General features: G+C 37.5%; 1 protein-coding gene and 1 non-coding gene across 10 annotated transcripts; one reads left to right on the top strand and one right to left on the bottom strand.

The window, feature by feature from the left end:
* Positions 1-63,546: 63,546 nt before the first annotated feature.
* Positions 63,547-132,906, bottom strand: SMARCA1 (SNF2 related chromatin remodeling ATPase 1). 9 transcript variants are annotated; one of them, XM_014792806.2, is made up of 25 exons: positions 132,612-132,905; positions 127,975-128,061; positions 125,901-126,067; positions 125,403-125,503; positions 125,216-125,316; positions 121,942-122,121; positions 117,978-118,133; positions 116,701-116,832; positions 115,659-115,727; positions 112,338-112,447; positions 110,772-110,998; positions 109,710-109,831; positions 107,037-107,072; positions 105,936-106,088; positions 103,545-103,677; positions 102,635-102,783; positions 100,054-100,173; positions 93,483-93,593; positions 93,109-93,222; positions 82,870-82,992; positions 80,204-80,336; positions 77,785-77,903; positions 77,457-77,669; positions 65,362-65,503; positions 63,547-64,276 (listed from the first exon to the last, which is right to left on the bottom strand). In XM_014792806.2, the coding sequence occupies exons 1-24, from the start codon at positions 132,783-132,785 to the stop codon at positions 65,369-65,371; spliced, it is 3,165 nt and encodes a 1,054-aa protein (XP_014648292.1). In that variant the 5' UTR covers positions 132,786-132,905; the 3' UTR covers positions 63,547-64,276; positions 65,362-65,368. The 9 variants fall into 9 exon arrangements, with proteins under 9 accessions (XP_014648292.1, XP_004437366.1, XP_087282950.1 ...); XM_004437309.3 differs by having other exon boundaries at positions 65,393-65,503; XM_004437312.3 differs by having other exon boundaries at positions 64,206-64,345; positions 65,393-65,503.
* Positions 128,187-128,258, top strand: LOC147911779 (small nucleolar RNA SNORD112). Its single transcript, XR_015550774.1, has one exon. It is a non-coding gene; the product is annotated as a small nucleolar RNA SNORD112 (small nucleolar RNA).
* Positions 132,907-144,179: the final 11,273 nt, after the last annotated feature.

Here is a 144,179-nt window from a genome sequence, read left to right as displayed (position 1 = left end):
GGCAGAAATTCCTTTCTGGAGAGGAAAAAGCCACCCTCTAGCCATGAAGCTGCGCAGCCACCTGGGAGCAACCTTTAGGTACAAAGCCTTCCCTGGAGGAGTGGGGAATCTGAGTGGGGGAGCCTACCACACAATAAGCAGCTTTTGGACTCAGCACAACTGAGGCAAGTGTCATATTACCTGGCTTTGCTGGCTATTAACTACAATGGGGAATACGCCGAGAAAAGCTATCGGACATAAGGGAAAGAAAAGCCTACTATTAAAGAGCCCATGCACAAATTCACCTATTTCAGAAAGCAACCTAAAATCACCAGAAAGAAAGATGCACAGTCCTTTGGTGAAAAGAGACTCACCTGACACGCTCTGGGTACATCATGGTGAGAAGTGAGTCCTCTCCAGGAACGGAGACATTGGCAGCAGCCATTATTGTGACCTGGTGCAGGCATGCTGACACAGACTCTGGCAGATGCCATTGGAGTTCTTCCCCTGGCCTGTTAGCACAGGGGTCTGCCCCACCCACTAGAGCATCAATTGAATCCAGGGCGGGCAGCCCGTCCTAGGGATTGGCCCCACCCAAGAGCAAGCCCTTGGGCAACTTGTTGGACCACATAGGCAGGGTGCCTGAAACCTCTGCAACCAGGCAACTGGGTCCACCTCTGCGGGGTAGGGCATGCATGAGGGGTGGGCCTGCATTGGTGGAGTGTGTGGGCCATTTGCAGTGGGGTGACTGAGTACATTTCAGTGGGTTGGGGCACACACACGGGGCAGGACTCTGTTGACAGTGTGTGTGACCCTGCAGGCAGTGGGGCCTGTCAGCTGCAGCAGACTGGTGCTTCCCAAACAGCCACATAGGGGATTGGACGCACCTTCCAAAGCCTGAAACAATTGGGTGCTCCCATGTCTGGGACTGGCCCCACTCAGCTGCAACCCTGAGAGAGCTGACAACAGCCTTGCAGGCTGGAGGCCTATAGCAACTGTAAGCTCCTGAGCCTAGCAACCAGCCACGCTGGGGGCCTACTCACTTAAAAGAAAAAGCTGCAAGAGGAATGTGCTATTAGACCTTGTAGCCAACTTTGCTGGGGCTCCCCACATGCGATAAAGTGATTGAAAGGAACCTAGCACCCACACGCAGCTGAGCATTACAACTGGCCGGTCAGGGAGACAGCCTAGCCTCCCCAGGCACCTGCAGCAAGAAGAACCCTGCCATAACAGAATGACACACATAGCCCACACAGGGGACCCTCCTGGAACATTTGGAACTGGTGATGATATGGAAGCACACTGCTGGGCCTCATAAGGCATCTCTTACACAAGGCCACCTCTCCAAGATCAGGAGATGTAGCTGACCTACCTAAAGCATAGATTTAAGCACAGAGAAAGAGGCAAAATGGGGAGACAAAGAAATACGTTCCAAGTAAGGGAACGGGACAAATCCCCAGAAAAAGAACTAAACAAAGCAGAAATAAACAATCATCTACCTGACAAAGAGTTCAAAGTGGTGCAGCCACTGTGGCAAATAATATGGAGATTCCTCAAAAAATCAAGAATAGAACTACCATATCATCCAGCTATTCCACCGCTGGATATTTATCCAATAAATGTGAAAACATGAATGCATAAAGATACATGCACCCCTGTGCTCACTGCAGCATTATTCACAATAGCCAAGACTTGGAAGCAACCTAGGTGCCTATCAAGGGACAAATGGTAAAGAAGACGTGGTATATATATACAATGGAATAATACTCAATCATAAAAAATGATGAACTCTGGCCATTTGTGACAAAATGGATGGACCTTGAGGGTATTATGCTAAGCGAAATATGTCAGAGGGAGAAAGTCAAATAACATATGATCTCACTCATAAATAGAAGATAAGAACAACAACAATCACATAAAGACAGAGATTGGATTGTTGGTTACCAGAGGGGACGGTGGGAGGGAGGAGGGTGAAAGGGATGATTAGGCACATGTACGTGGTGATGGGTTGTAATTAGTCTTTGGGTGGTGAACATGATGTAATCTACAAAGAAATCGAAATATAATGATTTACTCCTGAATTTATATAATGTTATAAACCAATGTTACCACAATAAAATATATATATATATATATACATCTTAGCATAGCAGAATCTACTTACACATTTGTACTAACGTAATTCCACTAATACATAGAAACTTTGCTCCAATATATCTCCCTTCCTTCCTCCCTCCTTTGTACCACTACTGTTGTATACATCTATATATGTTATAAACACAAAAATATGGTGTAATAATTATTGCTTTATAAATCTTTGTGTTTTAAAAGATTTAAGAAAACAAAGGAGAAAAATGTACTTATAGAATTTTTTATATTAACCTTCATATTTGCCATTTCTGAAACTCTTCAGTTCTTCCTATATATTTGAGTTACTATCTGGCATCACTCCCTTGCTCCAAAATAGATCTATTCTCTCTCCCCTCCTTTCTGCTATTATTGTCATATATGTTGCATCTTAATATGTTATAATCCCAACCATACAATTTTATAATTAGTATTTTATGCAATTATCTTTTGAATCAATTAAGAGAAAAAAGAGAGGCGCCAGCCTGGTGGTGCAGTGGTTAAGTTCACACAATCCGCTTTGGCCGCCCAGGGGTTCGCCGGTTCAGATCCTGGGCATGGACGTACTCACCACTCATAAAGCCATGCTGAGGCAGCATCTCACACAGAAGAACTAGCAGGACCCACAACTAGGATATACAACTATGTACTGGGGCTTTGGGGAGGAAAAAAAAAAGAAAAAGAAAAACAGGAAGATTGGTAACAGATGTTAGCTCAGGGCCAATCTTCCTCAAAAGAAAAAAGAGAGAGAAAAGAGAATATACATATATTTTTATACTTATGTACTTTGTTTCTTTGCATGTATTCGAGTTAAATTTTCGTGTCACTTCCTTTCAGCCAGAAGAATTTCCTTTAATATTTCTTTTTTTTCCAATAATTTTATTAAGATCATAATGGTTTATTTAATATTTCTTGTAAGGCAGGTTTTCTAGAAACAAAGCCTTTGGTTTGGTTTATATGAGAATTTCCTAATTCGGCCTTATTTTTTTTTTCCCTGAGGAAGATTAGCCCTGAGCTAACATCTGTGCCAATCTTCCCCCACTTTATATGTGGGACACCACCACAGCATGGCTGATGAGTGGTTTAGGTCCACGCCCAGGATCCAAACCTGCCGCCTAAGCAGAACATGCCAAACTTAATCACTACGCCATGGGGCCAGCCCCCGGCCTTCATTTTTGAAGCAAATTTTGCTAGATATATAGTTCTTCATTGACAATTTTTTTTTCTTTGAACACTTTGAAAATGTCATCCCACTGCCTTCTGTCCCATACCATTTCTGGTGAGAAGTTGGCTATTAATCTTATTTTGGTTACCTTGTACATGGTAAGTTATTTTTCTCTCATTGTTTCCAAGATTGTTCTCTTTGGCTTTGGCTTTCAATAGTTTGAATATGATCTGTCTGGGTGTGACTTCCCTTGAATTTATCCTATTTGGAATTCATTGATCTTCTTTTTATTTCTTCAAATATTTTTCTTCTATTTTTCTCTTTCTCCTTTCCGTCTGGGATACTTACAATGTGTATGTTGGTACACTTAGTGGTGTCTCACAAGTCATTGAGGCTCTGTTCAATTTTCTTTGTTCTTTTTTGTTTCTGTTCTTCATGATCTTTCATTTCATGATCTTCATTGATCTATCCTCAAATTGACTCATTCTTTTATTCTACCAACTCAAATCTGCTGTTGAGCCCCTCTAGAGAACTTTTCATTTTGGTTATTAGACTGTACAATTCCATAGTTTCTATTTGGTTCTTTGTTGTAATTTCCATCTCTTTATTGATATTGTCTATTTGATGAATCATTGTAATCATGTTTTCCTTCAATTCTTTAAGTATGGTTTACTTTAGTTCTTTGAAAATATTTATAATAGCTGCTTTCAAGTATCTGTCTGCTAAGTTGAAAATTTGGGCCCCCTCAAAGACAATTTCTATTGACTGCTTTTTTCCCGGTGTATGAGTCACACATTTCTGTTTCATGTCTCATAAGTTTTTGTTGAAAAAAGTTACTTTTTTAGATTAAATAGTGTAGCAACTCTGAATTCTAACACTCCCCAGAGGTGGTTGCTTTTGCTGTTTTTGTTTCTTTTTTTGTCTGTTTGTTGATGTGCCTGGACTAATTCTATGGAGCTTATATCGCCTGCAGTGTATGGCCTCTGATGTGTCTGCTCAGTTTTTTTACTGTTTTTTTTTTTAACTTGCCTTCCTGAGGGTTGTCCTTGGGTAAGCATAACTTAGTGATCAGCCAATAATTGGTCAGAGGCTGTGCTTAAACACCTTTAACCAGTAAGGCCCATTGTCAATGGACTTGTGTGTGGCCTGGGGAATGCTTTCAAAATTCAAGCAATTTACAAGCCTCTTTTTGCAAGGCCTCATATTCATCCAGGGATGAGTATCTTGCCAGGGCCCTCTCTGGTCTCTCCTAAGTGGCCACAGCCTTGCACATGTGCACAGGCTTCCAGACCACCAGAGATAAGTGGAATTTTAGCAAGGATCTTTTTGGTTGTCTAATTCCTGAATCTCCCTGTTAAATCTCTGGCCGGTCTGTTGTTTTACTGATTTTCCCCAACCATTATCATGACTTCCCAGACTAGCCACAATGTTGGCCTCCCTGATTGTTTGCCACTGATATTGCTATTGTTTTTGAAAACACCCCTGGACACAGACTTTTCCACACTATGCTCCAAACAAAGTCAGCTCCCTCTGGCAGCACTCGCTGCCTTTCCTGCCTTCTCAGGTAGAACTTCCCTGCCATGGAGCTGGAAGAGGGTAGCAACTCCATGTTAAAACATCACATACTCCCACTGTTCTTACCAATATTCAGTAGATTTTCTCGAATAAATGCTTCTCAGTGTGTATGCCTTTGGTCAATTTCCAAAGTATGTTCATGATTGTTTAGACAACTTTGTCCAGCCTTTCATTCAGGGAGCAAAGATCATGGAGGCACATTAATCCAGTTTAACCTTCAGACACCTGGAGTAAATAGAACTCCATGGAATGCAGACCATATTTCTTAGAGACCCATGACATTTGAATGTCTAATACTGTTTCCCAACGTTTGATCACTGGGCCAGTCATCAGTTATGACTTGTTAAAAATGCAGACTCCGTGCCTCCACCCTCAGATAGTCTGATTCCATAGTTTGCATACTACACTTTGAGAACCAAAGACCTAAGGCATTAAGTCCTCAGAAGTCATGTTTTAAAGAGGAAGTTTCTATGACTGAAATTAAATTGCATCAAAATTAGTCATTACTACTTCATCATGAAAAAATCTGTCACACTAACCACTCACTGATCAGGACCCCATATTTGTTAGCCTTCCTGGTCTTAATGAAAGCCCTGCTGGCCCAAAAGCAACCTCACATGGAATTTTTGAAGAGGTTTTTTAATAGGCAGATTTCACACCATATTGCAGCTATTGTTTACCTCTCACAGACCTTAGCCCATGGGAAAAGGGAAAGGCTAGCTCTTAGGAGGAGAGCTACACTGCTAGACAGTGCAGACTCAGACAGAGCATTGCAGGGAGGAAGAAGGACGGGATATAAGGCTCTTGGATCCACAGTATGGACTTGATAATAATTGTGGAAAGGAGGAGGAGAGGAAGGAGCAGGAGAGGTAAGACCTGAAGGGAAATGTAGAGTCACTGATTACAGATTATATTCTAAAATTAAAATAGTAATAATATTCCCTTGTGTGTACAGCCGTGCCCAATTTTTAAAATTTCTTTCATTTCCATTTTTTGTTTCTTCTTCTCAAACAGCCTGTGAGTTGGGCAGGGCAAGAATTATTATGCCTAGTCTCTTACACTGCCTCAAAATTTTGTTATCAGTTCTCTCTATAAATTTATGGAGCAAGACTTCCTGGGTTTAAATCTCTCCTCTGCTACTTACTAGCTGTGTGACCTTGGGCAAGTTACTTAGCTTCTCTGTGCCTCAGTTTCCTTACTTGAAAAAATGATATGATAGTAGTACCCATTACATAAGGTTTCTCTGAGTATGAAATGAGTTAACACTTTTAAAGCGCTTAGAAGAGGGCCTGGCACATAGTATCCACTATATATGTTTGTTAAATACATAAATGGCCAGCTGGGAAACTTACTAGCTTTGTGACCTTAGGCCTCAATATCTTCATCTGGAAAATGGGGGTGACAGCACATGCCCTGCAAAACTGGCATTAAATATACTCTCATACATTCATGGTGGGAGTGCAAATTGGAGCCAGCCTTTTAGACATTTTCACATCAGGACACACATAGAAAATGAAAACCTTTGTCAGCACACTGAGGAAAGTGGACCAGGCTGCTTGCACCCAGAGAAATTGGCCAGGATTCTGGCCACTCTGGGCCCTGCCCCATCTGAGGGTGAGAGGACCAATATCTCTGCACAGCAAATGCGAATTGCTGCTCTACTGGCCTTACGCTTTCCTTAAAAGAGGCCAAGAACGTAGAGTCCAAAGATCTAACACTTTGTGACCTTGAACTTTTACTTCACCTCTCATTTACAAATGGAGATAGCAATACTCCTTCCTGGCCTCAGAGGGTAAAGTGAGTATCAAATGAGATGATGGATGTGAAAGTGCTTTGTTTCGAAATGAAGATAAAGAGATGTGGTAGATGCTATTATTAGTTCACACGTAAACCTCAGGGAGGGGCTTCAACACTAGGGAAACCAGAAGCCAGTGTGTTTTTGAATGATACACATATGCTGTTCGTTTATTCTGCAAGTGCTTACTGAGTGCTCCTTGCTTGCAAAACACTGTGCTAGGTGCTAAGAATCAAAAGTTCCTATTCTATTAAGAATAAACTGATTTGTTCTTTGGCCATTGCAACAAGTAACCCCCAGAGCCAGTTTTATTAACTATTTCTTTTGTCAGTGACACTTTGTACTAGTAATCATGCTTCTGAAAGCCAACCAAGCAGCAGTAGCCCAACACCTGGGAAAATCAGCTAGGCAACATCAGATACACTCCAGTAACCATGTTGCAATAGCTAAAGATGTGAAGTCCCTAAACACTTCTGTTTCTGAAGCTCACTAATTCCTGAATTCCATGTTTTCCAAAACCCCACATAAGGTAATCTCTCCGCTTTTCTCAGAGAATCTACACCTTATAAGTGAAGCTCTCCCTTGCTTAAGCAAGAGATAAATTCAGCTTTTTGTTTCAGCCCTTGAGTAGTAGCCTTCAATAGTATTAAAAGATGTTATATAAATAATCTAAAAATGACCTCCATATATTAGCCCTATCTTGTTGACATCTTTATAGCAGGCTGGGATCTGTTACCTCAAAAGCCAATAGACACCAAACTCAAATTTTTACACATCCAACTGTTTTAAATATAGCCCAAATAGGTAGAATTTTAGCCATTTAGAGCCTACTTGCTTTGAATACCCTGCAACACTGCACCTAACATCTGCTAGCCATAGATAAAATAAACCCTATAGCTATAAAATACCACAAGCCGCTGCTGCCATTCAGAGCTCTCTGACCCAGAGGATCCCCTTTACGCTGCTGAGCAACATCACCTAGACACGTAAGCTCCCTCTCTGTTTCCCCTCTCCCCTGTAAGTTCCTTGCCGTCCTCCCTTTCTGGGTAGTGGCCTCTATATGGTGGCCTTTGAAAGCACTCATACTGTAAGGGACTTCTCCCCTACCCCTACCCCACCCCTGCCATGCAAACCTATCAAATTGGCACCCAAATAAATCCTACTGTGTGTTACTGCCACCTTGTGGTCATATGTTTTTTTTTCCTTGATCAGCCCCCATATGCCCTAAAACTCAGTACAAAGAATTAGCCTGGCTTGACCTTCTGCCCTCCAGGAGTTCTCAGGTTGATGGGGGTGTTATGACAAATCCATTCAGATCACTAGCCAGTTGATGGATATAAACCACAAGTGGTCATATTTGGGAGGAGGGAAGGTGCCACTGTGGGCAGGGGTGTATCAGGAATAGCTTCCTGGAAAATGTGGAAATTGAACTGAGTAGTGAATTGACAAGGCAGAGAAAAGGATATAGAAACCAAAAGAGGAAGCCAAAAGAAAACAGGTCAAACCACTCATCAATGGAGTGTTTTTTTAAAATTTTAAATCTTCTTCAAAGACCTGGTAGAATTAGTTCCCCTAACACAGGCCAAATACTGAAAGCTAGCTTCTCCCAAGTGGATCTGTATCTAAGTAGTCTCTGAAAGGTTTTTCCCCTCCAATGGTCACTAGAGTAAGAACACTGCACATGGAAATGATTGCAGGCTAAGTAATGTGTGGATCACGATACAGAACAGCTTGATGACCCACCCGTCCGTGGGTCTAGATAACCCTAGAGAGAAATAACCTTTATAAACACAGAGGAAAGATTACATCCCACCATGCCTTTTCAAACACAAAAGAGATGCTCATAAATATTATTTGATTTCTCTGGCAACAGCACTTGCTCACAGGAAAATAAAACCATCCTTCCTCTGCTGTCCCCAGTCTTCCAAAAGCATCCCACTGCCCTGATCAGGTTATCCTCCTTGAAACAAAGTAACTTTTAATAAAATGGGTCACTGGCGGGGAGAACCTGATATGATCACACACCTGTTATAATAGGATTTAATTCTGCTTCAGATGTGCTAGTTTTAATAAAAAAGGATTGAACAAATCGAAAATAAATTACATTGAAAGGTCAGGCTTATTGCTTGTACAGTTATGTTAACTCCCCTACCGACACTTTTAGAGACTGTATTTATGAGACCTTTTGATTTGGGAAAGAGAGGTATAAAATACATCTACAATTTCCCCATTATTTGCAGCGGTATTTCATTTTCAAGTGTCAATTCCAAGCACTTAAGTATGGCACTCTTTAACAGGAGTAAATCTAAAAAGTATGAGCTGTTTACAGAATGCTGTTATTCAATACATTAATAAAACAAGCTTTTCTATCCAGTGGAAAGTTAGAAAAATCCTTCCAGAGTTTATACAGCATGATAATTCACTTCAGTGCACGTGGAGCATTTATTAAGAATGCGTTGGCTGCTAATTTGAATGAATATATTCCTCCGACACAGCATCTCCTCTGCCAGAAGGGGAGCCTGCTTGATTTACTAACTAGGAATGGATGGACCAATGACCCAACCAAGATTATTTTCCTGATCTTTCTAATGGGATATTCAAGGAGATATAGTGAGTTTGTTTCTTTGCTCAGCTTCAATTTAACTAGAAGTGTTACCATAAGTGATTCCAAATGTCCTTGCTTGTTCCTAGGTTGTTTTCATGATCCATCCATCAAACAGAATATTGAAGGGACTTCTCCTATTGCCCCCAAATCGGTGACTGTGCCCAAAGCTGAAGACAATCATCATCATCATCATCATCATCATAAATAACAATGAACACTTGCATGACATTTATTATGTACCAGGCACAGTACTAAGCACATTACCAACCTTAATCCAACTAGTCCTCATAATAACCATATGATGTAGATACTACTATTACCCCCAATTTAAAGATGAGGAAATTGAAGCACAGAAAATTTAAATGAGCTGCCCGGTGAGAAAATTTGTAAGTGTAAGAGTCAGGAATTGAACTGAGGCACTCTAGCTCCAGACTTGAAGTGTCTCATAGCCTAGACTCTCTCATATTCTAAAGAGAGCGACCAACAAATGGGACCAGATACTTTCCCCAGGGCTTCTTGGACATACTGTCATTTGCTATGCTCTACCCCCCTCCACCTCCAGTCTACTCCCCTGACGCCTGGAGGAATGGAAGAGAGCACGTTATTGGAGTTTTCAGCCTGGTAGAAAAGAGAAAGAGGTTTTTCTCTCCTCTCCACCAAAGCCAAGTGAAGTAGGGGGTGAGCCCCAAGAGAATCTCTCATAGATTTTGAGAGAACCCGTAAGAAGAGGAGACTGGCATCTTGCTGCCCAGCAAGATGCATGAAGAGCTCTCAACCCTACATACTTACCCTCATATCTTTAGGTGGAACAAGGTAAGAATCCTTAAGAGAATGTGATAGAGGTTCTCTAAAGGCAGAGGGTATATGTGAATATTGAGGCCAGGGCCTGCTCCTCATCTGGAGATTTCTGAAAGCAGGTGACTTGCTGGAGTAGTCCATTCCAGTAAGACATGAAAGGATTGTAGTGTAAGGTAACTTGGAGGAGAATGGGATGATACTTTCACCTCACATTCCTGCTGCTCTTGAAAGTCACAGAAAAGAACCACAGCAGCTCTGTGACTCCATGTGAAGGAGCCTGGAGTAGAAGACCAGGAGCCTTAGTGCTACCCAGGCAGCTTCAGGGCCAACAGTCATGGCAATCCACTTAGTGAAGAGGCTGGGCACATGAACTTCTGAGAATGACTGCAAGAGACTAGACTGCCCCTCTCTGAGAGAATTCTCAGTAACAGAAGACACTTCAATGAAGCTAACCACCACTCCCATGAAAGCCACATATGCCATCTGTGTACACAAAGGGTAGCCCAGCAGCAGAAGCTACCAGCAAGAGCTATAAGCAAATCTCACCAGGGCGAGGCCAGGGGCATCTCCCTATCCCTAACAGCCAGCCAGAGAGCAATACCAAAGGAACTAAATTATAAGCAGGAGGGAGAATACCACGCTCCTGCATCTACTTCTAGTTCGCCTACCCACTCATCTAGACAGCAACAGGGTAAGGAGTAATCTTTGAATCAGATATGAGATTGGAATTTTTTAACAGATAAAATTTTACTAACTGAAAAAGACCAGAAGATTATGAATGAAAAAAAGAGGAACTCAACAAAGCAAGGTTATAATCAATGTTCAGAAAACATGAAACCTTTACATGTTAATATCCCTACTAAAGTAATATTCCTCAGTGAACCAGTTATATCAGAATTCCATTGGAGGGGGCAGGTGCCTGCTGAGCAGGCTGTAGGAGTATGGAAATTACTCTTCCATACTGAAGAGTATGGAAGAAGTGGAGGGACTGAAGAGGTCCCTCCACTTGAAAGATTACAGGTCTACGTAAACATCCTGACCTTCCGTGGTTCATTGTCAGTTTGTCATTCCTGGATTTACGAGCAACAGGTGTTGCTCAGACCACCAGCCTAGGACAGAATACAGACACACACAAAGAAACAGTAACAAAATTGTCCTTCTCTGGCTCGGTTCCCACTTGCAGATTTGGAAGAACTCTAGCCTCATGCAAATTCTTCCTTCTGCCTCAAGTTAGCTATGGTAAAGGATAAAGGAGGAAGGATCCTTGGGATGTTTTGCAATTTCTGCCTTAGGCCTTATTTCCACATGGTTCCTGGAGACCGGGTTCTGACCACTGTTTCTGGGGCCTACCACATTGTCACTGCCCAAAGAATCCACTGCTGTTTGCTGTCACAGCACTCCATCTCCATGATACTGCTAGGACTACCACCACTGTGGTAGTCCTCTTCTGTATTAGTACTCTTAGTCTCATACAGAAATACTACACCAGAATGTGCTAGTACATTCCAGATACTACATGGGAGCCCCCTCTCCCTCAGACTCTGACATTTGTCCCAAAGGAATATGCCACCAGCCTATATGAGTGTCAGCCCACCACAATGCCCTTGATAATCCCTCTTTCCACACCTTAGCATTATCTTCACACCAAGTTGGTGGACCTTGTTACCAAGGTCAACTCCTAATAATATTAGATATGTATTGTGCAAGTGCTCTGTGGTCAAGCACTGTGATAATTGTATTATCACACTGAATCCTCAAAACTACTCTATTAGGCAATTCCTGGTTAGGATTAGTTTTGCCTGGAAAAATAGAAACGAAAAGGAAGTAATAGTGACTTAAACAACATGGGGCTTAGTTTCCTCTCATGTTCAAGTAGGACTGGTATGATACCCCCACTGTGTCAGAGACCTAGATTTCTACTCCCTTGCTCCATCTCGTGTGTTGCTTCCGTTCCCATTGTCATTTCACAGTCCTGGTTGGCTGCTGGGGCTTTAGCCATGATGATCCTACTTCATCCAGCAGAAAGTAGAAAAGGAATGGGAAGAGCCTGACCCCTCCCTTTAGGGATACTTCCTACAAGTTGAACATACTGCTTCTGCTACAATTCATTGGCCAGAACTCAGTCACACCTAACTGCAAGAGTGGCTGGGAAATGTAGTCATTATTCTTAATGACCATGTGGCCAGCTAAAGAACTGGGGTTCTACTGCTGATGAAGAACAGGGAATATATTTGGGGGACAATTAGCAATCCCTACCACAGGAAGGTACAAGGGTACCACTTATGAATGTGCATTTTGTGGATTTAGAAAAGCTGAGAGAAAGATGGGAGATGAAATCTAGCCAGTGCCTACCAGCCAAACCAGTGTGCCACAGCTCAAGTTTCAGTCAGCCCAGAAGAAGGGGTGCCTTTTGTATTAGGTTGAACCATATAAAATCATCATTTTCGTAGATCAAAAATGATGGGGTATCAGCAACTTCATATAGTTCAACCTAATAATATGACTATACCACTACTCTGCCTAATGAGGAGGGGGCAGGCCCCCTTATTCCCCAATGGCTAAATGCTAAATGTTTAGCAACCAGCTCTCTGGGGGGAAAAAGCCCTTACTTGCAGTATTTGCTGATTTCCATGGTATAAATACTCCCACCATGGCCAATCTCAAAACTCCACCTTGACATCACTGAACACAGAGTTGAGAAGATATATGCAATAACACACCATTACATAGTATTTCCATATACAAATATAAGTAAATAATCTCAAGAGCATATACAAGTAAAAGTAGTGAAACAATTAGGAAGTGATGAGTTTTGAGTATTTATTTTTAATATAATTTTTAATTATAAGGTTATGTAACTTAATTTTTAATAATGGCTGTGTTTAAAAATCAGCTTGCAAAATTTCCTGAAAAGTTAACAATTGGCTCTTGTGAGCCAGAATGAGGGCCAGCTAAAGGTCACAGTTCAATCATCCAGTCATTTGACCTGCCCAGCAAACTCCTTGCTTCCTTCTGTAAACCAACACCTAGCCACCCACCTCTCCAGCCCTCCAGACGCGTACGAGTTAACTGAATATTTATAGCTTGCCTACACCCTGGGATCTCTGTCCATATATCAGCACTTCTTTAACCTCTTCTATTTATCTTTCCAGCCTATAGTACCCCTTAAGGTAATAAAATCTATACGCACCCGCCACTAGGTAAAGTCCACGTTTCCTTAGTTTATTCTAAAGCCATCTCATCAGTCCTCTAGCTTCAGAAATGGCTCCCTACCTGCCCTTTCTCGGATCCAACATAGACAACAGCTCCATTTTCTCCTTCTCCCCATCCCCTCCACCTTCCTGATAACAAAAATCTCTGTCCTGTCAGCCATTCTTTCTCTACGTAGAGGAGGTCTAATATTTTGTCCTTGTGGTCAAATTTATCCACCCCACCCATCCATCCAGGAAATGTATTCCCGTATACTCCTTGGTTAATTTCATCACTTTCATTATGGGATACAGATTAAACACTTCAAAGTCCATATAAGGCCCTTCATGAAGTCCATAGAAGTCCCTTTCCAGGGACTTCAAATTTTGTCACTCCCTACCTCACATTTGATGGTTCAGCAACATTGAAAAGCCTGGAGTTGCTTGCACTCTCCCAGCTGTTTCTTGCCTTGTGCTGTTGCTTTTCTCTCCACCTGAAATGGCCTCCCCTCCTCTTCTCACCCCATACAATCATGTTCACTTGTCAAATGCTTGGTCATCTCTCTTCCCCTCCTCCATGATGCCTTCCCTGATACCTTAAGACAGAATTCATTAATTTCTCCACTGCACAGCTTCTCTACTATGTACATACTTCTACTCTTGTGTGACACATAGGGTTGTCAGATTTAGCAAATGAAAATACAGGGCACCCAGTTAAATTTGAATTTCAGGTGCATAATGAATAATTTTTAGTGTATGTCCCATGTGATATTTGGGACATATTTATGTTAACAATTCTTTATTGTTTATCTCAAATTCAAACTTAACTGAGCCTCTTGAATTTTATCCAGCAACTCTAGTGACAGCACACTCGCATTTCTCTCTGGCAGCTTCTCCATGACTTCCTCGAGCATAGGGATCCGGGCTTGTTCACTTATGTGTCCTCAGCACCATGCAGTCGGTAGCACATGGTAAGAGCTCACTAAATTTTGGCACTACATTCAGGTACTATTTTATACCATTTGAGCTAGTTTACATACAGCCTCTTATTAAGTCTTAGAAAAATCCAGTGAAGTTAAAAAAAAAAAAAGATATTATTATCTTAATTATACCAATGATGAAACCAGGGGCCACAGAGAAGTAACTTACCCAGGACCATGCAGTGTGACCACGACAGAGCCAGAACTGAGACCAGGCCCTTCTGAGTCCCTAGTTCTCTCCACTAAACTACACTGCTGTTTTTCTGTATGTGGTCACAGATTTTATGCAACTTTGCAATTTTCAGAACTATTTCTAAACTTTAAATAAATGATCATACTTGCGTTGGTTTTAAATGATATTATGCCTCCATTGGTACAGCAGTGACTTTAATACAGCTCGAGGAGCTTGAAGTTGAGCCTAGTGAATTTTTAATTAGGTATCAATCAAATTGAGAGACTGGTTATAAAGCATCATTTTCCAGTCAAGTCAGCAACATGGTAAATGATTTTATTGGTAAACCACAAGCTTTCTTTACATATTTATTATTATTATGTCAATACGGGTTTCCTCTATCTGCGTATGTATAGCAGTTGACAATATCAGCCACATTATTAGTTTGGTTTCCTCTGCTTGGCTAGCTTTTCAGTTGTGGTAAGCGAAGTCTGCATTCCCTGTCTCAGCACTTTTGAAGAAGCAGCAGTTACAGAAAAACTTATATTAACTTACACCCAAGTAATGAGCCCTCTGTTAATTGAAAATTTTCTGCGCTTAGCTCTTATGAACAAAAAAGAGGCAATTATATGAAGATGGACTGACAAATATTTTTTTTCCCAGAAATGTCTGACACTGGTCTATTCACTCCAATTTCCTGTGCTACCTATTTTCATTGAGAGTTCTAGATGTTAATGGGCAATCAGCACCTTGGCCCTTACAAAGGGCCCAGCTCTCTACTAGGTATTGTGGGGTTCAAAAGAGGCAGAAAGAAGCTAACATTGATTAAATGACTACTTTGAGCATCTCTGGAAAGATCCTCAAGAAACTGGTCACTGTGGTTGTCTCCTAGGAGGGAAACTGAGTGACTGACTGGGGGACAGGGGTGAGAAGGAGGCTTATTTTGCACTACGTTCCCTTGTGTGCATTTTGAAATTTTTTTTCACACACCTGTATTACCTAATCAAAGAAATTAATTAAACATTGTTTTAAATGACCAAGATGTTATTTGTATGATATAATAAATTCTCACAATGACCCTGTGAGATAAGAATTGTTATCTCTATTTTTATAGAGAGAAAACTGGGGCTCAGAGAATTTAGGTCACTTGCCTCAGCTCACACTAGTTAAGTGAGAGAACCAGAATGTGAACAAGGGTCTGCCTCACTCCAAAGCTATGCTAACTATGCTGCTTCCCAAAGAAGATGAAAACCCTATATTTGTCCTCAAGGACAATCTTGCTGGAGAACTAAGACATAAAACTCTGAAGAGTTAATTACCATATTTCATTTATTCTAGGAAACACATTTTAAAAGTTCTGAAATTAGGATGTGTCTTCCAATGGGTGGCATGTTGTAGTATATTTGGTGGTGTTTTATTTTTCTTAGTGATTCATAAGTTAATGGTGTGTTTTTCCGCCAATGCCATCCTGGAGTCAATGAAATATGGTTCCAATGTAATGCAGAGAATCAAAAAGTCCAATAGGCAGCACAAGCAGTAAGTGCTGTAGGAGTTCTAAAGAAGGAGCATCCTCTTCTGTAAGAGCTCCTAGGGAAGGCTTTGCACTGATACGAGCTAAGCCTCAGTGATTGGGTAGTGTATCTGTTATCTATTGCGACAAGAAGGCTGTGCAATAAACCACCCCAAAACTCAGTGGCTCAAAACAACAACCATTTATTTATTATTCCTCTCGAGTCTACAGGTTAGCTGGGAAGTTCTGATCATCTAGGCTGGATTTACTCATGTGTCTACAGTCAGCTGCAGGTCAGCTAACTGATCTTGGCTAGGCTCACTCGTGTCCAGAAATCAGCTGGCTGTTGGCTGATCTAGTTTGGCCTCAACTTGAGTGAGGGGTGGTGTGGCTCTGCTCCATGTGTTTCTTACATACCTCCGGCAGGCTAACCTAAGCATGTTCTCATGGATATGGCAAGGGAGCAAGAGCAGAGGTGCAAGGGTGAGCAGGAGAAAATGTGCGAGCATTTTCCAAGCCTCTGCTTGCAACATGTTTGCTAACATCCTGTTTGGTAAAGCATGACATGGCTGAGCCCAGAGTCCAAAGATGGGGCAGAATATACCGCCTACAATGGGAGAAGTGAAGAATTAGGTCCATCAATGCAATCTATCACAGGTAGGCTTTAGATATGCAGGTTGAGGAAAGGAGGGCTTTGTTTGCTAGCTAGGAGAGATCCTGCCGGGAGAGGAGAGTCAGCCAAATGGACTGTGTGTGTGTTTGAGGGGGTTGTTACATCAGCAAAGACAGAACCAGGCTAGGCTGTAACTGTGAGTTTATTTAGGAACAATGTTTACAATGACGACACAGAATCATTGTTTGAAATAAGAATAGAGCCAATTGTCCCATAAACTCAGCCTCCCCTACCTCTCTACCCAGAAGCTCCTGAGGTTCAGCCATGGAACCCTAAGTCTCTACCAAACACAGCTGGAAAACTATTTCATGGCATTCTTGGCCCCAGCAGCAGGCCTAGTCTGTCTTTGTTCAACTTCCTAGGGCGTGCGTAATGAATTCGGCTTGGAGTGTGGACACTCTGGCCCTGGAAAGTCACCCTCCAGCTCAGCTGTCTTGTGAAGCCAAGGTGTCTTCCTCACTGACGAGGGCACCATTCCTTACGTTCAACTCCCTCCAAGGCCAGAAAGAGGTCCTCACCTCAGCAGATGAACTTTAGAAAGTACACACAAACAGCTTCCACTGGGATTCCAATTTGCACCCTAATAATTTGCAGAGCTTTCTTCTCTGTGATATTGGTGGATAATTAACCACCTTTGAGCTCTGAATCATGCTGAGGATATCCACAGCACTGAGAATTTTTCTTTTGAAAACAAAAGGGAAATAAATTCCAGCAATTTCAGTTGTTACTATTTTATGAAGTTGAGGTGCTCAATGTAAATTAATGTTTTGAATGTATGTCTTTGATCAATAGGTGTAATTATTGATTGGAATCACACAAAGCCAAAAGCAAACCAATAATTCCTGACACTGTAAGCTTTATACCAGGCATATAAATCCCAACACAACTGCACTGAGCTCAAGGCTTATGTGACCCCCCAATGTTACAAGTCAACTCTTAAAAAAATGCAAACATGTTCACTCTTTGCCTCCCTTCCTGTGCAAACTCCTCTGTACTTTTTAATTAAAAGGATCCATCGACCAAAGTAGGGGCAGTTTTTCCCGATTGGTCACTTGTTCAGAAGGTGACTAATACAGTTCCTTATGCTTAGTAATCATATTGCTGCTTGGAAGTATAAATTAAGCAGAATATACTGATGCAGAGCCCTCAGGCAAAGCTGGCCTGACTTTATTATTGGAAGACCACTGCAGGCCCTGCCCCCAATCAAAAGGATTACCCCCATGAGCTTGTCTGTCCAAAATTATTACTATTTGTCATTGTCAAGGTTCCCAAAGGCCATTCCCCTCTTAAGCCCCAGGATCCACTTTCAGTCCCAGGCCAGTTTCCCATGCTCTCACAAACACTGGGTGACACTCAGTGAGCACTTACTTATGTGCCAGGTACTCAGTCAAGTGCTTCACATGCATTACCTCACTGAATCTTTACAAAACTCTATGAAATAGGTAATGGTACCCTAGTCCTAATTCCAAGATGCCATTGATTTTAAGACTCACTATCAATTTAACAGATCCTACATGAATCATACACACTAATTGTAAGATACATATCAAATACAGTGGTGTTAAAATGTTAGAATCAGGAAAATAGGTAATATCCCCATTTACAGATGAGGAAACTAAAGCCCAAAGGCATTAACCAGTCCAAGGTCATGAAGCTAGTAAGTGGTGACTGGAGTTCAAATCCAGATCACTGATACCAGTGCCTATAAAAGTATGATCTCTTTACTTCCTTTCCCACTAGTCTCAGATGACTTGCTCCTCCTCTCCCCATTCCATTTCATGAATGTGACCATTGCATGCTCACCCCTAGATCCTGGCTGCAATGGTGACACAAACTACCCAGTTTCTTCCTTTCAGAAGAACTCAAACAACCAGAACCTAATGATCATGCCAGGAAATAAATAGAGATAGTATCATCTGGTAGATAAAAGTGCAGGATCACTGATTTCAAGATGAAAGACCTAATACACGCTGTAGCCTCTCCATCCAGCACCAAAACCATTGAAATATAGAGGAATCCTTGAAAGACATGAAGCAGGTGGGATAGTATTAAAGAGAGAAACTACAGCCTATGACAGGCAGTACAACTCTGCTGTGGTAGATGACAGCAGTACAAAGGATGCTTCATGCCCTCAGGTGGTCGAAACAGGAAGAGCTCAAGGAAAACTATGAGATGATTGGGCAAGATCAAATAGGGTAATATGCCCTGCATATCCCTCCCACCTGCTCCCTCCATGGGCCAGGTAGTAGTAACATTAGCAACAGCAGTGTCTGTCTCCAGGTGGGAGCAAGTGAGTATGGGAGCTTGGATAAAAGAGACAGCAATGCTTTAGATATAAGGTTGTCATACAAATTATAGGACACTCAATTAAATTTGAATTTCAGGTAAGCAATGAACTTTTTTTTTTTTTTGATAACTATGCCCCACATATTGCATGGGACATACTTATACTAAAAAAAATTCGTTTGTCTGAAATTCAAATTTAACTGAAGTTAAAATTTAAATTAAAAAATGTTAGCATTTTAGGACTTTAACATGCAATATATAGGACATATGTATAGAAAAAAATATTCATTCTTATCTGAAATTCAAATTTAGCTGGGACTTCTTTTATTTACTAATTCTGGCAACCCTATTCAGGAGGCTAGCAACCCCGGAGAGGAATAGAGAGCACTCACTTCCAGAAATATAGCCACTTATGTACTCCAGACAGCAATATATCTTACTCTCCTTTAAAATAGTCACAACAGCAGCAACTTCCATCTTGTCCCTCAAGCAGATTGTGCAAACAGGGGCAACAGATGTCAAACATGTAAGGAAAACTCACATCATTGAAGAGAAACAACAAACGCAATAAATGAAAAAGTTTAAGTTAGAAGGAAGCAAAATTAATAGAAAAATCAGAATAAGACTTTCACACAAGTTCGATTTATGCCCTTAGAGAGATATGGAAGGATATCACATCCATAAAACAAGAATAAATGGTTTTGAATGAAGATTTGAATGAAGATTATTTTTAAAGCTATTTAGAGATCTTGAAAATTAAAATATAACTACTAAAATAAGTAGCTCAATAAATGGGCTAAATAGCAGATTAAATTTACATGAAAAGCAAATAAGTAAGCCACAAGACTGAACTGAGAAATTATCCAGTAGAACCCAAAGAGTTAAGAAGATAGAAAGTGCGAAAATACAAAAACATAGAGGACAGACCCAGAAGTTCTAACATCAGTCTAACAGGAGTTTCAAAAGAAGAGAACAGACAAAATAGAGAGGAGGCAATATTTGAATAAATAAGAGCCAAAACTTTTCTATAATTGAAGAATGATAATAAGTCTTTGATTGAAAAAGCCCATCAAGTGCCAAGAAGGACAAATTAAACACACGCAGACATACCCTTACACACATTGTAGTACAATTTCAGAAACCAAGGTTAAGGCGCTAAAAGCTACCAATGAGCAGAAAGAGGAGTCAGGTTACCAGAAAGGAATGAGAATCGATTTGACATCAGACTTTCATCTGCAACACGGGATGCAAGAAAACAAGGAGCACTTCATAGCTAAGGGAAAATAATTCTGAATCTAGAATCCTATCAATCAAGAAGTTGAGTACAATAAAGACATTTTCAGCCATGCAAAGACTCAGAAATTTTACCAACTACAAACCCATGCTGAAAGAATTGCTGGTGGATATAGTACAGAAAGAAGAAAATTGAATCCAAGAGAAAGTACTGAGACTCAAATCCAAAACTATCGATATGAGAATTGGGGATGGAGAGCACAGGATAGAAAAAGCATGCTAAAGTTATTATCTTTTCAGGAAGATGAATTAGATACTAATTCTAGTGTTAGAAAAATATATAACTTTTTGTGCATGTTAAAAATTTAAGGATGATTAATAAAACATAGAAATAAAATGTATAATTTTGCAACTTGAAAGGGGGGAGGGGAATAAAAAACTCTCAATCCAGTCAATAAAAATCAGGAAGGAAAAAAATTAAGAAAGTGAAATCATGGTAGGCTTATAACAGGAAATAAGGAAGCAAGAATAACTCTAGACACATCAGTAATCACAGTAAATGTGAGTGAATTAAACTTATCTATTTAAAAGACAGTAAAAATGATCCGACTAGATGTAATGCACAAGAGACACACTTAAAACAAAATGACTCATGTAGATTGAAAATAAAGAGATAGAAAAAGATAATACCAGACAAATGATAACAAAAGGTGAACTGATGTAACAATATTAAGCGCAGACAAAATATAAATTAAAGGCAAAAACAATTCAGAGACAAAGAGAGAAACATTATTTTGATTACAAAAAAGAATACTCCACCAAGAAGTTGTAACAGTTATGAACCTTTCCACACTTATGAACAGAGGATCAAAATATAGAAACATAAACTGATAAATGTACAATAAAAAACCATGCTTTATATGAATCACAATCACGATAGGTGAATTTAACATATTTCTCTAAGAAATTGAGACATCAAGTAGACAAAAATTAAGAATGAAGAAAATTTGAACAACACCATTAACATATAGAACTTTGTATTCAACAAATAGAGAATATGCCTTCTTTTTAAACATACATAAATATTCACTGAAAAATGACCATTCATTAGACTGCAAGAAAATATCAAATTCCAAAAACACAATGTTCTGTAGGCTACGTTCACTGTTCTCAATGCAATAAAATTAGTAATCAACTACAAAAAGATAGTTCCTTAAAATCTTTACACCTGGGAATTTTTAAAAAATACAATTCCAAATAACGCTTAGACCAAAGTATAAGTAAAATTGGAATTATAAACTATTTAGAACAGAAGTAATCTCAAAACTTTAGGAATGGGTGCTCAACTTCATTACTCGTCATGGAAACACAAATTGTAACAGCAATGTAATACCATTACATATTCACCAGAATGGATAAAATGAAAAAAAGACAGAAAAATACCAACTGTTAGTGAAGACACAGAACAAATGAAAATCTCATACACTGCTGAAAGGAGTGTAAATACTTAGGGAAACTGGCATGAAATAGCTGAACACATACATACCCTAGGATCTGGCAATTCCACTCCTATGTAAATACCCAACAGAAATGTGTGCATATGTTCACCTAAATATGTGTACAAGAAGGTTCAAAGCAGCTTTATTTGTTATTGCTAAAAACTGGAAACAATCCACATATCCATCAATAATAAAAATGGATAAATTAATTGTAGTATAGTCACATAATGAAATACTACGCAGCAAGGATAATGAACCATTACCCACAACAATGTGGATGTTTCTTACAGATATAATGTTAAGTGAAAAAATCGACTCAAAAGAATATATACTGTATCATTCTATTCACACAAAGTTAAAAAACATGCAACACTAATCTATACGTCATTATAAATTAGGATAGTGGTTACTCTTGAAGGGGGGGTCGGTGATGACTAGAAGGAGTGCAAGAGGAGGCTTCTGACATGCTGGTCATGTTCTAATTCTCAACCAGGATGTTGGTTACAGAGGCGTGTTCCGTTTATAAAAATTCAATGAGATGAAAATTTTTGATTTGTACACTGTTATATGTATGTTATACTTCAATAAAAAATAAAAAAAAAACCTTAGGGATATGGCCAAATAGCACTCAAAAATTAATTTAATCTTAAATGCATGTATTAGAAATAAAGATGGGGCCGGCCTGGTGGCATAGCGGTTAAGTTCACGCACACCGCTTCAGCGGCCCGGCGTTCACCAGTTTGGATCCTGGGTGCGGACCTACGCACCGCTCATCGAGCCATGCTGAGGCGGTGTCCCACATACAGCAACTAGAAGGATGTACAACTACAAAATACAACTATCTCTTGGGGCTTTGGGGAGAAAAGAGGAAGATTGGCAACAGATGTTAGCTCAGGGCCAATCTTCCTCAAAAAAATGCAAAAAAAGAAAATTAAAATCGAGAAAGAAAGATTGAAAATAAATAAACTAAGCTTTCAACTCAAGATGGTAGAAAGAAAACAATAAAATCAATTCAATGCACGTAAAATGAAAAAATAATATAGATAAAAACATATATTCATAAAATATAAAATAAAACAAAAAAACTAGATAATAAACCAAAAGAGAGTACTCTGAAATAATTCATAATATAAACAAATATGGATAATATATTTAAAATATATTTATTTTAAAATATTATTAAAAATTACATAAACAAAAATTTAACAAATATGATCATTTAAAAGAAGACAGAAGGCAAAATAAGTAATATCAGGAACACAAAAGGGGTCTAACTAGAGATAAAGTGGAGACTTTAAAAATTACAAGAAAATACCATGTACAACCTACTACCAGTCAATTTGAAGCCTTAAAAAAATGGACACATTCAAGGAAAATACAAATTACCAAAATTGGCCCAAGAATAAAAAGAGAATCTTGAATAGACCAAAAACCACTGAAGAAATTTTAACAGTAGCCAAAATTTTCTAATTCCTTCTAAGAAAAGTCCCAGTGGTTTTACTGACACATTCTATCAAAGATTCAAGAAAGCAATATTTAAATGTAAATGAACATAAAAAGTTCTGGACGTATACAACCAAACCGATAATAGTGGTTACTTCTGGAAAAAGGAGGTGGAAATTATAAGTAATAATGAGATAATGAATAATATTTTCATTTTTATAAGAAGAACGTATTCATGTATTACTTGTATAATGTATTATTTCTTAAGAAATTGCCTTACAGTTTAAATACCAAAAAAGTCTTATTTGTACTAAATTGAAGGCCTAAATGAAATGGACAATTTCCTATATAAATTACCAATACTGACTCAAAATCTGCCACTTCCCAGCTGTTTGACCTTTGCCCAATTATTTAACATCTCTGAGCTTCAATTTCTTTTGTAAATGGTGAATAATAATGATATTACTTTCCTTATAGGTGTTACAAAAATTAAAATTAAATGCATTAGACAATGGAAAGTACTTAGCACAGTGCCTGGCATATAGTAAGTGTTCAACAATTGTTCATTATCACCATTACTACTTATTAATAAAATACTGTTGAGAAATTACAGAGGCCACAGAACCTTACAGGGATCTCACAGCCACCATCCCTAGTCTGTAATTCCTGATTCCTGTCTGAGTCAGTGGTGACTGGGAGCCCTCTTGGGATTCTGCCTTCTACTCGCACTCCTGATTGTGAGCCTCCCTCTCCCTTCCCACCCACAACTCTGACCCACTTCAGGGAAAGTCATGTGGAGTCTCCTTTTTTATTTGTTTCTCTTTTTTAAAATTATTGTGGTAAAATATACATAACACAAAATTTACCATTGGAATCATTTTTAGATGTAGCTCAGTGGCATTAATTACTTTCACATTATTGTGCAACCATCACCACAATCCAACTCCAGAACTTACACCATTCCAAACTGAAACTCTGTACCCATTAAACAATAATTCCCCATATGGAGTCTCTTTTTCCTGAAATTCCCTCTTCCCGGACTAAAGATGCTAAACCTTTGTCTCCAAGGACACAGCTTTTCTGAAGCTCTCCAGACTGAGTGGCCTCCAGTTCTCCAAGCCTCTAGAATGATGCTCTCTAGGTCTTTCCTCACGGTCAGTACTTTCAATGAAAGTAGGGAAGGCTCCTTTTGAAATATAAATATATCTACAGCCATTTTAAGTCATTACTTATCTTATTGAGCTAGTCAGAACCTGTTATGGGTTGAATTGTAACCCTCAAAAATTCATATGGTGAAGTCCTAACCCCCTCAGAATGTGACCTTATTTGGAAATAGCATTGTTGCAGATGTAATTAGTTAAGATGAGGTCATATGAGAGTAGGATGGGCCCCTAATCTATTATGACTGATGTTCTTTTATAAAAAGAACACCATGCGAAGAGACAGACATGCACACAGGGAGAACGCCATGTGAATGTTGGAGTTGTGCTGCCACAAGCCAAGGAACTACCAGAAGCTGAGAAGCCTGGAAGATCCTTCACTGGTGCCTTCAGAGGGAGCGTGGCCCTGCCAAGACCTTGTTTTTGGACTTCTGGCCTCCAGAACTGAGACAATAAATTTCTATTGTTCCAAGCCACCCAGTTTGTGGTACTTTGTTACAACAGCCGTAGGAAACTAATACAATCACCTACTCAAGAAAATAGAATAAGGAAGTTTTGAAGGGCAATGGAGGGTTGGTGGAGTGTATTAGTTTTCTATTTCTCTGGGTAACAAATTACTCAGAATACAGGGCACTTCTGGGGAGAGTCAGCTTCGGTAGAGGTCATAAGTTAGGGGCTAGGGACAGCAGGGGGCATTATAAGGGTCCTGGGTTCCTGGAAGACTCATAATGTCTACAAAAGCCAGGCCTGCTTACTGCCATTTTCCTAGTGTTTCCAAGGATACTTTTTCTAGGTCTATCTGACGACTCCCTGGTGCCACATTATGCATAATTTCTCCCTTTTTTGGTACTATTATTTGTTCATCCAAAGAAAGATCTCTTAGGAGCAGATAGGCACGTGAGGGGGACCATCAGAGAGAGGCAGGCTCTCTGATTTCTAAGCTGCCCGGTCTGGCATCATGAAACACTACCTAGTGTTCAGCTCACATGTTGTTTAACTGGAGGCTGATTTTGTCTTTTAAAGGGCAGCAGGCTACCCTGGGAATTAGGTAGGGGCTTTGAAGAAATGGCAAGTGGAATGAGTTGGGATATTCAACCCACCTTTCCCAGAAGAGCTGGAGGCAAGGCCCACTTCTCTGTCAGCCATAGTACGCTTTCCTTACTATAGAACACAGGCTCAGGAATCCCAGATCTTCTTTCAGCCAGCAGCTGTTGTCTAAGAGTTGTGACTGAGGCACAGAGGCCTGATCAGAAAGCTGCCCTGTAACCCTGCCAACCTGCCTGGTGGTTGAAAAGGCAAGATCCTTTCTCCAGGGCTTGAAATTGGCTCTCCGTTTTCATTAAAAATGAAATTCAAGGAATTTAGAAGTTCATGAGGTTGGAATTTTCACTTGCTGAACTGGCCTTTAATGGTCTCTCACTTCTCATCTGTGTCTTCTTGTGTTCCAGTCTCCTGCCAGTGTGCCCATAACACCATGAAAATAGCCCATTCTCAGCAAAATACCTTGAGGTTCATAAATGACAAACAGCTGAAAAGGGAGAGAGCCTGTGCCTTAGTTGGCTACATAAGATTAAAATGTGTCATCTCTTATTTTTAATTATCTTTGCTTTTTAATTTCCCCAGTGAATCTTTGCAGAAGTTAGGTAACCATAATTACAAGTTAAAAGGAAGGCCCTCCCCACAGGACAATTGGCAAGACTTTGAGCCATAATCATCTTGACCAAATATCTAATCATCATAATCAATCATGCCTTTGGCATTTGCAAAGATTTTCCAAGATCCAAAAGTGTATCCCTTTAAGAAGACATCAAATAAAAGAGCAAAAATGGGAGAATTATGGCAAAGTTTAGCATTGTCACTATATTTTGTTAAGTTTTTTGAAAAGCAGTATAAGCTTTGATGTATGGTGTAACTCATTTACTCATGTATTCATTCAGCAGGTATTTTTTTAAAAACTTGCTATATTTTAGGCACCATGCTACACACTGAGGATACAGTGGTAGGCAAGATGGATCCTGCCCTCACTGAGCTAGCTTATGGGCTAATTATGGAGATATACAATTAAAGCAGCAATTACAATAATTTGTGATACATTCCGTAAAAGATTAATTTCTGAAGGAGCTGTGCGATACAATGGAGGGACATTTCTCCTGGACTTGGGAGTGGGAGTGGAGTTAGGAAGACTTCCCAGGGGTGATGAAATTTCAGCTGAGACCAGAAGGATGAGTTAGTCTGGCAGTATGTACGCAGATGGGAGGTCCAGTCGGTAAAAACCCATACAATAGGCTAAAGCTGTGAGGCTGTGAGTAGAGTACATAAAGGGAACTGAACCAAGTTCATTATGATTGGAGTATCAGTGTAAAAGAGAGAGAGGTCTGGTTAGAAAAAAATGAGGTTGCGCAAGTGGACAGATGCCAGTTCATAAAGGTTTTCTAAAATCTGCTAATAAATTTAGACATTTTCCTTAGGCAATGCGAAGCCACTGAAGGCTTCTGAACAGGGAAGTGACATGATCAGATTTATGCTTTAAAAAGCACACCCCAGCTGCAATGTAAAGAACTGACTGGAGGAGGGGGGAAAGAGTAGAAGCAGGGAGAACAATGAGGTTATTGAAGTAGTCCAACAGAAATGATGGTGGCCTGAAGGGGAGTGGTAATCTATGGTGCAGTGATGGAAAAGAGGAGTGGAGAGATATAAGAGATATTTAGGAGATAAGATGAACACAACTTGGTGATTGAATGTGGAAGAGGAGAAAAAAGAAGGTGTCAAGGATGAGTCCTTGTTTCAGGACATAGGAAACTGGGTGATTAGTGATGCCATTCACTGAGATAAAGAACACAGGCGAAGCTGCAAACTTGAACGGCTGTAGGGAGGGGAAGGAGATGAGTTTAGTTTTGGCAATTTTGAGTTTGCAGCACATGTGGTACACCCAGATGGAGATGCCTAATCTGGAATAGAGGAGAGGCTTGGGCTGGAAATATATCTTGAGAGTCACTATCATTTAGATTATACTTGAACCCATGAGATAAGATTGCCTAGGCAGAGAATGCAGGGCAACAAGTAAAAAGGGCTGAGGCTCAAGTCCTGGGAAATCCCACATTTAAAGTCTAGGTGTAGGAAAATGAGTACCCAAATGAGACGGAGAGGGAGAGGCCAGGAAGTAAGAGGAAAATCAGAAGAGTTGTATCATAGAAGACATAGGAAAGGAGTGTGTTGAGCAAGAGGGAGTAGTCAACAATGCAGTATGCTGCTGAGAAGCCAGGCAAGATGGGGACTAAGTGTCCACTGGATTTAATGACATGGAGATAATTTTCTGTTCCTATATCTCTGTTGTCTCACTCTTAAAATGTAGGAATTGGGTGCATCTTGATCTCCCCCAAATTCAACCAAAGTACTTTTACTTTTGTCTGCTTTACATATTGAGCTTCTTTCCATAAAGTTCCAGTCGAAGAAAAAATTCCATGGATTAAAAAAAATTCTAACAAAAATAATAGGAGCTAGACATTGGACTAGGAATTCCAGCTCCAGCTGGAATGTTAGCAATGCCCTTCTGGCTCTAATACTTTGTGATTCTATCCACTCAAGACACACCTCAAACTAGACTTATCCTATTTTGCTAATATTATCTCCAAATGGTTCCTGGTACGGACCTTCGACCCAATTAGCTGGCCTCCTTATATTGTCAACCTCATGTTAGTTTCTTTGCATCCCTTTCACTCCTCTGTCCATAAAATCCTTCCAAGTCAAACTTAAGAGCTCACCTTCTCTCAAAGGCCTTCCTTGATGACTTCAAGTCACACTGACGGTATGCTCCTCTGCCCTTGTTGTAGTAATTATCACACACTACCTCTAACTTAATAGTTCTATGTTTTAGGTATGTTAGTCTTATCACCCCTATGAGACTGTAAACTCCTCTAGAGCAGCGCCTATGTATTTTCTTGCCTATCCCCCACCCCCATGCCTGACACAGGCTATGTGCTCAGCCAGTGCCTAATAAAAACCATTTTTCTCCTGAAACTGGTATGTAGCCTGCCTTTTTAGCTGTTCAGGCAACAAGACCAAGCCCTACATTCTGTTATTTGTGGTATGTTTATTGTAATGGATTTTCATTCTATGGCATTTGCCATAGTTAATGGGGTAGGGTAGGGAGATGTCAATATTTTAGTTGCAGTAAAGCACAAAAAACAGGCAAATGCCACAGGAAAGAAAACAAGAGCAGGCACTGTGCTCAGGAATCTGGGACCTTTGTTAACAAAATCTCAAACCCCACATGGGCTTGGCCTTGAGAATGAACATTTCACACTGAAAGGCACTCATTTTTAAAGAAGGTCATGGTTGAGGTTATAGCTAGTGGACTGTATTGCTTTAATAGGGACAATATAAAAATCATACATTTTCTAAACAAGGGCTGTGGGAATGACTTTGCCTTGGCTTGTGATGCATTTACCCTGGAAGGAAAGCACATAAACGTGGTTTAGACTTTCATTAAGCTATAAAAATTGATGGAGCCAATTACCTCCCTCTGAAACTCAGCCAATATAAGAAGGAGGAGAAGAGAAATGGCTTGGAAATGGAAATGGGGCACTATATAGGTATGAGTGGCATCTGGCAGTCTCTGATTTTCATAGTGGCCCACAAAAGAAGGAGCGGTCCTTCTGGGAGAACAAATTTCAAGTGAAGTCAGTCAGCTTTTCTTAAGCACCTTCATTTCCTATAAGCCTTAGTATTGAGCCCTGTTGTGGGTGATATTAAAATACAGGGGTCCCGGTCCTTGCTCTGTAGAAACCTACAGTGTAGTTGGTGGAGCCAAGACAAAGATATCTGAAATAACAAAAGAACATTTATAAAGTGGTATGAGTCTAAACAAAATGTAAATTAGGTTAAAGCACCCAGGAAATGGGAAGTCAGGGAATCACATGATGTGTGTGTGTCCACACGCGTATGTGTGCTCATTTGTGTCTGTTGGGGAGGTGGTGGTGCAATAATCTGGGAAATGGAGCTTTATCCTGAGGAAGTGTATGAGCTAGATTGTTGGAGGAAATGGGGCGTTCTCTGTAACTATATGAGCAATGGGTGCAGAGGCAAAAATAAACAAGGCATGTAAAGAAAAGTATTAGAAAAAATCAGGCTATTTATACTAGCGGGTCTTTGTAAGCAAGGCTAGGATTGAAGACTAGAGCAACAGGCATGCAAAGGTTGGTAGCGGGGAAAAAGATAGATCAGTTGAGACTAGTTGAAGGAGAGCATCAAAACCCACAGCCGAGATCATACTTAATGGTGAAAGACTAAGAGCTTTCCCTCTCAGGTCAGGAATAAGACAAGGATGCTTGCTTTCATCAATTCTATTCAACATTGTACTGGTGGTTCTAGCCCAGGCAATCAGGCAAGAAAAAAGAAATGAAAGGCCTCCATATTGGAAAGGAAGAAGTAAAACTATCTCTATTTGCAGATGACATTATCTTGTATATAGAAAACATTAAGGAATCCACTAAAAATATATTATAACTACAACAAGTTCAGCAAGGTTGCAGGATATAAGATCAATATAAAAAAATCAATTGGATTTCTATATACTTGCAATGAACAATCAAAAAATGAAATTAAGAAAACAATTATATTTAAAATAGCATCACAAAGAATAAAATACTTACAAACAAATTTTAGAAGTGAAAAACTTATACTCTGAAAACTACAAAGCACTGTTGAAGAATATTAAAGATCTAAATAAATGGAAAAACGTCCCGTGTTCATGGATTAGAAGGTTTCATATTGTTAAGTTGGCAATATTTCCCAAATTAATCTACAGACTCAACATAATCCCTATCAGAATCCCAGTTGACTTCTTTGTAGAAATTGATAGGCTGATTCTTACATTAACATGGAATTGCAAGTTTCCCAGAATAGGCAAAACAGCCTTGAAAAAGAACAAAGTAGGAGGACTCACACTTCCCAATTTCAAAACTTACTAAAAAGCAATAGTAATCAGGACAGTATGTAGTGGCATAGGATAGACATATAGATCAGAGGAATAGAATCATGAGTCTAGAAATAAAACCATGTGTCTTGGATCAACTGATTTTCAACAAGGGTGCCAAGACATTTCAATTGGAAAAAATATTCTTTTCAATATATGGTGCTGGGACAGCTGGATAGCCATACACAAAAGAATGAAATTGGATTACCTCATATGCTACGCAAACATTAACCCAAAGTAGGTCAAAGACCTAAATGCAAGAGCTAAAACTATAAAACCCTTAGAAGGAAACATAGCAGTAAATCTTCATGACCTCAGATTTTGCAAAGGATTCATAGATATGACACCAAAAGCATGAGCAACAACAAAAAATAGATAATTTGGATTTCATCAAAATTTAAAACTTTTGTGCTGCAAAGGACACCATGAAAAAAAGTGAAAAGAGAACCAATAGAATGGAAGAAAATATTTGCAAATCGTATATCCGATAAGGGACTTGTATCTAGACTATTAAAAGAACTCTTACAACTCAACAATAATAAAACAAATAAATCAATTTAAAATATGGTAAAAGGATCTGAAGAGACATTTCTCCAAAGAAGATATACAAATGGCCAATAAGCACGTGAAAAGATGCTCAACATCATTAGCCATTAGGGAAATGCAAATTAAAACCACAATGAGATACCATTTCATACCCACTAGGATGGCTATAATAAAAAAGATGAACAATAACAAGTGTTGGGGAGGATGTGGAGAAACTGAACCCTCATACATTTGTTGGTGGGAATGTAAAATGGTGCAGCCAGTATGGAAAACCATATGGAAATTCCTCAAATGGTTAAATATAGGTACTATATGACCCAGCAATTCCATTCCTATTTATAACTATACTCAAGAGAAACCAAAATATATGTCCACACAAAAGTTTGCAGACAAATGTTCATAGTAGTATTATCCACGTAGCCCCAAAGTGGAAACTCAAATGTCCACCAACTGATGAATGGATAGACAAAATATAGTATAATCATACAAGGGAATATTATTCAGCCATAAAAAATAATGAAGAACTGATACAGGCTACAACATGGATCAACCTTGAAAACATTTTTCTAAGTGAAAGAACAGTCACACGGGACCATATATTGTATGATTCCATTTATATGAAATGTCCAGAGCAGGCATATTTATAGAGACAAAAAGTAGATTAGTGATTGCTTAAGGCTGGGGCAAGGAGAGGGGAAATAGGGAGTGGCTGCTAATGGGTATGGAGTTTCCTTTAGGGGTAATGGAAATTCTAAATTTGGTGGTGGTGATGGTTGCACAACCCTGTGAATACACTAACAACCACATATTGTAAACTTTAAATGGGTGAATTGTATGGTATGTGAATTATATCTCAATAAAGCTGATATTATGAGTTGAACTGTGTCTCCCAAAAAGTTATCTTAAAATCCTAATTCCCAGTACCTGTGAATATGACTTATTTCTAAATATAGTCTTTGCAGATTTAATCAAGTTAACATGAAGTCATTAGGTTGGTCCCTAACTCAACATGACTGATGTCCTTATAAAAACTGGGAAATTTGGACAAAGATACACAGGGAAAATGCCATGTGTGACAAAGGCAGAGATTGGAGTGATGTAGCTGCCAGCAAAGGAACACCAAGGCTCGATGGCCACCACCAGAAGCTAAGAAGAGGCAAGTGATGATTCTACCCAGAGTCTCAGAGGGAGCATGGCCCTGCAGACACCTGGATTTCAGGCTTCTAGGCTCCAAAACTGTGAGATAATAAATTTCTGTTGTTTAAATTTCTGTACCACCCAGTTTGTGGTACTTTGTCATGACAGCCCTAGCAAAATAATACAGCTGTTTAAAAAATAAATAAATAAAACAACCCAAAGAGTTTCAACTTGTATGAGATATCAGAAATAACACCGGACTAGGAGTTAAGGGACCTAAATTTTTGTCCCAATTCTCTGCTGACTCATTGTATGACATTAGGCAAGTCACTAGCTCTCTCTGAGCCTAAGTTTTTTCATTTACAAAATGCAGGGATTGGGTTGCATAATCACTAAGGTCCCCTCAAGGATGATATTCCCCACCATTAATAGAACTCATTGATTTTACAATTTTGAAAATGTTAGCATGGGGCCCCAAATTCAAATGACACCAATAAAAAGTAGTGGAATATTTTATAATCAAATTAACTCCTTCCATCTTGAAGCTCTTTTGCTCATCTTGAAGTCTCAATGAAACTAAAATTACCTCCATTTCTTAACATGAAATCATTCCCCAAGCCTTGTGGGGACTGTGAACTGGGACACAGTTTCTGAGACACAATGAAGTTGTGAATTAAACTCCATTTGTCCTTTCTCTTATACCTTGTAAATGTAGAACTTCCTTTCCAGTGTTGTGTTAATATAAAACCTATGTGATGCCAACAACTAAGCCTCATTTAACCAAAGAAAGAAAAGCAGCATTGTCATAGTTCTTGTTCTGCCTTGTATTCAAAGATGCTCTATGTAGTTTGTAAACCACTGGTTTTGATATACATTAAAGAAATCTCAAGCCGATCTCCCTTTTGTTAAAAATTTGCAGCATACTGTTGTACAACACAGCAAGTGTTCAAAATGGCTTCTCCCCCCCTTTCTATGTTTTAAAGATTTGGAACATAATACTCTTTCCTTTATGTTTCCTTTCTGCTTTTTTTTTTAGCTTCCTTTTATCTCTCCTGCAGTCCTTTCTCTTTGCAAGAAAAGTCACTTGACCCTCTTGACACTGGCAAACTCCAATATAGCTCAAGAAATGGAGTATGCATCAGTTGCTGAATTGCGCACACGCCATAAAGATGTCTTTTCTTTGATACATAGCCCCATGTGAAGTTTAAATTAATTTCCCAGATCACCACAAACTAGCAGAATTATTTTTCGTAGGCTGAATATTCAGCAAGCAGTTTTATGTTTAGCTTCAAAATAATGAACTATTCCAAGCGCCAATCATTGGGTTTTTGGCAACTCATTATGGTTTCTATTTAATAGCTTGCCTGTTGCACTTAAGATTTTCCAACTTGCTATTGCTAATTTGTATCAAACTTTTTATCCTATAGGTTTTTATAAAATGGTATTTTCAATTTCATGCTATAGTTGTCAGTTTTACATTCATTCATTCACTCATTCATTCATTCAGTATTTGTTGCAAATACTTTGTTGCGAAGTACTATGCAAAGTCTTATATAGATTGAACTTTTACAAGTTAAATCACATTTCAGTACAATACACGTGTGGCTATTCTGAAGTAATCTAGAGTAGATCCTTCTGTAAAGTAAATAATCATTTGGAACAGAGATACCTCTAACCTAATGTATGTTGCATTGGGTTTACTTGAAGTGAGGACCCTATTAGTTGAACATAGACGGAACATTAATGCTCGTAAAGGGACAGGAAACATGGTCTTAGGCCCATACAAGACAGAAAACTGGAATTGAGACTCCTGTTTAAAATTAGGATCCTCAAAATCTATCCATATTTTGTAAAGGAGACTAGAATGATTTGACCCATCATCTCAGGGAGACATCAAGGACATTTATGGGCTCCTGGGAGCTATGGATTGAAAATAAAGTCTTCCATGAGAAGTCATACTGTAAGTCTGTGACATATTTCTGTGTGGGGGGTGCCCCCGTATAGATTACTCACTTGGACTAGGACAACAAATTAACATAAAACTTTGTCCAGAACTGGTAAAACTCCTAAGGCTCCTGCAGAATCAAAACCAATCATTTAGAGACACCTCCACATCATAGGGTGCATGGAACACCCATAGAAAAGAGAACCCTGAGTTTATAATAAAAACATAGAAACCACATGAGGAAATTAACCACTGTGAAGAAGAGTCATCTGTCACAAAAAACAGCAGGATTAGCATACCAAGAACTGCACAAAATAAAAGCTTGAAAGAGATTATAAAATAGGTATGTTTAAAACAATTAAAAAGATAGAAGAGCAGGATTTTTGAAGAAAAAAGATGAATTTGAATAAGAAACAAAACAAACTTCTAGAAAAAAAGTATAGTCATTAAAATTTAAAACTAAATAGAGAAGTAAAACTGCAGACTAGACACAGTTGAAGAGAGACTTTGTAAATAGTAGAAGTAGCTGAGAAAATCACCAACAAAGAGAGACAAAAATAGATGGAAAATGTGAGCGATTAAAATGTGTAAGGATAGAATAAGCAGAATATAATTAAAGAGGTAGTATTATTTTAAAGATTCCATTCACAGTAGACAGAAAATGAGTTACAGAAGAAATGAAGAAAGAATGGGGAAGAGGCAATATGTGAGGAGATAATGGCTGGAAATTTTACTTATTTTTCTTTGTTAAGTCACATTTATCTGTAAACATTTAAGGAATTACATATTTATTTAAATTTTTAAAGAAACAGCTAGAAGATGAGAAATAAAATGTATGACTTCCAAATGATAGAGGATGGAAAGAAAAATAAAGAAAACTTGATCAATAAGAAGAATCAGGGGTCGGCCCCATGGCTTAGCGGTTGGGTGCACGACCTCCGCTACTGGCAACCCAGGTTCAGATCCCGGGCGTGCACCGACACACCGCTTGTCCGGCCATGCTGAGGCAGCGTCCCACATACAGCAACTAGAAGGATGTGCAACTATGACATACAACTATCTACTGGGGCTTTGGGGAGAAAAAGGGGAAAAAAAAATGTGGAGGATTGGCAATAGATGTCAGCTCAGGGCTGGTCTTCCTCAGCAAAAAGAGGAGGATTGGCATGGATGTTAGCTCAGGTCTGATCTTCCCCCCACCCCCAAAAAAAGAAGAAGAATCATCATTAAACATTTTTCAAAAAATTAAAATTACCATATGACCCAGGAGTGCCACTCGTAGGTATATACTCAAGAGAACTGAAAACACGTCCACAAAATACTTGTAAATGAATGTTCATAGCAGCATTATTCACAACAGCCAAAAAGTTGAAACAACCCAAGTGTCCATCAACTGATTAATCGATTAACAAAACGTGGTATATCTATACAGTTGAATATTAGGCAGCCATAAAAAGTAATGAAGTACTGATACATGCTACAACATGGATTGCTACAACATGAATGAACCTTAAAAACATTATGCAAAGTCAAAGAAGCCAAACATAAAAGGCCACATAGTTTATGATTCCATTTATATGAAATGTCCAAAATAGGCAAATTCATAGAGGCAGAAAGTAAATAGGGTTGCCAAGGGTTGGGGGAATGGGGGATTGTAAGTGACTGCTAATATGTACAGGGTTTCTTTTTAGGATGATGAGAGTGTTCTAAAGTTAAATTGTGGTAATGATTATACAACTCTGAATATACCAAAAGCCACTGAATTTTACACGTTAAAAATATGAATTTTAAAGTACGTGAATTATATCTCAATAAATATGTTATTAAAAAACAAAGCAAGAAAAGAAAGAAGTCCAAATATATTGGTAATCACAATAAATGATAATGGATTAAATTTAGCTGTCAAAGGCCCATATGGTTTTGGAGGCAAGTTTACCAAATTTTTAAAAAGGTATAATCCAGATTTTATATAAAATATTCCAGAAAAAAGAAAGAAGGTAATCTCTCCAACTTATTTTGTGAGCCTAGTACATCTTGATAGCAAAACTAGAACAGAACAGTGCAAAAGGAGCACAAAAACAGGACAATCTGACTTATGATCATTGATGAAAAATCCTAAATTAAAAATCAGCAAACCTAGAAATGTATTATAATTTTTAATACATTAGGACCATGTGGTACTTATCCCAGCAACACAAGGTTAGTTTAACATTATAAAATCCATGTAATTTATAAAATTAAGTGTCCAAAAGAGAAAATTCATCAAATCTCACTAGGTGCAGAAAAGGCATTTGATAAAATTCAACACCCATTCATATGATTTAAAAAAAAACTTCTTAGGCAACTTAGAACAAAAAGGAGCTTCCTTAACTCCATAAAAGGTAGCTACCAAAAACCCGCAACAACATCATACTTAATGGTGAAACATTAGAATCATACTCTTTAGAATCAGAAAACAAATCAAAGATCCTCATCACTGTTTCTACTCCAAGTCTGGAGGGACATGTCAAAACAATAACACAATATAAAGAAATGAGAGGGGATATTTTAAAGAAAGAAAAAAAGCCATTATTTGCAAAATGATAACCTATAGGAAAACGTAGAGAATCCGTAGACAAACTATTGGCATTATTTAGAGATTGTAGCAATGTTGCTGGATATCAAATCAATACACAAAATTCAGTGTACCCGCAATAATCAATTAGAAAATGTATAATATATTGTTTAAAATATCATTCACCATTACAACAAAACCTACATAATACACTTAGGAATAAAACTAACCAAGTATGTGTAGGATCATAATGAAGAAAATTATTATTCACTTCTATTCGAACAAAATCCAAACAGCATTTTTTTCATGGAACTTGACAAGCTTATTCTAAAATTGATATGGAAGCATAACAGGCCAAGAATAGCCAAGAAAACTTTGAAAAAGAATGAAGGGGTATTCACCCTACTAGTTATCAATTTATTATAAAACTATATTAATTTTGAAACAATGTGATATTAGCACAAAAATAATCAAATAGATCAGAGATCACCAAACTTTTTCTGTAAAGAGCCAGATAGTAAACAGTTTACGCTTTTCATTCCAAGCGGCAAAATTGAGGATATTATGTAGGTATTTATATAACAAGAGAACAACTCCTGCCCCGCCCCACCCTGTTTGCCTGGGGCGGGCCATCCCAGGCGGTGAGCAAGCTTTGCACCGTCTGTTAGAGACATTCTCTAGATGAAGAGCTATCAGCCAAAGGATAAGGTGACCATCCACAAACCATCCAGACTTGCTTGAGACTGCCCTTGTTTTAGCCCTGAGTGTCCCAGTTCCTGAGAATCCTCTCCATCTCCAGAAAACCAGGATGGTTGCTCACTCTACCTAAAGGAGAAAGGCCTTGTGATCTTGGAGGAGGGAAGAGTGGCAACCACCACAGTCAGTTTCATTTTCGGCCCCAGCAACATCCAGACTCCAGCATACCCCTCGCTTCTCCCAGAGAGCTCTGCTGTCTTAACTTGGGCAGGTGGCCAGAGGCAAGGCAACTCACTAAGTCATCAACTTCCAGACTGAGATTCCACTGCTCCATGCTGGCAGTTGCCAACAGTAGAGCCTCCAGTAAGTATGCAGAGACCAGTGTGGGCCCTGGGCAGCAGGGAGGCATGGCCGTCAGAGAGGGTGGCAGGCACTGGAAGCAGAGAGGGGAATGAGGCAGAGGAGTAGGCCCAGGCTTGGTCTTCACCACTCACATTGCTAGCTGGCTTGATCTGTGACTGTGGGCCAAATTTGGCCTGAGGGACATAGTTCACTGACCCCTGAAATAGATCAGTGATTCAGATTAGAGTGCCCAGAAGCAGATCCACCTACATACAGGAACTTGGTATATGACAGAGTGGCATTAGAAATTAGTGGGAAAAAGATGGACTATTCAATAAATGCTGGGACAATTTGTTATCCTTGAAGGTAGGGGGAAATAAAATTAGATCCCTACATCACATCATTCACAAAAATAAATTCTAAATGGATTAAAGACCTAAATGTAAAAAGCAAAATTTCAAAAAATTTAGAATTAGAAATAGGAGAATATCTTCATGACATAATGGTAGAAAAGGATTTATTAAACAGGGCACAATAAGCACAAACAACAAAGGAAAATATTGACAAATTCGACTACATTAAATAAAAATATTCTATATGACAAGCGACATCATAAACAGAGTTAAAAGACAAGCTGCAGACAGGAAGAAGACATTTTCAATGAATATAACCAATAACAGATTAATATACAGTATTTATTTTTATTTTATTTTTGTGTGTGTGTGTGTGAGGAGGACCAGCCCTGAGCTAACATCCAATGCCAATCCTCCTCTTTTTTGCTGAGAAAGATTGGCCCTGGGCTAACATCCGTGCCCATCTTCCTCCACTTTATATGGGACGCCGCCACAGCATGGCCTGACAAGCGGTGCGTTGGTGTGCGCCCGGGATCCGAACCGGCGAACCCCGCGCCACCGCAGCGGAGTGCTTGCACTTAACTGCTTGCGCCACCGGGCCGGCCCCTACAGTATTTATTTTTTAACTCCCACAAAGCAATAAGAAAAAAACAAACAGCCCAAATGAAAAAAAAAATTAGACATGGAATGAATAAGCAGTTCCCAGAAGAGGAAATCCAAATAGCTAATATAGGAAATATGAACAAAGATGTTCAAGGATGTTATATTAATCTGAATAAGCTGGACTTACATTGCAGTAACAAATCATTCCCAGATCTCAGTATCTTAACACATGAGTTTATTTCTCACTCATAAAAAGTCAACTGTAGATCAGGCAACTCTCCAAGGCAGCATTCCTCTATGAGGTGATTGAGGAATTAAGGCTGCTATGATTATGTGGCACCATTATCTCTACGGCCAACCTCTGTGCCCATGATGAAAGAGGGAGGGAGCGAGAGAGGGAGAGGGAGAGGAGAAGGAAGGAGAGAGAAACAGAGAGAGAGAGAGAGGACTGACTATCGAATCACAGATATTTTACACTGCCTAAGCCAGGAGGTAACCACATCACTTCTGCTCACATTTTATTGGCCAGAACTAGTCATATGGTCTTGCAAGGGGACTGGAAAGTATAGTTTTCTGTTGCTCAGGAAAGAGGACTATGAAACAGAACTTGGTAAATAAATAATAGCATACATAGCATTGTCTCTGCCACAAATGTTCATTACAGTTTATAAGGTGAAAACAATACAGTTTGTAACGTAAAAACTTGAAAACAATATAAATATCCACCAAAGTGTTAAATAAAGTAGCAAATTTATAGACCGGAATACTACAGTGAAAATGAATGAACTAGATCTGCATGTGTAAACATAGGTAAATCTAAAAAATATAATGTTGAAAAAGCACAAAAACCTGGATTGGAGGGATAAGCACCAACCTCTAGATAATGATTACCTCTGAAGAGGAAAGAAGGGAGGGGTGTGACATAGTGGGTGGAAGGGGAATGAATCTTTAATGGTATGACATGACATTTTGTTTCTTTTTAAAAACGATCTGTAAAGGCAAATTTATAGAAAAAGAAAGCTGATTAGTGGTTGCCTGTGGCTGAGGGTGCGAATGGGGAGTGACTACAATGGACACGAGGGATCTTTATGGGGTGATGGAAGTCTTCAAAAATTGAATTCTGGTGATGGTTACACAGCTCTGTAAATCATTGGATTCTACACTTCAAATGGTGAATTTTACAGTATTTAAATTTTACCTCAATAAAGCTGTGTAAAAAAACTATCTGTAATAAACACAGCAAAATGCCATATTGTGTGACTCCATTAATATAAAAATCAAATGTTTGGATATGCATTAAAAGCTCTTTTTTTTAAATGATGGGGCATAGTAGTTGGTTTCTGCCTATAGGTCTGATGACTCAAGTCAATTGCTTTTTGGAAAGGAAACAAAGAATATAGGACTTAAAGATAGCATTGCTGAAATAATAACAATGATAATAATACCTACTTTATATTTGATTTATTAATTTTGATATGTGCATAGTGAAATTTTATGTTAGGCCTCTTGATTATCTACTCTCATTTTGTGAAGCCAAATCAATGTTTTCATCTTACTGGATCACTTTTTGCATCATCCAACACAATTTCCCAGAGCATATCATTTTTACTTCCAAATAGTAGCGGAAGATACAACATTTTAAAAATACTTATATGATGTTCTCTCCAGAAAAAAAAATGTTTCCAGGCAATAAGTACCTATAAGCATAACATGCGTAACAGTCCATTTTTTCCCATTAATAATTTAACACAGTGATTAAAAGTATAGGCTCTGGAGTTTGACGAGCTAACATCTATTGAGGATTTACTAAGTGCCAAGCCTATCAATCTTCACAATAACCCTTTGAAGTAAATATTGTTATTTAGCACCATTTTTCAGATTAAGAAAAACAAGGCTCTAAGAACTTGAGTAATTTACAGCTAGTGAGAATCTGGTGGCAAAGCCCAGGTTCCCTAGTCTAACTACTCCTATCAGAGTCTAATCTACCCAGAGCCATGTTACAAAACTCACCACAGGATCTGGTGGAAGGAGAGTGCTGTCCTCAATCCTTGTCAATGCTGTCAGAACAAAACCTTATGTTTTCAGTTGATGCAATGATTTCAGGTAATTTTAACACCAAGGGTTCTAGAGAATTCAGATGTCTTTGCCTGAGTTTTTCTGATTGTCTTTTTAGGAAGGTTCCAAATTCACCAAATCATGGATAATCCCCGTGCTGCTTCAGCTCCATAGAGGACCTGGGAGTGTTGGCTGACTCAATGGCCAGGTACAGGTCAGAGATGGCTGACATTCTCTGGCAGCAGTGGAATTTAAAAAAAGGTATAAACCCCAAAACGAAGACAGCAGTAAAGAGACCATCACTGAACCAGAGATATCAGTAAATTTTTGAAGACAGAAAGCAGATATAGAGGTGGTAACTGATGAAATGGAGCCGAAGAAGCAATAGCCTAGAGAATGCATAGAGGAATACAGCCAAGAAAGGAGTCAGTAGGCTCTCTATGATCCGACAAATGCTCATTGTTCAGAAGCACCAGAGACAACAAAAAGTTGGAGTGAGGTGAGGAACTGACAACACAGGGATTAATTAGAAGTCTGTATGTGAAACAGTTGACTCTCCCCAACCTCCCATCCCCCATGCACAGAAATATTTGCCACAGACTTCTATCCCAGGCAAGGGTAAGGAGCCTTCTCCTCTGGCAAAATTAAACAGTCCTAAAGCAAAAGCCTCTGCTTTCTGACCCTTGGGAGTTCCCTATCAGATCACCCTAAAGGGAAACATAGCAACTGACCGGCTTCATCCAAGCACAGAGTTCCCAAGCAGTTGTTTCCATTTTATTTCGTTATTCTTATATATGAACAGACACCCAGGGATCATCAGGCATATGAAGAAATTTTGCAAAAGAAAAGAGATCAATAATGAACAGAAAAATGGCCCCAAGAGAAACAGCAATCATTCACGGAATAAAGAGAACTTAAACAGCAATAAGAACAAAATAATTTTTTTATTGTGGTAAGAGCACTAACATGAGATCTACCCTCTTAACAAATTTTAAGTGCATAATACAGTATTGTTAGACAGCCACTATGTTGTACATCAGATCTCTAGAACTTACCTTGCATAACTAAAACTTTATACCCACTGAACAACAACTCCTCATTTCCCCCTCCCCCCAGCCCTTGGCAACCACCTTTAAACTCTCTGCTCCTTGGAGTTTGACTATTTTAGATACCTCACATAAGTTGAATCATGCAGTATTTGCCCTTCTGTGACTGGCTTATTTCACTTAGTATAATATCCTCCATGGGCCGGCCCGATGGCTTAGCGGTTAAGTGTGCGCGCTCCGCTACTGGCAGCCCGGGTTCGGATCCCGGGCGTGCACCTACACACCGCTTGTCTGGCCACACTGAGACGGCATCCCACATACAGCAACTAGAAGGATGTGCAGCTATGACATACAACTATCTGCTGGGGCTTTGGGGAGAAAAAGGGAAAAAAAGGAGGAGGATGGGCAATAGATGTTAGCTCAGGGCCAGTCTTCCTCAGCAAAAAGAGGAGGATTAGCATGGATGTTAGCTCAAGGCTGATCTTCCTCACAAATATATATATATATATATATCCTCCAGGTTCATCCATGTTGTAGGATATGGCAGGATTTCCTTCTCTTTTAAAGCTGAATAATATTTCATTGTATGCATATACCACATTTTCTTTATCCATTCATCCATCAATGGACATATAGGTTGCTTCCTTCTCTTGGCTGTTGCGAATAATGCTGCAATGAACATGAGAGTGCAGATATCTCTTCAAGATTCTGATTTCAATTTTTTTGGATATATACCCAGAAGTAGGATTGCTGTATCATATGGTAGTTCTACTTTTTTTAGGAACCTCCATATGTTTTCCATAGTGTCTGTACCATTTTACATTCCCATCAACAGTGTACAAGGTTCAAATTTCTCCATATCCTCGCCAACACTTCTTGTCTTGTTTTTTGTTTTTTCATAATAGCCATCCTAACAGGTGTGAGGAGATATCTCATTATGGTTTTGATTTGCGTTTCCCTGATGATTAGTAATGTTGAGCATCTTTTCATATACCTGTTGGCCATTTGTATGTGTTCTTTGGAGAAATGTCTATTCAAGTCCTTTGCCCATTTTTTAATCAGGTTATGTTTTTTTGCTATTGAGTTGTAGGAATTCCTTATATATTTTGGATATTAACCCTTTGTCAGATATATGGTTTGCAAATATTTTCTCCCATTCTGTAGGTTGTCTTTTCATTCTTTTCATTGTTTCCTTTGCTGTGTATAAGCTTTTTAGTTTGATATAGTCCCATTTGTCTATTTTTGCTTTTCTTGGTTGTGCTTTTGGTGTCATATCCAAGATCATTGCCTAGAGCAATGTCATGAAGCTTTTCTCCTATGTGGCCTAGAAGTTTTACAGTTTCAGGTCTTACATTTAAATCTTTAATACACTTTGAGTTGATTTTTATGTATGGTGTAAGATGTCCAGTTTCATTCTTTTGAATCTCATTTATAATAGCACAAAAAAGAATAAAATACTTAAGAATAAATTAAACCAAGGAGGTGAAAGGCTTCTACATTGAAAGTTACGAAATATTGATGAAAGAAATTAAAGAAGTCACAAATAAATGGAAAGACATCCCATGTTCATGGATTGGAAAAGTTAATATTGTTAAAATGTCCAAACTACCCAAAGAGATCTACACATTCAATGCGATTCCTACCAAAATTGCAATGGCTTTTTTTACATAAATAAAAAAATCCTAAAATTCATATGGAACGACAAAAGACTCTGTCTGAATAGCCAAAGCAATTTTGAGAAAGAAAAACAATTTTAAATAGCATCCTTAGAGAGATTCAAGATATTGGATCCCTAAAACAAGGACAAAATGCTATGACAAAAGACCAATCAGAAAAATAAAGAGCTTGTGTAAATTTAAAATGTGATTTCCAAAATAAAATTTAGCGACAAAGTTGAGCATAAAGGTGAGGAAATTTTCCAGAAAATAGAATACAGAGACAAAGAGATGGGAAATCTGAGCAAAAAGATATGAGACATGAGGATCAACCCGGAAATTCTAAATCTGATTAGCAGGAGTTTTAGAAAAGACAATTGAGAAGGGAGAGAGAAAGAAATTACCAGGACAAATAATACAAGAGAATTTTATAGAGCTTCGTGAAGAATAGAGTTTCTATATTAAAGGGGCCCCCTCGGTGTCCAGTGCAATGAATCAAAAACATTCCACAATAATCCACATTAGTGTAAGAAAAAATCGAAAGAAGGTGCTAAAAGCTTCCAAAGAGAAAAAAACTGATCATCTACAAAGATACAAGAATCAGACTGGCATCACATTTTTCATCAGCAACACCAGATGCTAGAAGGCAATTGAGCCACACCTTCAAATTCTGAAAGAAAAGTACTTTCAAATGAGAATTCTGCATCTACAAATTTATCAATCAAGCGTGAGACTAGAATCATTTTTCAGACACTTAAAACTCAGAAAGTTTCTCTCTCCCACATACTTTCTTAGGAAGTTACTTGAGGATCTATTCCAGCAAGAAAAAGTTAGTAAACCAAGAAAAAAAAAGACACTGAGATCCAAGAACCAGTGGCTCCACCCAAGGACTGCAGTGAAGAGAAGTCCTAGGGGGACTGTGTCTTGACATGAGTACAGCCATGTTTGGCCGCTCCATTGACCTACAGCCACCAGCACAAAAAGAAATATAAAAGCTGCTTTCTGCGTGGTGGGAACTGGCCCTTCTCTCACGGAGAGAGTTGCAAGTTGTAACATTTCAAGGCTCTTGGAGCGTCGCAGCACGGGATGGACTGGCCATCTGTGCCGGGCTAGGACGATAACCAAAGAGAACAATGCACGTACACAACTACTGGGCTGGAACGTTAGCCCAGGGGGTCAGTGCACGTACGCCACTGATAACCATTTTGTGCATGGGAACACTAGATGCTTGCTCTCTAACTCTGTAACTGCTTATATAAACTGCTGGAGACTGAGACCCGGTGAGAGTCCCACCTGTGGAAGGGACGCCTTGCCCAGGACGTGTGATCCTTGCCCAGCCGTGTCGATTGACAGGACTCTCCCGGCAGTGGGGCGTGGATGTTTTGAGTAATTGATTTACTGTGAAGTAATTGATCTGATGTGTTCTCTTTTCGGTCAACCTGGTGTTTCTCTTTCCGGTTGATTTGTGTCATTTCCCTTCAGTCGATCTGGTGTTTCCCATTCCGATCGATCTGATGTTTTTCCCTCTTATTATATGACCTATTTGGATCTGCTGCTATCTCAGCCGATGTGGATGTTTTCCCTTTCCAGTCGAGCTGGTGTTTTTTCCCTCTTATTATTTGACCTATTCGGATCTGTTTGCGGACTATCGCCTTTACTATCCTCTATATAATAAAATATACCTTCAGACCATTGTTTGGAGTGGAAAGTTTCTTTTACGTCTCCGATCGAGTCCCCGAACCTCTCATAACAGACTGCTGTTCATTAGAACTGGGGAGCAATCAGGCCAGATTGGAGCAAAGTGTTGGAGAGCTCCAGGATTCCTCAATCCATGGAAAATCCATGGAAAACAATAGAAATCCATGGAAAACAACAGCAATCAAGAGATGTCATACTATCCTTAAAAAACTGGAGCAACCTAAGAAGATGATAAAGGCAGGCAATGCCTGGGAATTAGGGAAGCAACCAAGCAAGCAATAACTTAGACAATACAATGCCCATGGACCCTTCCAGAAAGAACTACTTAAGGATGAAATACATCCAGGCAAGAGATAAGCAAAATAAAAATCTTATAAATGGAGATTCTTTGGCAAAATGGACTGATGTTCCCAGCATTAAATCCATGTAAACATAAAACTAAAAGCAAGAAACCATGGCAATTGAGGTTATAGGGACTTCCCACCTTAGGCAATGTAGTGAGTGGAAAAACTAATTCCTCAGCCTCCCCTACAGATGTGGCGGGGTGGGGAGGGCAGGCAATGAAATATAAATGGCAGTTGGGGCTTCTGGAAGTGTCTTTTTTACGTTCACCCCCTTCTTCCTGCTTCTTGCCTGGAAATATAGACATGATGACTAGATCTCCAGGAGCCACCTTATGACCTTGAAAATGAAAGTCACACACAAAACATGGCAAAGCAGGAAGACAGAGGAAGCTGGGTTCCTAATGAGCTCATGGAGCCCTGCCCATGTCCTGACTCCTTCTTCCAGTCTTCCTTTAGGCGAGAGACTAAATCCTATGTGTTTGTCACTATAGTCAGGTCTCTATTCACTGGCAGTCAAACACAATTTCTAACTGATTCCTAGCACATGAAGTAAATGTTATAAATGTTGACAATGTGATATATTATTATATGAAACAAAAATTGGAAAAGGAGAGGAAAAAACACAAGTGTAATTTCCTCATCTCTCATAGCAGAGAGTCAATCAATATTATTAGAAGTGAAACAAGAAGGAAAAAACACAATAACACCAACCTCTTGATGTTTTTCTCATCAACTTTTATCCTTAACCTTAGAGGGATCTATTAGAAACTGATATGCCTTATGGTGAATAAATATTTTTCCAAAGTGTATAGTTTTGTCAGTTTGATCTCATTTTCTCTTTATCCCATTAAATTCTAGTAAAAGTAAATTGAATAATTTTAATTAAAAATATGTATAATATGATTTAAATCTTATCAAAAATTGGTTCTGTATGTCTATTACCTATCTGTCTATATGTGTGCAATGAGATATCTAGAATGCTGTTAACCTCATGTTGACAGTGATTGTATCAGGGTGGTGGGAACTGGGGTGGTTTTAGCTTTCAACCTTTTACTTTGAACTGCTTCAATTCTTTATAATGAGCATGTATCATTTTTAGAAAAACAATAAAGTCATTTTCAAATGAGGGTATTAGACTCCAAGGTCTCTAAAGATCTCCAAGCTCTAAAAGTCTATGATTTAATATTTTATGAAGCAAACACAGATCCATAGTTGAGTGATAAAAGACCCCACATTCTTTTTTAAAATAATATCTCACTGAATCTTCTAGCCTCCTTTGATCACTGATCTTTGTCTAGGCTCAAAGCCTATTGGAAAAGCACTACATGACCTCAAATAATTAACCTTAGAGGACAGTGTGTTCTCACCAACCAAAAGCAATTTTTTAATACAAATGAAAATTTTAAAACAGAAAGCATGCTATCTAATCCAAGAACAATGAAGAAACATCAACTTACACATAAAGTAGTTTTAATATTTAATGTAATGATAGTAAACTGTCTACTTAGAGAGGTGGTAAATATAACTCACATTGGCATCCCTTATTTCAAAACAAGGAGTCCAAATATATTATCTGGTAGGAACATCCCCTATTCCCCTAACCTTCCAGCTCTTTCATACCTCTGTGTCTTTGCACACACCCTAATGCTTTCTCCCTCGTCTATAATTTGGACAAGTGTCATTCACCTGGAAAAACTCAGTCCCTCCTACCATTACAGGCATACCTCGTCTTATTGCACTTTGCTTTATTGTGCTTCACAGATATTGCGTGGAGGGCAAGACCCTCCACCAGCAAAAAAGACTATGACTCGCTGAAGGCTCAGATGATGGTAAGCATTTTTTAGCCATAACGTATTTTTAAATTAAGGTATGTACACTTTTTTAGACATAATGCTATTGCATACTTAACAGACTACAATATAGTATAAACATAACTTTTATATGCACTGGGAAACCAAAAAACTCGTGTGACTTGCTTTATTGCGATATTTGCTTTATTGCGGTGGTCTGGAACAGAACCCACAATATCTCCGAGGTATGCCTGTACAGGCCTATAGTGCTTGGCGTATACCTGTGTTATAATGGTTCTCAGAGCCACTATGTGTAATTGTACAGGTTATGCACTGCACAGAGACCCCCAGATGAGGGAGTAAATGGGAGCTAAAATCCATCCTGAGCTCAGCTGCCAAGCCAGGCTGTACCTGCCTAGAGGAAGTCTCTGTTAAATTTGCACAAAGACACCTTATAGGTTCACATTGACTCTTACCGTTGTTTGGATTGAAATTAGAGTTTACTCGTCTATTGCTCCTCCTAGACTGTGAATTCATCAAGGACCTGGCATAGAGCATGAACTTAATGTTTGTTCAATGGATCCTGAATAAATATATCAACAGTTTCCTTAATCTTTTAACATCACAGTGAAAACAAGTGTCAGGCATTTTTTTCTCCCCTCATTTAGGTGGATAAATATTTTTTAACAGTTGTACAGAAAAAAGGAAGAAAATAAAACTAATACTTCATGAGTAGCAACTGTATGTAAGGAAATTCACATATGTTATCTCATTTTATGGTCCCAGTAACCCTACCCATTAAGTCTTATTAGGTTTGATAGTCAAAATATTTAACAACCAGTACAGCATGGGCACCCACCATTCAGAGTGGACACTGCCCCAATCAGAACAGAGCCCACCTGTAAACAACTGCTCCACCCATGCTGGTAAATATCAGCTGAATGTCAGCCCTGAGTATATCATTCCCACGTTACAGATGGGCAAAGAAATGCTCAGAGAGGATAGATAATGTGTCGAGCTCACATAGCTAGTAAGTGGGGAAGATAGGACTAGACCCTGGATGAGTCTGATTCCCAAAACCAGTGCTCTTTCCCCCATACCATGATGCTTCTCCTTGGTCTCTAAATCCCAGCAGGAGTGTGAGAAGTTGGGTCTAAGTTTCCTGATGTCTATTCTAATGTCTATTCACTAGACTACTTCACTTCCCCAAAGAGGAATAACCATTGTGTATGACTCTAAAGTAATGACCCTCATTCCACAAGTCACACACACACAAATAGTCATGTTGCTTTAGAGTCACGCTTCATATCCTAATAAATCTGAGTGGGACATTTTTATTACTTTATACATTGAAAGGGTATAAAGGAGACAATTCCTGAATAATGCTCCTGGCTCCCTTTGCATTTTTTAAAGTCTATATGCTTTAAATTTGAACTACATAATGCAGTTCCTTTCAGCAAATACCCTTCAACTGCCGAAGAATATACCAAACGTAATTTTGTTCTGTGAAAGTTCAGGGAAATACTTTGCATCCTACACATTTTACTACCGGTTGATGAATTATAGCTTGTTTCAAGACCTCATATGTTCTATGAACATATATTCATTTCGGGATCCTGTTATTTACTCAATCCTTGTAACAGCCATTGCATAGCACTATGGCCAGGCACTATACATCATGCCAAATCCCTACTGGGAATGAAAACATTCAACAATGTTTGGTTTGCTTTGAGGTTGTTTTCCATTACAGCCCTGTAGGAGATTCTAATAAATTTGTTTCCACTATGAAATCAGTTCTTCCCTGTAAAGGAAAGGGGATTTTTTTTTCCTTAGATCAGTTTTACTGGAATATAATATTAACCTATAGGCAATCAACTCATTCTGATTTGTGACCAAAATTTTTTTTTCTGGCAATAAAAGAGTGAACCTAAGGAAAGATTATTACTCAAAAAATGCTTTTTTAAATACAAGATTTCTTCCTTTTTTACAAAAATAAATGATGACTGTTTAAAAAATGCAAAATTTACAGAAAGACGTGTTGAAATTGCTTTAGAAGAAATCAACCAAACTATGAAATACATTATTTACAACTACACTGATGCAAGTACACATAGAAAATACTGTACATATGCCTTTTTTAATATGTGTTTTGGATCTTTTTTCCATGAAAGTCACGGGAATGGCATTCAAAATATTTAACAACCAGTATGGCACAGACATCAGCCAATCAAAATGGAAGACAACTCTAGCCCTGGAGCAGAAGCCTAGAGCCCTCTGCTATACCACAAAATAACCCTTTAGTTGCTGGGTTGTAAGAAGATCTTGGGGTTTTCAGGGAGGGATCAGGTCAGCTGGGGGAGACACTCGAGGGGCTCAGGGAAGGAACTATTTACCCATCACTAAGAGCTAGTCAGTATTTTAATAACCAGTACGCCTGGTTATTAAATAATTACCAGTAGCATATTTTAATTTATATTATATTGTAATATTAGATTAAATATTACCCTATTATTTAAAATAATCAGTATGGTGGGTACCATCTGAAAATCAATTCTGCCAGTCAAAATGTCCGTCAGTGCCTGCCAGGCCCCAGGCCCTTTGTCCAACTACCCTACCCTTAGTCCCCGCTACCCAGGCAGTCATGTTATATACCATATTACTCAGCCCTTCACTGGCCACAGCCAACAAGACTTAGTACAGACTCACAATCCAGGGGCTGAAAATACATAGGCCAGCCAGTAATGCTTTTGGCCTGACACAAAGATAATCCGGCCAGCCAATCAGATTCCCAGTCTTAGGAATTTGAGTTAGGAAACACAAAAAGACTGATACAAGTAGCAGTTAGTTGTTTCCTGGCAGGAAATGAGAATGGGACAAGTGATACCAAAGGCATCACTAAATACAGAGAATGGGACGAGCTAGGGTTGAACACAAGGGGCAGCAGTTAATCACAGAAGTCAGGATGGACATCACAACCAGCACATGAGGAAAGGCGGCAATCCAGGTGCCAGGAGTGACAGAACACAGGGAGACCTCTGTTTTGAGTTTACAAATTGAGGGGTTCCCAGGAACACAACTGACAGACGACCTAGAGAAATTCTCCTAGATTGAAATGACCCACCACACCCCACTTCTACTTGAGCACTAAAGGCCTGACTCAAGCACCCTAGAACAGTGTTTTTCTTTGTTTTTTTTTTTTTTTCTGTGAGGAAGATCAGCCCTGAGCTAACACCCATACCAATCCTCCTCTTTCTGCTGAGGAAGACCGGCTCTGAGCTAACATCTATTGCCAATCCTCCTCCTTTTTTCTCCCCAAAGCCCCAGTTGATAGTTGTATGTCATAGGTGCACATCCTTCTAGTTACTGTATGTGGGACGCGGCCTCAGCATGGCCAGAGAAGAAGTGCGTCAGTCACGCGCCCGGGATCCAAACCCGGGCTGCCAGTAGCAGAGTGCGCGCACTTAACCGCTAAGCCACGGGGCCGGCCCCCAGAACAGTGGTTTTTAAAGTGTGATTCCTGGACCAGCAGCATCAACATCACCTGGGAACTTGTCACAATGCAAATTCCCACTGAAGCAGAAACTCTGGGGGTGGAGCTCAGCAGTCTGTGTTTTAATAAACTCTCCATGTGATTCCAATCCAAGCTCAAGTTTGAGAAGCAACTCCTCAAGTGGGTTTTGCCCAGAGTGCCAGAATTACTTGGAATTGGACTGCTGCTGCCCTTAGAGTATCTCAGGGGTAATCCTCCCAGAGGCAGATTCTCCAGTTGGTCAGATTTGCTGACCAAGGAACTCACTTCTCGCCAATACATGTATGCCTACCAGTTCCAGTATATGATTCACCACCCCCAAGCAGCTGCAAGATGCAATATATACTCCGAACCAGCAACCATAGGCAGGCCCAGGAATTAAGCTGAAGACGCCACACAAAAGTTATAGACACTTAGTCTGATAAGCAGCTTTTAATATGATCTTTTCACATTACTTCTAGATAAAACTGGGTTGTCTTCCTCCTGGAAGTGGGGGAGCAGGTATTTGTGGTTGAGGCATAATAGGTAGATTGTTTCAGGCAGAGATAACTTTGGTACTGCATATAGGAGAAAGGTTAGTGTATCAAGGGGCAAGAAATAGACTATAGGAAGATGTCAATTACTGTCTGTTAGTCCACTGCCTGCCTGCAACCTCTGCTGCACATGCTTCTAAGTTTATATCACATGACCTTGCCCTCTAGCCATAGGGTGTACCCCTGACCCACGTGCAGCCAAGTCAGTCAAACCACTTACCTACAATGTGACCTGATCCAGAAGATGATCTGTACCCCTATGATTCTCCCACTCAAAAATCTGAAGACCACAGCAGTGGGAAATGACAGCTAAAGCTTACCAAAAATGCCCCGAGGAAGAGAAGGATCTATGAAGGATCGTGGCAAGGCAAAATAACAACAAAAACAGAATGCATTGCCCAGCATGGAGTTCGAAGAAATAATATCAGTAGGCCACACACTATAGAGGCTATTGACACATATAGAGAGAAGCAGAGATACTGAGAGAGAATGACAATAACAGGGACATTGAGAGAGACATCAGGTAATCCTGAAGAGAGATGGAAAGTTTAACTGCCTGGATTCCTGCTGGCTGGTGTCCTTGCAATATCCACCTTTTCATATTTAGGTAGTCAAAGTGAGTTACTAGAATGCCTGAGGAGGGGGCTATTTAAATTAGTTTGAGTGTAAGAACAAGATGAGAAAGACAAAGACAATGAAAGAAAGAGAGAGAAATACACAAAGATCAATGGAGACAGAGAAAGACAGTCCCTAGGGATGCAAAGCTTGAAGGGCATTCTGTCAGAGAAAGGGTCAAGGCCACAACTCCTTCTCACAGGAGTTTAACCTGAAATCCAACTAAATGAAGAATGAATGAATACACAAATGAATAAATAATAAATACATTTTAAATGAATACATAAAGTTAATGACATTCGTCAGGATGGACAGAGATGACTCTGGCCAAGGCCCAGTGTCAGAAAAAGCAACAAAGCTTCTGAGATCAAATCACTATGCGAGTAGAAAGAGATGGCACCAGTGGCACCTTGCCCCAAGCCATACAGTTATAAAGGAACAAAAGACTAGCTCTGCGGAGTGGCAAACCCAGCAACTGATCTCACCCCAGCTCTTCTGGTGTCCCGAAGAAAAGTTAGTTAATGCTTCTAAAGAGCTCAAGTGTTTGAATTCCAGACCAGTTTTTGCTAGATTACCTTTGCTTGGTGGTGGCCTGGGTGGGGAACTCATTTAGGGGCCAGGGAAGTGACAGGAGCAGAAGTGTTCTACCCGACATATCAATTCAGTCATAACAGGTGACAATGCACAGTCCAGCACTAGCAATGGCAACAGTGGTAATCAAAGGATCAGAAACTTTGCCAACTTCGGTGGCAGAAAAAGTGGCAAGAAAGCCTGTTCTGAAGCAAACAGCTTAGAGTAGCAAAGATGGAGGTCTCCAGACTCAAAAGGGCTTGTCTGTGTTCTAGCCCAGTGCCAAAGAGGAGTAGCAGGACCAGTTCTAGACCTTGGTAAATATGTTGGACCTTGGGGCATTCCCAGACAACACTGGACATTTTGCTCTCACTGCCTATTTTAACCACGCCATTTGACCCCAAGGACATTTTTGTTCTGCATTTTGCTCTCTCCTGCACCCAGAGTATGGACCATTTGGGTCAGAAGAATTCAATTTTACTAGGAGTTTAATACCTCTATTTCAACTTAAAAGAAATTTCTTTGAATGTATAAATAGGGATTTGACACCTTGAAAGCAGCTGAGACCGTGAGAGGAAAGACACCGTGTGCTGATCTTTCCAGTTACAGAGTTGGCACATGTTGCATTAGCTTCTCTTCCCAGTGTACTCCTGCTTCACCAGTTTATAGCAATGATTACCTGGAGCGTGGTGCCTGAGGAAAAAAAAAAAAAAACGGCAGTCCCTGAAATCTGAAAGCTGGCCTGATGCTCACAGCTAGGCCATGCTCTTCTCCTATCGGACATTAACAATTTCACATAATACCAACTTCAAACAAGGTTACTCTGAGAACATGAGAATGTGAGACAAAACAAGGCCACTTCATAATTTTATCTTAAGCACGAAGTCCAAGTCCCTGTGCCCCCAACAAACTACCAAACACTGCCCCCTCTCAGCCAAAACGAGTAACTGTGACTTCTTCACCAATTACAGCTTTGTCCTCTCTCCAGCCAGCCCTCCCTACAGATAAGATTTTATTGAGATACCCAGTCATAGAATCATCCCTGATTTCTGATAGCATACAATCTAGAATGAACCCTTGCTTCCTTAGACACTCCTTCAATCACCTAACCAAAGCCCAAATCCTATAATAGGTTCTTTCTATTTTCCTCTCACTGAGGGACCCCAACAAGTAATAAACCCAACTTGTTCAACCACAGGTGTGGTCTTGGCGGGCTTTAGCTGCAGGACATTGGCATGCCGTAACATGCATTCTTTTAATTGATTTACTTTTGTCTTTATTGTTATGTTTGTTTCTGTGTGTATGTGTGTTTTGCATTAAAGGTTGAAGGACATAAACTTTCAGTATCATATTTATGATTTTTGATGGAGTAACAGAGTTTTACGTTCAGTGTACAATAGCTACAAAAAAATTTAAGGACAACAGGTAAATAGTCATAATTATATTGTGAGAAACTGCATGGTTAGTTTGTATTGTAAGTAATGTGAATCATTAAACCATTGGAATCCAGTTTAATGGAAATTAGGTGGTGCTTGAACAAATGGGTGTCAATTTGGGGGCTCAGGGATGCATAACATTTTTCCCATTTAAAGTAATGGTGATTGCAACTTTGACTTAGGAGGATTTGCACTAAAGGAAATTGCCAGGAACAAATCACAAAGGGAAAGATTATATTCATAAGTATTGGATGTGCAATAGCATAGATCCATCCTGAAGAATAGGAAAATTCTGGAACACCTGATTGGTGTTGCTCACAATTTCCTCATGGAATCACCAAGGAATTAATATCAAATTCCAAGTCATAATAAATATAACTGGTAGAACTAATCAACACAAAATAAAATGGTCAATGTCTAAAACAGCACATGGTAAAATTTATTAGAAACAAAAACTGAAGAACTACATGTCATTTGTAACATTGGAAACTGTGAAAACTGACCCGAGAAAATTTAGACTTGGTGGAAATAACCACCAAAGAAAAAAATGACAAGTGGTGAAACTGCACATGATAAAATTTGTTACTGACTATAATTTTACAGAAAAATCACACGTTCTTGAAAAATTTGGATCCATAAAATTAGACCCAGGGAAGTAGACACGGATAAAAATAATGTCCACAAATAAAAATTTACAATGCAAATTAAATTTTACACTGAAAAATAATTTATTGATAAAGCAAATCCGTACTGTAAAGTTAAAATGAAACTTATCAATCTCAATGAGAATACTTTCAGTAGAATAAAAATTCAAATGGAAAAAAATGGAAATGGTTTATCTGTACAGTTTAAAAAATTGATCAAGGGGGCTGGCCCAGTGTCATAGTGGTTAAGTGCGCGCACTCCGCTGTGGCGGCCTGGGCTTCGTATCCTGGGCATGCACCGATGCACTGCTTGTCAAGCCATGCTGTGGCGGCGTCTCATATAAAGTGGAGGAAGATGGGCACGGATGTTAGCCCAGGGCCAGTCTTCCTCAGCAAAAAGAGGAGGATTGGCAGATGTTAGCTCAGGGCTGATCTTCCTCACACACACAAAAAAATTGATCAAGGACTTTAGTTGGCTTAAGAGAATTTGTTTCAGTAAAAATTTACTCAATAAAAAATCATCAATATTGGGGTGTTAGGATACAGCTCCATATACCAATGACAACAAAATTTAAAACAGTGGCTTAAGCAGATAGAAAACTATTTCTCTCTCAAGATAAAGAAGTCTAGAAGTGAGGGTACCCCAGGGTTGGTAAGCAATTCCGTGATCATCAGGAACCCAGGCTCCTTCTATCCAGCTGCTACACTATCCTTGATGTACACTATCCTTGATGTACATCCACATAATTCAAGATGGTTGCTCGAACTCTAGCCATCAAGTTCACATTCCAACCAGCAGGAAAGAGGAAAGGATGAAGAAAGTCTCTCCTTTTAAGGACACTTTCCAGAAGTTGCAATGTCAGTTCTGTTTATATCTCATTGGCCAAAACTTAGTACGCATGCCATAGCTAGCTACAAAGGAAGCTGGGTAATACAGTCTTTTAGCCAAGTGACAACGAAATTAGATGTTCTTATTACTAAGCAAGAAGTAAAAAGATGATGTATATTTGGAGGCAATTAGCAGTCTATGTCTCTGTTAGCATAATTGTGATATACATGTTTGTACTCAAAACAGGGAATCCAAATGTTCTTGGAGCCAAAATAGATGGGGAATCCAAACCGCTGGATCAAGAAGACTACTAGTTCAAAATGGTCGAGTCAAAAAGGCAAGTACAAAATACCTTTCAGGGAGGAAGGCTCTGAGTGATAGACTCTGGACTTTCCACTGAGCTATGTACACGGGGACTCAAATGCTATAATTTGGGATAATACTAGAGGACTATTATTCACACTAATTGGAAAACCTCAACAGAAAGAGCCTGTGTTAGATTCCTCTCCACCCACATCTAGTACCTAGGCCTTTTCCAATGTTACTTTACAGCCTCTCTCATTGAGAAGTAGAATCAATTTCCCTACCCCTTGAATCTGATCTGGCATTGTGATTTGCTTTGACCAATAGAATCTAGTTGAAGTTGTGTGAAATCTAAGCCTGGGCCTCAAGAGGCCTTGCAAGTTTCTGCTCCTTCTTTCAGAACCCTGCCAAACTGCCCAAGTTAACCTGCTGGATGATGAGAGACTTGTGGCAGAGTTACCCCCATTACCCAAACCAACAATCTGTCAACCCCTACAACCAGAGTCATCTAGCTGATCAGTAGTTGACCATAAACATGTGAGTGAGCCCAGCCAAGACCAAAAGAACCAACCACCTGAGCCCAACCCAAATTGCCAACCCAGAGAATTGTGGGTTAAATAAACGGTTATTTTAAGCCACTAAATTTTAGAGTGTTTTGTTATGCATTAAAAACACCGCTGGCCCGGTGGCGTAGCAGTTAAGTTCACCTGCTCCGCTTCGGTGGCCCGGGGGTCGTAGGTTTGGATCCCAGGTGCCCACTGACACACTGCTTGTAAAGCCAAGCTGTGGTGACATCCCATATAAAGTAGAGGAAGATGGGCACGAATGTTAACCCAGGGCCAATCTTCCTTGGCAAAAAGAGGAGGATAGGCATTGGATGTTAGCTCAGGGCTACCTTCCTCACAAAAAAAAAAAAAGTAAATAAAAAAAAACATAATGATACAGAGCCTAACTAAAATAAAGCCAAACCAAGCTTAGATGTCTTCAGAGCCTGAAGCTGACAATTCTAAATACAATTCAGAATGTTGTCCTTTAGCATATTAAGTCCAAACCTCTGCATCCTGGGAGATACAATCACTAGTTACAGTTCCATGTGGCTTGGGCAGTGCAGCTTGCCATGCTCCAGCACCTACCCAGCATGGTGGAAGATCTCCACATGAAGAAAATTATGGTATGCAAATTATTCACACATACTTTACATTGTTTTAAAACTACAAACAAAAAGCAAATATTTTAAAAACATAGCCCATCCATATTCAAATTTTAGCAGATGTGCATTTATAATAGCACATGAAAGTATCACCTTTTCTCCTTACTATCATGACCAGCAACAGTTGCCATCTCCCAGAAGAGAAGACTCAAAATACCGTGACACTGTTGCATAGTAAACCATTGTTCTCAAGGACTCAAGTTCACTGAGTCTCACCAATAATGACAAAATATGGTAGATAATAAATCCCACATAGTTAATGATTCTCATGAGAAGTTATCAAGTTTGCACTCTATAATGGTACCTCTTGCGAAACCTTTTGTATTAGTGAATGCTCCAGCCATATATCAACATGTGTGGTTACACAGGCTGTAGGTACTGACCTGGCTACAGAAGCTGAGCATCTAAGCAGACTAAACATAGTGTCCATAATGGCCTCCAGGAGAAGGGGTTCAAATCACCTCTCTGGTCCTCTCCCTATCGTCCAATACAAGTAGTAGAGGAGTGCTGAACTGATGGGTGAAATTCCCAAACACTTGTTGAACCTCAGTTTCTAGTGGGTGGAGCCTTGGGAACATAAACAATCCCATATGGGTAGAAAGCCTTCTTTCTGGATTCATTCCCTCTGGAGCTGGTAGCTGTGAGTTTTTTTCTCATTGGAATGGCAAATTCTGAGATTTGATTTTGGCTTAAGGGAAATGCTAAAGCATTCATCCTCCTTTGGTTCTGAGTTCCAGGCTGCCTCTACCCTCAACCTCCTTGTGGTCAAGCCCAGCTCAGTAGAGTGCTGAACTGGGGTTTGGAGCCAATGCCCCAGTTAATAAACTGTTACTTTGCTTTCCTTTGCCACTTTTTATGCACATGCATCCCTCGTGGAACACACAAGGGTGGTAGGGTCAAGGCAGGATTTAAGTATTCCTGAGTCCCCTGGCCTACGACCACCATAATTCCATCCCTTAATATTACCTGGATCTCACTTCCACCCCTAACACTGACATGGTCTCAGCAGACAGAGCAAATATACGCCCCAGGAACTGACATTTGGAGAGCAAAGTCCCACAAAAGAGATTGAGGTTCAGTCCTCAAACTTTAAGCACTGCTTCTGTAGGCCCAGAATATAATCTCCCATGTGTAACACGCAGGTGTTGGTCTTGGTGCAAATATTCATTTTAGGAGCTAGGGTAGCCTTGTGCATGACTTTGATTTGTGGGAGAAGCAAACATGACCTAGGTCTCCCTAAAATAAGCAGTGTGACATTTTTGGCCTATTGGATTGTTAGATCCAAATATTCACATGGCCAACTAGATGGCAGGCTCAGATTCTCTTGATCTTGTTTTAACCTGCAACCAGGGATAAAGAGAGAATGATGGTGAGATAAAATTCTGTGGTGTCCTGTGCCTGCTCTAAAGTTTTCTGAGTCCCTTCTCCACCATATGTTCTCAAGTTGACTCTGATTTGAACATCATATAAATCCTAATCTATGAATTTGTGGAAAGAAGATAAATGGATAGAGTAACAAAAAATAACCCTTAGTGATTTACAAAGCCTAATCAGGAGACAATACGTTCCTTGCAATGGCTTTCCTGATCAGGTATCCGATTGGCCAAGCATCTAATCATGGTTATGGATTTCCGAGACTTTAGAGTATGGATGCAATCACTGCAGAGAGGTAGAGTTCACTAACAAAAAGGAATTGAGGCCTTTACTGCACGGTGAAAGTAGCCTCTTGGATTGAGGTGGAGAGGAAAATTTAATGAAAGAAAAACAAGTCCAAAAGTCAAAAAGGCATTAAATAATGCCTGTACCCCGAATGCCTTGGCTTTGAGAATCAGGTTGGCCTGGAAATAGTGGAAGGCCCCTGGTCAGCAGGTAGAATGACTACAGGATATTTTAAATGAACTAAAAACTCTTGTTCGGGAGATAATTTGAACTTTAGGAGTGATGAGAGGCAAACTAGGAAAGAACTGGGAAAAGAAGAAAGCTTGAGATCTTAGAAACCAGGATAGACATATTTGAAAGGAAAAAAGGACATACCTACAAAGATATACCCAGACCCAACATCAACCAGCTCTCATGAAAGTAAGGAAGCCATCTACCCAAGTGTAAACAATATAGTTAACACACACTAGGAATCAGATGGAATATCACGGCAATCTTAGTAGAAAACAGGTAAATCATATTTCGGCAATGCTCTCATGTGGCCAGTACAAAAACTAAATAGCATGCTGAGACTTACAGTTGATTCTAGGAAAGAACTGAATAAGGTATCAATCCCAATTGATGATGATGGTCACATACCAAATATTCTAGCAAAGATGGGACCTTATACAAAGTTCTTTTCTGTCTTGGATATAGCAAATAGGCTTTGGTATCTACTACTGAAGGAGATATGTTAGTTCAAAACTTTATTCATCATGGGAGGTAGACAGTTGGACATGAATAGTACAATCAACCTCCCATAGATATACAGAGACCTTCAAGAATAGACCACATAATTTGGTAGTCTTACATATTCTAATATATATTATCACAGGAAGAAGATCAGAAATTAACTAAGCACGTCTTGGGGGCAATATGGAAGGCAAGGTCGAAAGTCAATGAAAAGATACAGCCTGAATCTGACTACAATTGTCTAGATGAAAGTTTCTCTAGCTGAATAGCAATGTATCAGGAAAGGGACAAATAATCAGGTCACTAGGCCAACAGATGAAAAAAGCCTACTTTCATCAGGTTTCTGTAACGGTTATATACCACAACACAGTGAGAAAGGCTAACAGTTGGTCCAGTTATCTAAATGAACCACTGCTACAGGGAAGGGGCACCAACTAGCATGGAGAACACTTAAAGAGACAATAACCTGGGCACCAGCTTTGGCCTTACCAAAAACTTGGGAACCTTTTAACCTCTGCCTAGTAATAACTCCTAATACCATAGTTATTGGTGATATGAGAAAGTCTCGTTTGTTAATGGAGAGGAATCACAACCCAGTACTTTGTACCAGTGTAGAATATCCTGATCCAGTCATATCACCCACTAACTGTCCACAGAGAGACACTTCTTCTAAGAACAGATGAATGATGCACTATCCAGTTATTACTCTCCTTAAACACCCACATCTTTTTATAGAATAACTAAGAGCTAACAGAAAAAGAAAGACAAACACCATATGATCTCACTCATATCTGGAATATAAATCAACACATGGACATAGAAAACTGTATTGTGGTTACCAGGGGCAATGGGGGTAGGGGGTGGGCACAAGGGGTGAGGGGACACATGTATATGGTGATCGACAAACAAAAATGTACAACCAAAATTTCTCAATGTTATAAACTATTAAGACATCAATTAAAAAAAATACCTAAGGGCTAAGAAGAGCTATGCACACAGTGTCTTAATTTGGGTTTCCTTAGAAGCAGACCCTGAGACAAAGATTCTAATGCAAGTAGTTTATGTAGGAGTTGACCCCAAGAAACACCCATAGGGGAGTGAGGAAGTGATACAGGGAAAGGAAGCAATCAATAAAGAGTGTGTTATCAACACAGCTACTACGGTGGGTGACTGGAGCTTAATCCCACGGGTAAACTCTGGGGAACCATACAGACCACATACCTTAGAGTGACCCTGCTCAAGGGGTGAGAGAGCTGGGCTACTTATACACCAACTCCAATCAGTTTTTGGTTGAGAGCCACTCTCAGAGGTATTAACCCTCTAGCTCTTCCAGCCTATCATGGAAACGGTAGAAAAGCCTTCCAAGGCCTGTGATAAAGCCCTCAGACAAAGAGATAGTGACAGTTAGAAATCAGCTGGAGCACACAGAAATGATAAGGTTGAGGAACAAAGGACATGACAGATGGCATTAGCTACGTGTATTTGAACCACAGGAAGATCTTACCTCTCTTCTATTGGGAAGGGTAGCTTAGGCAGACTAAATAAAGGAAACATGGGATAGAATACCGATAAAAGTTTGAAATTTGATGGCAACTTGAGGATTTCAGGAGTTGATAACACCTGGAGAGAAAATAATGTGGACACCAGCATTATCGTGGGCCTTGAAACTGTCCCAGAAATCTAACTAGCTGCACTGGCTATTGCACGATAGAGGAGGAACAACAGATCACATTGGGGATCTTCATCAGTAATTGAGAAATAACAGCATTTTATTTTGATGACAGTAAATAGTTTCGCCAGTTGGGTAGAGACTTTTCACACTAAACATCCAGCAACTAAGCTGCAAAGATTCTAGCTCAATAACTTCTCTTAACTGGGAAATCTCAGAAAATGAACCAAATTTAGGGCATATTTCATGGGAGAATTATGTAATCTGACAAGTATACAAGTTGTCCATATAGCATAACCACTTGTAGGCCAGGGAGCCAGGGAACAAGAAGGAACTGTGCAATAAAGACTGAGATACAAATGGCTATGATGAAAATGAGAGATTACTGAGCTCACCACCTCTTTTGATTCTAAGGAAATTAGGGCCTGAGTGTCCAATGGATTAAGACAAATGCTTTATGAGGGCCTCTGTGGGAGCCCGAGGGTTATTGGGAAATCTATTCACCTCTTGTCTTCTATAGATAAAGGCCTTGAGTGAAGGAAACCACTCAGGATTCCTGTTCTTTTACTCACTTCCCTCCTTACACATTCTCCAAACAGGGAATCAGGTTGGGTCAGATTCCAGCACAATCGACTGGACCATTTTTTGCTGGGGGGGGGGGGCTGGATCATTGTGCATTTATAAGATTGCATTCACGGATACAGCATTCTCTTGTGCTTCCTCTGGCCTCCAAGCAGCTGACACAGTAAACTGATTATCCTGCATGACTATCCTCCTCAACATGGCAGCCAGGTCTAGGGCTACGATCCTATCAGTCTACGCCTCTTGTTTAAAATGGGATTTCTTTGTTGGGACTTTTAAATTTTCTATGACAACTTAATTTCTCTGTGGAAAATTGACAATAAGGTTTCATATAGAGACTTGGGCACTTTGTATCTCCGACATTGTATTATTTGGACAGTGCTATCCTCTGGTGTTCATTTATGGGCCTCCTTGGTAGGCTATGTTCAACAATGATGCTATACATAATCTAAGATGAGGAATAGAATAGGTGGTGAATTTTCCACTAAACATATAGTGTAGTCTTTAAGTTAAAATCCTGAATAAAACTGTTGCACAAGTTTCTGAGGATGACATCAGAGGCATTCACTGAACATCTTGGAGAATTGAATTTCACATCTCTTTGGTCCAAGAAAGGCTCATAAGAGCCATGATATGAATCAGAGAAATATCCCCATGAAAAGGCTGAAGAACTTACCTGCATATTTCCTCCCCTATAGTAGAGAGTCACATACTGCTTAGCCATTAACCCCTTTGGGTTAACAGAGAAAGAACAAGAAGTAGATACTATTCAATTTCCATGAAAGAAGTTCAAAGACCTTAATTGTACCTGCTCCCACCCTCCAACTTCATTCCCTCTAAGACAAGAAATGCTGACTTGATTTATCAGAGTCCAGGACCCTCACTGGGCTGTTGTTCAGTGCACAGAACTTGGGGTATCAATAAAACCCTCTCAGGTATCATTTTCTCCAGCTCAGTTAACTATATCTTGTAATCTCATTGGAGTGGAAAATTCCAAGATTTTATTTTGGGCTTAAGAGCTTTGGATTGAAGTTTGGAGCCAAAGCACCAGCTAGTGAAGTATTACTTCACTTACCTTCCCCTCCTTGGTGGACCTTACAGACAGGGCAGTTAAGACAAGGATCGATTTGGGTATCTCTGGGTCCCTTGATCTAATATTATCCTAACCTCATCTCTTAACAGCACCTCAATTTCACCCCAACCTTCAAGAGAACACAAACGTCTAAGTCCTAATAGTGGAAACAGTAAAAGAAACCCAATTAGGAGCATGGCAGTAAGAAATATGAAATCTGGATAATGAATGAAGACTTGCAAGAGTCCAGCAGTGTGTTGTCATTCTAGAAGATCTATTCCTATGTTGCAAAACTCTTATGAGAAGATATGAAAGATGCTGACTTGCACTCAGGGCTACCCAAGGTTTGCCAGTGGTACACTAAATAGAGTCTGATAGGAAATGCAAAAGATCTTGGTAGGGAGAGGAAGTAACTCTTTAGTAGTCCAAACCTTGTTCTGATAACAAACACCAGTGTCCTGCATTCCCAGCTCTGCTTATTTATTTGCTGTGTGTTTTACACTAGATTCTGATTCATTTTTCCTGTTCCCTTATAACCTGACCTTGACTGTGATTAATTGCACACCAACAGTTTCATGTGACAGACCCAGTTTCTTTCCTGAAGCGACAGCCCCTGTGGCAGAGACAGTAATACAAAACATTCCATTTGTTCCCCTACATTTGCCAGCCCTCTTGCACGTACACAGGACCACATGACTAGTTTTGGGCAATGAAATGTCCATGTGACATATGTCCCTTCTGGGCTGAGGCAATAATGAGCCTACATGAGATTCTTCAGCCTCTCTTGTTCTCCTACAGCGGCAGCTGAAAAAGCCACATGTCCCAGATGGTGCAGCTACAAAATAGTGGAGCCTCAGTCAGCCTGGAACCCTGAGTGGCTGTGTGGAGCAGATCCTTTCCCATTCTCACATCCCTCTAACCTGCATGGGATCTGTAGTGTGAGCAAGAAGTAAACTCTTGGTGTGTAAAACCCAGATTGTTTGTTATCTAAGCATAATTGTATTCCTATAGAAGACAGCCTCCCTTCTGCATGCATAGTGCTTATTTCTTACTCTTAATTTAGTTATTAATAAATCTACTTGTTATACCCAGACTCCTCTAAACAGGCTCTATGGGACAGAAAATCACGCACAAGTCAGCAAGCAAAGCTTTAACTGTCAACCAAATACATAGTAGTGAGCAATACAATTCAAGTAAACACAACTATTCTCTACTGCACAAAAAACAGGAAATAATTAAATTTCTTATAGACATTTTCTTTATTATATTTTCCCACTTGAATATTTAGAGAATAATTTAAATGTAACGCATACTGACAGCAAGCACAGTATCAAATATTAGTTTTTTAATATTTTTCTGTTCTCATCCTTTATTCCTTTAGGAAAAAATATTTAGATGACCTCAAAGAAACAATTATTATGCTAATCACAGTATGCAGTAACACGTACAAGCCCATACTCAATAGAAAAGAAAGCAACAAAGAAGTGAAAAAGTCTTTCTCCTCAAATCATTTTAATTCATTTTTCCACAGCCATATAAATTTAAAGTATGAAACAACAATAATACAGCTATAGAATCTAGGTTCTCTTTCAAAGCAGCGGCATATAAAACATAGAAAAGCTAAAACCTCAGCACAAGCTTCAAAAGAACAAGGACTGAGAGGATTTTGATGAAGACATGAAATGCACAAAATACAGTACACAAAAATACTAGAATGCATAAAATATAAAGCTACACATTTCAGGTAGAAAGCATTGTAAAATATATAAAATATGCAAGAAATCAAAACCAAAGAGATTTTTCTTAGAGTACCATGAATACACTGGAACTGGCAATTAGCATTTGAAGATGGGAACAAGAAAATAGCAGTTTCCCATTTAAAACTTTATTTCTAGGCTTTAGGATTTCACCTTCTTGACATCCTTCTTTCCAGAGCTCTCAGTAGCTGACTCTGCTTTTCTTTTCTGTGACTAAAATGGAAACAGATTTAATGTTCTGCTCCAATATGCACATTTTTAAATGGCCCAACAATGTTAAATCTAGGATGTAAATGCATTAAAAAAAAATTTTAACATGAATATTCACTTAAATGTTATACTCACAGTTAATGTTCTATATAGCCCAACAAACTATATAACCCAATGTAAAATAACCTTCAAAGATGTTTCTTTATAAGAAAAGACATAAAATACCCATCAAAAATAGTCATGAAGTGTCTACTTACACATGGTACTATAAATGTACTCTTATTTTAAAGAACTACTTAATACTTAAAGTTTTCTGGGCAAAATGTTATTTATGAGTGTATTATTTTTAAAAACCTTATGATAAATGTTAAAATACCATATTTCATATATTCCAGGATGCACATTTCTTTCCCACTTCAGCATCTCTGAAATCAGGATGCATCTTACAACTGATGACAAAGTATAGTTACTTGGCAGCAGTTTTTCTTAGTGGTACATAAAATAATGCTATGTCTTACAATGGAAGCATCTTAGACTTGATGAAATATGGCAGTTTACTTAATGACACTCAAATAATATGATCTATTCAGGAGTATTTTAAACTGTGGCTATATAAGGCAACCTGACTGGATTACAGTCAAGTCATCTTATTATTCAACAATTAACTTATTACTAAGTAAACCAAGTAAAGCTTTGCTGTCTGCTCAAAGTTCTTATTTGCACTCACAGTTCCACAAAGATCAGAAACTTATTTGATCAAATCAGAACTCCCAGTTTCAACCTCAGCCCCATCCCAACCCACCCCGGCCCTCTCCTACTCCCCGCGATAACTCTAGTCTCAATTCAAAGGATTTTACTTGCATTATACTTCTGCTTAAAGTCACGAGGAATTTTTTAAAATACTGAGCCCTGTTACTAGGGAGTTCCTAACCATATGTTCTACAAACAAATAGGAAACGTGGTTGTAGTGTAATTCTTCTTCTGTCAAAAACAAATTAGCATTTCATAAAACCGGTTTTTATAATAAGTAGCACTATGGCATTAAACATAATATAGGCATTTTAATTATGTAAAAAAATGGGATCTACCTAAAAGTTAGGAAAATGCTGAAAATTTTACCATTGGAGTTTTAGTTGCCCGTTTCTTCTTTTCTGCTCTCTCTCTTTCCTCAATTTCCATATTTTCTTTCTCAATCAATGAAATCAGAGTATTACAGCGTCTCTGGAATTCCTAAACCAAATAATAAAAGACGTAATTTCTGCAACCCAGGCATAATCTTTAAAAACTGACAATTCTTTAATTGTATCATTTCTGTGGTACAAGATTTCTAAAGTTGATATTCTTCAGAACAATATTCATACAGGGTATTAATAGATTCCACCAAAAATATGGGGAGGGGTTAAATGTCATTCAGTGGGTGAATGGGTAAACAAACTGTGGTACATCCATACCATGCAATACTACCCAGCAATAAAAAGGAAAGATACTATTGGTACACACAACAACCTGGATGAACCTCAAGGGAATTATGCTAAGTGAAAAAAAGCCAATCTCAAAAGGTTACATACCATATCATTCCACTTATATAACATTCTTGAAATGACCAAAGTCTAGAAATGGAGAACATTTCAATGGCTGCCAGGGGCTAGGAAAAGGGGGGAGAGTGGGTGTGACTATAAAGAACTAGCACAAGGGAGTCTTGCGGTGGTGCTGGTTACACAAATCTACATGTGATAAAACTGCATTAAACTACACACACACACAAGTGCATGTATAACCCATGAAATCTGAATAAAATCTGTGGATTGTACTAATGTCAATTTCCTGGTTGTGATATTGTACTATAGTTATGCAAGATGTTAACTTGGTGAAGGCTGCATGGGACCTGCCTGTACATTTCTTTACAACTTCCTGTGAATCTATAAAGATTTCAAGGTAAAAAGTTAACAAAAATCATATAAACAAACAAAAAAATAAGGGGTTGTTCTATTGCCAAAGTAAGTTTTGGAAGTACTCAGTTTACAACAGTTAAACAGATCTCTTTACTACAGCGCTTCTCAGAGCCTTTAAGTTCCTGATGAGCACTGTCAACCACTAGGTGGGAGATGTACAATGCAAGCAGTTCCCAAAGCTATTCAACCAACAGAACTCTCTTCTCATAGGACATCTTCTGGGATCAGAGTTCTGAGGAGCACATCTCAGAAAACACTGCTGAATTTGTTAATTCGGAGCAAACAATAGCTGAAAGATTTTGCATTAACCTTGCCACTACCTATATTTCACTGCCAGCAAATCAATGCGTCTAAACTATAAACGTTTTTTATGAATGTATGGTAAACATTAAACATATGATTCATTAACAAGGACACTCATATATATTAACTCTGTATACTTTGCTGTATTTTAAAGGTAAGTAATACTTTAATATTAAAAGATAAATATTTTAAAATATGATTCTTTTTCTGTATAAGCAAAAACGTCTGATAAAATACAAAACAGCTAAACACTCAAATGAAAATGTAGGTTTATCGGCAATTAAGAACCTCAACAAAAAAACGGTCAAAGTACAAGAAGAGAAAACATAAAAAATTAAAATGTCCAAATATTTTAAAAAATTTCACTCAAACTAACGATCAAAGAAATGTAAAGTAAAACAATGCCATCTTTATCAAATTAGCAATAATATGTGCATGCATGTGTGCATGTGTGGTGTGTGTATCCAGTGTGGGAAGTAAGATGGTAAAATGGAAATTCTCATTCACGGCTGATGAGATACCTATTATGGACTGAATTGTGTCCCCTTCAAATTCATTTGCTGAAGCCTTAAACCCCCCACAATGTGACTGTGTTAGGAGACAGGGCCTTTAAGAAGGTAATTAAGGTTAAATGAGGTCATAAGAGTGGGGGCCCTAATCCGATAGGATTGGTGTTCTTATTAAGAAGAGGAAGAGACACCTAGAGATCTCTCTCTCTCTCTACACACGCACAGAGAAAAGGCCATGTGAGGACACAGCGAGAAGGACCATTTACAAACCGGGGATAAAGGCCTCACCAGAAACCAACCCTGCTGGCGCCTTGATCTTGGATTTCCAGTCTCCAAAACTGTGAGAAATTTCTGTTTAAGCTGCCCCATCTGTGGTATTCTGTTATGGAAGGCCAAGGAGACTAATACACTACTTTTCTAGAAAGCAATTTGGGAATATCAATGAAGCATCTTAAAAATTTCATACCCTTTGAACTAACAATTTCACTCCTAGGCACTTAATTTAAGGAAATAAGAGATGTATACAAAGATTTACAAAAGAATGTTTAAGACAGTGTTATTTTTAGCAGGAAAATATTGGGAAGTAAATTTTTGGTAATTTGGAATGGAATACACAGACACATCTTATTATATACATATATACACAGAAATAGCTGAGAGAATATTAACTACAACGTTACTAGCGGTTAACAGTAGCTGTCTCTGAGAGTAGGACCAATGGTAACTTTTATTTTCTTCTTCATACGAGTCTGTATTTTCCAAATTTTCTGCAATGAACATTTAGGTCTTGGGCAATCTGTAATGTTTTTAAGAAATGTCAATTTTTTTTAATACAGTTTTATCTTTTCAAATAAAAGCCAGAAAAATTCCATACAACACAGGAAATGTTACATACAGAAATATTATCAACTATCCAAGCATTTTCTACTCTTTAAAATTCAAATCCTCCTTCAAATTTCAAGGAGGCAGAAAACCAAAGACAGTTTAGCCAGAAAAAATTCCTCATTAACAAATTATTAACTATTAAAAATAACCTTACAGAACATTGGTACATTCAAGTTTCTCATGCATCCTCAAATCACCCAAGGTTAAGTAACTTAGGGAAAATAACACTGGAATTTTCCTTACTTACCAAAACAATAGTGGTATCTTTAATATGCAGACCAAATACTCTTCATAACTTCATTCAATAACACACATACAAATTAAACAGCATGTTATTCAATTTATCTATTATAGAAAGGGCTAAGTTACCCCTGATGAGATTTGACTATTGGTTTCTAGGGAGACTTAGAGTCTTTATGTGAAGCTGATTCTTGAATCATTAAGCTATATCCTCTGGCTATTATCATTCTCAATAAGTAATAGTTGCCTGTGACTGCAGATACCTTTAGATACATTTTCATCGTTCATATGGGTGATTCAGGAAAAAAACTAATACTTTTGAGATAGTCTTACATGCAGGGAATTAGAATATCTCAAAATAATTATAAATAGACTGTATAAGTTCTTACCTTCACTCCTTTTAACCTGTCACTAACTACTCCAGACACAGAAAAATAATCTCTCTAGAGAAATGCACCTTGGAATGGGCGAGTATGAATGTTACATTCCTAGCATAGGTAATATCATTTTCTCTATATACCAATCCCTTTTTTATTCACGTGCTTAAAGACTGCCTAACTAAACAGATGGTATCATAAACAGAACACTAGCTAAAAGCAGAAATTACAAGGAGAAAGGCCAGATTACCAATAAAACACTGATTCACTTTTTGAATAACTAAGTGACTATGAAATGACCATGAGAAGTTTCATGTCAAAAGCACTTTCACCTTATATAATTTCTCCTTTCACATACATTTTCTCCTAGACTCATACTTCTTTATCTTCCTATTTTTCTGGGGTTACAGGGAGTAGTTCATGTGGTCTCAAATGTTTCCACAATTCTGTAGTCTAGTTAACGCTTTCTCTCACCATTTCTCCATGCTGGATTTAGGAATGAAGTTGGATGGAGAAAAATAAAACACAAGAGGAAGAGAGGATATGCAAAAACAATAAAGACAACAGAAGGGAACAGGAAAATGACAAATGGAAAATTGTTTTGCAGTGCTAATAGCTGTGACAAAAGAAAAAAAAAGTATTCTGTGTTCACACGTGTGGGAAAAGCTGGATTTTAAAAAGGTTATACAAATTTCTTCATGGCAGGTCTTCTCAGAGCTTTTAGCATTCTAATGTAGATTGGAATTGTCAAGGGCAGGATTTAGTATCAGCACTACCCAAACCTTCTGAACACAGAACCCTTGTCCTGCTTATCATCTATTTGTATATCCTGGAACAATGTTTGGTAGAAACCAACTTGGGAAATGCTGTGCACGGTAAGAGTGATGAATAAGGCCAAGTTTGGATCAAAGTACAAAGAAGCTAGTAATGAAGAACTAAGGAATTTTACTTAATTCAGTTGACAAAAGGATCTCATTGATGATTTTTGAGCAAGTGGAATGATGTAATCAAAGGCATATTTTGTACTTGGAAATCTTCCCTTGATACAGATTTTCAATAGTGGGAGTTCATAAAATCATAGACTCTCAAGATTAGAAAGGACCTTTAAAGATCATTCAAGTTGATGCTTGAATCCCTTCTACCAGGTCCTTGCTAATTAGTTGTCCAACCTGTCTGAATTCTTCCAATGATGGGGTACTTACTACCTCCCAAGGCTGTCTAGTCCACTTTTGGACAAGTTAAGCATGTTCCCTTATGCAAAGCTACAATTTGCTACCTTATAGTTTCCAACACTTGGTTCTAAGTCTAACTTTTGTAGTCACAGAGAACAAGCTGATTCTCTCTTCTGTATGACAATACTTCAAATATTATGTCAGCTATTATGCCTCCATCACAATCATCAACAGACCCCCTCCAAACACCCCTCTTTTAGGCTAAATAGCGTCTCCCTTTACCCGTCCCTCATTCAACACTTTTCTTAAAGGACAATTTAACACATAGCTACCCTTGGTTGTACTATTTCTTTCAACCTTTCCTACACATTCTTTTAAACCAGGGGTCAGCACCTCTTTTCAGTAAAGAGCCAGATAGTAAATATTTTCGGCTTTGCAGACCACATGGTCTCTATCACAACTACTCAGCTCTGCTGTTGCAGCATGAAAGCAGCTGGAGACAACACATCAATGAATGAGTGCGGCTGTGTTCCAATAAAACCTTACTTACAGATACCAAAATTCGAATTTTGCATAATTTTCACATGTCACAACATAGTCTTTATTGTCTTTCAACCATTTGAATATGTAAAAACCATTCTTGGCTCGCAGGAAGTACAAAAACAAGTGGTGGGCCACGGTTTGCCAACCCCTGTTTTAAACTACAGACTTTAGATTTACTTTAAACAAATTGTGCTGCCTTGGGTTTCCATATCTTTTTAATGGTTTATGATTCTAGTCAACACAAAGTCATCCGAGTTTCAACTTTTGAATCCTAAGATATGTATCTCTGCCTTTATTTAATAAATGATGGAATGTTTGCAGTAAGCGGGGCTGCCCCTTATTGTGTGGTGAATACCAATCGTGCCGGGCACCAAGTTCAAATATCCTTTGCCCCAATACACAGCTTCAAAGCACCAATTCAAAAGGCACAGAAAGCATGAGTAGACTTGAAGTGATTCACTGAAAGAGATTAAAGAGGCTGCACATTACGTTTCCTACGTACGGAAATCCTAGACACTGAGCCTGCCTAAGTCTGAATGGCAGAAGATCTGCACCCGCTATGGTTCTAAGTCAAAAGCAGGTGAGAGAGCAAGGGCAAAAGAATAAACTGCACTCCATATCTGTGTCTCTAAATTTGTAGCTGTTCTATAAAGTCATAATTTTCTTCTACAGTTCTTTGTAAAGCAAAATGGGTGTTTTTTTCCCTCTTTTGCTCTTTTATAAACTCCCTATACCTTACCTACAGAATCAATACCTTCAACTATACATTTTGTGGTAATTTCCCAGGTTCTTTGTCACTTTGGAACCTCTATCATGCTAACAAAAAGCAATGACATTCTATACTAGAATCTCGGGGCCCAAGCACATTGGCAGTTAAATGAGAGTTAATATTCTAATAAATATTTCCCACATTTCTGAAACAAGTATCCAATGTTACAATGCTTTTACTTAACTGCTGCCGCTTAAACACTGATATTTATAAAATGTTATGTCATATCCTCACAAGATAACACATAATTATAAATACCTAAAATGTAGTCTTGTTAGTTATTTCAGACTGTTCGAACACTTCAGTCTTAAATCAAACACTATAGTCACTAATAAAACACATGATATTTACAACTGGCTATTCAAACAAGAATAAATGAAAGCTGCAGGGATGACAGCCAAATAAAGTCTATCATTAGAAAAAGGTAGATAAAAAGAAAAAAAAGCAAATATTTCTTCACATTCTTTCCAGATCTGATCCATCTGTAGAAGTCTATGAGATGGAAGCAAAGTGAAGTACCAAAGTTCCATGCTCATTTAGTCACTGAATGCCTACTTTGTGCAAGGTACTATGCTGGTCCCTTTAGCTATAACCAACCACACTTGAAGGTTAAAAGAGCAGTAGTAAAAAATGACTCTGGGGCAGATGGTGATACATTACCCAAGGGAAGAAAAAAAAAAGATGAGGAACAGAGAAAAGATAGAGAGATAAATTTGGAATTATCAGCCTATAGTTGGTAGTTGAGGTAGACATTTGCCCACTTCCACAGAACGCTATTTCTAAAACATCAATCTGATCGTCACTGACCTGAGAAAAATCTGTCAATAACTCCTTACTTCCTACAGACTAATGACCAAAGACTTCAATACAGTAGACAGAGCCCTTGTAATTTGGCCGCCATCCATTTCCTCACCTTCCAGTACTTCCCTATGCATACCCTACCATAGAACCTACTCACGGTTTCTGAATATGTTGTGCTTGTTTATACCTTTGCATATGCTGTTTCCACAACCTGGAATGTAGTCCCACGGCCAACTCCTTTTAGTTTTTCAAGACTCAGTTCCAAGAAGGCCCTTTTCTGTGAAGCTATTCCTCTTACCTAACCCTCAAGGCAAAGATAAGCACTACTTCCGCTGTACGTATCTTTACATAGGACCGTTTCAAAATTAAGGCTGAAAAGGGACATTTTTGTCTTTCAAGTGCATGAGTTAACAATATATCCCTATGAGCATAAATATATTGGGGTTTTAATATTTTAATAATTCTATAGCCAAGAAGAGTCGATCAACACATTTTAAAGATTTTATTTATTTTTTCCCCCCAAAGCCCCAGTGGACAGTTGTATGTCATAGCTGCACATCCCTCTAGTTGCTGTATGTGGGACGCGGCCTCAGCATGGCCAGAGAAGCGGTGCATCAGTGCGCGCCCAGGATCCAAACCCGGGCCGCCAGCAGCGGAGCGCGTGCACTTAACCGCTAAGCCACGGGGCCGGCCCATCAATACATTTTATAGTTCACCAATTTTACCAAAAATGTTCTAATTCATATTTATCACATTCCATTAAGAATGTAATACTCTAAAACATCAATATTAGCTGTTATCATACAATTAAGTACTAACATATAAAAATTGTAAGTGGCCTTCTTTATGAAATTTCCTAGACTATGCTGCATAAGCAACAAACAAAAGTAGTATTGCGACTACAGAATAGGTTGGAAATTTCTGAATTTGACTTTCATTTTTCTGAAGTATCTATAAAGAAAATCCTTCTCTGACTGGACTGATCATTTATAAAACATCCTGTGCTGAACTAATAACCTAATTAACATTTACAATCACTGATAAACCTATAAAAAGGGAAGCAAGCTAATAAAAAGCTATAGTGATTTTCTAAAAAGTATTTTTTTCTCTACAATTCTAATGAGGGATGTCATTTTCTTAAATTTTAAATAAGGAACACTTTCATTAATAATAAAGGTGTGATTTGAAAACAAACAATAATAACATGAAATTTTTATTACATTGCATACAACAGTGTGTGATTTTCTTTCTGAGATGCTATCAGAAAAATTCATTTAAACTACTAGAAAAGGCAGGGTAATTGTAATAACTAATTACTAATACTTTGACTCAACTCCAGGGTACATGGCCATAGGCAATGTGCACACAGCTTCTTGAGCTGGCTAAGAGAGGAAAGAAAAGAGGTCCCCAGAGATTAAAGGTATGTATTTTTTTTAATTAAAATTAAGAGTCAAAGCAACACTGCAAAGGATGCAATAAATGGTTACATCAAGAAATGTTCTTTATCTCAGAGAGTTAAATTCTGTTTTTTCTCCTTTAAGTACTTAAAAGGACCTAAGCAGGTCCAAGGAATTAGTGATTAAACTTTGGGTACTTTCCACATGTCCTTTCCAGTACACTGACTAATGTGCTAGATCTTTTGGACCTCTCAGAATCTTCTTACATCTCCCAGTCACGTCAGTCTGTCACTAAATGAATGGAGATAGTACCCTGGCATCCATTCCCTAAAAGGAATGGCAAGAAAATTAATGAGCTAATGTTGGTAAAGGGATTGGCAAGCATTTTATAAAAGGTACTATATAAATTCAGAGTATTATCATTTCCTCTTATAGCCATTTGGTCAAAGTCCTTTTAATTCTGATAGTTTTTGAATGTTCTCAGACTAAGACCCCATTATAATATATTTTTCTTAGAAGAAAAATGGTAGGATGATTCATATGCTCTGAGCTTAAAAATATAAATTGATCATATCCTTCCTACTTGTTTATGTAGTTCAATAGACACTGATTACTTACTTAAAGACCACACAAGTTCTCAGAGAAAGAAATCACAGTCTTTTTTTAGCACAGAGAAATGGAACTAAAACTCATTTTCTCTTTTGTATAGCTAGCATTTTTAAATGGAGAAGAGCCTCAAAGAAATCTTCAACCTTTAGCTGAAGGCTTTCAAAGTGAGGCATATTTAGAAGCGGAAGTTCACGCCTTTAAGCACTTTAAGACTATTAAGTCAGAAGCCATGGATTCAGTACTTGGAGATCTCTGAATAAAATATAACTACTAAGGTGTCTACCTTTTTCTAAGTACTTCACAGTATTTATTGGTATCTCTGGGAAAGAAAAGAGTCATCTTTAAGGAAGATTACGTTTTTAAAGATAGCTTCTTTAGTAAGCTAAGTTTCAAGTTTAATCATTAGTAAGATTTTAATTTGAACACAGTGACACACTCACATAATGAATCAAATTACATCCTCTGGTTTTTGTTTTGTTTTCGTTTTTTTCAGTAAGGAAGATTGGCTCTGAGCTAACATCTATTGCCAATCCTTCTCTTTTTTGCTGAGGAATATTAGCCCTGAGCTAACATCTGTGCCCATCTTTCTCCATTTCATATACGGGACGCCGCCACACATGGCTGGATGAGCGGTGTGTAGGTCCACGCCCGGGATTCGAAACTGCGAATCCCGGGCTGCCAAAGCGGAGCGTGCAAACTTAACCACTATGCCACTGGCCTGGCCCCCACATCCTCTGTATTTTTAAGATGGTATTTTTCAATGAAACAAATTATTTTAATTTCAGAAATCACAACTGCTCTTTCAAGGGGGAAGTTTCTCTTCCTAGATTGTGAATGTGATTCACTCACTATACAAGAACAATTACTTAAAATGAAGGGGGAAAGAGATCATCTGGGAACATTAATAATCCATTTCTTTAATTCCCTAATGATTGATATTATCATGAAATATTCCAAAAAGATGGTTCAAATGTATGCATATTTTAAAACATATTTCTTATACTCTAAATCCAAAAAATAGGCAAAAATTATCCAATAACTAGGAAAGAAATAAAAACAATATGATAGAAATTTAATAAACAAAAAAATTTGGATTAAAGTACTTAAATATGAAATAAACTATTACACGTTTTAAATATTCTTTAGAAATCATAAATTCCACCCTCCAGAAGGTAATTAAGGACAGAGGTGTCTTCATTTTTAACAGACAACAAAATAAAGGTTTCATTTTGCAATCATCTATATGGTTAACATCTGTTCTTTGGAAAATATACTTTAGAGATTTATATCTCTTAGTAAAGAAAGAAGTAAATGTCTTGCAGAAAGAAGATGGAGGATAAAAAGATTATTTACAAGGGAGTTCAGAGACATCTAGTGGTTGTTAATATACTGGGTTTTTTCTTGGAAGATGAAATAAGATTACATAGTTCTACAGTCATGTTCATATTACAAATAACATAAGATTTTCTTTGCATGTGTTTCATCCTACTGTTTTAGTCTAATGATTCCGGAAACTGAAAACAGCATTAAACTATCAACCTTTTAAAAAATTAGTAAAATATCACTGAAATAATACTCAAAATTCAGCAAATGTTACATCACATAAAAGGGCAGGTATGATCTAAAACACGATTAACCGACAAATGCAGGTAGGCAATTGTCTTTTACAAGCTATTGATGCTGCTCTAAATTAGATCATTACACGCATAAAACCCCAAATGACTAAAAATGTTAAATGCATGGCTTTTGAAAGGAGTTCTGTGCTAAACATGGTCACAGATGCACCGAGCTAGAAGGCACCTTTTAAGGCCAACTAGCTCACTGTCAAAGTCTTCAGACAGTCAAAATAGAATCTCATTTTCAAGGCTTATAGAAAAGCTATTCTACATTGTTCTTCAATCATCTATTTCAGTGATGCAAAGAACTCTGTCAAACAACTCTTCCCTACATCCAACCTCAGTCCTTCATGCTACAGATTCATTCTTATCTTTTTTATTCTTTTCTCAATTCTTCCTATTGTATCTTATTAACATATACACACTGCATATTCTTTTGTACAAGTATAGCACTTTACATTTATTCCTATTAAATGTCATGTTGTGAGAGTCAACCCACCTATCATTCCAATTGCTCTAGTTCCTTTTGGATCTTGGCTTGACCCAAAGTATTTGCTAGCTCTCCCAGCATTATGTATTCCATAAACTTGATAGGCACATTCTAATAACAATCCAAGAACACTCTAAATTTGTGTTGAAGTTTTAAGAAATATCTCATCTTACAAAGCACCAAAATTAGCATCTTCTCTTCTTTTTATTCAACTTGAACTGAAAATATAAAATAAGTCAAACAAAATATTAAGCATTGCTTTGCATCCCTATGAACTTTTGGCCAAGAAAACATTTATGATAGATAGCAACTACTTAAGAAATATGTCCACTGTTTGGATTGTTAGTTTCCGGCTACTTTTAATTTTTAGGCTGTATAAATCTATTTTTGTCTTAATTACCTTGGCTGACAAAAGACTGATGATGCCAATATTAAAAATGTGTTGCATTTATTTCAATATCATCACGAACACTGCTAAGCAGCACTAGAATTTAACAGGAACACAATTCACATTAGAACGTAACGGAGTAACCTGCATGAAGCTAAAAAGAATACCTCTTCTACTTAATCATTCTCTGTCTCATAATATTCTTATAAACACTCAGCTTAGGCAGCAATTCTTTCTCATTAAAAATAATTCCTTAAGTTGTTCATATAGTCTCAAGTATCATCTGCCTAATTACAAAGGGGAAAATGTACCTTTAAAGCGGAGAGCTCTGGTGGTCACCATATTAACCAAGTGATCAAACTTATAGCATCACCAACGGTGTGACAACCTGACATAATGTGCCTCCTGATGTGATGCAATAAGAAGTACACGTCGCTTATATCACATTCTTGCCAAAAATGTTTAACCATAATCTAACAATGAGCAAAGAATGAGATACATGTGGGACAATTTACAAGACATTGAGCCCGAGCACCTTAAGAAAATCATCATCATGAAAAACAAAAAGTTGTAGATTGAAAGAGACTAAAGAGACTCAACAACCAAATGCAACATGTGAACTTTGACTGGATCATCAATTTAAAGAAACAGCAATGAGAGACACTTTTGAGACAACTAGAAAAGTCTGTACATGGACTGTATACTAAATGACATCACTGAATCAATGTTAACATTTTCAGGTAAGATAACAGTATTGTGGCTATGTAGGAAAATGTCTTTATTTTTAGGAGATGAATGCTGAAGTATTTAGAGGTGAATACTCATGCCGTCTGCAACTTACTTTCAAATGGTTCAGAAATATAGATATTATATTTACGAATATAAAATACAGATATGTATTTCTGAATGTAGATATGTTTCTGTATTTCTTAATATAAAATATAGATGCTATATGTATTTATAGATTCTATGTATATATGTATGTATAAGTTTATATACACATATAAGGGTGGAGGGAGAAAGCCAATGTGGCAAAATGTTAACCATTAGAGAATCTAAGTGAAGGATATATAATATTTAAAATTTTTTTAAATAAAAAGTTGGAGGAAATAAGTAAGAAAGGAATACATACCATGGCAGTTCTAGACTTGATAAACCAGTCAAATCTAAACTGAGGAGCATTCCGTACACACTGTCTTAATTCTTCATACACATTTTCTCTATCAAAGCCCATTTTGTGTAACATACAAATCAAGAATCTATCTTCTTCCTCAGTATAGTTCTTTCCTTTGCTGGTTCCATACTGAATACGTAACTGATGAAATGGAGCCTTGTATCTTGCAATCTGTGGATTTAAACAAAATAGTGCTTTTAACTAAATGTGCAATAATAAGTCAAAGCTAACCACCATATGAATTAAAACAATCTAATCATAATTTGACAATTATGTAATATAGTACTTTGGCATCCAGGGCTTTCTTGATACTGATCCTTCGTTGAATTCTTGCTTCTCCACGTTCAATCTGAGCCATAATTTTCTCAATGTCCTGTAATTCATTGCAACGTTCCCAAAATACAGCTGAAAAACAGAGTTATTACTTCACAATACTATCATCTTAAGCAAATGAATCCAAGGAACTGCAGAATAAAGAATTAACGGGAAAAGATACAGTGAACTTACATTGTTTAAAATTAAGATTCAGATTCATATGTACATATATATATATGTTCAATTATTAAGTACCCCTAACTTTTCACTAAAAAGCAAGACCTCAACAAGGTTTCAGGTTAGCAATTTTTCTTTCATGAAATATTTATGCAATTTTTAATTATCCATCCGAAATGACTAGGATTTCAAAAATTTAAAGCTATGCTTTTATTCAAACATGATATAAAAGGGACCAAATATATAAAGTGAAATAGGAGAGAGGGTGGCCATATAAACTTAGAGAATATAGCTTCCCAGCAAGCAAAAAGAAGAACGAAACCGTTATCAACAGGTCATTCAAACGTCCTACGAAGCAGCAACTTCTACTGAAACTGCTACTTCGCTTTTGCAACCACTCACTAATCTTACAATATTTCCAACGATCCATAGCTTTTTTTTAAAGTTACTTGGAATAGCCCTTTCTCAAAAAAAAAAAAGAAAGAAACACCAAGTCACCCAAATTTTATACATGTGCTAAATAATCTGGCTACATTAATGTGTCACATCTTATGACTTCAGTGAAGTCATAAGTCATACTCTGCATTTTTAAATTTTTCATTTTTAGAGCCTATCAAGAAAGGGATGTTAGCACTCTGATTTTTATAAGCACCAGTGTTCATTTACTCATTCTTTCCCTTATTCATTCAACACATATTTAAATATCTGCTATGTATAAGATACTCATAAACAGCCAATTGTACACATTTCTTTTTTAATTGCAACCAACTACATAGATCCATTCCAATTTCCCCACCCTCTGACATGGCCCCAATTAAGCTGTCCTGAGCTATTCATGCTACCAGGCCTGGTGTCAAATTTTAAGGAACATCTGACATGATATCTTTTTGAATCACTTGTTTTCTTGCAACTTCATACACACACTGATGCTATTTTGAAAAAAATTCTACTTCAATAAATCTCTCCACACATATCCTTTTATACTCTTTTCATTCAACTTTTGCTGCTAAAATTCTACTCTCTCATCTATTTTTCCCCTGTCTAAGCCCCCAAATGCCCTAAACTTATGTGATAAAGCTTAACAGTAATAGTAATGTTATGCTGGTATCAAGGAAAAGGAAGTTCATAAACTTGATATTATATTACACGAAATAAAAACTCAATATAATCAACCTCTAAAGTCCCTGATAATCACCAGAAGACGCTTTTGGATTTCCAAAATAAAAAAAGTATCTATTCTCTAATTAAACCTGGATTTCTTCAAGCAGTACCACTATAGATAATTTAAAAGCTGCTCCTAGCCTGTATTAATCTTTGGAATATTTATTAGTATTGTAATGTTTCCTCTCTACTATTTTTCATTGCAAAAACACAGAATTTCAATTGTTAAGCTAAATCGACTATGAGAGGCTAGCATAGAAAACTAAAGCTACTTTGTAACATTGTTCCCATGGGAAAAAATGCTCTGGAATCTGAACAGCTGATATTCAGAATAAATTTGAGAGTTCAACCTACTTGGAAGTTGGAAACTTCCTATTCTTACATATAGAAAACTTGCCAAACATAATTACCTATTTTTAATAAGATTTCTTTTCAGAAGACTGAGGTTGGATCTGCTGTGACATGGGACTTAGTATTAACTCCATATGCTTCAGCAGCTAATCTAGTGCTGGTCAAGACCAAAGACACAGCTGAGTAAGAGAGGGAGATGATTCTAGGACCAATCAACAGATCTATTCAAGCAGTCTTTTTAGGTCTATTCCAGCTTGCCTTGAGTTATTGGAATCCACATGAACCCTGGGGGTATTTGAGGATCTAAAAGGGCCTGACGGGAATTTTCTACTTCAAGGACAACCTAGAAAGACACTAATTGAATCCGCTGAACCTGAAGTCTCAGATTTGACTTTCCCAGAAGAGGACCAAATTCCAGAGGTGGGAAAGTGGGAAACTTATTTTGTCACTGCTCATCCAATAGCCACCCTTGTTTCATCAGGCTTTACCTGGCTCTATTAGCTACATACTAGGGACAATAGCAGTCAGTTTGTTTTGATAAATCCTATAATCTTTTTGTAGAAATACAATTATATTTTATACTTTCATCTACACTTTATTCATAAAAGTTTAAAAGATCTCTGAACAATGGTACAATTAAATTGAAACTAAAGAAATGAATGAAGTTACATTAAACACCATGTTTGAAGTTAAATACAAACCTGAATACTCCATGACCTCTTCGGGGGATTTGCCCTCCACCTCTCGAGCTATATTATCAATGTCATCTCTTCCATACTTTTCATTAGCTTTAATAAACTGGTTAAAATCTCGCTTAGTCCAGTTTGTGAATCCCTGTGAACAAAAAATTAAGCATCATCAATAGAGGTTAAATTAACAAATCCATTTATTGTTCTATTTACTTCTATACAATGATACTTTAGAAAAGGTTTAAAGGACTTAAAACATTCCTCCTTATAAAATCCTAGGTTTTTTATGTTGGAATCAAAAGTTGAGTGAGCGTTATTATAAAAATGCTTTTCTATCATGAAGAGGAGGTACTTCTCTCCAAGTCTTAAGAAGTGATTTATAGTACCAAGATATTGTTTTTAATTCCATATTTTATACCTGCCTACTACATTAAAATATTAATGCATAAAACTAAAAATGCTAATATAAATGCTGAAGTCCTGATATTCCAGTACTTCAAAGGTTTTTTTTCACAGATCTGTTCCCATATAAATTAAGAGAGGAATGTGGATGCATTAAAACTAAAAAAATGGAGGGGAAAAAAAGGAGAATGCAGAAAAAATTTTGTAGCTCTTTATATCATTCAAAACTACTGTGAATAAATAATTTCTGTTCAAAATTGTATTCAGAAATAGAATTTCTATAAACAGAATGTATTGGGCTCACTCAATTTCTTTACTAAAAGACAGAACACTTTAACCAATCGGTGTTTTAAATCTCTTTGGTATTATTAGCATGTTTGTAAAGTCACAAGACCAAGAATTTGTTTTCCCCTCCTCATGTCCCAACCCACATATACGTGATACCCTCAACAGTGCAAAACTCTATCCCTAGCCTTTAGTTAATAAAGGTTTCAGATGATCCTACATTTTGTTCCTTTGTACTGCCATGATTTTTTAAAAAATTAATTATTTTTGGCAGCAGAGAAAGATGATTAAAGATGAATTCAACTACAAGGAGGAGCAAAAAAGCTGATTTTACTTCTAATTACAAACTAATGCAATTTCTCAGTTGAGACTGTATGTTCACAATATATTGTACATTCACAATATACTGAAAGCCAAGTAGCATTCTAAGACCATAACTTTATTTTTGTGTTTGGGAAATAAATTTTGAAAATAAAACATGAATATTTAAATGTTTTATTTTATTCTGTGGTAAGTCTTAGTATTCAGCCAACTACAATTATATTTTCAAACTAAATTTTATGACTTCCAGGCATTGGCTCAACAACTTATGAATGTAATTTGTAAAAATTCATTCAATAAAATTACATAATATAACAAAGAAAAGACCTATATAATAAATAAGATATAAATATAAAAACTATCTTTCAATAATTAATGTGGAAAACTTCCTAGCACTGTGCCTTGCATAGCATTCAGAAGAATTTGTTGAACAAATAAATCTCGCTGGCAACTTTCTATACTACAGTGGTATCATACAGTACACATTTTTGTTTATTATTTTGCAAGGGTCTTTTACGCTGTAACTTTTTTAATCTTCTACAGATTATTTTGGAAGTATGACACTCATAAAACTCATTAAAGCAACAATGACCAGAAAGCACTAATATTTTGTTCAAGTGGAAATGCTCCCTATTTAATAACTATTAGCTTTTAATTACACAATGATCATCTTAAAAAGTTTCAGAAATTTCTCATCATTTTATTAAAATTCTTTCCAAGAAAGCATAAAAGGCATTTTGAGACTTATGAGATTATTCCATAAATAAAAGATTAGTAGAGTATAATTTCAGAGGATAGTTCACATGACTCAATAAGAATATGCTAGTAGGTCCGGCCCTGTGGCTTAGAGGTTAAGTGCACGCACTCCGCTACTGGCGGCCTGGGTTCGGATCCTGGGTGCGCACTGACGCACCGCTTGTCTGGCCATGTTGAGGCAGCATCCCACATATAGCAACTAGAAGGATGTGAAACTATGACATACAACTATCTTTGGGGAAAAAAAGAGAAAAAAAAAAAAAAAAACGGAGGAGGATTGGCAATAGATGTTAGCTCAGGGCTGGTCTGCCTTAGCAAAAAGAGGAGGATTGGCATGGATGTTAGCTCAGGGCTGATCTTCCTCACAAAAAAAAAAAAAAAAGAATATGCTAGTAATTCTGGTCTATCAGGATTCATATGTGGATTAACTAACCTTGTTATAATTGATAAAATACATGTCTTCTTTCTAATAACTGACACATATTTTGCATTTATGTATTTTCTAGTATAGTCATGCATCACTTAACAACGGGGATACATTCTGATAAACGTGTCATTAGGCAATTTTGTCGTTGTGCAAACATTCAAGTATACTTACACAAACCTAGATGGTATAGCCTACTACATACCTAGACTATATGGTACTAATCTTATGGGACCACCGTCATATATGTGGTCAATCGCTGACCAAAATGTCATTATGTGGCGCATGACTATATTTCCAAAAGGGTGTATTCTATGAAACAGATAAAAAATAGGGATATTTCGTCTAAATGTATACAAAATTGCCCTGAGCTTTGCTGGTGTGTCCAATTAGGGTACTGGAACCACACAACAAAAAGTAAGTGATCTATATTTTCTTTTTCCTATTGAAATATTTCCTAGAAATATTTGAGGCACTTAAAATATTTTACTTGTGTGAGAAGTTTTTCCTTTTCTTCAGTCTCTTCTGGTGTAAGAGGTTCAGCTCCATCAATCTTTTTTTGCTCCTCTCTTTGAGCCACAGCTGGATTTGGGATATCAGGATTCCTTGGTACCTATAAATCAAGAGATGAGTTATGAGTAAACTGTTCAGAAAAATTAATTAAGGGTGTATATACATGTATCAATCTTTAGAATTATTTCAACAGTAAACAATATAGAGTCATACTAGAATGACACATGACCCTCTCACCTTCCTACTACCTTTATATTACTAAAATAAAAACCATTCTTAAATGTGCTACATGATAGTTTAGAGTTAAAACCCATTGCTAAATTCCACATTACATTCTAGATTTACTTATACCGTGGGACAAAATGTATCCTTGTGATATTGTAATACATGCTAATAACAGTAATATCATTATCCCCAACCCCAACATTATACAATAAAATCTCAAGCCCAGAAGAAACAAAAAGTTTGGCAGTACAAAAAGAGCCCATATTCACCCGCAATATAGACCAGGGCAGAGAAATGGCATTGCATTTGAAGATTGCATCCAACGCTCAGATCAGTTCAACGTGCAAAAAGAAAGGAGTGCTTTTATTGCCTGCCAGGGTATGGAAAGGGAGAGCATTTTCACACAAAACGCAAAGTCTGGAAGAAGTGATAGGACGAAGAAGAAGAAAAAAAAATAGAGAATATATGTAAGAGGAAAGGGGTAGCAGAGCACACAAGCAGGGACGCGCTATGCTGGGACCCGCAGTCAAGAGAAAAAGACTACAGTAGCAGTGACCAATAGAAATTATAGTGTTTGGGGTACAGAGCTGCAAATACACTGACAACTGAGAAGAAGAGAGTCAAGTTCAAAAGACTGAGGACAGAAGCTTAGCTCTCCAAGGAGGCAAACAGTCAGCCAGTAACCTGTATCTCAAAACTGGAGCCACAGGGGCCTCAGTGCATCACAATGAACACAGACAACCAGTACAGTTCAGCAGTATGGAGCAGCATTCATTGTATGGAGTGACAAACTAAGTCACTCAGCCCAAAGCCTCACACCACTTCTATGTGCATCTGCAGTGATGATGCAGCACACGGATTTAAGAGGGCAGGTACATAACACGTGCAGTACATTTTATAGCACTCCATTAAACATGAAAAGAATAGGGTTGACAGTAAGCCTTCCATTGTTTGAAATGCACACCTATCATAAATGACTCATTCTCTATGGGTATCAGATAGTCATTATTTTACTACAATGTAATTATAATACATACTAGAGTACATTTTTTAAATTTTTATACATATTTCATAGTGTTTGAAACTATATCATGTAACTTAAATATTTTTAAAAACTATTATATCAAATAGTTGTTTAAATATAAAACCTACTAACTAGGCACTAAAAAATACTGAAAAAACAGATTCATGTGTAATCATCAGTACCAAACAATCAAATTATAAGTATTGACTAAGCATCTATTATGTCTGTAGCACTATGAGAGGTATTCATTGGAATATAAAAGAAGTAGTGGACATGGTCCTTGCCCAAAAGGTGCTCACAATCTAGTTGTAGAATTTTGAGCTGTACCTTAAGAACTCTTAAGGATTAGGGAGATGGAGAGGAGGGAAAGAATATTCTAGGCTGGAGCAATATGAGCAAATCATGAAGGCAAAAATGTACAGGAAGGAGCACATAGGGTTTATGATGACAAAGGATAAGACACAAGGCCAAGTGGAGACAGGTTAGAGGGCCTTTTGAAACTATACAGTAGGCAACAGCAAGCCACTGGAGATTTTTGAACACAGGAGTAAAGTGTCAAAACACAGTGTTTTCACCTTTAAGCCTTGTGCTGAATGGACTGAAGTGGGGAAGTGACTAGAAGTGAGAGAACCAGCTAAACTGTCATTATCTAGAAATGAGATATGATCACCTGGACTAGAATGGTGGCAAATGGAAATGGAAAAGAAGGCGTAAATTAAAAATGAAATGTAGTCCAGTGATAAGCATGATTAAAAATACCTTTTTTCAATAGCTAAATTCAATTTTTAAATTACAGGCACACCTGCAATTCCATTCCTAAGTATTTACCCAAAGAAATGAAATATATCTATACAAAGACTTTTTACAAGAATGTTCACAGCAGCTTTACTCAAAATAGCCAAAAACCAGAAAACAGGACAGAAGTCCATCAACAAGAGAATGGATAAGCAAACTGTGGTATATCCTTACAATGGAATAATACTCATCAATAAAAAAAGGAATGAACCACTGATAATGGGACAAGGTGGATGAATCTCAAAAACAGTGTGCTACGTGAAAGAAGCCTTACACATAATGTATGATTTCATTTACGTGAAATTCTAGAACAAGTTACTGCAATAAAAAAAAAAAAAAAAAGAAAACAAAAAGAACCTAATCTGTGGAGGAAAATAATATCAGAACAGTGGTTGTCTCTAGGCAGTGGGTATGGGGATTGACTGGGGAGAAGTACTTTCTGGGGTGACAGTAATGTTCTATATCTTTACAGGGGTTCCAGCTATACAGGCATATGCATTTGTTAAAATACATCAAATGATACAGTTAAGATTATACATTTCACTGTAATTAAATTTTACCTAAAAAAGAATCAAATAAATATTGAACTCTGGCTAATGACATGCATGTTGAAGTGTTTCTGGGTGAAATATACTTATGCCAGCAACAGTAAAATGCATAAAAAAATAACATACTTATCCATTTGGTAGAAAGCTGGAGAAATGGACAAATATAGGTGATAAAGCAAATAACATGTAAATTGGAGAATATATGTGGTGTGTATATGGGTGTTCACTGTACAATTATTTCAACATTTTTTTATGTTTGAAAATTTTTCATAATAAAATATTTGAAAAAAATTACGGACATAGCTTTAAAAGTTTAATAGATTCCTTAAATTGCTGGTATGTGAAATTACTTTGGCATCAAATTTTAATTGAGAAAAACTTGTTTAATCTTAAGATATTTCTCTATCAAATACCTTCAATATTTCTATGTCCAACCATATTTTAACAAAATGAAATATTTCATAAACATCTAATTTTATGACAGAAAATGGATAATATACCCACACAAAATAAACTCTTTAATCCTATGCAGATAGTCCCAATACTAAAAATTTCCCCCTTGAACTTTAACAAAAGCAAAATCAGAATATTACATCATACCATTAGATTTTCGGATTCAACGCAGACTACTTCCTCCACATCCACTGGTCATATTTTTAACACAGCAAAACTTTAGAATGCCTTCATTAATGTCACATTTACTATTTTAATTCTAGAAATTACTCAAATATATATGTACTACTGAAATTGTTCTGGGGCGCCACGAACCGCGCCCAAGACAGCAAACTTAATTGATAAATGTTGTGTGTGTTCTGACTGCTCCTCTGACCAGCCGTTCCTCTGTCTCTCTCTCTCTCCTTGGACCTCCCTATTCTCAGAGATGCAATAATATTAAAATTAGGCCAATTAATAACCCTACAATGGCCTCTAACTGTTCAAGTGAAAGAAAGAGTCGTATGTCTCTCACTTTAAATCAAAAGCTAGAAATGACTAAGCTTAGTGAGGAAGGCATGTTGAAACTCAAGACAGGCCAAAACCTAGGCCTCTTGCACCTCTAGGCCTCTTAGCCAAGTTGTGAATGCAAAGGAAAAGTTCTTGAAGGAAATTAAAAGTGCTACTCCAGTGAACACACGAATGACAAGAGAGTGAAATAGCCTTGTTGCTGATAGGGAGAAAGTTTTAGTGGTCTGGATAGCTCAAATCAGCCATGACATTCCCTTAAGCCAAAGCCTAACCCAGAGCAAGGCACTAGCTCTCTTCAATTCTATAAAGGCTGAGAGAGGTGAGGAAGCTGCAGAAAAAAAGTTTGAAGCTAGCAGAGGTTGGCTCATGAGGTTTAAGGAAAGAAGATGTCTCCATGACATGAAAGTGCAAGGTGAAGCAGCAAGTGCTGATGTAGAAGCTGGAGAAAGTTATCCAGAAGATCTAGCTAAGATAATTCATGAAGGTGGCTACACTAAACAACGGATTTTCAACGTAGATGAAATGGCCTTATATTGGAAGAAGATGCCATCTAGGACTTTCACAGCTAGAGAGGAGAAGTCAATGCCTGGCTTCAAAGCTTCAAAGGACAGGCTGACTCTCTTGTTAGAGGCTAACGCAGCTGGTGACTTTAAGTTGAAGCCAATGCTCATTTACCATTCCAAAAATCCTAGGGCCCTTAAGAATTATGCTAAATCTACTCTGCCTGTGCTCTATAAATGGAACAACAAAGCCTGGAAGACAGCACATCTGTTTACAACATGGTTTACTGAATATTTTAAACCCATTGTTAAGACCTACTACTCAGAAAAAGAGATTCCTTTCAAAATATTACTGCTCATTGACAATGCACCTGGTCACCCAAGAGCTCTAATGGAGATGTACAAGATTAATGTTGTTTTCATGCTTGCTAACACAACATCCATTCTGCAGCTCATGGATCAAGCAGTCATTTCATCTTTCAAGTCTTATTATTTAAGAAATGCATTTCACAAGGCTAGAGCTGCCATAGATAGTGAATCCTCTGATGGATCTGGGCAACGTAAATTGAAAACTTTCTGGAAACAATTCACCATTCTAGATGCCATTAAGAAAATTCATGATTCATGGGAAGAGGTCAAAATATCAACATTAACAGGAGTTTGGAAGAAGTTGATTCTAACCCTCATGGATGATTTTGAGGGGTTCAACATTCCAGTGGAGGAAATAACTGCAGATGTGGTGGAAATAGCAAGAGAACTAGAATTAGAAGTGGAGCCTGAAGATGTGACTCAATTGCTGCAATCTCACGATCAAACTTTATGGGATGAGGAGGTGCTTCTTATGGATGAGCAAAGAAAGTCGTTTCTTGAGATGGAATCTACTCCTGGTAAAGATGCTGTGAAGATTGTTGGAATGACAACAAAAGATTTAGGATATTAACATAAACTTAGTTGATAAAGCAGGGTTTGAGAGGACTAACTCCAAGTTTGAAAGTTTTACTGTGGGTAAAATGCTACCAAATAGCATCGCATGCTACAGAGAAACAGTTCGTGAAACAAAGAGTCAATCGATGCAGCAAACTTCACTATTGTCTTATTTTAAGAAACTGCCACAGCCCCCCCCAACCTTCAGTGACCACCACCCTGACCAGTCAGCAACCATCAACATCACGGCAAGACCCTCCCCCAGCAAAAAGATGACAACTCACTGAAGGCTCAGATGATGGTTAGCATTTTTTAGCAATTTTTTATTTATTTTTTAATTAAGGTACGTACATTCTTTTTTTGGACATAATGCCCTTGCACACTTAACAGACTATATAGTATAGTATAAACATAACTTTTATATGCACTGGGAAACCAAAAAATTCATGTGACTTGCTTTATTGCGGTGGTCTGGAACTGAACCCTCAGTATCTCCGAGGTATGCCTTTGTAAAAATTAAGTAGAGAAATTATAGACCAATAGTACTAAGCAGATACCTAAAACTTATCTCAAGTACTCATACTGTCTGTCTTACTGATGGCCCCCAGCAACACTTAATATGGTCACAATATACAAGAAGTTATCTTTCAAAAGGAAACATCTCAATTATTATTTGGATTTCTAGTCAGACCCTAGGTAATTTGTGATTAAGAGCTGTGTTCCATGAGAACGTGAAAAAGTTTTTGGTCTTGCTTCTTCAAAGGAGTTTTAGTAAGCATATCACAGAAACATGGAATACTGAAGGCAATGTGACCACACACAAAATCAAAGTAGTAACGTGAAATCAGCTCACCGTATTTTAGTTCTACCACTGCAAAACAGGGGGCCCACAACAGCACATTATGAAAAGTCACAAAGATTATGGAACTTCCTCCATTTGTCAAATGTTTATATTCATCCCTAAAGACATTTTTTATTGAGGATAAATGTTAGAATGTTCTACAGCTTTCTTCAGATTCAAATATGGCAAAACTCTTTCACTCCAGGTCTTAGACTCAATGGAATTTCTAAATACTCTGGGTTTTTTTTAATTCTGCAATTGAAATTTCAATTAAGTCATCCTCTTCCAATGTAAAGATTTTAGTGAACAAGTGATTAAATACATTAAGTAACTCCCTTAAGTTACAAGAGCAACGAAGCTTCTGAATATGTCTAACTTGCAACAAGGTCAAAGCTTAGACAGTGGACAGAATTGGCACATAATGCACTGCTATCCACCAAGTGGTCAGGGCAAAACAAACAAATATTTCAGCCTCAAATAAAGCAAACCTCTTTAACCACAGATCTTATTATCAGCAATATTGCTGTGACCTTGTGCTGAGTGTGGGGGGAAAACAAAATAGAAAGTAAAAATGCAAATAAACAGGCCCTCAGGAAAAATGCCTTTACCGATTGCTTCAAAACCATTGAGGCCCCTCACAAGCCCCACCCCAAATCACTACAGGATAAGACTACGGGGGTTCAAAATGGACAAAACGATACTGTGTGCCACAGTTCCCCTGCCACAGTTCCCCCAGCTATAGACAACACTTCTCTCCCTTGGGCTAATAATCATTTAAGCAGAAAGAGGGGAATGAGTCCCTTTTTGAGACTCCTAGCTGCATAGAGAATACCAGGTAACTTCACTACAGCAGTTCCGTTCATCTCAGAATAAACTATTGCTCTGTTCCCTTTGTGGCTCTGGTGAGTTTTCTGGAGGTATAGGGGGAAAAGAATCAATCCAGATATCCTTAATAAGATACATCTAGCAGTTAACAATATCACATCATCCTTAAAAGAAAGCTTTTGCAGATGATTAACATGCCATGCTCATCTGTCTATACTCTGAACTCAAACATGAAACGCACCCAATTGAAGCACTCATCCTAGCTCGGGTCTGTAGGTCCTGGTAAAAAATGGAAAAGACAAGGTTCAGAAAGAACCAACATCCAGAATGTATTCTTGTTTGTTTTGTAAATCTTCCGCTAAATATGTATATGGAGGATCAAGGCAAGTCTTTAGACAATACAGAGGCAATCCAGGATGCCGCTGAAGAGAGCACAAGGCTAGGAGTATAGTGGTAGGGGAGTGACTCTCCTTCCACCACCACCACCACCACCACCACACTCCAACCTATCACCATCTTCTCTCATCTTGACACTTCAACAGCCTCCTGCCTGGTTTCCCTGAATAAACTCGCCATTCTCTGGGTCGCAGCCAGAGTGATCGTTTAAAAATGTAAATCTGATCATACCCTACCACATAAGTTGTTTGACCTTAAGCAAATTACTCAACCTCTCTATTATGCCTCAGTTTCCCCATTTGTATAACTGGAATGTAGTTCCAGAGCTGTTGTGAGGATAATGAGCTAATCTTTTAAAAGAACTTAGAACAGTAAGCAACACAAGTAAATACTAAATCAGTATCTGCTACTATTATTTCACACTCACCCACCACTCTGCTTAAAAACATCTAAATGGTTTTCCTTTGCTCTAAAGCTAAAGTTCAACCTAATTAATATGACCTATAATTAATGTTCAGTGCTCCAGATGATCCAACTCTACCTGCTCACCAGCTTCATCTCAAGTTGCTCTCCTCCTCGCCACTCTTAGCAACACTGGCCTTCCTTCAGTTTCTAAAGCGGCAATCCTCCTTCCCACTGCAACACCTTAGTACCTGTGGTTCCCTCGCCTGAGCTCTTCTCTCCCACACTTTACTTGGCTAATTCCTGTGCATCTCTCTGACCTCAGCTTAAATGACACTTCCTTATGGACCACCTCTCTGATCTCCCAGTCCACATTAGATACCCATGTTATGCTTCCTTGTAGCACCCTTTATAAGTACTGAAAACAAATAACATCATTACTCTGTGGTATCAGCTTAATGTCTGTTCCTCCATTAGAATGTAAGTTCCATGTGCTGAGGGACCTTGTCTGTCTTATTCACCGCTTTATCCTCAGTGCTTGGCATAGGACCTGACACAGAGGAGTACTCAACAAATATGTATTAAATGGAAAAAAAAAAGCCCTCCTTTTGCTCATTCTCCCTCTCCTGTCATTTCTTTCTGGAAGGTGAGAAACAGAAAATAGTAAGGTGCCATAACATGAATTCCATGCCATCTTTCTTCTCCACATTGATCCCTTTTCTCTCTACTTACACCTTCCTCCTTCCTACCACCCTTCGCAGCTGTCCCTTCATTCCTCTCTCTTCTAAGGTTTCCTCTCTCCTCCATCTCCTTCCAGTTGGCCATCACCCAACCAGTCACTGTAACACCTCACCCTCAACCACAAACTGCCTATAATGAAAGGCATTGTTTACACTAAAATCAGAGCTGTGGTGAGAATGTGGTGAGCACTGTATTATCGCAGAGAACAGAACTTCAGGATCTCCAAAGAAGGAGCATACACAGTTATATCAGCAGAGATGATTTTTTTATTGCTGCTACTTGACTACCACTTGGCTCACCTCCCAAACAACATGTCACACCACTGTAAACAAAGTCCTTATTTAGGGCTGCTGAAAGAAGCGGGGTTATGTCACATGCAGAAATAGCCCAGAACGTCTGAGCAGAAAAAGCATAGCATATGAACACTGAGAACTCGGGTTTGAGACCAGCACCCTCAGCAACTCTGTTAGCTATGTGATCTTGAATAGTCATTTAATCTCTCTGAACTTGGGCTTCCTGATTTATCATATGGAGGTGATAATAACACCTATCTCTCAGATTTGTTAGGAATCAAATGAAGTATGTGGTAAAGCATTTTGTAAATTATAAAATACTATACATAGATATTTGGTTGATTTACTAACTGAGGTCTAACATTTCAACTAATTCTCCTTTCAAGTCTCACTAATAACAGTCAATACAAGTAACAGAATATAATGATCTAAACCTAAAATTATTATAATCCTTAGTGGGACAATATATATATTTGTTTACTTCATGAAATTTTATTAACTACTTTATTAATTTTACTATTTTTATTTTACATTTTTAACCTATAACTTGCCTGTTTCTTCTGGCATATCGCCATTTTCACCTTCTTTGAAACTGGTTTTCAAAGATACTGATAATGTTCAACCATGGTTACTTTACTCTTCTACAACTTCCTAAGAAGGATTTTATCCAGTCCTGTTGATTTAAATACATTCAAATTTAATCATATTTCCCTAACCAGATTATAACTAACCACTTATATTCACCTTAAGTTTCTTATTCCTATTTATATCTATTTAAACTTTGATACACAAATAGCAAGCAAAGTTTTTTTGCTGTTTCAAACGGCAATGATCCCACTCTGCACAAATAATAGAAACATTCTAGAGATCCACTCTAGTTCCAAAAGATAAACAAACTAACTAAATATCTTACACACATGGAGCTTTTCTAGGCATATTACAGCTACTAATCAATATAATTTGTAATAGTTCCATTGGTGATAAAGGTTCACAAAATAAACTTTAAAACACAGCTTCCAATTCATAAAAAGAAAACTTCATACAAATAATGTTAATATTTTCATAATTTTGTTTATACTGTTTATTACTATACCTTTGGTCGTCCCTTTTCTTCCACTAGGAAGTCAATTTCAACATACAGAAATAACCTAGTACATCTAATCTCTCAATGTGATAGCTGTAGTGTGACAAACATTAAATTTCACTAACTTAAAATGGGTTCCTGTCTACCTATATAAATAAGAATTTCGAATTCCAAAAGATCATTTTAAAATGACATAATTCTTTATCATGTTTATCATTATCTTTAACACCTATGTGACCACAATCTACTAACCAGCAACAGGACTTTCATCAACCTATGAGCAATAAACACAAAAATACTATTTCTTAGCCATATTAAGGAAAATGATCAAAAAACTTCCTATCATTTATCATATATTCACTTCTTATACCTGTTGTTCTTTCTACATATTCTCTGACCACTCAAACACTAGCACTATTAAAATAATATGTTATTACTATTTTTAAATATTGGATAATTCTCCATTAATTCCATTTAGTAATGATTCTACTGGTGATTCAGTAGTTTGATGCCTTACTTCTAGTTAAACCTCCTCTTTGGTGTTAAAAACACCACTATTTTGGTTTACTCTTATGTTCTCTCACATTAAAATGGAATACCTTCTAGTCCAGCTTAATAGATTATATTAGCTTAAAAGATATAAAAATTTTTATACCTTATAGCCTATTGTCTTCCGATAATAAAGAATTTCCTTTTCCAGAAGCTCAAATAAACGTGGTGGGAAAAACTGAAAATCCTGAACATTTGGCTGCTTTGGAGGTCGTGGAGCCTGTGGGGGAAAAATACATTACATATATGTTTTCAATACACAAAGTAAACATATTTATCTTGTACTATTTCTTTTATATATAGAAAAACAAATACAATGGAATCCATTTATATGGCTGGGCCATATCAAGGACTTTTCTGTATTGTTGTTATACTTTAAGGACTATGATTTTGTACTAATATGAGTAAATCTGCATCCCAGACCGTGTTACAAGAGAATCCTGCTGTAAGACAGAAAACCTGGCCTCATTACTGTTTTACCTTTGGAACCTTTGGCTCGCTGACACGTAAAGCCTCTCTAAAGTAGGCATCCACTGCATAGTTTGCTTTGCGTTCTCGTTTAGGAGGTTCAATCCATTCCACCATACCAAGCTATACACAACACACAAGAACAAGGAGTTTAATTACTCCAAACTGTTTTATGAAAATCTAGCACATCAAGGCCACAGAAGCATGAGAAAACCAAAGCCATAAAAAAGAATCAAAATTTGCTTTACAAGTCACAATTATACATCCAAAGCTCCAAAACCTTGTTATTATATACCAAATTTGGGTGCAAGGATGGTTTTCTTTCTTTTTGTTTTTTGAAAGTAGGTTTAAAACTTAGTTCTTCCTTAGTAATTGAGAATAATTTGCACAATCTGGTTAGTATTTTATGTCAAAATAAATAAACAAACAGCATCTAATATAGAAGGAAGACTAACATAATTCTGGTAACAGTGGTTAATTGTATGAATTAGAAAACAGCTGAAAGGGGTAAATTATGTATATCAACATGACAAGCACATATCCTTTCAAATCAAGAGAAATTTTTTAATGAGATCTCTCAGTAAGGTAGCTATAGGAAAAGTCAGTGGAATCAGAAAGACCTGAATTTGTTTGGGTTTTGGGGGTGTTTTGCTTCTTTATTTTATTTCATTTTACTTTTTTATTGAAATATAATTGGCATACAATACTATATTAGTTTCAGGTGTACAACATAGTAATTTGATATTTTTATACATTTTTAAATCATCAGCAAGCTAAGTCTGGTTACCACCTGTCACCATACAATGTAATTACAATATCATTGACTACATGCCCTATGCTGTACATTACATTCCCATGACTTATTCAGAAAGACCTGAATTTGAAGCCAGGTTCTGCCACTTCACCAGTTGTATAACTTTGGAGAAATTATTTTCTCCATCTGTAAAATGGGAATAATACCTATCTTGAGGATTAAACATGACCATATACATGAAAGCATTAAGTAAACTGCCAATAGTTAAATGTAAGTTATTAATAAACATCCAAAGTGGGGTGAACAATGATTTGGTAGCCTTACAAAACTTTATCCCAATATCAGCTAGAAAATACAATTTAAAAGTCAATAGACAGGGCCGGCGCCATGGCTTAGCGGTTAAGTGCGCACGCTCCGCTGCTGGCGGCCCGGGTTCGGATCCCGCGCACGCACCGATGCACTGCTTCTCCGGCCATGCTGAGGCTGCATCCCACATACAGCAACTAGAAGGATGTGCAACTATGACATACAACTATCTACTGGGGCTTTGGGGAAAAAAAGGAGGAGAATTGGCAATAGATGTTAGCTCAGAGCCAGTCTTCCTCAGCAAAAACAAGAGGAGGATTGGCATGGATGTTAGCTCAGGGCTGATCTTCCTCACAAAAAAAAAAAAGTCAATAGACAAAACTGACAGTACAAAGTTCTGGAGTCTGTAGAAATGGTTCTTCTAGTTCAGATATTTTTCTTGATTTCACAGTGCCTAGCCTAGTGCTTTTACACAAAAGAGGCCCTTAATCTACAATTAATAGTGTTACTCTATTTGATCTTATCTAAGGGTTGAGTTCCAACTTTTTAATCACATTTTAAGAGTGGATGATAAACTAAGATGACTAGGATTGGTAGAGATTACAAACTCTCACAGTGTCTAGAGAAGTAAAGACTAAAGACAAACATAATGGTGGCATCCACATATGTAAAAGTCTATCAAATAGAAAAGAACACAGTTCTTTGTTGATCCGTAAGATTAAAACCAATGTGGAAAGTCAAAGGAAAGTGGGTTGCTACTCAATATAATTTAACAAATATGTCTTAAGTACCTATTGCATTATTTGCAAGTCAGTGTCAAGGATACAAAGAAGAATAAAATAATCTCTTCCATCAAGGAGTTTATAAGTTCAATCAGTTGTCTGAGAACCAGAGAATAAAAAACAGGGAAATGATCCTGAAAGGAGTAAGATTCCCAATGTGACCACATTCAAACAGAGGCTGAATCACTGTCCTAAATACTATAGATGGGATTTCTTTTTTTTTTTTCCAGCAACTTTATTGAGATCATAATGGTTTATAACATTGCATAATTTAGGGTGCACATTATTGTTTATCAATTTCTGAGTAGACTTCATCGTGGTCACCCCAAGTAGTCTAATTATTGTCCACCACCATACATATGATGGGATTTCTTAATTATAAAAAACGTTAGACTAAATGACCTTTAAGGTCTCTTTTTTAACTCTAAGAGTCTATGAGATATGCATAGTATAATGTTTGTTTATGTAAAATGAGAAATACCCAGAGCAGTGAAATGAGTTTTGTTTTATTTTTTCCCCCTCAGATGGATTAATGTGAGATGATAGTAATGGAAAACATATTTTATAAATAACCAATATTTTATTTGTCTCAATTGGGGTGAAAATCAATAATAATTTAAATTAACTTTCTAAAAGTAATGTATTTGGCCATTTAACCTACACTTGTTTGAAGGTCTAGGTATTCAAATTTGAAATAAGTGTTAAAGGCCAATTCCTGAATTTTCAAAAGGAGAATAAATCATGCTGAATTAGTTTGTTTTAGACAAGAATACACTAATACAAACTTATTCAGGTTACTTTATTCAGGATCAATGTCAGTCATTAAATTTAGCAGGTATGGTTGTAAAGTAATGCAACTAGTTGAACAAATCATATATGAAAATCTACCTCATTGTGTAATTCCCATGATTTATGTATAAACAACATTCTTGCTGGTTTTCAATTCTCTTCAAAGGATAATATGAACCTATTTTAAGAACCTATCTAGAAAATATGAAAAGACAGAAATAAAATATAAATAAAATATAATCTCAACTCAGAATATTCAGAAAAAATTCTGATTTGGTCAGACATTCAATTATAAAAATATAAATAATAATTATTAGTATTAAAATTTCTCTATATCTGTGAATCATTATTTTGCTAGAATTAGAAGCACAGGAAAACCTGTTATATTAGAAATAGACAAGTATTTTATTAAGTCTAATTTTCTTCTAAGAACATAGATAAGAAGCTTGACTGATATTTAGACTCTTCACTGTTGAATATTTTTCCACTTTATAAAACACTTTTAATACCAATAAGCCTGCAGGAATAATTGTAAAATTAATAAAATTCGTATCACATAATGAGATCTAAACAGCATATTAGGAAGGCAATTTCCATCCTGTGCATGCAGGCCATCACCTCCATCTCATCAGAATAAAATATAAGAAATCTGAATTAAGGTTACAGATAAAAGAACCAGATAGATTTAAGTCAAGACACTAAAAACTACCAGAAATAATGATAGCAACAAAGCATTATCAGCATACTAGTTGCAATGCGAACTAAAATGGCTCACCTCTCATTTTTCAGTAAAATCGATAACCAAAAATAAGCTTTTTTTTTTTGTGAGGAAGATTAGCCCTGAGCTAACATCCATTGCCAATCCTCCTCTTTTTGCTGAGGAAGACTGGCCCTGGGCTAACATCCATGCCCATCTTCCTCTACTTTATATAAGACGCCACCACAGCATGGCTTGACAAGCAGTGTGTTGATCCGGCCCGGGATCCAAACCCTCGAACCCCGGGCCACCAAAGCAGAGCGCCACCGGGCTGGCCCCAGAATAAGCTTTTTTTATTTTAATAAAATTCACTTCTGTCAGTTAAAATACATAACAGCTTTACGGAACAATTTGAGCAACAAAATAAATAATGATAGAAAAATATAATAACTCAAAAGAAAAACAAATATCCATGAGTCCATGCTGATATAAATGAATAACTGAGTATATAAACAAATGGGGAGAAGGCACAACTCTTCCTTACAGAAAGATCTCAATTAATAAATGTAGATGGAATGAAGGAAATACAAAATTATCATTAGGTAAACACCACATTAATTACTGTTGCAGGCAAACTCCACCAATAGATACTAAAATCAGTTGGTAAAAGTTTGAGGAGTATCTCCCCCAAGGTATTTATCAATTACAAAGGGAAAAATGGTAACCCTATAGTGGAGAAACCCAGCAGACACTACCTCAACTAAATGATCAAGGTTAACATCCCCAGTAATACAACATGGTGATATCATACATTGCCTGGTATGATGTACTAGAAGGACATAACATCCCTTCCATGGCATTTTTGCCAAAAATGCATAATCTCAATCAAATCACAAGAAAACATCAGACAAACTCCAAGTGACAGACAAGCTACAAAATAAATGACCAGTACTCTTCAAAAGTGTCAAGGTCATGAAAGACTGAGAACTATCACAGATTAGAAGAGACTAAGGAAACACAACAACAAAAATGCAATGTGGCTCAACAGAATGAGAAGACAAGCCACAGACTGGGAGAAAACATTTGCAGAAGACATATCTGATAAAGGACTGTTAATTCAAAATATGCAAAAAAACCTTAGAACTCAACAATAAGAAAACAACCAATCTGATTAAAAAATTGGCAAAAGACCTGAACAGATACGTCCACAAAGAAGATATGTAGATGGCAAATAAGCAAATGAAAAGATGCTCATCACACGTCATCAGTGAAACGCAAATTAAAACAACAACATACCACCACACACCTATTAGAATGGCAAAAATCCAGAACACTGACAAAACCAAGTGCTGGCAATAATGTGTAGCAATAGGAACCCTCATTCATTGCTCATGGGAAAGAAAAATAGTATGGCCACTTTGGAAGACAGGTTGGCAGTTTCTTATAAAACTAAACATACACTTACCATACGATCCAGTAATTGTGCTCTTTGGTATTTACCCAAAGGAGTTGAAAATCTATGTCCCCATAAAAACCTGCACATGAATGTTTATGGAAGCTTTATTTATAATTGCCAAAACTTAGAAGCAACCAAGATATCTTTCAGTAGGTGAATAGATACATAAACTGTGGCACATCCAGACAATGAAATATTATTCAGCACTAAAAAGAAATGAACTATCAAGCCATTAAAAGACATGAAGGAAACTTAAATGCATATTACTAAGTGGAAGAAGCCAATCTGTAAAGGCTACATGCTATATGATTCCAACTATATGATATTCCGGAAGGGCAAAACTATGGAGACAGTAAAAAGATCAGTGGTTGCCAGGGGTTGAGGGGAGGGAGGGATGAATAGGCAAAGCAGAGAGGATTTTTAAAGCAGTGAAACTATTCTTTTGTGTGTGTGTGTGAGGAAGATCAGCTCTGAGCTAACATCTGCCAATCCTCCTCTTTTTTTGCTGAGGAAGACTGGCCCTGGGCTAACATCCATGCCCATCTTCCTCCACTTTATACGGGACGCCGCCACAGCATGGCTTGACAAGCGGTGCATCCGTGCGTGCCCAGGATCTGAACCGGCAAACCCCAGGCCGCTGCAGCTGAGCGAGCGCACTTAACCGCTTGCGCCACCGAGCCGGCCTGAAAGTATTCTTTATGATACTATAATGATGGATACAAGTCATTATACATTTATCCAAACCCATACAACACCAAGAGTAAACCCTAACATAAACGACGGAGTTTAGATGATGATGATGTGTCAACGTAGGTTCGATTGTAACAAATGTACCACTCCGGTGTGGGATGTTATTAGTGGAGGAGGCTGTGTTTGCGTGGGGGCAGTAGGAATAAGGGAACTCCATATTTTCTGCTCGATTTTGCTGTGAACCTAAAATTGCCCTTAAAAATTAAACTCTGTTTTTAAAAATCTCAATGTGGGATCCCAGATAGTATCCCCTAGAACAGGAAAAGGACATTCGGGGAAAAACGTGTTAACTTCCTGGATTTGATAACTATACTATGATTATGTAAGTTGTTAACATTAGGGGAAGCTGAGTGAAGGATATATGCGAACTCTGTACTGTTTTTTGCAATAAAGTCTAAAGTCATATCAAAACAAAAAGTTTTAAAAATTACAGCCATAATTTCAGTTTAAACAAACAAAATAACTAAAACTCTCATTTCTTCATAGGACTCTTGTTGTCCATGCAGTATATTACAAGGCATTATTTTATAAATGAGACCAGCTATAACAAAGTCCTTCTGGCATTTAAGTAACTACATGTTAATAATAATATTATTAGTAATGTAGTTAATAGTAAGTGCTATGCATTGTTCTAGTTACTTTATGAGTATTAACTCATTTAACCCTCAGAATCACTCTATGATCTAATTACTATAACTTCCATTTGATAGGTGAAAAAACTGAGTATCGAAAGTCACTTAATTAGTGATAGAGTTAGGATTTCAGCTTCAGAATCCAGGAACTCAACCAAAATCCTATACTGCTTCTCAAAAACAAAAGGGGTAGTAGTAGCAGCAACAGCAGCAAAAACAATGATGATGATGATGGTAATAACAGTAATAATAAACCAGCAAAATTCATTAAAGATAGCCCTTGCATGAGATCTTTTGACCTACAGCAAATTTCACTCTACAGTAGGGTATTGTAATAGGTAAGTGCCAGTGTTTTTCATAATTGCTATGGGGAGAAATGCTAATTTGAGAGTTTAATGGTTGAGGGTAAAAAGTTACCTTCTGTTTCTCTCTATAATCTTCTCCTTCAAACTTGTACAAACTTTGTTCAGTGTCCATTCTAAAATTTCTCAGAGAAGACTCTCCCATTTTCTGCAAGCGTTCATTCATCTCTGCAGTCTAAAGGTGAATGCATTGAAATTAGAAAATTATCACTGAATTATCTATAAAAATCTGTGGATTCTCTATAAAAGTCTGGTTTTCACATGAAATATACAATCTGTTAACTTACAAGGTAAGAATACAACACTAATATCAAATTTGAATATAAATTTAACTTGTTCCAAGTATTTTAAATACTTAAATACTTAAAGTATTTAACCTTTCTTTAAAAATTTTTATCACTGAAGATGTAGCCATATTATAATTTCTATTGCATAATTTAATGGGACAAATAGCTAATGCTAAAATAAAGGCAAACTTAGATTAAGCAACACATTTTGCATACTAATATGAAACATAGTAACACAAGATTGCTCAAAATTCAAGATATGACCTCAGATACATGAAAAGGTGCTCAATATCACTAAATTATCAGGGAAATGCAAATCAAAACCACAATGAGATATCACTTCACACCTGGTAGAATGGCTATTCTCAAAAAGAAAAGAAATAACAAATGTTGGTGACGATGTGAAGAAAAGGGAACCTTGTATGTAAATTCTCACTATATAGCAACTACGGAAAATGTATGGAGGTTCCTCAAAAAATTAAAAATAGAACTACCATATGATCCAGCAATTCCACTTCTGGGTATTTATCTGAAGGAAACAAAGACACTAACCCAAAAAGATATCTGCACCCAAAGGTTCATTATAGCATTATTTACAATAGCCAAGACATGGAAAGAACCTAAGTGTCCATCAGTGGATGAATGGACAAATAAAACATGGTGTATATGTACACAATGGAATATTATTCAGCCATAAAAAAGAAACCCTGCCATTTTCAACAACATGAATGGACCTTACGGTATTAGTCTAAGTGAAATATGTCAGACAGTGAAAGACAAATACCATACAATCTCACTGATATATGGAATCTAAAAAAAAAAAAAAACTGAACTCATAGATACAGAGAATAGATTGGTGGTTGCCAGAGGTGGGGGATTGGGGGTTCAGTTATAAAATAAATAAGTCCTGGGAATGTAATGCAAAAAAATTATATATATATATAGATATATATATAGAGAGAGATAGATAGATAGATAGATATATCTCAGAACAAAAAATGGTCTGAAAAGTAAATTCAACCAATTTACAGGAAATATAGTAAATAAATGAACATGGTAAAATACACCATGGGGATGGAATCAGCAAAATCCAGACCATGAGCAACTCAAAAGGCAAACAACCCAGTTTCTTCACCAGATAAACTACAAGGGAAATAATACATAAATGGAGGGAGAACTAACAAATCAAAAAAGATACAGATGACATATCAACTAATGGCAATGTGTGGACCTTAAGTGCTTTCTGATTCAAAAAAAAAAGAAAACTGTTTCAAAAAAAAAGGTATAGCTACTTATGAGACAACTGGAAGTTTGAACACTAACTGGATACTTGATGTTATTAAAGAATTATTGGGGTTTTTGAGGTGGGACAATGCTATAATGATTATGTTTTTTGTTGTTTTTTTGTGTGTGTGAGGAAGATCAGCCCTGAGCTAGCATCCATGCCAATCCTCCTCTTTTTGCCGAGGAAGACTGGCCCTGGGCTAACATCTGTGCCCACCTTCCTCCACTTTATGTGGGATGCGACCACATCACGGCCTGAACAAGCAGTGCATCGGTGCGCGCCCGGGATCCGAACCCAGGCCGCCAGCAGCAGAGCGTGCACACTTAACCGCTACGCCACAGGGCCAGCCCCATAATGATTATGTTTTTAAAAAGAGTTCTTATATTTTAGAAACACATAGTGAAACATTTACAGCTGAAATGATATGTCTGAAATTTGCTTCAAAATAATCCAAAAGGAGGGAAGATGAATTGGGGGTATGAATGAGGCAGGACTAGTTGATGGTTGTTGCAAATGGGTGATAAGTACATGGGGGTTCATTACACTAGTTTATCTACTTTTGCTTATGTTTGAAATTACCCATAATAGTTTGTGAAAAAAGGTAAATTCAACACAAAATTGCAATATTCTGAAACAGCTTATTATACTTAAAAAATAATGCTTCAATATTTCATGAAATGTTCATAAAAGATCTTCAGTTAACACAATGTATCAACAGACAATTTCTAATCCAGTGGGAAAAAAGTCATAAAAATGCGGTCCTGATACACGTAATTGAACACAAAATTTATTTGGCTTTTAAGTAAATACCAACATTATTTTCAATAAACATGAGGTATAAGGTCACTCAATTTAAACTCTGGTTCTTAGTCTTTCTCATCAAAAATTAAACTAAAAAAAACTAAATTACCCCTGGATATAAATCTACAAATTCTTAGACCATGAGTCATTTGAAACACGCAGTTTGAAACATGCATTTGAAATAACACACATACAATAAGCATGCTGAAGTATGTTGATTTTAAAGCAATCCATCATGAAAGCAAAATGCCATTGTAACTAACCTTCTTTTCCCCTCTTTCCAGAAGAGTTGTAATGTCTTCATCTGTCAGCTCACTTTCTTTAGAAGCAAAAACATGTGTGGCCCCATGACGTATCATTTGCAACATTTCCTCTTTTGCTAGCTTATTAGACTGTTGGTCAATGAGTCTTCCTAATAATAAAAATAAAATTTGTATACTCAATTATATTCCAGAGAAGCTATCAGTGCACTTTCTTTAGAAGCAAAAACCTGTGTGGCCCCATGACGTATCATTTGCAACATTTCCTCTTTTGCTAGCTTGTTAGCCTGTTGGTCAATGAGTCTTCCTAATAATAAAAATAAAAGTTCTATATTCAATTATATTTCAGAGAAAGCATAGCATAATATTTCTAATCAGACACTACTACATTTAACCATAAGTAAAGCTTTATAAGATACAGAAAATTAGTGAGCTTTAAAGTTATTTTTTCAATGAACAATTCTACAAGTTTTTCTTCTACCATACCTTCTATTTCAATATGAATTTCCTTCTGTAAAATTCAGTTAAAACTCAAAAAGACAGAAACATTTTTTCATGTTGAAACTTCATTTTTCAGATCCAATTTCTCTGTATGGAAAGGTGCCCTCTAATAACATGCTTTAAAAATTTTTAAACTAGACATTTTATCTGCTAAATAATATCAGGTACTTCAAAAGACATGCCATTGACATTCAACTATAAGCTAGTGATGTTCAACTTTCTATTCCATATATTGAATGCAAGGCTTTAAATTAGGAACATCTAAATTAACATTTTTTTTAACTAACTTTTTTCTCTCACTAAGTTTGCAAATTTTTTTGGTCAACTTTCATTAAAAGTAATCTCCTTTGAAGAAAATTGCACGTATTTTTGCAAAAAAAACCCATCTAATTAAGTTTATACATATAAATACCTTGTTGTATAACAATTGAGTCGAGTCTCAGTTTAATCTCAGCTCTTTCTACAATCCTTTCTTCAACAGTGTTGTCAGTGATGAGACGGAACACACGTACTGGCTTCTTCTGACCAATACGATGTGCTCGATCCTAGTAGAAAGAATCCTAATATAAGATATTGGGTATTCTGGATAAAATGTATAATATAGCCACCATATACTATAAAATTCTGAAAATAAAATTAGTTCCTGATATCTCTAGACTTGCCACTTTTGAAAGGAGGATGATGAATATTAGGAATATCTAGAGACCCTTAGGAACAAAGAAATCTGCAAACATTCTACCATACCATTAATAGAAAACTTCCAGAAAGACAACAGGCAAAGCTCCTTTAAGATGAGAGCTAGATGGAACTGAACACTTCTGGGTTAAATTACTAAATAACTTTAAGCCACTAAATACAAGCATCTTCCACACTAGCAAGGAGTTTTGGAAGTGACGGGCAAAGTAGTTAACAAGGATTGCTATGGTGGCAAGAGTCAGCTTTATCTCATCATGAAGCAGGTCTTTCTGCTTATTGAGGCAATTCAGGGATCTGTAGCAGAGGGTCATAAAAATTAATGGAATATTAATATCCTTACTATATAGTGGTCTAGAATTGGTCCTATTGTTTATAGCTGATAGAGGTGACAGATGGCAAGTTCTGATAATATAAAAACAGCTTGGGGAGTGTTTTTAAAAAACAGAAGCTGCTAGGGCAAATAGGTGAAGGGAGGAGCGTAGTTGAGAAAAAAAAATCAAAGAAACGGGGTTCAAAACAGCCCTTGTACTACATATAAAAACACTAGAGCCCAGTAACAGTTTTAACACAGCAGGGCCGGCCCCGTGGCTTGGTGGTTAAGTGAGCGCGCTCCACTGCTGGCGACCCGGGTTCGGATCCCGGGCTCGCACCGACGCGCTGCTTCTCTGGCCATGCTGAGGCCGCGTCCCACATACAGCAGCTAGAAGGATGTGCAGCTATGACACACAACTATCTACTGGGGCTTTGGGGGGAAAAAATAAATAAATAAAATCTTTAAAAAAAAAAAAAAACAGTTTTAACACAGCATATCGAAAAAGAACACAACACCCCTACACATTGAAATTTCAAAATCAAATCAGTAAATCATGGAGCTGGCCCGGCGGCATAGTGGTTAAATTCACACGCTCTAAATTCACACGCTCTGCTTCAGTGGCCTGGGGTTTGCAGGTTTGGATCCCAGGCATAGACCTACACTCCGCTCATCAAGCCATGCTGTGGTGGCATCCCACATAGAAAATAGAGAAAGATAGGCACACATGTTAGCTCAGGGGCCAATCTTCCTCAGCAAAAAGAGGAAGATTGGCAATGGATGTTAGCTCAGGGCCAGTCTTCCTCACCATAAAAAAAAAAAGGTCAGTAAATCGTGAAACATCAGCTATACTCCAACACTTTTAAGGAAATGAAGTGTTATCATCAACAGATTTTCCAGTTCAGTAACACTGTTACTTACTGGGGCTTACTCCTACTTAGTCATATCAAACAAGGAGTTTGGTACTCTGCTAAAGTAATAATAATTATGCCAAAGCATGTTGATTTAAAAATGTCCCAATGGTCAATATTTTTACAATTCTCTATTATAAAAGAAAAGGAAGGACTTCTAAGCTATGCCTCATTGGCATATGACTTTAGTTGCTCTCAAAGACTGTCAATTGTCTCATAACTCCTTGGGATTTTGAATGCACAGCTATTTTGCATCTTTTTACTTCTGAAATTATATTTCTTTATCTTAAAATGTGAGTCACACTGACAGAAGTTGCAGCTCTAATTCAGTAAATGACACCATGATGAAAGGTAAGAAAATTGGCTCTCTGATTTTTTTTTTTTAAAAAAAAGGATAGAATAGTTTTTGATGGTGTCCTTAGGTAATAAATATTTTTCTGGAATATATTCCTTTGTTATCTTTTTACCTTCTCATCGCAATTGTTTTATTACAAAAGTTAAAATCCGACCTCTTCCAATTTCAGTGCTAAGGATTTTAATATATTTAGTTGTTAAGCAGAACTTTATAACCCTTTTCATTAAAACACATGTATGTGTCCTCTCAATATTCAGGATTGGGGAAAAACGACATTTCTGTTTCATGATAAAAGCCAAAATCAAGATACAAATGCTATAGTTGGATTTGGGGTGTGTTTGTTTGTTTTAATTTCCTTTGTTTTTGCAAGTAGCACAGCAACTTTGTTTTCCAGGATAATCTATTTTAACATATACAAAACCTCTCAAAAAATTGTTGTTACCCTTTCATCATAAATTACCTTTGTGCTATATAAATAACAATAGTATTCTGAGTTAAGATAAATTTCTGGCACCATTAAAGATTACTAACCATAGCTTGTAGATCAACCTGTGGATTCCAGTCTGAATCATATAGTATTACCACATCAGCACTTGCCAGGTTAATTCCGAGACCTCCAGCCCTTGTACTCAGCATAAAGATGAATTTGCTACTATTCGGAACATTAAAGGCCTCTATTGCTTCCTTTTTTTTTTTTAATTGACACAGGAGATGGAAGAAAAAGAGAGAAAAATCAAATTACCAGAGTACTTAAGAAAGAAATAAACATTTTTAACATGCATACTCAAAATCCCACTTTATAATACTCTTCAATCTTCAAAAATATTTAAGCATCTATCTATATACTATACTGTGTGAATTGCTGTAGAAAGTATATTACATAAAGTTCCTACTCTTTAGAAGCTTACATCAATAGAGACAAACTTAGAACAATCACATAGATAAATTCAACTAAGCAAGTAGTAGATCATTTAAATTATTTTAAAACAATAATAGTAAAAATGTTTTAATTGAGTGAGAGCTGAAATTTACCTAGGGGGTAAAATGTCAGATATCTCAATTTCATTCCCATTATTTTATAAAGGATTAATAAAGAAGGTACAGTTTAGAAGACCAATCAAAAGAGAAAAAGGTTTAGAAATGGGAATGAAAGCAACAGATAAAGGGGAAAGTAAGTAGACTTATTTCCGTATGGTGAAAAAGGAGCAAACGGAAGTAATAAGGAATATCAGGAAGGTAATCCAGGGATATTTAGTAAAGCGTCTTAAAAATTAATGGGATGTTAATATCCTTACTATATAAAGATCTCATACAAATTAATTAAAAAAAAAATTAAGACCCCCCCCCAATAGAAAAATGAGCAAAAACAAGAACAGACGATCCACAGAAGAACAAATACGAATGGCTAATAAACACAAGAATAATGTTCAATCTCACTAGTAATCAAATAAATGCAAATTAAAACAACATAATACCATTTTTTGAAGATTAAAAAAAATGATAATACTCAATGTTGACGAGGGGGCGGTGAGACGGGCACTCTCATACATTGCTGCTGGGAGTGTAAATTGGTACAACCTTTCTGGAAAGCAATTTGGCAATATGCATCAAGAGTCTTAAAAATGTTCATACCCTCTGACCCAGTAATTCCACTTCTAGGAATTTAGCCTAAGGAAATAATCAGAAATGTGCACAAAGATTTATGTATAAGGACTTGCACTTTAGCATTATTTATAATAGTGAAAAACTGGAAACAACCTAAATGATCAACAATAAGGGGATAAATTATTTATAGTATGTCCATAGGATGAAATATTACACTAAAATTATTTTTACAATGATTTTTTTTTTACTGACATAGGAAAGTACAACATAATGTTGAATAAAAAGTATGAGGATATGGAACTTTATATATACTGTATATAGCATAATATAAATTACTTATATATATTATATATACATAAAATATTGGCCAGAAAGACTTTTCTTTATTTTCCAAATTTCCTTCTGCAATCACATATTAATTTTATAATCACAAAATACAGGAAGTTATATTTTTAATGAATGGAATGGCATGGTCAAAAGTTGCCGGCAGAAAAGGTGACTCACTGCCACAGTCCATATAGAGGGGACAGTATAGAAAGCAGCATAGTGTAGTGAGAGGCAATTTGGTGTAGAGGAAATAGCAAAAACCTGGACGTGAATAATAACTCTACCATTTATCACATATGTGGTTCTGAGCAAGCATTTAACCTCTCTGAGACACAGTTTCAAGTGGAGAAAATTACACCAATACTTTACTGGGCTGCTGGGAGAATTCAATTGGAACTGTAAGTTGCCCAGCTTATAATAGTTGCTTGACAAATATTAGTTCCTTTCCCTATAAACGTAAGGAGGCCAATTAAGTAAAGGTTACAGGAACTGAGTCAGAGGATGACCAGAGACTTAGCTAGCTGAATTTAGCTGTAGCAATGGAGAAAGGGCAAATCTGAGAGCTACTGAGAAAGAATTGTTTATTAACAGCTAGCAAACAATTAGAGTAAGGAATCAAATGTGGTCTTCCCCTTCTTATTGTGAAAACAAATGAAATGATTGTGTGGACAACAACATAACGGCATTTCCAAAACAAAAAAATGAACAGCTCTGACTTTACTGTATCTAAAGTCAATACATGTAATTCCAAGTCTCTGAAGGGAAAACGTTATTTGAAATTTTAAGAAACCAGAAGAATTTGGGAATAATTAGGTAAAGTCCACATTGTTCATGAGCAGAGAGATTAGTCAGAAATGCAAATAGGCTATTTGAGGTCAGACAGCCTACTCTTCTCCCTCAGTATCATCTTTATTCCAGGAAGAAAGGCAATCTTGAATGGTACTATAATGGTCTATGCTTACTATGGATTTGGAGAAACCTATTCTCAGGAATATATCAGCAATAGCCCAATAAAGCTTCAGGTTACCATTTCAGAGAGAGTAAAATACTACGGATCAGGGAACAATGTAAGCTTTGAAACACCCCCACATTTGTAAATGTTACTGCAACTATTTCCCCACAGTGAGTAGCAGGAAACCCTTAATGCCTGCTGTCGACACTATCCTATGCTATAGCCAGGCTTCAACAAGGAGGTGTGCAAGGGACAGAATGCCCACTGCAGCTGTGGAAGGAGAGGGACAGGGGCTGAGAGTCTTTGTAGCCTGAGAAGGGGCCCTAAAGCTGAGAGATAAAAAGGCCTGTGTGCAATTTCATGACATGGGATATATACTGCAATACAGTTTAAAATGCAATATATACTGTACTACACAGTTTAGAAACTGCATTCATACCTACTATATCCAATGATCATTGTATTGTCAGAAAAAAGAAGCCTAGGTATTAATATTACCCTTATAATACAGTTAAAGATACTGAGGCTCAGAGAATTAAATGGCTTGCATACACTACAAAGTGGTGGAGTTGGTGCTAAAATTCAAGTCTTCTGAAACCAAGTTCAATGCATTTTCCACTATACCATGGAATCACGATCTTTGCCCAGAGCATGAGTATAGACTTAAAACAGAGGCCAAAGACAGAGCCTGAAGGATCACAGAAAAGAGAAGATAAATTAGCAAAGCCCTCCCCGAAAAAAGTGCTTTAAAGGATTTAAAATACATTAGACCCATGACATTTGTGAGGGATAATCTAAAGATCTGTAAGAATTTCCAAATTTGAGAAAGATACTGGGTGCTAGGCTTCCATGTTAACTAAGCAACTCACTCCTGCACACCAATCTTTTACTACTCTAAGATCCAAATGCATGACAAGCACCCATACCTATGTTGTCCCATTTCAGTTTTACAAAATCTCTGTAAGACTGAGATTATTCCTTTTACAAATTACTATGTTTCATGAGTCTTTAGAGTTGCTCATAAACTGGAAAATCTGAACTGTTAAACTCCACAAATGGCGAGGGTCTACTGTAGGAGGCAAATCAAGAAAATGACATAGAATCAGAGGTCAAAGACTAAGCTTAGAAACAGTAATCAAAAGGTCAGAGATAGCAGTGGTTAGAGGAGGTAAGGATACAATGGCGTAGTGTCTTTAGATAAGTGAAGATGTCGTTAAAGACCCTGGAAAGGACGATTTGTAAAGAGTCAGGGTAATGGAAGCCAAACTGAAGATCTCAGAGAGAGAGAGAGAGAGGTGGCAGTGAAAAATTCAATGAACCTAGCTAAAGAAAAGGCCAAAATTCAAAACTACCTAATGATGAAAAACATGGCTTAATTGAACTCTTATTTCTGAAGTCTTATTTTATTTTCTCTTCCTCACCTCTCTTTCTTCGTGTGGGGTTTGTCCATCCAGTCGACAATACTCATAACCACGCCACATACAATAATCCTCCAAAATATCCAGCAAGCGAGTCATCTGGCTAAAAATGAGAACCCTTGAACCTAAAACATTTCACAAAAAAAAAGCAAGTTATTCAACTTGTGTAAAACCAACATGAAAGTTATAAAAATAAAAGTAAACATCATATGCAATATAAATCTACAGCACATGAACACTCCACTAAACACACACAGACCTTCAAGGGATACATACAGAATTATGCATTTGTTGAGTTATGCATTTTTAAGGCCTTCAAAATCCTCCACACGTATTGAGATGATTTAAAGTCTGCCTTTACTCCGTCCTGAGAATGAGTGATGGGTCCACACAGTCTTTCACTGGACTACCACAATAGTTTCCCAACTAGTCTCCTCTTTCCAGTCTCTCATCTTCAGTAGATCCCTCATGCTGCTTCCAAGGTTCTCTTCCTAACATACAAGTCTGATCATGTCACTCTCCATGGCCTAATCTTCTATGACTGCCCCTCTACCTTCAAAATAGTCTAAACTTCTTAAAGCATAGTTTAAAAGGCCTTTTGTAATTTGGCCCCAACCATCTTCCCAGATTCATCAACTGCCACTCTACCCCAAATACCATAAGCTCTGCATTCCCTTCTTTCACACCTCTGTTTCATTGCCCTGGAAAACCCTTCCCTTCCTTTTTCCCATGGTTTACTTCCATACATTCTCCAGTGCTCACCTCAAATGTCATCTCTGTGACAACTTCCCCAACTCCCAGTTTCTCAATATATCACAGCACTTATCACAATGAAATGCAACTATTCCTCCTCACTATACCATGAGCTTCTGCAAGGCAAAGTCTGTTGTCTTCTACATCTTTGTATACCCAGCCCATACGACAATTCCTGGCAAATAGTAAGTACTCAACAATGTTTGCTGAAGGAGTGAGTGAATGAATGATGAGTGATTATGCAAAATGTTATTCATACACAAGTCATTAATATTAAGCTATTTCATATTAATTTAAATATTTGTAACTTACCCTGTTCTTTGAGTTTGGCCAATAGTTTATCAAGAACTACCATTTTACCACTGTTACTGACAATGTGCTCATCAGTGGTATAAGGTGGACCAGGCTCAGCACCATCAAACAGGTAAGGATGATTACAACACTTTCGAAGCTGCATCAGAATGTTTAAAAGTCGCATCTTGTCCATTTTGCCAGCAGAGTTTAAAACATCAATATCTTTCATCAGGATTTTTGTATACCTAAAGTTTTAAACTATAATTAATCATCAATTATTAGAAAGGTTTAATGTCATCAAGAAACGTCCCTTTGGTTATCACCTTGGATTCCCATTTAAAGATAAACAACAAGATTTGATTTGAGCCTAAATCTGATCAGTAAAACCAAGAAACTAGTGAATATTTGAATATCTTAACTTGTATGCCGCCTATAAACCTGTTTCCTCCTGCCTTATCATTACTAAAAATTGCCATCAGCTAATAACTAGTCAGATAATTATATCTGATAATTATTCAATAACTACAATATTTGCCAAAAGTTGACATCCAACTTTCACTTGTATGTGCTTAAAACAATCGCAATCTCTTATACATGTCTTCATAGATCATTTTTTTCTGCTTCTATAAACATTTTCTATTATCTTTTCTAGACGTTCACCCAGGCAAAAATAGACCTATGTATCCACCTGGACAGTAATAATACTTAATTATAATAATAGCCAACTTGTACTGAGTGCAAGTGCCAGGTATCATATCAAGGGCTTTATATGTGTCATCTTGTTAAATCTTCACAACTCTGAGATATGTACTAGTGTCACCCCCATTTTACACATGGAAATTAAGGCAGCTCAGAGAAGTGAAACAACTTACTCAGGGCCACAGAAAGGACAAAGGCCAGGGTTTGATCTTATATCTGAGTCCAAAGAATATACTCTTCACCACTATCCTAAACTGGCTTCAATAGTCAAGAAATCATTATATGTTATGTGATCTAATTTTATTTATATAAGCAATGTTTTTGCTTCTCTTAGCAGCAATATTACATTATTAACATGTCTAATTTACGATTCCTTGTGACTCCCCTTGTCAATTTCCTGCTTTGCTTGTATTTATCAAACCATTCCAGCTTCTGCTTTTGTAATATCTACAATCACTGATATGTTTTCATTCATCTGATTGTTACTCGTTATTATTATAGTTATTACTATTTTCAATGATGGAAAAAGCAAGAATAACAAATGTGCCAGTGACAGTAACCCCTTTAATTCTCGTAAGCTAAGTATTATTATCCCCATTTTACAGAAGGGAAACTGAGGTTATATAACTTGCCCAAGATAAATAGCTGTTAAGAGGCAAAGCACAGGATTCAAACACAGGTCTACAGACTCCAAGGCCCATGCTCTTTCCCAAAGGTTAAATAAAATACTCATCAATTTTCTATTAAAATATTTGAACTACTTAACTTGCCATTTAAACATAAAATGTAATTTTTGAACTAATGGCACAACTGAACCATTACAAAGCTAATTTTTTAATAAATTCCTATACATAAATAAATTCTAATGGAAATAAAATAGCTCACCATTCTCGTTGCATTTTACTCAGTCCCAAGTAAATCTTTATTTCTTTTTTAGGAGGCAGGCTCTTCTCTACATCAGTTTTTATACGACGTAACAAAAATGGTTTTAAAACCTAAAAAGTGATAGTTTTTACAAAAGTTTATAAAACATTTAATATCATAAACTATATATTTCAATGACAACACCCTAATGTGAAATTTACTTCCCACTGCATAATCTGAAAAACACTACCAACATCAGTTGCCAACTTTATTGGTAAAAAAGAACCAAGTAATGGCCACCTAGAAAATCAGAATAGGGGACCTAAATTAGACATTCATAATTTGATGGCACAAAATACATTAAAAATAAAGACAACATGATTATTGATTATTGAATAAGCATGGAAGAGCATTTTGTGCATGTGTGTGTGTGTGTGAGGAAGATCAGCCCTGAGCTAACATCTGCCAAACCTCCTCTTTTTGCTGAGGAAGACTGGCCCTGGGCTAACATCCGTGCCCATCTTCCTCCACTTTATATGAGATGCTGCTACAGCATGGCTTGACAAGCGGTTCACTGGTGCACACCCGGGATCTGAATCTGTGAACCCCAGGTTGCCGAAGCGGAACACACGCACCTAACTACTACACAACCGGGCAGGCCTCAAGAGCATTTTTTTTTAAATCTGCTGTCACATAAGTTTTTTTAAACCTTCGAGGAAATATGAAGTCAGAGTATGGATCAGAGAGTTTCTAAAAGTGAAATAAAAATGCAGGACACTTCAAAATGGTTAAATATATGAATGAGGATAAAATCGTTCAATGTTAAGGAAGATATGGATGAACAGAGAAAAAAGATGAAATAATCAGTGTATACCTGGAAGACAGATTCTATCACAAGAAAATAGCAGTGCTACCATCCATAGAGAATCTGCAATGTGCCAGACAGTGCACTATGAACTTTACTTAGCGTACTGAAGCCTTAGGATAAATCTTTGAGGGAAATGTGATTATTTCAATTTTAGAAACACCACCAAAGTCACTTTGCTAGTAAGCGGTAGAAGCAAAATTCAAACCCAGATCAAGCTGATTCTAAAATCAGCTCAGCCCCTGATTTGCTTTTGTGAGTCTGGGCAAGTTCCTTAACCTTTCCAAGCTTGTTTCCCCATTCATTCATCAAAAAAAAAAAAAATATGATATATGTATACGCCAAGCATTTCTAAACACAGATAATGACACCTATTTCCAAGGCTGCTGTAACAATTTGTAGTAGTACATGTGTAGAGCTTAACCACAAGCTGTTATTATTATAGATCTATGGGCGATAAGGAAAAGGGAAAAGTAAAAGACAATTTCTAGTCTCTGGTTCGGGCCTCTTAAGCTTGTCTAAGAGAGATTTTTAAGAGTTTAAACTGCCTGTGAGACATGTAGGCAGAAAGACTCAGAAGGCAGTGGGATATGTAAGTCTAGAGCTAGAAGAGAAATATGGAGAGAGAAATTTGGAAGTTAGAAGTATATAGGTGATAGCTGAAACCATGGAAGTGGATCCCCAGAGAAAGTCTGTATGAAAAAGAAAGTCCAAGACAAAGCCATACAAAACGCTAAACTTTCAGGGACAAACAGAGAAAGAAAAGTACATAAAAGGGGACTGATAGGAGTAGCCAAAGTGGTAAGAGAATATCCATTCCATACCCAGAAATCAAACAAGAAAGAGTGTCAAGGAGGAGGAGTGGTTAGCAGTGCTACATAGTCCAGAGAATCCAAGATACTGACCAGAAAGTGTACCCTGAATTCAGCAACTGGAAAATCATTGAGGACCTTGCAAAATAAGCTTCAGTTGTGTGGAATGGATAGAAGCCAGTGGTCAATGGATTCAAGAGTGAATAGAAAATTAGGCAGTGGCTATGGAGAGGATAAATCACTCTTTCAAGAAGCTTAGCTATCAAGGGAAGAAACCAGAATCACAGCTAGAGAGGGACAGTGTTGAGGGAGTACTGTTTTGTACATCAGTGAGGGTGGGTGGCTATGGGTGGGGGTTTGGATTTGATAAGGGAGGTGTTTGAGATGTTGAGGGAGAAGAGCCAATATGGAGGGAGAGGTAGAAAATTCAGTCAATAAAAAGGATAAATCATGGGGAAACATCCATAAAGAAATAGGAAGAGATGAGATCCAGGGTTCACATTGAAAGAATTAGCCACCGACCAGAGACAGAATACCTCTTCCCCTCAGGCAGAAGGTAACACAGATGCAGATACCTGTGGAAGATGGATAGCCTTGAAGGAGTTCCTACCTAATGACTTCTGACTTCTCTTTGAGAAGGGAATGATACTTACCTGCTGAGAGAGAAATAGGGTGGGGGATACTTGGGATAGAAGTCTTGAGGAGATTGAGACAGGTCTGAAATAGCTGTTATAGGAAATGGGAAAGAATGCTGTACAAGGCCATATTGAAGGATCACCAGCATCATCAAATCCCAGCTTACATTAGGAACATGAAATTGTAATGGTTCCAATCTATACAGTTGTATAATCTTCTTTATCAGTGTTGAGCAGCCCCAGGACAGAGTAGGTCACTCTGCTAGTAAGTGGTAGAAGCAGAATTCAAACCCAGAGGACAGAGACACAGTTACATTACTCTAGTTTAGGGCTTTTAGGGCAGAAATGGCAGATGGACAAGAGAGCAAGGGAGTTTGGGAGTTTTGGCAAAAGAGTGGTTCAAGTGATAAAAAATGGGCTCATTGCTGGATACAGAAAAAAGTAACAACAGAAATGGGTTGATGGATGGGGAGAAAAAGCAGGGATCAGGAACTGAAGTTCTCTGTAAGAGAACAGAATAGGTACAGGAGTAACATGAGTGTAAGAGCTAGAAGGATATGAGAAGCTGTTATCAAAGAATGGAAAACTGGTGTTTAATGAATGTGAGGGAGTCACCTGGTGATGAGTACATGACAAAGAGAATGGGTGGAGAGGGAACCTGCAAGATAACTTGAGCTTCAAAGTAATAGTTCTATACATGACAGTGGAGAAGTAGCGGCTTACAAGTGGCTCTGGGGAACTAGGAGAATACTGATGCGATCTCGAGGACCTGTGGAGTGTGAGAGAGTAAACAGCCTCTACTGGAGAGGACCACGTTATCCATGGGTGAGAGCTGAAGCTAAAAAGCTGTTCCATAGACAGGCTGAGGATATAGTGGAGTTTGTTTCCCAAAGAAGGATGTTGGGAAGGAGAAGCAGTGAGACTGAGCCACAAGGCAAACCCACAAGTTCAAACAGATTCTACGGTAGTTTGTTTTCTGGCTCAGTTATACATATTTAATTAATAAATTTTCTTGTCTGCTATTACTTACTGCATGAAGTCTTTCCACAAGTTTTTGATCACCAAGACAATTTTTAGTGTCAAACCAAGAATCAAAGTCCTGTGGAGGGGTGAAAATTCTGCAGTAAGTGCACAGTTTGGGTTATTTTTAATAAATTCGGTATTCTATAAATTCTTATACAACTGATACAGAAATAATTCATTTTAAAAGCACTTTCAAAAATATGTTAACTGTGATGGCCAATATTATTTACTTCTGAAAATAGATAAAATACTGGAGCAGTTAAAAAATTTGAACCCCATTATACAGAAACTCCATCAGCAGTTTTTCCTTAAAAGGCTTTTATTGGGCTTATCCATACCATAGTAACATTATATCCAGTTCAGCAGAGTTGGAGTCAGAATATAAAATCGAAAACATATAATGCTAATGAAAAAGTTAATCAAACAATAAAAATGAATGAAAAGCAAGGTAAGGTATACAAACCAATGAATAGCTGAACTTGGTACTTTTTATTATCAATTAATATCAGTAATGACAAAAATCAAGCTCCAAAGTCCTTAAATCATTCAATTCAGTTTGCTGCACTAGCATAAACTTGTGTTAATGATACAAACAATGTAAATCATACATTTACAAAATACATTATGTTTTCAAATCACACATTATGAGCTCTTTAGTACTCACCAAATGTTAATGCCTACAATAATCAAAGAGCATGTTAAAGACTCCACCTGCCACACTAGTATGCAGAAAGCTCTTCCAACTTAACTAAGAAAATTTTGAATGCACTATTCTGAACTCAGCCTATCTCATATCATAACTTGTGGGAGCAATCTGATACAGGCAAAGTTTAACAGGCAGGATAATCTCAAAGAAAAGAAACATTATTTCTCTAAATATCCGCATTTGGAAAATTTGTACTTAAGAGCTCTTTTCTGAGAAAACAAAAACACAGATAAAGAATTACAAATGAAAAAGAACTATAAATTTCAATCTACAATCTACGCTTTGAAAACAATTGTCTGTGAGCATAAGAAAATTATACTTATAATGTCTGACTTAAACTTACATCTGCAGAATTAAAGACATCAGGCAATAAAAAGTTGAGTAACGCCCAGAGTTCGTGCAGATTATTCTGCAAAGGTGTTCCAGTTAGGAGCAAGCGGTTAGTTGACTTGAACTCACGAACAATCTCTGAAAGCTAGAAAAATAACAGTTATGTTAATGTCGTTTTATTTATTAGGATGCTCAACGTTCAGTTCTTTATCCAACCAATGCATTTTCTGAATAAAATAAAACTTGAAAATAAATTTTCTGTGGAAAAATATCCTAGTTCAGGTGACAGTGCCACAGTGAAGCACAACTGAACCAAATATTCTGGGCATTTCTACCCTTACAAGAATGCAGATCATAGTCATACCTGAGACCCCCCCCCCACTTCAAAACATTTTTTCTCCGTTTTGGGTCCACAGAAACAGAACACTATGGAATCCAGGCTAGTCACTTTACACAATAATACTTCCTTCTCCCCGCCAATCATGTTCATCTACATGCCTAGTCAAGTTCTAACTTGACCTGGTCACAATTTTTAAGCAGCTGAGTTGAGCCCATTTTCCCTGATATCTAATATTAACTTTCTAAATATAAGATCTCAAATTAAAGCATAAAAAGTATAAAAGAACGGTAATTTTATCAATAAAAATGCACATGTTTATAACGCTCTTAAATAAATAATTATTCTCTAACATGCACCTTCTTATCGGCTATTAGTTCCAATGTGAAATTAGTATGATCCACCTGGGGGTTTTGCTCCAGTTCTGTCCCTGTTTCTCCCAAAGTAGCCCAGAGATCCAAAGAGAGGTTCATCATAATAACTGATGCTTTTCCTACTGTTGATGGAGTTGAATGGCAAGAAATATTGACATTTTTCAATGTTAACACCACACTCTAATTCACACAAGTCAGATAATTCCAGGAAATTATTTTTTCTAATCCATATGAACATACATAAGGTAGCTCCTCAATAAAAAATAAATAAATGCAAATGACATTTGTATGCCAAATATTACCAAAATATTAAAATACTGTATTACAACAGAGTTAAGCTGCAACAGGTATAGCCAATAAACACCTAATTTTCTTTACATTAAAATCTGTGCTTAATTTTCATTTGTATTATATTCAATAATTTAAATTTTAAAACCATTTTAAAAACTGATTTTCATTCACATTCCATGAATAAAATCACAATGTTTCATCACATATTTATTTTGAATAAAGAGAAGTAAACAAACAGATGTGGCAGTTAAAAGAAAACTTTAATAAAGATATTGAGAACTGGCTTACCTTAGACTTTTCATTCTTTATTCTGTGAGCCTCATCAATGACTAGGTATCGCCAATGAAACTTTTTGAATACAGATTTTTCTTTAATTACCATCTCATAAGAAGTAACACAAACATCCCATTCTCCTGGCATCATTTCATCACGAATAAAAGCAGCCTAATGCAAAATAAAGTTCCTTATATTAGAATATACTGACAAGATGACCACAGAATTAAAGCAGCAAGAAAATATTAAGACTTCTAAGATACCCTTGCAATCATTTGGTCTCATCCATTCTAGAGATAAAAAAAAACTGAGGCCCCAAGATACCTTTGTGGCCAGTTATCTGGATGACATGCTAATGTATTCATCAACAAAAGACAAGCAAAGGCTTCCCTTAAACGAGTACAGCATATTCAATGAACTGGAGAAGTTCATATCACCAGAAGACGACTAAATTACCAGGCTCTTACTTCATACCAAGGGGTCCAAAAGGACATGGGCAAAGTAACTGCTTTCTGAATACCATATTCTTACCAAGATCCAAGCATTACCAACATGATATAGTTTCAACAAATGGAAAGAACTCAATATACACGAGTGATTCCAACCTTTTGAGATCTCCTATACGTTCCTTCACTTTCTAGCAGGGATGAGTCATATGTGTTAAGGGGTCATGAAAGCCCATTAATGTTTTTGTGAACTTCCTGATGTTGTTATGAGGCTAAGAATGTGATTTTATAAAGGGGACTTGCTCTACCTAGTACAGGAGGCTATTTAAAACGGTGAGACTACTTACAACTATTTTTAAATCTTCACAGGCAGTGGTCATTGTGTTAGCCAAGTTGACTGAGAATATTTCTAACTCATATGAACTGAATTCCAGATGTTATAGGTCAAAATAAAACCCCAAAAGTTAACAGGGAGCAGCAAAATCTATATTGAGAAGGGGCTGATTAGTACTGTAAATCTGAAATTACTGTGCATAAAAAAATTAACTGTTCACTGCTAAGTCATTACTTCATAAATTCACAGTTATGCACAAAACACACTGGGGACTCATTAACAAATATTCACTGAGTGCCCACTATGTTTAAAAGGACTGCCTGGACTAAAGTAGAGAACAGAAAAAAGGCCTTTGCAGAGATCTCACCTGCACCCTGGGAAGTGGTAATATTAAAAACAATAATTAAGACATTAGGGAATTCGAGATAAAAGAAAGAGAACCCAGGGTGCCAGACCCCATTTGGTCCTGCAAACACCTTATCTTTGTTTGATTTTGTGAAACACTTAGTTTAACAGTTCCTCCTACAGTTTCATGGAACATAACGCATATTTTCAATTTAAATTAGCTCTGCTTTGAAATTTGTGTAACTATTTGACAGATTTTAGAGTTAAATATCTTGACAGAATATTAAACATTACATAATCCAAAAGCTGTGATTTTATAGGTGACAAAATTAAGGCCCTTCAAGATTTACTCAACATCACACAGTCAGTAGCAAAGCCAGAACTAAAACCAGATCACGTGTTTCCATGTCCATGAACTTTGATGCCTCTGGAGTGGAAAAGGAAGGGGTCAAAAAACCATGTTTGGGAATCACACCTCTATATATTTCAGGACTACCTTAGCATCAGACAGGATCAGAAGTTATCTCTAATAATATCCCAACTCAATTAAATAGCTCTTGTAGCCTACATCAAATTTTTTATTACTAAAATATTGACCTCATAAAATTTTTAAAGAGAGCCAGGAAACTAGAAAGACCCAATATATCTATCCCATAATGGTACCAACGTTCAAATCTGTCTATAAATAATGATCTAGATTTTCTCTATACATACTGACATCAATGTCTAAGTGTTGAATATGGCACATTATTTATATAATTAATAATTACCGGTTTTCAAACTCTTTTGACCATGGACCACAGTAAAATTACATTTTAGATTGCAATCCAGTATACACATACATGTTCAAGAGTGTGTATACAGAAAGAAGTAATATGTATCCTTGCTATGTTTGAAACAACACATTCATCTTCCAGAGTGTGTATATAGAAAGAAGTAATATGTATCCTTACTATATTTTGAAACATTTTGCTATTTTCTATTCCTTTCTATCTCAATGTTTTAAAAAATTTTTGTCACCATCCACTAAGATTAATTCCCAACCTATTAATGAGTGGCAATTTGAAAAACACTGACTTTGAAGATTAGTTTTCAAGATTAAGAAATTTTTGAAGCCAGCAGAAGAATCCCAACCTCCCATGTGGTAGAGATAGGGCAGTCACAAATTAAATGCATCCACTTTTAATTTAAAAACTCCCAGAAGGGCCGGCCCAGTGGCGCAAGCAGTTAAGTGCTCGAGCTCCACTGCAGTGGCCCGGGGTTCGTTGGTTTGGATCCCGGGCACGCACCGACGCACTGCTTGTCGAGCCATGCTGTGGCGGTGTCCCATATAAAGTAGAGGAAGATGGGCACGGATGTTAGCCCAGGGCCAGTCTTCCTCAGCAAAAAGAGGAGGATTGGCATCAGATGTTAGCTCAGGGCTGATCTTCCTCACACACACACAAAAAAAAAACTCACAGAGATAACTTCATGAAACCCTTAGATTTCATATAACATAGTTGAAAACCACTGACATACATCTTTACTGAGACATTATGAAAACACAAGCCTAGACATTTCTCTTTTGCTTATGATCTTCGAGAAATAATTTCAGCAAAAAACCAATACTTCAGAAAAGCAAACTTTTATAAGGAGTGGTATTACATTAAATACTAGCAGTGATGAGAAAGAGTTCTAAGTGACTAATTTGCTACTGGGAAATATTAGGCATAGGGAAGAATCAAGCCTATAATTCTAAATTTATGATCCCAGTATTTCAATATTTAAATTATTTATAAGTTAAATGTAAATAAATATAAGTAGTTTTTCTTGAAGCAAAATGGTAAGAATAAAATTATAATTCATTATGCTACCATTCTTTTGAGGATATCTTTTGATGACCTATCTAAATATGTAAAATAGAATAAATCTTTAAACTATGTTCTCTAGAGGCAGACTAAAGACAAAGTTTAATAATCTGCTTTCTAAACTGATTATTCATTTTGGTATTTTTGCATAATTTATTATTTTTAGATTAATTCTATAGTCCTAAAATAACTGTAGCCTACTAGATTGACAAATATCTAATTTAAGCAAGAGCCCAGAGTTTCTCTATCTAAGAATGTATGCAGACATGTATTTTTCTATTCAAAGACCAAAACTGAAAGCTATGTCTATGCGTAAACACAAAACACAAAGCTGTCCGTACAAAGAGAAAAGGTTCCACTGGTATGTGAGTGCATGCGGGTGGGTGTGTGTATGTATACCAAGTGAAAGCCAAAAGTCGAAAATTTAAACATAAAAAATTGTCATGCAAATTTACACATTTTTGGGTCAAATAGCAGAAATTATACAGTCATTGATAAGATATGCTGTCAATAAAATAAGATTTGTTTTATAAATAAAGTTACTTAAAAGTACAACTCGAAAATGTAATAGGGCACATGTGTACGGTGACAGATGGTAATTAGTCTTTGGGTGGTGAACATGATGTAGTCTACACAGAAATCGAAATATAATGATGTACATCTGAAATTTATATAATGTTATAAACCAATGTTAGCTCAATAAAAATAAATAATTAAATAAAAATTTTAAAAATGCTTAGGTTAATGAGCTAGTTAAAAGTAAATGCACATAAACACAATACTGGATTGTCTGTTACTAATAGGTAACACATCTACCTCATAGGAGTGTTGTGAGAACTAATTAATAGATAAAAAAGCACTTAGAACAGAGCCTAACATAGAGTAAGCACAACTTAAGTGTTATTAAGTAGTAGTCAACTTAAATGTCTTTTATGGCAATAGCATGCAACTTAACCCCAGAAAAGATGTTATTCTCCATTGCCTTTTTAAACCTGTTTATCACTTACTCTCGCATCCTTGTCTCCGACGAAACAAATAACACGGAGAGATGGGACCCATCGCTTAAATTCATTCATCCAGTTATGTAAAGTAGACTTTGGAACTAAAACCATGTGAGGTCCGGGAATGTTTCGGTAATGTTTCAGGTAACCAAGCAAAGCAATCGTTTGTAAAGTCTTACCAAGACCCTGCATTATCATCACAAGGAAAAAAATCCATAAATGTTTTTTATTAATGCAACATTTTGTTAGTAACAAGATTACAAAAGATATTTGCCAACTATCTCACATAGGGAAAAGTGAAAAGATCTTTTTTTTTTTTTAAAGTGAATAACCATTCCAATTCAGTACTTACTGTGAGCACAAAAAGAAACCAGGAACGTGCAGGTGGAAAGTTGCTCAACAAAGCAACTTTCTATTTAGGAGACTTACCCCTAAAGGAGCAAGCAATCTACTATATAATTTTTTCTACTAGTTGCAAAATTAGGAATCTTGTGTATATATCTCATCAAGACTCATTTCCTTTACCAGCCTGCTTATATACCAGTCTTTCTTTCCCATTGACCTCAACATTATTACAGCCTAGCCATGAAATATTCAGACTATGCATCAAGAAGCTTGTAGCTCTGTACTTGCATCTCTGTACTTACACACTTGAAGACCTACACAACCATAAGAACAGAACATAAAAGAACTTGGCAGCCAGAAAGGACCTTAGAGATCACCCAGGACAGAGGACTTTTTAAAAAATAATATATTGGGGCCGGCCCCGTGGCTTAGCGGTTAAGTGCACGTGCTCCACTACTGGCGGCCCGGGGTTCGGATCCAGGGTGCGCACCGACGCACCACTTGTCCGGCCATGCTAAGGCCACGTCCCACATACAGCAACTAGAAGGATGTGCAACTATGACATACAACTATCTACTGGGGCTTTGGGGAAAAAAAGGAGGAGGATTGGCAATAGATGTTAGCTCAGAGCTGGTCTTCCTCAGCAAAAAGAGGAGGATTAGCACGGATGTTAGCTCAGGGCTGATCTTCCTCAACAACAACAAAAAATAATAATAATATATTGAAAATCCATGAACCCACCACCTAATCAATGGAAAAGGAACTATGTCCTATGCTTCAAGGCTGTTTAAAATAGTTTCTGGCTTTATCTATTCAAGGAATATATTTTCATTTATAAACCTAAACCTAAAGCTATTTTTTTTTTTGGAGGAAGATTAGCCTTGAGCTAACATCTGTTGCCAACCCTCCTCTATTTTCGCTGAGGAAGATTGACCCTGGGCTAACATCCGTGCCCATCTTCCTCTACTTTATATGGGACACCGCCACAGCATTGCTTGATAAGTGGTGCATAGGTCCACGGCTGGGATCCGAACCTGCAAACCCTGGGCTGCCAAACCAGAGCACGCAAACTTAACTGCTATGCCACTGGGCCGGCCCCTAAAGCTATTTTTATAAGGTTTATCCCTTCTGATATTTCAATTAATGAGATGGGTTTTATGAATGCTATGCATCAAAATATTAAAATGTTTATACTCCTTAAGCAAGGAATTCCACTTCTAGGAATCCTATGGAAATAATTTGAGAGGTTCAGAAAAACTAAATTACAGAGGTTCTCATAATAGCATTATTATATGCCATATATATGTGTGTGTGTATATATATATACACACGCATACACACATATATACACACACAATATATACTATATAGGTATATATTATACATCACCAATCCAAATGACCAACAATAAGGGAGGAGATGAATAAAATTATGGTAGCTCCCTAAGATTATTATGCAGTAATTAGCAATTTTTTACAAAAGTGTTTTAATTATGTGGAAAATATGTATGAATGTGAAGAAATCAGAATACCAAGTTATACATACAGTATGATCTCAACTATGCAAAATAAATAAATCCAGAGGATAAAGACTAAAAAGAAATATGCCAAAATGTTAACTGTGGTTATTTTCAGGCAGTAGAATTATAACTTACCTTTAATTTTTTTCTAGATTTTTCCAAAACTTTCTATACTCCTTAAAATATCTTTCCTTTTTTAGTAATTAAAACATATCTCATGTCAGTATAAATTCAATATGAAAGATCTTTAGATCCTTCATGTTTAGACAGGCTGCAACCAAGAGGAGCTTGAGACAAATAATCCTGGTCTTTCTGTTGTCCAATTAACTAAGCTCCTCCCCCTCTGAGCCAACTGTAGTCTCCAACCCAGAATACTAAATATAAGGAACCACAGATCCTTGATTTAAAGGACCTCCTGCCACACACCTAACAGTTGCTCAGCCAGGGATAAGTACCCATGGGATTGACTACTACACCACATGCTATAGAGCATAAAGAGTCATGTGGCTCTTCTGGATAAGAGTGATTGCAAATATGGCACCAGAGTCACATAAATATGAGTATCACTGGGTCATATACATCTAGAACTCCCCCTGCCCTCTCTTAAATCTCATCTTATTCATTTGGCCTTAAAATACCAATCTAAGCCTTCATATACTCCCCTGATCTGCTGAATTAGCAACTTAAATGGGCTTACTTTTTCTCTTTGGTCATTTTATTTATATGTCCATCATTCATTAGTTTACTTACCAACCTCACCTGGCACTCTGCTGTATCAAGACTCAATACTGCTCTTTACTTTTTTGTTCTTTATTCCATCTATTCACTTTCTGATTGCCCACACATCAAGGTATTTACATTCATTCATGCATGCATTCATTCACTTATTGTTTGGTTCATTCATTCATTCATTCATTCATTTAGTGTTTGGTTTATATACCCCACCTTATTCCCAAAAGGATTTCAGGTAGCCTACAATGAAAACATGGAACATAAATCAATGGCAAAGTAGAAATAAAGAGGGGCCAAGGAAAGTAACAGCAGAAGGTATAGAATAGGAAAAGGCACAAAGGACACAATGGGCAGACCATGAAAAGTTACACAGACGCTCCATTTTGGCATTTATTTTGGCTCTGAGCTTCCTGGAAGCCAAAGTGCGAACAAAAACAAAAGTACAAGGAGGTTTTCCGAACCATTTGAGGAAATCTCAATAAGAATTTTGTGGCCTGTGAAAGTATATGTTCTAGAGGTAACTTAAAGAAACAATTCTAGACTTTACAAATGCCTTTTAAGTTATAACTAAATAAAGCAATTAGCCTCCAGGGCCTCAGGGGAGCAACTCAGCTCAGGTATTTCTAATTATTACATAAAGATTATTGATAACCGAGAATGTTTTTTTTGGTACCAACTCCTTACCATTTCATCAGCCAAAATACCATTGACTCCATTTTCATACAAAGAGATCAACCAGTTCAGTCCTCGAATCTGATAATCTCTCAATGGTCCTCCTTTCACATCTGAAAAAAAAGGTCCAGGATGTCTCATACTTTCGTTAATACAATCAAGTAAAACTTTTCTAAAACCAATATGATGAAGTACTTACACGAAGGTGACACCTCAAATCTAACACACACGTTAGATGTTTTCCGACTTTCTGAGAGTAGTTCTTCATCTTCTTCTTGTTCTGTGCGCCTGTGGCGGTAGCTGAAGTGAAAAAAGAAATACCTTCATATTCAACCCAAATGCTAAAGTGTCAATTAAGTCAGTATACATTGCTAATATCTGTTATGAAAAAAAAAGAGTTATCTAGGGTCTTGCTTAGAAGTTGGTAGAACCAGCCTACATTTTTATTGATTGACTTGTAACGAGAAAAAAATACTGTTGCCTCCAAAACATATTTACACCGAAAATAACCTTATTTTTTTAATATAGAGTTATACTGAATAAGTGAAGAAGGAAGGAGAGTATGCAGGGAGGGAAAAGGGAGGACAGGAGGAAGGGAGGGAAAAGGGAGGACAGGAGGAAGGGAGGGAAAAGGGAGGACAGGAGGAAGGGAGGGAAAGAGAGAGGAAAGAAAGTAGAGAGACAGATGTCAACATACTCTCCAGCAGAAATTAAGCTTTGCTTGTCATCTTTCTTTATTCGAGGACGTCCCAATTTCATGTTCAGAGGAGATGTTGGAGATTTCTGTGCTGAAGGTTGAATGAAATGTGCAAAAAGTTCTGTCTGCTTCAGTAAAAATTCAAATCTCTTGGCTCGGTCTGCTTTCTAATTTACAAAACAAAAGAAAAAGTAATGATTTTCTTTTTATTCATTCAAAGTTATTTAACACATATTGCACTTACTTTGCACTATGTTCTAAGCACTTTAAACATACTAAGCCATTTAATTCTCTTAAAAAAACCTACAAGGTAGGTACTAGTATTATCCCCATTTTACAGATGATAAAACTGAGGTACAGAGAGGTTAAGTAACTTGCTCAAGTTCCCACAGCGAGTAAGTAGCAGAATTTGAAAACGGTATTTTCTGATAGCTTGAATAGAAGCCAAGTGATCTGACAGACCTAGTAAATGCCCCAATAAGAAGTACCCTGCTTAAAGAGTCAGGATCAAAGCAAATCCTCTTTCCAAACCATAATGGTTTTATTTTCCTAATAGTTAACAAAATTAAGCATCAAAATATACAATGTATCCCAAATACAGAAATATAAATTAACTATGATATACATATATATACTATAAATTGAACTCTTTAAGAATTTTCAAGCTCCATCTAGAAATTGAAATCTTAGAATACAGTGTCATTTCATCTCAAAATATTTTCAGCATTGTGATACAATAACATAAACATTTCTCTCTTCAATTACAGTGATCTAGAAAATTGCATTTTATGCTAATGTTATATAAAGTTTCTCCCCAAAGTGAGCAGGATTTGGAGAAAAAAATATACACACACACATACAGACGTAAGTGAAATAGTTAATATATATTAACTATTAAAAACTGATATGTATTATAATTTCTCAAAAGGTCATAATTTGTACTATATTAATACAATAAAACTTTTTTCACTAAAAAATCTTAAAAGATTAAAAGATGTATAAATCATTTTAGATAAAGAAAAAAAATGAAGATGATTTTTCAATTCCCAGTCACTTTCTGACCACAGAGTAGAGAATATCTGATTGCTAATGAAGGATGCATAATTAATAACACCAGAAACTTACAAGCATTCATTAACATAAATACAAGAATTAGACAAATATATTCAGACCAGCAGCTGGAAGGAGGCCAAAACCTTTCCATTTTATGTTATCCTCCCTGGAATGTTGTTTTTAGAGTGTTAAAACATTAACTGTCTACATTAGATGTCGCCTTAAACGTTAAAGGAATGGAGTTTTGTAAAACCACTATGAACAACCAAAAAACGTACTTCATCTCTACTTGTTTTTATAATATTACTGCAAAAACAATCCCTCAACAAAAAAATTCAGTTACTACTACCTGTTAACTTCTCTTTTAAGTTAACCAACTTTACTGCTTTTGAAAGATCCTAGGGCATAAAAGTTATGCCCTAGTTAAATTTAAGCTAAAATATGGATTTTAGTGACTAAAAATTAATAATTAAACGTATAGCAAAGCAGTAGATGGGCATAACTAGGATTATACTGCTTAAACACGTAATAGTTTCATACATTGGGCAAATATCCTTCCCTCAAGAAAATGTATTACCATATTACATGTTTCATAATGTGTAGCATTCATTCATATATCCAAAGCAAGGAGAAAGGGAGAAAAAAATATCAGTCTGGCTTTGTGACTTGCTCTCTCTCAGCCATATTGATATTGCCACTGATAATTTCACTTAGTGGATAAAACAGTTCTAGAATAAAACACCTTATGGGGTAAAGAGCACTGAACAAAAGTGAAGAGATGTGGCTTCTGGTCCCAACTATTCCATATAGTTTCTCTGATCCTTTATTTCCTCATCTTAAAACGAGGAGATTCATTTATTCAACAAAAATCTATATATTGGATTATATATTAAATTACTTTCCAATTCTAAAATCTATGATTCTGTATTCATTATATATACACATATTTTTTTTAATCTTTCAGATCTCCTCTATAATAATGAACTATGGTAGTCACTATCCTACCCAAGAATATATTTACCATTTTCTCTTCATATTCTGGGTCCATTTCCTTTTCAGATTTAGAAGCTCTAGCAGCAAGTTTGAGTTGAAATGGAGAAACGTTTTTCTAGAATTTCAAATAAAATAAATCAGCAAATTGCAAAGCAAGGTCTTAAAAGTCGTCAACATTCTCATTTGAAGAAAGTAAAAAGTAATTAAATACTCCATAAATAAATCAACATGGGCCACGTATGGACCAATGATGAGAGCATGTCATGAAGAAGGGTTTATGATTAAACCAGTACTGTGCACCTGAGGTCCAATAAAAAAATCCAAAGAATTGTGAAAGTCAGAGAAATAACATTAATTAAAATAAAAACCAAAAGGCGAAACATTGAGTCTTTTCACCTGTTTTTTAATTTAAAGCATAAGAAAGTGTATAATCAATGAACAGAAGATTTAAAATCTAGAATATGATAATATTATCAACCACAAACCAAAGAATTCGAGGGAAGTAAATATTAATTCTCAGAAACACTTTTTTATGTAATGGAAACAAGCCTTTCAGAAGAAAAGACTGTGGTTTCTGTTCCTGAAAAGATACTATTTCTTTTATTGTTTTCATATTCTAATTAGAACATGTAAACTTTTTTATGTAAGGCAATATGGTCATTTATATTTAAAATAATGAAATAGTACAGTTTCAAACTTTTGGCTTATGTTAATTTTCTTCAACTGGAAAGAAAACTATTTTAAACTATTTATATTAAATAAATATTTTGTAGAAGAAGTTCTCAGGGCTATTAATTATTAACCTTTGATATTTAAAAAGTTGTAACTTATTGAAAACTAACATAAATCAGCTCTTTAAAAATACTGAAACTGGGGGTTTATCTCATACATCCTAATCCTTTGTAAAGAGAAGATTGTACTTATAAATAGGTATATAGAACACACCTCCTTCCCTGTAAGAAATCAAGAAATAAAATAATAAACATAAATCTACCCATTAGTACCAAACCCGGGAGTATTTCAGTTTTAACAAAGACTTTGCACAACTCAAAACACAAATATGTTCGTGAAAACTAAAGAAATTAGGTCCATTTTATTATGGCTTTTTTCAATCTGTTCCTGAAAACTTAGGTCATAAATCAACAACAGAGTGTGATCTTAAACATAAGAAAAACATGGCTCCAAAAGTTAATGAATATGTCTTCTGACATTTACTAAAATTTCCATTTTGAGAAAATCCAAACTAAGATTACAGCATTTGACCCTGGTCAGGGTTCTAATTTGGAGCACCGACCAGATACTGTTCAGTTATTCTTAACCCAAATAACAACTGTCTTGATTTATAGCATCTCATATGTATATATCACCTATGTGGGATGTTTTGAATGTAATCCTGGATGGATGAGAATAGAAAACTGCTAAAATCCCCTCAATCTCACACATTCAAACTGTCACATATACTATAAATCCTATTTTATTTTCAAAGCAACAAGTAAAGGAAAATTGGGTAACAAAATTCACATCTTTATCATTCCTTGAAAAGCATGAAGTCCACTTCTCAAGTTTCAAAACAATGAAAATTACTTTGCCTCATATACACAAGTACATATCTGATAAAGTGGGATGTAAACTTTGCTTACAGAAAATTAAACCTTTAGTATTAGAAAAAGATTTTATTCGTTACTTTTTTGCTTACCTTGTGAAATACCATAAAAATTTAATTATATGCTAATTAAAATTCCTAATCTTGAGCAGTGCTATTAAAAGCTGTGAGTAATTACTTAATTGGCACTATCTTCCTCAACAAATTTTAAAATATCTACCTTCTAAACCTTTTCATTTGTATGTTTTCAAAAATACACTTCTCATACCAGAGAAGATACAAGGTGACTGAAATATTCTAATAAATTCCTTATGGATTTTATCATCTGTTAGTCTACATGTCACGAGAATGTAGCACAAGGTCATCAAGATGCCCTGTCTTAAAGACCATGAGCTTTTTCTTGACGTTTTCATTACCAAAAATACCAACTCCAATTTCCACAGTGTTAGGTTATCCAACTGTCACTTAAATCAAATAAGTTCAAGAACCAGAAGGTAAGTAAAAATACCTTTCTGTAGCTAAATGTCACAAATCAATCCACTAAATCTCGTTTACTTTATGCATCATGAAAATGCTCTCATTCAGAGCCTATTTTCTTTTATTTGATATACAATTCTACCAAGTTTGATAATCTGGTTTCCCATACTACAGAGAATAAAAGCAGCAGCAAATGACATGAGAAAGACTACTAGAAGAAGGCACGCTGTCAAAAGCAAGAAGGGATGGCAGAAGCCCAGGACTAAAACATGAGTTCCACTGCAGTGACATCCCTTTTCCTTGGTGTTCAGGTGTAATTATTTCCCTCTCCCTGCTGCATCATTTGTATTTTTGTATTGTATACTAGTTTTAAATGATTTCATGGTTTTGTTAGATCTGTGTCCTTTATCATAAACAAATTCTCATGAAAGTAGATGAAGTGTTTAAAAAGTGATAGCTAACAGCATGACAAACAAGGAAGGAGACCGAAAAATTATTTAAAAATCAACACTATACTGGAAGTGTCTGGGAGGTGGTTAGTTAATTGAGGGGAAACAACCTCCTAGATCTTGAATGCCTTTGTATCACTGTCAGAGTACAGTAACTGATGGACAGGAGGAAAAGGCTAATTCGAGCTTTTAGTACACCATTTAAGAAGTCAAGGCAGTGCACAATGTATTCAGATTTGAGGGACTACCAAATTAATTTGAAGAAATGATACAAATGAAAGAACTTAAGTTGATGTTTTGGTACTACTTAGATTTTTAAGGAAAACTAAAAATAAAAAGATGTAGTTACTACAGTAGTAAACTTCAGATATCCAGAAAGTTCCTGTCATATAGAACCTCATTTCCCTACGCTGAGCAGACAAATGAGGTACCATTAGGGCAACTGCTGATTAGGCTGCAGAGTTCATGAATATATATGTATCAACTCAATGCTTATTATATAGGGCTTTTATTGATCCCCAGTCTTTTCACAATTCAAAGAATTCATACAACCTAGAAATTCAACATTTACTGCCATACAAAAGACAGTTTAGCACTTACATTTGCCCAGCCTAGGGAATAAAAGGCACTTAGAGACATTTCTGAATTTCCCAACATTTGATTTATATTGATGCTTGGTATTTGGCCCAGCTTTAATCATCAATATTGTCTTACTGATCCAAATATCGCACAGATCTTAAAATGGGTATGTTTTCTATGGTTTTCACTTACCACTACAATCGTCTTTCTGTTAAGTCAACCTTGTAACAGTAAAATGTCACTTAAGCAACTGCTGAATTTAAAATTACTCTAACTCACCGCAAAAGGTGTTAATTTCCCTCAAAAGCTTTTCATTTGGTCGTATAGTATCATATAATGATTCAGACAAAGCCACTTGAGATCTCTAAAGCATAATTTTAACTACTTACTGTTTTTTAAATTGCAATATGTCTACTGGTAAAAGGAAAAAAAATCCACTCATAAACGATCCCTTCCACAATTTTATTGTACATCAAAAATCCTTATGCCCCAGCCTATTTTTTATCTTAATTTTTTTTAACGTGTCTCAGTTTTATTTGCATGTCTCGGTCCATGTAAAATACGCCTTATGGATATAATACATATTTCCCGGATTTGGCTTTAATAGGTGTCAGAGCGGTCCCCTTATGTACATTAGCAGCAGCTCATCCTGGCGACGTTGGGTTAAAAAAAATTTTTTTTTTTTTAAACCTGCGTGTGTCCAGGAGCCAGCAGCGCCCACTAGGAGAGGGAGGCGGAAGCCTGGAAGGCTTGAGGCCGGATTGGGGGGACCATTTGGGTGGCCCTGGAGTGAAACACTATACCGTCGGGGGCGGGGCAGGAGAGGGTGAGGGTGCACGCGTTGGAAAATTTCCTAGGCCAGCGTCCACGGTTCCTCAGTTTGGGGTTTGGATGGGGGGGTTACGACAAGGAGAGCTCATTTTCTCGGGGTGACACCCCCGCCTCGGCAGGCGGGGACCAAACGAACAAGGGATGATTTTTTTATTCCTGCCACCCAAAAGGCCGACATTGCCAATCAAAGAAATGAAAGTCTCTCCTATCGTCCTCCGCCTCCCAACCACCGACACCTTGAAATTCAAATTTAAACAAATTAGCCTCAGCAAAACCCCTTTTGCGCGAGTGTGGGATTGAAGGGCCCAGATTTCCCAGGCAGAGGCCGACGGGAAGGGGGGGGAGAGGGAGCGAGCGAGAGGAGAGGGAGAGGCGGAGGCTTTTTCCTGCACAGCCCCATCCCCCACCCCGTTACCCCAGTTCCGGGAATGTGGAGGGGGCCGGGGGCTGTCGAGGGGCTCCCAAGCCCCCAAGCCCCAGGATAACGGGCACCCTCCACCCCGCGCCGCGCCCGTGCCCCGCCCCCGCCCTGCAGGCGGCGAGAAGGAAAGGGGGAGGGGAGCGAATGCTAGACTGTTCCGCCGCCCCCCCGACCCGCGCGCGCCCGCGGCCCCCATCCCCGCCGAGCTCCGCGGGTACCTGTCGGCGCCGAAAGGTCAGGGTTTGGGCCCCTCGGAGGGGCCCGACACAGGATTTGTCCACCACACACACCCCCTTCCTATTTACCTCCTTCTTCTTCTCGCCCTTCTCCGTGGCCACGGTGGCTTCGGTGACCGCGGCGGCCGCTCCCTCCTCCTTGGAGGTGGACGGCCCCGGCTGCTCGTCCTCTATGACCACGATTGTGGCGGTCGCATCAGCGGCTGCCACGGTGGCTGCCAATGCAGCGGTGTCCGGCTCCATGGCGTTGGAGCGGGAACGAGGAGGGGGACGAGGAAAGGGACGAGGGCTCCCAGGCGGCGGCAGTGGCTGCACTGGAAAAGGCTGGATGAAGCAGGGGTGGGGAATCACTCCGCTTTCAACCCCTTCGCTCGGCCCCCCCTTCTTTAAATAACCCTCAACCCTGCCCCACTTCCGTCCACCCACCCTACGTCATGGCCTCCCCCCCGTCACCCTCCCCTCTTCCTCCACCCCCCCTCAACGATCGCGAGACTCCCCCTCCCCACCCAGAGCTCGGGCCGGCCCCGCACGACCAACTGTTGCCTGAGTGTGGGGCGCGAACAGGGGTGGAGGCGGGAACCCACAGCCTGAAGCCCCCTAAAAATCTCCTTTCCCTCACGCCCCCAACAGTCAGCCTAAGCTCCCCTCACAGATGTGTGCAGAAGGAATCCTCTTTCCCTTAAATCTGCTCTTTGTACCTCGGGGCCCTGTCCCCTTCTTGCACAAAGAACTTTTCCTCTGCTTATAACTGTACTGTAGAAGGTCTTTCTCACCATTTGCAAAGCCCAGAACCCCTCTGGGGACTGCCCTTTCCCAAGTCCCTAAAGGGGAATTCGTGGTACTATTCCCACCTTCGTAAATTCTGCAGGAGAAGCACTCCTGGAATCTCTTGATTGCAGCTGCAAACATTCACTTACAAGGCAAAGCGTGACTCTTGGTTTTATGTATATTTGCTCTATTTTCAACTCTGATACGTCTCAGATGGCCAATGTGCAGGAGCCCTTCTTTTACCTTCACCACTGAATTTTAAAACTCCTGGGGGGGCAAGGGCAAGGGCAAGGTCCCCACAGAACCTGGGGCAGCTCATGGTAAGTACCTAATATTAGTAATTGGATTGAATTACCGTGATTTTTTGCGTGTGTGTTCTATTCGTTATTATTTTGTAGTAACTCAACACCAATGATATACATGATCACGGATATAAAAGTATATCGTCAAGGGTGCGAAAGTATGCAAATGTCAGTTATTAAATATTATTGTTTCTGTCTCCTCACCATTTATTTTGATCAATAATGGGAAGATTTATATCCTAGTTTTTAAATTTCAGTCATTAGAGACAACAGATAGCAAAATATATAGGAAACAGTGTACCAAACAACAATGACAAAACCTACGGTTTCCAAAATGGAGCAAATACTTTCCAAAGGGAAAAGAAACTGTGATTAATTTCCCTCAACACACCTTCCTAAATTACCAATCTCAAATCAAGTGTGATTTCTGCGAATAGCAGGAAGGCACATAACTGTCCTCCAAATATATCCCTTTTTCTTGGGGATAATACCCTAAATTCCCTTTGTTTTAAAGGTGTGACTCCTTAATACGCAAAAACTTGTGACATTTTAGCTATTATTGGTCATTTACAGCCTACTGTGAATGAGTGTGAGATCCTATCCAGGGACTGGTTTTGAACAGAGAAAAAGAGACAAAAAGCAAGACACAGGTGATTGAAGGAGTGTGCCACCGAGAGAGGAGAGACGTGGTGGTAGCTTTGCTCTGATTTAACTTGCATTACGTTCTTCTCATTTACTTTAGTTTTTCCCTCAGTGCCCATGTTTCTCATGCTGAAGTACACATGTGTACGTACTATCCGATGGGTATAGGGAGAGTCAGTATAAAAATGGTTCATATTTCTGGAGCATCAACTTTAGTCAAAAAGTGGGACGGAATTAAGTCACTTAAGTGATCACTTGAAACACGATTTTTTCTATTAAAATGTGCAGATATATTAAGGAATGAACTGTGGACTTTGAAGTGTCTCCAAATAAAAGCTTGAGACTTCCAGTTAGACATCCTACCCCGGTTCAATCTCCTCAGTCATTAGGGATTGTTTGATGGGAAAGTTGAAACAGCACTGAAAGAGAAGGATGCTTCAATGCATGCATCCACCTGACTCAAGAAGAACCCTTCCAGACAAGGGCAGTGGAGAATTTCTTTTTCACCAAATTGCAGCTATGGGAGGATACAATTCCCCTTTCATTGCCTGGGGCTTCAAAGGAGAAAGGCTCAAGAAATATTTGTTGTGTATTGATGTGTTCCTGCTTGCAAAAGTACTTTGTCCCATTGTATTTCTCATTGTAAATGTACAGTATTTCATTTACATCGTGGGCTAAATGCACTTTTGTGAGGAAATCTGGGAAACTCACATCCCTTTATAACGCCTTTTCTGTGGTATCATGTGTTCCAAGTTCCAAAAAAAAGAATTTAGAAATTAATTTGGGGGACAGAACATAGTTGTACGTTGGCAATTTTCCTTGTATGTATAACATGATCCTTTCTTTTCAAGATGACACGGCTAAAAGTACTACCAAGTATATGAGTTTGGCTGGAAAAGTCAATGCTTGGTCCATAGATCTTGCCGCAGGATTCATGTAAATATTGCCCTTTGGCTTGTGGCAACAGCTGCTATTTACAGAGCACGTGCTATCCTTATTTGCAAATCTGCCTAAAAATTCATGATCTGTAGACTTTGTTCAACAAGAGTCACAACATTTCTGATCCTACTCAACACCTTGCTCTATCTGCTACTACTTTCCCTTATTATGTCTTTTCATTTGAAGTGGTCTTTAATTGCTCTACTCCATTGAGATTGGAGAACAAAAGAAACTTTTATAGAGAACCTTGGGGCCATATTTGGGAATCTCAAAACGAATCCTAGTCTACTGGACTATATGTCCATTTTGGCAGATTGTGAACATTGTAGAAGTTATTCAATAGTCATTTTTGCATAGATGAACTGGTTTAGTAGCTACCAGAAGGCATGTCCAGTGGTGGTATTTAAAATATTTTTATAAAGTTCATAAAGGCAAGGTCAAGGGCTTGGTGTTCCTTCTCTTATCCTGTATCTGAACTTTGTCATTGAAACCACAGTATGACTTAAAACCACATTGCGATCCCACAGATCAGTGTTCTTCAGAAGCTGGTACACAGGATTCTGGTCATGGTATTTTGCTCACCACTATAGTAACCATTCTGCTCATATCAGTAAGCTTTCTCACCATTCTTCTTAAAGACATTTATGATAGTGGGATTTTCGAAAATGTGGTATTCCCTCGGTGCTCTGTATGTTAAGGAAACGGTAGTGGTAATAGCTAGTATATGTCTACCATTTCTTGAGCACCCCCTATTGTATCAGGCTCTGTGCTAGGTTCTTTACATATGATATTGCTAATCTTCCCAGTAATTTTATGAAATAAATATTATTACCCCTATTTTACAGATCAGAAAACAGAGACTTAGAGAGGCTAAAATAACTCACCTGAGGTCCCACAGCTAGTGAGTGACTAGATTGAAGCCAGATTCAAATCCCAGACTGTCTGGCTCCAAACCTGAACTTTCCACTTCACCTTTATTAAATTCTCTGTTCTTCACAGGACTTCCTCCTTGACAATGTAAATCATATTGAGAAAATGACTGAAAGATATTTCTGCTATCTGTCTCCATCGTGTTCCCTCTGGGTTTATGAGGAGACACTGTCACTCTTAAGGCTCTGTTAGTATGTACAGATAGATTATTTATTTAGCTCTACATAGAAGTTGTTGTAAGGTGGAAGTTTGAGAATAATTTGGGATTCTTGCATATACCCAAAGTAAATTCTTGGAACAGTAATGGGACTCAGGACAGTTAGAGTTCAGAGAGGGGGAGAACCTAACAGAAACAACTCAAATGTCCAAGAAGAAGTCTTTGGCAAAATGTCGTACAAAACATTCACAAATGGAATACTATGCAGTCATTATGAATGATTATGTAAATATATATCTGTTGACATGGAAATATGCTCCTAATATATTATTGAGTAAGAAAATAGAATGATATAATTTTGGGGGAAAAGAAAGAAACTATTTACATAAATAGATTTCCACAAAGGAACAGGTCTGGAAGGTTCTACTCAAAATGTTAACAGTAGTTACATTGTAGCAAGGTGGTGGGATTATGGGTGACTTTTTTCTTATTTTTGCTTTTCTGTTACTTCTAATTTTCCTCAATGAAGGTGTTTATACTTATATAATAAATAAATAACATTTTCAAAGATGAATCAAAAAATATTGCTCAAAACTGGACAGGTTGAAATAATCCCTAACAGATGGAGTAGGAGCTAGTAGACAGGGTGAGTCAAAAAAAGGAAAAGAACAATTTCATGCTGAAGAGACTTTTGCAGTTACTTAATGTGTAATGTAACAGAAGAAATATAAATTGTCGTGCTATTTACAATAATGTTACCTGGTTAAGGAACTGTTTTTGACATTATTGTTTTAAGTTGTATGTAAAAGGATTTTTCTACTTTTAAAAATTATCACATGAAACCTAGCTCAGGAAAAAGATACAGCCAATTTTTTAAATACTTCTCACACGGAAATTCTACACACCCATGCATGCCCTAAAACTTGAAAAACATGCTAAGTAATCTGAATTGAGTTTGCTAAAAGCAAATGGTGAATATTATTAGAGGCAGAATAGCACCATTATTACCAGCTTGGGCTCTAGAGTCGGAAAGACTTGGAGTTCGAATTCTACCAAATTATTTAACCTCTCTAAGCCTCAGATTTGCATCTGTAAAATATAGTAATACTTAACTCAAAGTGGCTTTCTGAGGATTTAATGTAAAAGTATACATGAAACATTTAGCATGGTCTTGGCATGTAAAATGCACTCAATGGATAGTACTTAGAAAGAAAAAAGCAAGATGATGCTTTGCGCTTCAGACTAAGCCAAGGAAAAAGCCAGGATATGAGAAAGTCAGTCCAGAAGTCAGTCCTAAACTAAAGTGGGAATAAGGCAGAACTGTTGTTTGCCCAGTTAATTTGGTATGTTTGTTATCATTTATTAGGGTCAGCAGTTTGGTGCAATTATACTTCCTCGAAGGTAAGTTCTGAAGAAAGGCAGTAAATGAGGGAGAAGAGAGACAACACTTCCCTACTTAGACTGTGACCTCCTTGAGGACAGGGACCATATATAATTCCTCTTTGTTAAAAGGCTGCATGAAATGAGGTGGAGGGAAGGGGGGTTCAGGGGCTGGCTCCCAAGCTATATTGTGTCCTCCACACTCCACACATACCCTTCAGGTTTTATGTTGCCTTCTGTGGTTCTTCCCACTTTTCCTCCTTTAATTTTGCCCTAGGTGTCCATTTTGGCCAGATTTCATATGCATAGTAATGTAGTTATAGAACACTTTTTAAGGCTCTTTTACAGCTTACCCACTATGGTAAGCTATCCACACACTATCTTGTGTGGAACAAGATATCAAGGACTGTGAAGACTCACAAAGAAAATGGATTAGGTCCTTGTCCTGGGCCTAGACCAGTGGTCTCCAACTTGAACACATCAGCATCACCTGGGGGGCTTGTTAAAACACAGATGGCTGGCCCCGCTCCCAGAGTTTCTGAATTGGTAGGTTTGCATGTGGCTAGGAATTTGCCTTTCTAACAAGTTCCAAAGTGATGCTGATGCTGCTGGTCCAGGGACCACACTTTTGAACCAGTGACCTAGAACAGGGATCAGAAATCTTTTTTGGTAAAGGACCAGATAGTAAATATTTCAGGCTTTGCAGACTGTAAGGTCTTTGTTTCAATGACTAAACTTTGCCTCTGTAGCGTGAAAGCAGCCATAGACAATAGGGAAACACATGAGCATGGCCAGGTTCCAATAAAACTTTATTTATGAACACTGAAATTTGAATTTCATGTAATGAAATATTATTCCTCTTGATTTTTTCAACAATTTAAAAATATAAAAAGCATTCTTAGGATGAGGGCTATACAGAAATGGACATCAGGCTGTGTTTGCTGATCTCTACCTGAAAGAGACTCATTGTGTAAGGAAGACAAACACAAGTGGAAAAAAGAGACATAACAAAGCAATAAACATATGAGAAGGTGTTAAACGTCGATAGTCATCAGAGAAATACAAATTAAAACCACAATGAGATACTGCTACACATCCATTAAAATGGCTAAAATTTTTTTAAAGATTAACAATACCAAGAGTTGTGAGGACGGGAGGCAACGGAAACTCATATAGTGCAGGTGAGAGTATAAATTGTACAACCACTTTGAAAACCAGTTTGGCATTATTTACTAGATGTGAACACATATATACCCTATTGTGGTATAGAGAAACAGAGACGTGCAACCCAGATTCTCCTTCAAGGAAGGACATTCTGTGCAGATATGGGGAATGCCATCAACAGATAGCCTCCAGCTGCCATCTCCTTGAGCGTCTGCTGCAACTACAGAGAGTTCCTTTGCCGAAGGTCACGTTCTTCCTAAGGTGAATGAACAAGGCAGGAGTGTAAATGAGCAAAGTCTGACACAGAATACATGGATGGGTACTACTTGTTCCAAAGCTCCATGCCAAGTTGGCTCAAGGTTTGTCAGACTTGTATCGCAGTTCATCTTCTCCCTCCGCCCAATCCTAGTTCTGCCACCTTTCTTTCTCCAGTGTTGGTCTCTAATAAATATCTTGCACTCAGCACTCCATCTCAGCGTTTCCTTCTAGAGACCCCAACCTGCAACACCTTTGACCCAGTAATTCCACTAGGATAATACACCCTAAAGAAAATCATTCATATGCACACCAAAAGCTGTGTACAAGAATGTTCATAGCAGCTTTTGCTTATAATAGCCAAATACTGTAAACCACCCAAATGTCCATCAACATGAGAATGAATGAATTGTAATATATTCATATGATGGAATATTATACATCAATGAAAATGGCAGCTATGTACAACTACATGCATGATGTAATATTGAATGAAATAAGCAAGATATAAAAGAGTGCATACAATATGCACTATGATACCATTTATATGAAGTTCACAAACAGGCAAAAGTGTTTATGGCTGCATTCATAAGTGATAAAACTATAAGGAAAATCAAATAAATGATTATTGCAGAAGTAAAGATAATGGTTATGTCCAGAGATGATCTTCAAAAATTTTAATGACCAGTATGACTCAAATCTTGACCAGTGCAAACAGACAGAAGCTTTTATACCTCATCAGAGTATGCTGGACCAATACCAACCCTGGTTTAATTCTGGGTAGGGGAAGAAGGGATGGTCAGAGAGAGAGGCGTCTGGTTTGGGGGTGTCTCCCAAAATGCTAACAATGTTTGATTTCTTGACCTGGAAAGAGGTTACATGGGCATTCACTTTAAAATCATTTGTTAAACTGTACATATATATTTTACGTGCATTAAAAGAAGGGAAAAATAGACATACTATAGAAAAATATAAATAAATGTTTTGTAAACGTTTACTTTAAAAAGTATAACTATAAAGCACTGAGGAGATGGTGGGGGAGTGAATTTAAGAATGATCAGAGCTCATCATGTGCTTATTCATTCTGTGACAATATGATACAAAACAGACCTTGAGAAGTTCCAAGAAGTTCTATAAGAGGTACAAAGAGATACTGTTGTTCAGAAGAGGGAGCATTCTTTTCCAGCTGAGAGGTGACAAGAGAAAAGCTTCAAAGAGGAAGGACCATTCCAGGTGAGCATTGAAGAATAGAGAGGATTCCAGCCAGTGCAGTTGCAGAGGAGGTTGGGGGAAAAGACGGCATTAACGAGATGGAAGTAAGAATAAGTAGCATGTGATCAAGAAATTAAATAGCCAAATTGATTAGAGCAACATTTCCCGACTTCTTTGGATGCTTAAAACCCTTAGGAAAATTCTAATCATACATTATTTTCTGCAAGGGATAGTTATCCATTCTGCAGATACCTATTGAATAACTAGGTGCTAGGTGCTAGGTTTATAGCCATAACAAGACAAAAGGTTTTGGAGCTTACACTGCCTGTGTCTGGACTTAATTTCTTTCTAGAGGCACCATTCTTCCTGAGAGCAGAAAACAATCTAGACTCGTCCGCATAAACTCAGTCAACTCAATGTTGTTTTTTTGTGTGTCATTGCACGTTTAAAGTCAATCAGATTTAGGAGTCACCCACTCCCTCCTTCATGACCCCCGTGTTGATTTTGAACTCCAGGGTTTATGTAAGACTGAATTAGCAGTGGTGGGGAGGAGGCATCTACTTCTTGGGCTCTTGATATATTCTACACTGGCCTTCCCTGAGGTGTACGAAGTCACCCTGTCATCCATCCCTGCTGCCATCCATTTAGGTGGCCAACTCCGTGTCAGACCTCTAATGGCACGATCTCTACAGCCACTCAAAGCTGCTTCCTCTCGTCGTGACCACAAGACCCCAGCTTGTAAGTTGTCTTTTCCTACTGGCATCCTTCTTCTCAGTTCTGAAGCTCTAATCTATTAGGGTGGAGGGATGGGGTGAGTAAAATAACACATCTTGCCCAACCAGTATTCTTCCCAAATCTTTCTGTCTTACACCCTGGACTGAGACATAAACCAATAACCTAAAAACCAAGAGTATGTTCTGCCCTTCCTTTGTGACACCTGCATTGGAGGTGAGACCACCCTCATGTGCCACTGCCTGCCTCGAGAAGGGTCACGGGGCTGAGGGTAGAAGGGAGCTCAGGTAATTTTCATAGATGGTCCCACCGGATCCATCACAGTGTAAATTAAATGTCACAAATAGACAAAAACTGCTTTTAAGACCTGATTGGAATTCTTGAACTTTGTGCTTTAAAACAATATTAGCTTGCTTACTGTAATAATTTTTATGTTTTGTTTCTAAATGATGAGATTAGAGAGATAGCTTTACTTGGCAGATGTGGATAATTTTTATTCCCAATAAGCAGAAAACTGAGTTGAATTTAGCCATAACTCTATTTTCTCTTTTAGAGTTTTCAAAGTACTAGAGGAATCTTTATGTGCTATGTAAGAATTTAGATCAGATAAATGCAGCTTATGGGTCTGATGAGTATCATCTTGAGAATTTGTAGAATTTTTCATTTTTATGGTCTGTATTTCAACATCAGCATCTTTTTGATTCTTTGTGGATATATATTAAACATCTTATGACCATTTTTTAAAAAATTAACACTCTATAAAGATCAAGACCAAGATGGCAAGATAAGCAGTATTTATCTGGACGATCAACGGAATACCTGAGTCATGAGCACACCTGTCTCATTGCCTCTAACTGCCGCACGTGTTCAATTCCTAAGGGAAATGCTGAGTAGAGCCTAAGGTTTGTGAAGAGTGGTCTTGGGAGGTAACTCTGGAAAGATACGTTCAGGACACAATCCTTGGAGCCTTAAATGCCAGACTAACTCCACATTCTTTTAGTTCAGCCTATCCAATTTCTGAGGGGAGAAGGAAAGTAGGCCTGGGCAATGCCAGACCTGGCTATGAGATTCTCAAAGCAGAAAGAAGAGGCTAGCCTTGGAGAATGAAATAGGGGTAGAGGGCAAAGGGAATTAAGAAACTAGCCAGGGCAGGAACAAAGTAGCGAAGGGAAGGGGAGACCTAGAGGGGAGAAGGAGGGTCTGGAGGGCCTCGTGTGCCAAAGGAGGCCAGCTTCGCCTGCCTGCTGTGCCTCTCACCAGCTAATGAGCCTTTCTCACCCCAAAGTCTATATGGAATGAAAAGTATAAATGAAAATATGTAAATAAAAATAAGCTCTTCTTTATGCTGCTCTCTATAGAAAGCAATATCTATGTTGGATTTGTGTATATGAAAAGTGAGGCTTTTCAACTAGTGGTGATTTAGAAGTCAATGAATCATTTATGCCTCTGTTTGGCCTGCCTTCCAGCCTCTGGCTGCTGACTCACCTATGCGAAATCTTCCTCCCCAGCCTCACTTATGTTAAGCAGGCCTATTTTTGCCTTTGCAGGCCCTAAGCTATCTAGCTTGTGAAGGCTTCAGCCAGCACCATATTAAACATATTAAAATGCATCCACATTTTGCATTAAATATTTATATTTTTGCTATAAATTTTTGAAAGGGCTTTTGTAATTTTGTTCTTGAAATTATTTGTCTGTGCATAACTAATTTAATTTATAATGGCTGTGATTTCTCCATAATCATTAGGCATACTTGGAAATTCTTGGGAAGTGAGAAGATCCAACATAAAAATTGTTTTCGATGACAATGGTTTTTAAAATAAATATGAAATTTAATAATTAATCACTTTGATATGTTATATTTTGTAGCCATTTAATTAAATTATTATTATTTTTGAGTTTTTTATTTTCTTTTAGTGTTTTATAGTCTCTTTTTAAGATCTCAATTTTTTATTTTGTCTCTAAAAAGCCAATAAGTCCTAAGCACTTAGTTATAGTTGTCTAATGGATAAAAGATAGGCACTGAGCAGTCATTTAATCATGTGCGCGTGTGTGTGTGCACACGTGTGTGTGTGTGGTGGTGGTGGTGGTAAAGGTGGTGAGACTTGTGTTTGCTTGAAGCTAGAGTTTCATTCATTTTCATTTTGTTCAGTGACCATTAACTCTTTGCATTGGATGTCTCTTGTATGTGTAAATACAAGTATAGGACATAAGACCTTTATTCGGCTAGGCAAAATACCGTCTGATGATGATAGGTGAGAATGATCAGAGCTATATGGTAAAAATTTACTATAGAATTGACAAAACTTGGGTTATTGGATATCATAGGTAAAGGAGAAGCAGAGTTCAGGATAAACCTCAAGTTTCAAACTTGGGTGACTAGTTAAATAGTGGTATCATTAAGAACAACAGGTAAGTCAGAAAGCAGTTGTGAATAAAATAATTTTTAGCCAACTTACAAAAGTGACTTAACATGTACAGAAGCACATAAGTAAGCATAGTCCCTGAAGTGATCCCAAAAAAGGAGATACAATAATTTGCCACAGGATCAGGCCCAGGGAAATGATTAAATTAGCCAAGCTTGCCTTCCTCCCCTCTGCTGGGGGGCTGAGGGGATACATATCTTTACCCAACTTAGACTCCAGGGTCAGCTATTTCAATGCATCCTAAACACCACTTTAGACTCCCTCGCCCCATGACATTCTGCTCTGCCTGCTGTACTAATTCCCAAGCCTAATGCACCTTTTTGGTAGATTTTCTCTACTCCTGCTTTCCATCTGCCAAGCATTGCCAGAGAAAGTTACAGACCCATGCTGATTTGGACCACTATAGAAATGCACACCCTCTGCCTCCAGGTGGGCTTTCTCTGTTGCTCTAAAACCCTTTATTAACTTTTCTGGATTCACTGTCAGTCTCCAACAGTGCCTGTTCCCTCCTTCTCTGCCTTATTCAAGTTCCCAAACCCTCTACTGTTAACTTCAATTTCATCAGATTAAATGTGATAATTCAGGTAGAGCAGTTACCATAGTGGCTGGCACATAGAAGGTTCTAAATAAACACTTACTCTTGCTACTGTTAATATTGAATGAACAGCGTAATGTGTTAGTTAAAATCCTGGGGCTTTGGAGTCAGACAAACATAAGTTTGAATCCTGATTCT

Source organism: Ceratotherium simum, chromosome X, assembly GCF_057802395.1.
Source record: "Ceratotherium simum simum isolate JZ-2026a chromosome X, ASM5780239v1, whole genome shotgun sequence".
NCBI lineage: Eukaryota > Metazoa > Chordata > Mammalia > Perissodactyla > Rhinocerotidae > Ceratotherium > Ceratotherium simum.
The sequence above is the reverse complement of the archived record's forward strand: the minus strand, read 5'-3'. Positions and strand labels throughout refer to the sequence as shown.

What these genes read in the sequence shown, in the direction of transcription:
- SMARCA1 (XM_087426822.1), bottom strand. Translation starts at nt 132,785, where the DNA reads ATGGAGCCGGACACCGCTGCATTGGCAGCCACCGTGGCAGCCGCTGAT. An exon ending in GGCCAAACTCAAAGAACAGG is followed by an intron (nt 109,832 to 110,771) that starts GTAAGTTACAAA and finishes GAAATGTTTTAG; the next exon opens with GTTCAAGGGTTCTCATTTTT. An exon ending in CCCCACACGAAGAAAGAGAG is followed by an intron (nt 107,073 to 109,709) that starts GTGAGGAAGAGA and finishes TTATTTCCTTAG; the next exon opens with GCTAAATTCCTAGAAGTGGA.